Source organism: Ovis aries, chromosome 1, assembly GCF_016772045.2.
Source record: "Ovis aries strain OAR_USU_Benz2616 breed Rambouillet chromosome 1, ARS-UI_Ramb_v3.0, whole genome shotgun sequence".
NCBI classification, from domain to species: Eukaryota; Metazoa; Chordata; class Mammalia; order Artiodactyla; family Bovidae; genus Ovis; species Ovis aries.
In genome coordinates this window covers 52001951-52119576 of record NC_056054.1, presented here as the reverse complement: position 1 = coordinate 52119576, position 117626 = coordinate 52001951, and the positions used below count along the sequence as shown (strand labels likewise).

The 117626-nt window shown below is 37.1% G+C and overlaps 2 protein-coding genes and 3 non-coding genes across 9 annotated transcripts; all 5 read right to left on the bottom strand.

Moving 5' to 3' along the window:
* Positions 1-1274: 1274 nt before the first annotated feature.
* On the bottom strand, positions 1275-86568 carry MSH4 (mutS homolog 4). Its single transcript, XM_004002088.5, has 20 exons — positions 86286-86568; positions 75011-75193; positions 66566-66726; positions 65155-65265; positions 62197-62312; positions 61109-61282; positions 55779-55951; positions 51366-51433; positions 41737-41811; positions 39024-39088; positions 37798-37967; positions 30005-30141; positions 28912-29015; positions 27560-27684; positions 24918-25118; positions 20174-20292; positions 18529-18657; positions 14892-15066; positions 6909-6997; positions 1275-3935 (listed from the first exon to the last, which is right to left on the bottom strand). Exons 1-20 carry the CDS (start codon positions 86521-86523, stop codon positions 3756-3758), a joined length of 2793 nt encoding a protein of 930 aa, XP_004002137.2. The 5' UTR covers positions 86524-86568; the 3' UTR covers positions 1275-3755.
* A 1966-nt stretch (positions 86569-88534) lies between these two features.
* RABGGTB (Rab geranylgeranyltransferase subunit beta) lies at positions 88535-96614 on the bottom strand. 5 transcript variants are annotated; one of them, NM_001161868.1, is given in 11 exon segments: positions 88535-89109; positions 89666-89758; positions 89760-89791; positions 89794-89815; positions 91576-91701; positions 92298-92408; positions 92490-92542; positions 93356-93461; positions 94604-94801; positions 95433-95540; positions 96561-96568. In NM_001161868.1, coding segments are annotated over 11 exon segments (993 nt in total). In that variant the 5' UTR covers positions 96564-96568; the 3' UTR covers positions 88535-88968.
* LOC114111289 (small nucleolar RNA SNORD45) lies at positions 94406-94477 on the bottom strand. Its single transcript, XR_003587372.1, has one exon. It is a non-coding gene; the product is annotated as a small nucleolar RNA SNORD45 (small nucleolar RNA).
* LOC114111291 (small nucleolar RNA SNORD45) lies at positions 95082-95164 on the bottom strand. The gene has a single exon (XR_003587373.1). It is a non-coding gene; the product is annotated as a small nucleolar RNA SNORD45 (small nucleolar RNA).
* On the bottom strand, positions 95709-95787 carry LOC114111288 (small nucleolar RNA SNORD45). The gene has a single exon (XR_003587371.1). It is a non-coding gene; the product is annotated as a small nucleolar RNA SNORD45 (small nucleolar RNA).
* Positions 96615-117626: the final 21012 nt, after the last annotated feature.

The following is a 117626-nucleotide window of genomic DNA, read 5'->3' as shown; positions in this document are numbered from 1 at the left end:
CTGTCACACACACAACACACCTGTTCTCACTCCATTCTCACTGTTTCTACTCTCAATCATCAATTCTCTTCTGCACTATTTAAAAGTTTCTTAAACTATCTCATCTGTTTGGTTTCAACCACACATCTCCAAATCATTTATGCTATCACCCAGACGATCTTTCAAAAGAAAAATCTAATCATGTTATTCCTCTACTACCACCATCCTCTTCTACTCTCCAGCAAACTCTTTTGTCATCTAAAGGAGAAACTATATAAAGCACCTTCTTCAACCTTTTGCCACTCTCATATACACTCTATCCCCCAGATAAACCAAACTGCTTCTGGTGTCACATCTTTTTGCTTTTACACATGGTGATCCTTAACTAAAGTGCTCTCTGTTCCTGAGCACTTGACAAATTTTACTACCCTTAAACTCCCTGGAGCCACAAATTGCAAACATTTTTTGGTGCTATTAACCTTCTTATTTTCCTCTACTATTGTACTTATCACATGGTATTCCAACCCTTCTACGTGTGCTTTTTTCCTCTTAACTACACCTGAAGTCTACCTCAAGGTCAGACATCTTTTGTGCACCTAGCACACAACACGTTGTCTGTTCCATAGTAAATATTATTGAACTAGATTTTTCAGCAGTTTTTTTTTTTTCTTTTTACAGTAAGACTTACTCTGAAACTTTCGCTTGAAGGGAAACATTTACTGTGTTACCAAGAGAGGTTAAACTAAAAAGCAGGTAAAAAATAATTTTGGAAAAAAGAGTTTTAAAAATCACCGCTTGTGAAAGAATGATTAGAATAACTTTAAAATATCTTAAATGCATTACTCATTACACATCTATTAGAATGGCTAATATTTTTTTTAAAACTGACAAGTGCTAAAGAACATGTGGGACAATTGAACCTCTCACACATGGCTGACAAGAACGCAAAATGGTATAAACCCTCTCGGAAAGAGTTTAGCAGCTTCTCTTGAAGTTTAATATATACTTACAATATGACAGAGCCAGTCCACTAAATTAGTGATAGTGAAGTCAGTCAGTCGTGTCCAACTCTTTGTGACCCCATGGACTGTAGCCTATCAGGCTTCTCTGTCCATGGGATTCTCCAGGCAAGAATACTGGAGTGGGTTACCATTTCCTTCTCCAGGGGATCTTCAGTAAATTTTAATAAGCGAACCTGTTTCTGTTTTGTAAACAAGTGATTTACAATAAAAATAAATATTTTATTTTCAAAACACACACACACACACACATACACACACACACACACACACAAATCTCTATCCAAATGTTCATAACAGCTTTATTTGTAATCATCAAAAACAAAATGCCTAAATGTCCTTCAGTGAGTGAGTGAATAAACCATGGTACATATTCAATATAAACAATGGAATACCAGCTAGCAATGGATAAATTCTAAAGTACATGATGCTCAGTAAAAGAAGCCAGTCTCCAAAGGTCACATGCTACCTGATTGATAAAAACAAAATTATAGGGAGGAAATCCTTAACCATTCCCAGTGAAGACAGAGGTCAGGGAAGAATTTGGCCACAAAGGGCTAGTACTGAGGGAATCATCTGGTAGTGACTGAACTGTTCTGCATCTTGATTGTGGCAGTGGTAGTGGTTCCACAAATCCATAAATGTGCCAAAATTCATTAAATTATAGACTTAAAAATTTAATTTTACTGGATGTAAATTTTAAAATAAACAAATATATATATTACTTTCCAGGCATGAAGGTTAGCTGCCTTTTTCCTCTACTCTCATGTACCTTAGCCCTCGACTTGAGATAGATTAATTCATGTGAGGAGAAAGGTGGAGCAGACAAAAAGAATGGCTTTGAGGTAGATTATCAAGGAGTTTGTTACAACATTTTGAATATTTATCTTAAAAGATTGGATTATGAGATAATGATCTATAATTCTAGAGACAGACAAAGGCGAAGAGGTACTAAAGAGGAGAGCAAATAGACCTGAAAATTACAGAATGGATCGTCTCCCTACCTTTCACCTCTGTCCTATAGCACCATGACTTAATAATTCTATCTTCATCTGACTTGCTTTTTCATGTGCTTCTGCTACACACAAAATGATTGAAGAAAAAGCAATTTAATTTTAAGAAGATATAAATCCATTTTTATTTCAGTACTTCAAATCTAAAATAAAAGGGATTAATCAGTTGGCTACAGTTTTCGCATCAAAAGCTCTAAATGATGAACAATTTCTTAAAAGTCTGGTGGAATTTAATTTGGCATTAAATGTAAAGGGAAGCTAATAACATCTGAGGAAATGATATCTAGCATATTTAGTAGTTTGCACTTGTCTCTGTTGCCTTTTCTTCCACAGCCCTGCTCCCCTTCTGACTTTTTTATTGCTTCCTCCTTTTCTTCCCTGCCCTCCTACACAGTATATGATGCCCTTTAGCTCCTCAATGCCTCCTAGAAACTTGCCACAAGTCTAAATTATCTACCTGCTTTTACGAATGACCACACAAAATAGAATTCATCTCAAAGGCTGTGAATTAAAATGTGGCTAATAGTCAAGTTCAAATACTGTGGAGCTCTATTTATAAAACATGATTATAGGAAATATAAGTAGTCTAATAGGACATTTAACATATATCTAATGTAACTAGTAACACTAATTTACAGTAATTTTTATTTTTAAAAGAATGCGTGTCATTCAGATTATAACTTTTCAGTATACCTGGCTACTAATATGTACTTAGAATACTAAGAGTTTAATAAAGTCAAAATTATTACATTTTGTAAAATAAAATATGCATATATTAACAAAAATACTTTAAAATTATTTAATAATTTCCCCATGTTAGGCGTTTGGGTTGAGATTATGTGACTAAGTCTTTTACTGAGATGAAACTGCAGAAATAAGGTGTTTGAGAAGCTCTTTGCAGTTATCAAACAACTGACAGTCTTCCATTTTCTTTTGTCCACTTATAGAATAAACTTTGGGTAAACTCTAAAAGGTGGTGTGAGCCATATGCCTGTGCAAAAACAATTCTACATAATGTTTCCTTGTGAATCAACAATTAAGGCAAACATATCAATATTATCTTTCTGCTGCCTCGGTTACTCACCTAAAAAAGATGGTCAAAAATGAAAATTTGGAAAAGAAAAGGGGTTGGCAAGTAGAAAACAGAACACCTGGCTATTAGGTAATTACTCCTTCCAGAAACACTCTCTGCACTACGAAATACCTATTTGATGAATTTCAACCTTTAGAACTATACTGAATGCCAAAATGAATACTTTAAAACTCTCAATTGTATTCTAACAAACTTCAGATGTATCCACTGTTGGAATTTGATGGCACTAATTAAGAAATTATTGACTCATAATAAGAATGTAAAAGAAATATTGGTTCCAAATAAGAGTGTAAAAGAAAACCTCACCTAAGTTTCCAGGCCCACAAAGAAAGATTGCTTTTAGCTAAACTATATACGATAACATGTGAAACCATAACTTGTAACATGAAGTTTCATAAATGAGAAAAGTGTCACATTAGATTTTTTCTTACATAAAAATCAGTTCTTTAAATAGTTCTCATTTCTTTCTTAAGTTATATAACAAACATCTTCTTATACAGAATATATAGATGATAATGCTGATGTTAATACAATGTAATTTTCAATTAAAATATAAAATTTAGCAAATATTTTATTTTGCTCACAGGAAAAATGAATTCTAGGTTCCTCATATTAATATATTATTTCATTAGTATAAGATGTGAATTGTTACTATTCTTCAGTCTTTCCTGAATCTTGAAAATCTGCTTCATACTTCTTTTTGAGATTACTTAAATATGTTCGTAAACTGTCTGGATCCAATTGAGAGTTTCGAGCAGTTTGAACAAGTCTAGTAGCTAGATGGTACACAGCTCTCTGTCTTTCCATCTCAGGTGTACTCCTTTGGTTTTGCTGTTATTGAAAAATATACAGATAAAAATTAAAATATGATTCTTATTTTGGCAATATTCTATCTCCTTTCATAGAAATAAGAATTCAATGGTTAACCAATTTTTTGGATAAGTCAGTCCCATCCAACTAGAGAATAATATACCAGAAAAAATAAATATTATTTTGGAGAATAAAATTTCTCATGAGTACTTACTACTTTATGACAGATCCTAATCCTTGAAAACCATTTTTCAATGAAAAAAATCTGCGAAATGTTTCAAGTTTCTCAATACAACACCAAAACGTAATAGAAAATCCACCAGAATTATGTCCTACAAACACTTTATCATTGAAAAGTTATGGGAAAATAACATTCTGCTCATTACTATGCAGTGTTCATAATTTTAAATGTCACTCAGAGTACTGCTCTGCTATCTCCTACTTTAATTTCCCAGCAGATAAACTGGTGGATAGAATGGGTCATCAGTAAAATGTCCCTCAAGAGAGTTCAAAAATAGAAATTGCTAGAGTCTAAAAGAAAATACTACTTTAGGGATAAATTACATTTTTAAAATAAGCAACACAAATAGCTAGTTAAAATTATGCCTTAATTCTTAACAAATTATACTTAAGGATACCCAAGAAATAATGCTTAAAATAGGACTCTTCTAATACTTTGGAGGACCTTTGGATATTCAGTTCTTGAATACCTCCCTTCAGGGTTGGGAGTACGACTAGAAAATTCTTCATTCACTTTTTTGCCTGAGCTAGATCGAGGAATCAGTATTTTTTCAATCTTAACTTTTTATGTAAAGACTTAGTTTCCATTCTCTAAGGGAATGGAATACAATCCTTTCAACTCCTTCTCAATAGCCAGGAATTCTCTCTCTTACTGTCACTATAGAAAAACTGCATACAACTCCATGAGATAGAACATTGATTCATCCATCTATTTGATATACTGACTGATCAACTATCCATTTACCATTTAAACAACAATTATAGCTATTATTATCTATTTTCAAGACCCCATAAACTGTATTTATGACTATAGGGGATACAAAAATGTCATCCTGACATGACAATGGAACTCAAAAAGCTCAGTCTTACAGTGAAACATACACGTTTACAAGCAATTGATTAGTCATGAAAAGTTCCATAAGGGAGATACAAAAATGTTCATAGGAAAGAAAGTTCACTTCCATCTTGGGTCAAGAAAGGCTTCAATAGGATGGAGTATGGGTAGCCATTCCTCTCTCTAGGGGATCTTTCCAACCCAGAGATCGAATCCAGGTCTCCTACATTGCAGGCAGCTTTTTACTGTCTGGGCCACCAGGGAAGCCCCATTTAAAATGAATCTTGATGGATAGAAGAGCCTAGAAGGAAAGATATTCCAGATGGAGAAAACAGAGAGAGCAAACACGTTAGAAAATGTGGTACACAATCAGGTCAAAATGATGAAATGACAAGTAACTCAATGTGGCAGAAATGTAGAAAAGGGAGGGAACCTACTGCATAGTCCTAATGACATGTACTTAAGAAGAAGAATTCATAGACTCTTAAGCATCCATGAGAGATACGAAAATGAAGAGAAGAAAAGGTTTTTCAAAAGATGAGAAATTTAATTTTGGACCTACTGAAGAGAAAATATAAGTTAAGGTTTTAAGAAATATGGAGAAAAATATACAGTTTGAATCAAAAAGAAGTGAAAATGGAGGGTGAGGAAAGGATGAGAATCACCAACAGTATAGAATTCTAAACAAAGAAATGGTAAAATCTTAGGAATTCTTAGAAAGCACCAGTGAAGAAGGCAAAGGAGCAATCACCAAAGAGGTAGAAGAATGGGAATTACTCAGTAAAATATTCAGCTAAAGAGAAGTTATATTAATTTGCAGTGGATAAAATTAGCCTGTCTTGAATATATTTTGAGCAGCATCAGGAAATCTAAAAACTGGAAGACTACTGGAGAGGTTGCCCATAATTGGAATTCGGCAAGAGGAATTCTGAAGAACTAGGTAATAAGAGGCTCTTCAGAACTGGACCACTGCCAAAATCACTGGTGAAAAACTGCAATGGAATAACTAAATAGGCAAGTAAAGTCATAAAAGCAGTTAAGGTCAAAAGACTGATGGATGTTAAAAACAAAACAAAACTGAAGGCAGGTTAAGAAAGAGCAAAAGATAAAAGAAAGATTAATACTGAAGAAAATTTATACTGCACCTAGTTTAGTTTACTGAATAGGATGGATTCTTAAAACAATATAAAACAACCCAATGCAAAAAAAAAAAGATTTCAAATTTTCAGTTACCAGATGTAAATTCAGTGTTGGGTCTACTGCTTCCTAGCAAATCACTTAATCTCTGTGAACCTCAGCTATAAAAATGTAAGTAAAAATGAAAACTTTATTATTTATCTTTAATTAAACCTAACTACTTCATGAAGAGTTAGGCTTATATATGATAATGGATACAAGAGCTTTGAAAACTATTTTAAAAGATGTGAAATGTTGTGCATAGTGTTTCTTTCTTTTTTTTTGGCTGTTCCAAATCTTAATGGCAGCATATGGAATCTTTACTGTGGCCTGTTGGGATCTAGTTCCCTGACTAGGGATTGAGCCCAGGCTCCTACATCAGGAGCGTGGAGCCTTAACCACTGGATCACCAGAGGAGTACCATGATTTTTATTTTTAATACTTATTTAAGGAGATTTCTTTTCTTATCATAAAGTCAGTGTAGCAGTAAGTACCAGATGAACTGAACTGTTTAACTTTTGTCTCCTATTTTATTAGTAGATTTTCTAGGGACAGTTATAATACATCAAACCAAAAAAGTCTTGAGAAGTAAAAAGGATTTTGTTTATTTAGGAAATAGGTTTTTGTTTTAAATGTTTTAATTATTACTTATTATATATTTAGATCGAAGACCATAATAAACATGTACACTAAAAGTATTTTCTTAATTTGAAAAATAATTCTTATTGCTAAACTTTCCTTACCAAAATCTGTCTGGTAATTCGAGTTGTGATGTCTTTGGCATCCAAGACAATTGACGGTGGGAGTGATGATACCTCTGCAGCTTTTAATCCTAAAATTATAAACAATGGGACTTCAATATTATTACTTGTAGTATTGCTATGTTTGTGTTAATCAGTATTAATCTTTTCTTCACAGATTTAAACTTCCTTTCTTAGGCATTTATGAACTACTTCTTAAAATTATGTTCTTCCAAGTTCTGGGTGACAACTTGCCAATTATTAGATTTAATTACTTGCTAAGACATGTAAGACAAATTAGAATATCAATTACTTCTCAAGATACCTCTGAGACAGAAAATATGAAAGGGAAAGGAAAAGGGTAATTAGAAAATCAGATAATAGTAATAACACTGAAATTCCAGCTACAAATTCAGTTGGTTTATAACTCGAAGGACATAATGGGTTTTGCAGGATAGAAGAAAGTGTAGTCACAGATAAGCTTACAGCTAAGTATCCATATATTTAGTAGATTAATGAGAGAGGGATTTCTCAGAAGTCATAACGATAGGTGACTACTCCATGGAAATTCAAATACCAGTAATATTCTCATGCTCTTAGATTTTTATTGTATCAGTGTCTCATAGATTTTCTATTTTATGCTAATAGTTTATTGCTTTAGAGGCAATAGAAGCAACATCAACACTTATTTAGAAGTTACTAACTGCTAGGCACTGTGCTAGACAGTTCATATTTGATCATTCATTTAATCCTCACAAATCCACATATATCACCATTTAATAGATGAGGCTGAGGCTTATAAAGATTAAACATCTGATACAAATTAAGTTATACATTCGCTTTTCCCATTTCAAATAGCAAAACAAAGATGATTTTTTTACTCTCACAAAGAACAGTCATAGCTAAAATAATTTTGGGAAAATTATTTGTGAAAGTCCAGTTTGTAGGTCATCTGCATGGCGGCTCTATAGTGGGGTTAATGGCAACTTTCTCCAAGAGGACTTATGCCGTATGCCATGCCTCCCAGGTCTGCTGTAGCCAGAGCCCTTGTCCCTGTGGCAGATCACTTCTGTCCTATTCTTCCGCAGGAGACACTCAAACACTCAAAAAGCAGGTCTGGCACAGTTTCTTGTGGAGGTTGCTGCTCCTTTCCCTGGGTTCTGGTGCATACAAGGTTTGTTCGCTCCCTCCGAGTCTCTCTGGCGAGTCTGAGATTTGATTTTAAAACATGATTGTGTCCCTCCTATCATCTTGTTGGAGCTTCTACTTTGCCCTTGGACACAGGACATGTTTTTTTGGTAGGATCCAACATTCTCCTACAGATGGTTGTTCAGCAACTAGTTGCAATTTTGGTGTTCTTGCAGGAAAAGATGAGTGCACTTTCCACGACACTGTCTTCAGTTCAGCTCAGTTCAGTCGCTCAGTCATGTCCAACTCTTTGTGACCCCATGAACTGCAGCACACCAGGCCTTCCTGTCCATCACAAACTCCCGGAGCCTACCCAAACGCATGTCCACTGAGTCGGTGATGCCATCCAACCATCTCATCCTCTGTTGTCCCCTTCTCCTCCTGCCCTCAATCTTTCCCAGCATAAGGGTCTTTTCAAATAAGTCAGCTCTTCACATCAGGTGGCCAAAGTACTGGAGTTTCAGCTTCAACATCAGTCCTTCCAATGAACAACCAGGACTGATCTCCTTTAGGATAGACTGGTTGGATCTCCTTGCAGTCCAAGGGACTCTCAAGAGTCTTCTTCAATGCCACAGTTCAAAAGCACCAGTTTTTCGGTGCTCAGCTTTCTTTATAGTCCAACTCTCACATCCTTATATGACTACTGGAAAAACTATAGCCTTGCCTAGATGGACCTTTGTTGACAAAGTAATGTCTCTGCTTTTTAATATGCTGTCTAGGTTGGCCATAACTTTCCTTCCAAGGAGTAAGTGTCTTCCAATTTCGTGGCTGCAATCACCATCTGCAGTCATTTGGAGCCCCAAAAAATAAAGTGAGCCACTGTTTCTACTGTTTCCTCATCTATTTGCCATGAAGTGATGGGACCGATGCCATGATCTTCGTTTTCTGAATGTTCAGCTTTAAACCAACTTTTTCCCTCTCCTCTTTCACTTTCATCAACAGGCTCTTTAGTTCTAGACTTTCTGCCATAAGGGTGGTGTCATCTGCATATCTGAGGTTCTTGCTATTTCTCCTGGCAATCTTGATTCCAGCTTGTGCTTCATCCAGCCCAGCATTTCTCATGATGTATTCTGTCACTATCTTAGATTTAGACTATACCAAAGAAGTTCTTGTACTGTTGCAGTTCTAGGGCCCACAACAGATTTCCCAACCTAGGAACCTGGCAAAGGGCCTGAGAACCCCGAGGGGATTTGACTTTGAAGGGATTTGATAACAAAACTTTCAAAGGACTGGGGAAAGAGATTCTTCGAGGGCACAACAAAACCTTGTGTGCACCAGTACCTAGAAGACAGGAGCAGTGACCCTGCAAGAGGCTGAACCAGACTTGCTTGTGAGTGTCCAGAAGTCTCCAATGGAGGCATGGGTCGACAGTGGCCTGCCAAGGGTCAGGGGCACTGACCACAACAGTCCTGGGAGCTGCACTGTAGTGGGGTAAGTCCTTTGAGTTATTGATTCAGTTGAGCTATTTCAAATCCTGAAAGATGATGCTGTGAAAGTGCTATACTCAATATGCCAGCAAATTTGGAAAACTCAGCAGTGGCCACAGGACTGGAAAAGGTCAGTTTTCATTCCAATCCCAAAGAAAGGCAATGCCAAAGAATGCTCCAACTACCACACAATTGCACTCATCTCACATGCTAGTAAAGTAATGCTCAAAATTCTCCAAGCCAGGCTTCAGCAATATGTGAAACACAAACTTCCAGATGTTTAGGATGGTTTTATAAAAGGCAGAGGAATCAGAGATCAAATTGCCAACATCCGCTGGATCATGGAAAAAGCAAGAGAGTTCTAGAAAAACATCTATTTCTGCTTTATTGACTATGCCAAAGCCTTTGACTGTGTGGATCACAATAAACTGTGGAAAATTTTTCAAGAGATGGGAATCCCAGACCACCTGACCTGCCTCTTGAGAAACCTATATGCAGGTCAGGAAGCAACAGTTAGAACTGGACATGGAACAACAGACTGGTTCCTAATAGGAAAAGGAGTACATCATGGCTGTATACTGTCACCCTGCTTATTTAACTTTTATGCAGAGTACATCATGAGAAACACTGGACTGGAAGAAGCACAAGCTGGAATCAAGATTGCCAGGAGAAATACCAATAACCTCAGATAAGCAGATGACACCACCCTTACATCAGAAAGTGAAGAGGAACTAAAAAGCCTCTTGATGAAAGTGAAAGAGGAGAGTGAAGAAGTTGGCTCAAAACTCAACATTCAGAAAACGAATATCATGGCATCCAGTCCCATCACTTCATGGCAAATAGATGGGGAAACAGTGGAAACAGTGTCAGACTTTATTTTTTGGGGCTCCAAAATCATTGCAGATGGTGACTGCAGCCATGAAATTAAAAGATGCTTACTCCTTGGAAGAAAAGTTATGACCAACCTAGACAGCATATTCAAAAGCAGAGACATTACTTTGCCGACTAAGTTCCGTCTAGTCAAGGCTATGGTTTTCCAGTGGTCATGTATGGATGTGAGAGTTGGACTGTGAAGAAGGCTGAGCGCCGAAGAATTGATGCTTTTGAACTGTGGTGTTGGAGAAGACTCTTGAGGGTCCCTTGGACTGCAACGAGATCCAACCAGTCCATTCTGAAGGAGATCAGCCCTGGGTGTTCTTTGGAAGGAATGATGCTAAAGCTGAAACTCCAGTACTTTGGCCACCTCATGTGAAGAGTTGACTCATTGGAAAAGACTCTGATGCTGGGAGGGATTGCAGGCTGGAGGAGAAGGGGAGGACAGAGGATGAGATGGCTGGATGGCATCACTGACTTGATGAACGTAAATCTGAGTGAACTCCGGGAGTTGGTGATGGACAGGGAGGACTGGCGTGCTGTGATTCATGGGGTCGCAAAGAGTCGGACACGACTGAGCGACTGAACTGAACTAAGTCCTTTGAAGGAGGTCACCATTACTCCTGCAAAAGTTTGGCCTGAGGCCAAACTACAGGGAGGGACCACAACCACACACATCAGCAGAAAATTGGATTAAAGATGTACTGAGGATGATCCCACCCATCAAAGCAAGACCTAGTTTTCCACACAGGGAGCCCCTCCCATCAGAAGTTTCCACAAACCTCTTATCCTCATCCATAAGAGAGCAGACAGAATGAAAACCACAATCACAGGAAACTAACCAAACTGGTCACATGGATCACAGACTTGTCTAACTCAATGAAACTATGAGCCATGCCATGTAGAACCACTCAACACAGACAGGTCATGCTGGGGAGTTCTGATAAAATGTGGTCCACTGGAGAAGGGAACGGCAAACCATTTAAGCATTCTTGCCTTGAAACCTCATGAACAGTATGAAAAGGCAAATATATGACACTGAAAGATGAACTCTCCAGGTTAGTAGGGCCCAATATGGTACTGGAGAAGAGTGAGAAATAGCTCCAGAAGGAATAAAGAGTGAAAACAGAAACAACACCCAGTTGTGGGTCTGTCTAGTGGTGAAAGTAAGTCTAATGCTGTAAAGAACAATATTGCTTAGGAATCTGGAATGTTAGGTCTGTGTTTCCAGGTAAATTGGAAGTGGTCAAACAGGAGCTGGCAAGAGTGAACATCGACATTTTAGGAATCAGTGAACTAAAATGAACTGGAATGAGTGAATTTAATTCAGATGACCATTACATCTACTACTGTAGTGAAGAATCCCTTAGAAGAAATAGAGTAGCCCTCATAGTCAACAAGAGTCCAAAACGCAGTACTAGGGTGCAATCTTAAAAATGACAGAATGATCTCTTCATTTCCAAGGCAAACCATTCAATATCACAGTAATCCAAGTCTTTGCCCCAACCACTAATGCCAAAGAAGCTGAAGTTGAGTAGTTCTATGAAGCCCTACAAGACCTTCCAGAACTAACACCCAAAAAAAGATGTCCTTTTCATTACAGGGGACTAGAATGCAAAAGTATGAAGTCAAGAGATACCTGGGTAACAGGCAAGTTTGGCTTTGGAGTACATAATGAAGCAGGGCAAAGGCTAACAGAGTTTTGCTGAGACAAAGCACTGGTCATAGCAAACACTCTCTTCCAATAAAACAAGAGACGACTCTACACATGAAAATCAGATGGTCAATACCAAAATCAGACTGATTATATTCTTTGTCGCTGAAGATGGAGAAGCTCCATACAGTTAGCAAAAACAAGACCGGGAGCTGACTGTGGCTCAGATCATGAATTCTTTATTGCAAAATTACTAGGCCATTCGAATATGACCTAAATCAAATCCCTTAAAATCATACAGTGGAAGTGACAAACAGATTCAAGGGATTAGATCTGATAGACAGAGTGCCTGAAGAACATTATACTGGAGGCGGTGATCAAAACCATTCCTAAGAAAAAGAAATGCTAAAAGGCAAAATGGTTGTCTGAGGATGTCTTACAAATAGCTGAGAAAAAAAGAATTGAAACGCAAAGGAGGAAAGGAAAGATATACCCATCTGAATGCAGAGTTCCAAAGAATAGCAAGGAGAGATAAGAAAGCCTTCCTCAGTGATCAAGGCAAAGAAATAGAGGAAAACAACAGAATGGCAAAGACTAGAGATCTCTTTAAGAAAATGAGAGATACCAAGGGTGCATTTCGTGCAAAGATAGGCGCAATAAAGGACAGAAATGGTATGGACCTAACAGAAGCAGAAGATATTAAGAAGAGGTGGCAAAAATACATAAAAATTACACAAAAAAGAACTTAATGACCCAGATAACCACAATGGTGTGATCACTCACCTAGAGGAAGCATGTTGGGGTGCGAAGCCAAGTGGGCCTTAGGAAGCATCACTATGAACAATGCTAGTGGAGGTGATGGAATTCCAGCTGAGCTATTCAAATCCTAAAAGATGATGATTTGAAAGTGCTGCACTCAATATGCCAGCAAATTTGGAAAACTCAGCAGTGGCCACAGGACTGGAAAAGGTCAGTTTTCCTTCCAATTCCAAAGAAGGGCAGTGCCAAAGAATATTCAAACTACAACACAATTGCATTCATCTCACATGCTAGCAAAGTAATGCTCAAAATTCTCCAAGGTTTCAACAGTACATAAACCAAGAACTTCCAGATGTTCAAGTTGGATTTAGAAAAGACAGAGGAACCAAAGATCAAATTGCCAACATCCACTGGATCATAGAAAAAGCAAGCGAATTCCACAAAACATCCACTTCTGCTTCACTGACCCCGCTAAAGTCTTTGTGTGGATCACAACAAACAGTGAAAAATTCTGAAAGATATGGGAATACCAGACCACCTTACATGCCTCCTGAGAAATGTGCATGCAGATCAAGAAGCAACAGCTAGAACCAGACATGGAACAATGGACTGGTTCCAAATTGGGAAAGGAGTACATCAAGGCTGTATATTGTCTCCCTGCTTATTTAACTTACATGCAGAGTAAATCATGTGAAATGCTGGGCTGGATGAAGCACAAGCTGGAATCAAGATTGCCAGAAGAAATAGCAATAACCTCAGATATGCAGATGACACACCCTAGTGGAATAATACTAAGAGGAACTAAAGATCCTCGTGATGAAGGAGAAAGAGGAGAGTGAAAAGCTGGCTTAAAACTCAACATTCAGGAAACAAAGATCATGGCATCTGGTCCCATCACTTCTTGGCAAATAGATGGGGAAATAATGGGAACAGTGAGAGACTTTATTTTCTTGGGCTCCAAAATCACTGCAGATGGGGACAGAAACCACGAAATTAAAATACACTTCCTCCTTGGAAGAAAAGCTATGACAAACCTAGACAGCATTTTAAAAAGCAGAAACATTATTTTGCCAACAAAGGTCTGTATAGTCAAAGCTATGGTTTTTCAGTAGTCATGTATGGATGTGAGAGTTGGACCATAACGAAGGCTGAGCACCGAAGAATTAATATTTTTGAACTGTGGCGTTGGAAGACTCCTGATAGTCCCCTGGACTGCAACGATATCAAACTGGTCAATCCTAAATAAAATCCATCTTGAATATTCATTGGAAGGACTAATGCTGAAGCTGAAGCTCCAATAATTTGGCCATCTGATGAGAAGAGCCAGCTCACTAGAAAAGACCCTGATGCTGGGAAAGACTGAGGGCAGGAGGAGAAGCGGATGATAGTGGACGAGATGGTTGGATGGCATCACCAACTCAGTGGACATGAGTTTGAGCAAGCTCCAGGAGATGGTGAAGGACAGGGAAGCCAGGTGTGCTGCAGTCCATAGGTCATGAAGAGTCAGACATGACTGAGCGACTGAACAACAAGGTAAAAGTCAATTGAAAATTCCCTGAATCTGTCAACTTTACATGTATCATAATGATTTAGATAGAAAGTATCTAACCAATTCTATAAACACACATAACTTGGTAACACATTCCATTTTAAGACTTAAGATTTAATTACCAAGTTCTCCAAATTTAAAGAAAACAGAGGAAGGACCTTGTTACTAAAAGAGTGTCTAAGAAATATATAATTTCCAATTCAGTATATAACTTTCAAGTATAACTAAATTACATTTTCCTAAGTGTAGAAACATACTTCTGGGGCTCCCATGTATTATAATTCTACATAGTTACTGTTAATATGTTTTTGAAACAAGCTTAATACATAAAAATGTGAATTTGACATAAAAAATACAGTCTTAGAGCAGAGACACATTCAAAAGAATGAAAGATAAAATTGCTTAGACTGATAGTCAAATAAACAGGAAAGAAAGTTTATCTTTTAAGAATATATGGTATTTCAGCATAAACACACATTTATATACACACACATATATATAGTATATATATATATATAAAATTTCTATATGCATACCATAATTTTTTTCTTCTGTAAGTCCCTTAGAAAGTTTGTAGGTATACAAGATTGCTTCTTTATTTCTTGAAGTGTTCTTTACATGTTGAACTTCAAAATGCATGTTTTCTACGTTAGGATATAGACCGTCTATTTGGCACAGTTCCAGGAAATGTGTAGCAAACAGTGTAAATGCCTAGAACATATAGTAAATATCAATATTTTTAAATGCACTAGAAATTTTTAACTATTTAAACATAAAATTTATTTTAACTTATGAAGTAGCTTCACAGAAATATAATGAAACTGGCAAACTTTGAGGCTAATATGGTCAATTCATCTTAAAATGTTTTGAAATTTTATATTCAATGAGGGAAACATTTATTATGTTTACACAAACACATGTATGTTACATTATGAAAAAGAGAACAAATGCAAAAATCCTAAAAGAAAGAATCTGAAGATACTGAAAGGATGAAGTTTACCAGAAATATAACTATTAACTGAGGTAATCATTTATTAGAGAAGTTACCCACAAACAAAATCATAACATTTCCCTCACTTTAAAAAATTTTTACTTTAAAAGTAGATTCCTCCCATATAAGTAGTTTAGGGAAAGTGAAATCAGTGGATTATCTTAGGTATTTGAAACTGCATAGGTTTTTACTTTTATATTTGCATTAAGTTAGGGTTAGGTACTTATACGGGGGAAAAAAAGGTTGAGAACACTGCTTAGTACAATGATTCTTCAAGTTTAGTAATCCCCTGGGGAGCTTGTTAAAGATGCAAATTATTGATGCTTATCCTCCTCACATTCCCAATCAGTAACTGTAATTTAGTGCCCCAGGAAATTGCAGTTTCCCTAAGCACTTTAGGTGATTTTGATGGAGATGGTTCAAGTGACTTAAGACCAGCACAGTGGCTTCCTGTCCTGTGTTCAGAGTTACTGAAGCAGATATGACTAATTATGTCAGTGAGAAATGAAATATATGATTAGTGGAAAAATTAAATAGTAAAACATTAAAAAGAAAATATTTCACTGGCAAATGACTATCAGTTATGGAAAGAGTTAGCAAGGGGAGGAATGGTTTTGTATATGACAGAAAAATATGTAATAAATCTCAACTATTAAACAAATCAAAGGGGGTATAAAACAAGCAAAATTTGTAAAGCAACAAGAAAACTTTTTCTTAGAAATTTATTTTTGGCTGTGCTGGGTCTTCACTGCTGCCTGTGGGCTTTCTCTAGTTATGGTGAGTGGGGGCTACTCTCTAGTTGCTGTGCATAGGCTTCTCATCGCAGTGGCTGCTCTTGTTTCGGAGTACGGGCTCTAGTGTGCATACGCTCAGGAGGTGCAGTGCATGGGCTTAGTCATCTTGCAGCATGTGGAATCTCCCCAGACCAGGGATCGAACCCATGCTCCCTGCACTGGCAGTCAGATTCTTAACCACTAGAAAACCAGGCTAGTCCCAAGAAAATATCCCAGTAAACTAGAAGCTAGAGACGATGTTCATAATAACTATTATGTCCTCAAATTTTATGCCCCCATACTCAGTTGCTCAATCATGTCCAACTCTTTGTGACCCCAGGGACTGTAGCCCTCCAGGCTCCTCTGTCTATGGAATTTTCCAAGCAACAATACTGGTGTGGGTTGCCCTTTCCTACTCCAGGGGATCTTCCCGACCCAGGGATCAAACCCACATCTCTTGGGTCTCTTGCATTGGCAGGTGGATTCTTTACCACTGTGCCACCTGGGAGGCCCATACTATTAATCAGATACACACAAATTAAAGAAATTGTGAGGTATCATCATATATACTAAAATATCTTTTTTTAGTAAGACAGTAAATTTGGTTCCCTCATCATTGCTAATAACATTATAAACTGCAACAGCCCTTTGGAAAGTAGCATTGTGGGCTGTTTAATCAGACCCTCTGGCTTTATTACCTTGACTTTGCTGCCTACTCTAAAGAATACACAGAAGAACTGTACAAAAAAAGATCTTCATGACCAAGATAATCACGATGGTGTGATCACTCACCTAGAGCCAGACATCCTGGAACGTGAAATCAAGTGGTCCTTAGAAAGCACCACTACGAACAAAACTAGTGGAGGTGATGGAATTCCAGTTGAGCTATTTCAAATCCTGAAAGAAGATGATGTGAAAGTACTGCACTCAATATGCCAGCAAATTTGGAAAACTCAGCAGTGGCCACAGACTGGAAAAGGTCAGTTTTCATTCCAATTCCAAAGAAAGGCAATGCCAAAGAATGCTCAAACTGCTGCACAATTGCACTCATCTCACACGCTAGTAAAGTAATGCTCAAAATTCTCCAAGCCAGGATTCAGCAATACGTGAAACACAAAATTCCAGATGTTCAAGATGGTTTTCGAAAAGGCAGAGGAACCAGAGATCAAATTGCCAACATCCGCTGGATCATGGAAAAAGCAAGAGAATTCCAGAAAAACATCTATTTCTGCTTTATTGACTATGCCAAAGCCTTTAACTGTGTGGATCACAATAAATTGTGGACAATTCTGAAAGAGATGGGAATATCAGACCACCTGACCTGCCTCCTGAGAAACCTATATGCAGGTCAGGAAGCAACAGTTAGAACTGGACATGGAACAACAGACTGCTTCCAAATAGGAAAAGGAGTACATCAAGGCTGTATACTGTCACTCTGCTTATTTAACTTTTATGCAGAGTACATCATGAGAAACGCTGGGCTGGAAGAAGCATAAGCTGGAATCAAGATTGCTGGTAGAAATATCAATAACCTCAGATATGCAGATGACACCACCCTTATGGCAGAAAGTGAAGAGGAACTAAAAAGCCTCTTGATGAAAGTGAAAGAGGAGAGTGAAAAAGTTGGCTTAAAGCTCAACATTCAGAAAACTAACATCATGGCATCTGGTCCCATCACTTCATGGGAAATAGATGGGAAACAGCAGAAACAGTGGCTGACTTTCTGTTTGGGGGCTCCAAAATCACTGCAGATGGTGATTGCAGCCATGAAATTAAAAGACACTTACTCCTTGGAAGGAAAGTTATGACCAACCTAGATAGCATATTCAAAAGCAGAGATATTACTTTGCCAACAAAGGTCCGTCTAATCAAGGCTATGGTTTTTCCAGTGGTCATGTATGGATGTGAGAATTGGACTGTGAAGAAAGCTGAGCACTGAAGAATTTATGCTTTTGAACTATGGTGTTGGAGAAGACTCCTTTGGACTGCAGAGATCCAACCAGTCCATCCTAAAGGAGATCATTCCTGGGTGTTCATTGGAGGGACTGATGCTGAAGCTGAAACTCCAATACTTTGGCCACCTCATGCGAAGAGTTGACTTATTTGAAAAGATCTTGATGCTGGGAAAGATTGAAGGTGGGAGAAGAAGGGGACGACAGAGGATGAGATGGCTGGATGGCATCACCGACTCGACGGACATGAGTTTGAGTGAACTCCGGGAGTTTGTGATGGACAGTGAGGCCTGGAGTGCTGTGATTCATGGAGTCGCAAAGAGTTGGACACAACTGAGTGACTGAACTGAACTGACATAATTTTAAAGACTATACAATTTAAAAATTTTTTCTTTCAATAAAAAATTTTTTTAAAGGACTCAAAATTAGTGTATTTAAAATAAATAGAGAGGAATACCTTTAAGCTCAGCAGATGTTCACAAACAGCATAACAAATGCCAATACCTTCTTCTGTATTAGTACCTCTGCCAAGTTCATCAATTAATATGAGTGACTTGTCATTAGCATTATGTAGAATATATGCTATCTGAAAATATAATTCCTAAATTATTCATTGTAACCAAATAGCTGTCACTATTATACCAAAAAATGAAGAAAAATCTAGTTCCTTTATTAGTTCATTTGAAATATATTTTGACAGAGAAAACTCACTGTGCAGAAACTAACACATAGCTTTTCTTTCTAAAAATTTCATTACTAATAATTCCAATCAAATAGCTGATATGTATATAAATAGACATATGCATAGAGTAAATAACCATTATCTAAAATACTGATGAATCAGATACAGCGAAATAAAGCAATGAATTAAATGTTTAAATAAAGCACAAAGATGGTCATTTTCTTGTTTAAGAGAAAATTGCTCAGTCATGTCTGACACTGCGACCCCATGGACTATAAAGCTCATGGAATTCTCCAGGCCAGAACACTGGAGTGAGTAGCCTTTCTCTTCTCAAGAGGATCTTCCCAACCCAGAGACAGAATCCAGGTTTCCCGCATTGCAGGCATATTCTCTACCAGCTGAGCTACAGGGAAGTCCAAGAGTGCTGGAATGGTAGCTTATCCCTTCTCCAGCGGATCTTCCTGACCCAGGAATCCAACTGGGGTTTCCTACATTGCAGGCAGATTCTTTACCAACTGAGCTATGATGAATCAATTGCCCTCATAAACATTCTAAACTATCTCTCAGTTAACATTTCTGTAGCCAGTAAAAATGAAAAGAAATGTTTAGAAAAAAGCATCCAAGTCCATTGATTTCTGAGTAAAATAAATTTAAATCATGCCTGATACAGATTTATGTTATGACACAACTGTTAACCATCATGGCCATTTTACCTTTCCATGGGACTAAGCTTGAGAGCTAGGACCATTTAAAAATATGCCTCAAGCACCTAGTCTATTGCTATATTCCCCCATCATTATTCAATACATACTAAATAATTATATAAATATCACATACAGTGAGTAAATGATACCTTTATTACCTGTCTACCTAAAGAAAATCAGTCAACTGTACAATGATCCAATAACCTATACCTACTAAAGATAGGCCAAAAGCTATACTGAATTCCTTTAACCCTTCAAGTTTACTTGACATGTGCTCAGATCAAAACTAGGTGCTGATACATACTTTGGCATAGGAAGTGAAAATTCCACAAGAGCACAAAAAGGGTGATCTTTAAAAAACCTTTCAACACAGTGATCTTTTATTTTAAAATCAAACCTAACTATGCACAATGTTTCTGAACAGGTCATTGCCTTCTGAAGTCTTTTATATATTCCATATAAAAACATGAAAGCATGTTTTTATCATTTAATAACACTAGCTTTTTCTTTAAAGCTGTATTTTTCAATAAATCATTTACTTCTATTTCCACATAAGACAGAAATTAGGAAGCTGTCTTTGACTGCCCTCTGGCTCTTGTAGAGGAGTATAAACACATCTGCAAGCTTTAATATAAAAATACTTTCTTATGTTATAATTGACCATTAGTAGGATAATTCAATATGTTTTTAACATAAGGAAAGTTGAAATCAGGTACCTCTTTCATTTCCTTCATAAATGTTGATGAATTTGTTTCGATATCGTCATCAGTACTTATTCTTGTAAAAATTTGTTCAGCAATTCTAAAGGAAGAATATTCTGCTGGAACATATGATCCTATAAAATATAAGTCAAAGTAAACTGAGATGCTTTTATAAAATATAAGCACTACTAACACTGCACTTTCTACCAACTCAGATTATTTAGTAGCCTATCTAAGGATTAATGTGGTGGAAAGATCACAAGATATGGAATTAGACGGCATGGCCCCAGCTCTGTCATTTATTTTAAAACCTTGGACAGAACTTAAATTCTCCCAGCTTCATCTTCCTAACATATAAAATGGAAATGCTTACCCTACCTATTGTACAAAGTTATTTGGAAGTGGAAAAAAGATAATACATATTTGAGTACATAAGAAAGATTTGTTATAAATTTGATAAAAATTGTTAAATAGTATAGTCAGATGAGAATATTCAAAGTATGAAAATCTGAAGGAAATGCTTATGAAGCTCAAGCTGATAAAATCATTATAGAAAGGTATATTAAGAACTAGTTGTTATTAGAAAAATACAGAACCATCTACAATTAGAATGAATGCAAAACATTAAATTTTTTATTAAGGTGAATTTTTATTCACAAGACGGTTTCTGTGTGAGAAATATCAGGCTAACTAACGTAAAATATTCATCTCTTGAAAACAGATTAATCTTATTATTTATATCTATCGCTATACAAAACAGGATACAAAAAGCATTCTAAAACCATAAGATAAAAATATACAAATAGTTAAATGAAAAAAGTGTCAAATATACAGAACTCTGTATAGACAAAATGTGAAATAATGAGAGTGAAGAAACAAAGCCAGATTATTCCAGGATTTAAAACAAAGACAAGGGTGAAAAATAGGATCTACTTTTGCATAATAAAGAATAGCAGGAAGAGAAAGCAAAAGTTCAGATAATATTAATATCAATGCAGATAATAATAATAACAATAGCAATTATGATGACATCTCAGAGAGCAAATAAATACAACATTCTCACAGGATTGCCAAAATGATCACATAGGAAAAATAAATGTGAAAGTACCAAGTACAGAATATAGCGTATATGGTGCATATGGTTCATATTTTCCCTTCTCTCTTACCTCCACTAAAAAGGCTCTTAACATATCTTATCATCATATCACAGAAGCCTGCTGGCTGGTACTTTGCATCTAATCTGGCTGTTCTCTAACCTTACAATAGCCAAAGTGATCTATCTAAAACTCAAATCCAATTATGCCATTCTCTTGCTAAAACATCTATAGCTCCCTATAGATATCTGGATAAGGTTCTCTCTCCTCCATTAAATGCCTAAGGCCCTTCACAACTTGACTTCTGCCCATCTCTCCAGCTTTAAGCCTGCCACTTCTCACAGTCACTCTTTATTTTACAAAGCAAAAGAACTACTAAGCCTTTGAACTCCTTGTAGCTACTTGGGAATGTCATGCTGTTTATTGCTTCTGTGCTTTAGAACATGCTCTTCTCTCTATTTTCTCTCATACCCTTCCCTTAAGACCATAGCATTGTGTGTGTGTGTGTGTGTGTGTGTGTGTGTGTGTGTGTGTGTGTAAACAGCATGATATTCCTAAGGAGCTACAAGGAGTCCAGAGGCTTAGGGTTTTTTTTCGCTTTGTAGAACATAGAGTAGTTTAATCTTTACAACAATTCTTAGACATAGGTACTATTATATTTTTCATTTACAGATAGAAAAACTAAGGAAGTTAAGTATTTGCCTAAGATCACACAACCAGTAACTACAAAAACTAGGTCTAGCTCCAAAGCCTATATTCTCAACTTCCATGCTTTTTGAGTCCTACTATTTCCTTTATAATCAGATTTTATAAGATACTGCATACTTTTAGGAATTCAAAGATCGTGGCAAGAGAAGTAGAGTAATAGTAATTTTCTTCAAATATCTGACAGCCTGTTCTTAGGATATAATAGATTGTTCTGAAATGCACAGAAGTTAAGAATGAGGACTAATGAGTAGAAGTTCTATACAGTCAAATTTTAATTCAGTATAATGAATGTTTTAACAATTATAACTACACAAAAATTAGACCGCCTGTTTTTTAAAGGCCAGAACTCGTAACTATTCAAACAGAAGTAAGATTATTGTCTCAGATATGAATCAGTATTCTTATAAGGGAACGGAAGTTATCTAAGATAGCCTTTTAAATTTAATAAAATACATACTCTTTATTCATTCATTCACTCACTTCTGATTTTCTTTCTCAGTAGTAAGGGATATTTGCACTAGGATCGATATTACTATTCTGCATTTCCCTTAAAATCCATTACATTAAACCAAGGTTTTTCAATCATATCAAGGGTTGCATAATTCTTTCTTGAGCATGTATGTGGGCTGAGGCAGGGAGGGGGGTAAAGGAAGATGGTTCCCCTGTGAATTGCAGAATATTTAGCAGCAACCCTGGATATTCTACAAAAAAGATCTTAATGACCCAGATAACCACAATGGTGTGATCACTAACTCACCTAGAGCCAGACAACCTGGAATGTGAAGTCAAGCAGGCCTTAGGAAGCATCACTGCAGACAAACCTAGTGGAGGTGATAGAATTCCAGCTGAGCTATTTCAAATCCTAAAAGATGAGGCCGTGAAAGTGCTACACCCAATATGCCAACAGATTTGGAAAACTCAGGAGTGGCCACAGGATTGGAAAAGATCAGTTTTCATCCCAGTCCCTAAGAAAGGCAATGCCAAAGAATGATCAAACTACAACACAACTGCACTCTCCTCACACGCTAGTAAAGGAATCTCAAAATTCCCCAAGCCAGGCTTCAACAATAATGAACTGAGAACTTCCAGATGTTCAAGCTGGATTTAGAAAAGGTAGAGTAACCAGAGATCAAATTGTCAACATCCACTGGATCATAGAAAAGGAAGAGAATTCCATTAACATCTACTTCTGTTTCACTAACTATGCTAAAGCCTTTAACTGCACAGATCACAACAAAATGGAAAATTCTTAAAGAGACAGGAATACCAGACCACCTTACCTGCCTCTTGAGAAAGCTGTATGCAGGTCAAGAAGAAACAGTTAGAACTGGACATGGAACAACGGACTGATTCCAAATCGGGAAAGGAGTATGTCAAGGCTGTATGTTGTCACCCTGCTTATTTAACTTATATGCAGAGTACATCATGTGAAATGCCAGGCTTAAGTACAAGCCAGAATCAAGATTGCTGGGAGAAATATCAACAACCTCAGATATGCAGATGACACCACCCTTATGGCAGAAGGCGAAGAGGAACTAAAGACCCTCATGATGAAGGTGAAAAAGGAAAAGGAAAAAGCTGGCTTTAAACTCAACATTCAGAAAACTAAGATTATGGCATCTGGTCCCATTAATTCATGGCAAATAGATGGGGGAACAATAGAAACAGTAAGATACTATTTTGGGGGGTTCTAAAATCACTGCAGATGGTGACTGTAGCCATGAATGAAAAAACAAGATTGCTCTTCGGAAGAAAAGCTATGACAAACCTAGAAAACATATTGAAGCAGAGACATTACTTTGCTGACAAATGTCCATATAGTCAAAGCTATGGTTTTTCCAGTAGTCAGGTATGGATGTGAGAGTTGGACCATAACGAAAACTGAACACCAAAAAATTGATGCTTTTGAACTGTGGTGTTGGAGAATATTTTTGAGAGTCCCTTGGTCTTCAAGGAGATCAAACTAGTCAATCCTAAAGGAAATCAGTGCTGAGTATTTGTTGGAAGGACTGATGCTAAAGCTGAAGGTCCAATACTTTGGCCATCTGATGCAAAAAACTGACTCATTAGAAAAGACCCTGATGCTGGGAAAGATTGAGGACAGCAGGAGAAGGGGAAGACAGAGGATGAGATGGTTGGATGGAATCACTGACTTGACGGACATGAGTTTGAGCAAGCTCTGGGAGTTGGTGATGGACAGGCAAGCCTGGAGTGCTGCAGTCCATGGGGTCACAAAGAGTAGGACACAACTGAGCAACTGAACTGGATTTTATACTCCCCTCAGTTGTGACAACTAAAAATATCTCCAGACATTGCCAATTCCAGAGGGTGAGGTGAACCAAAATTATCCCAGACTGACCAGTCATCTGGTCTCCGATTAACATCGATCTCCATGAACCCAATTTTTAGAGATAAAAGGTGAGTTGTGTCTTGATGCCAAGAAATCCATAACAATGTTGGGACACTGACAGTCATTTACACAGTCACAAAGAGTTGGACACAACTGAACGACTGAACTGAACTGTATGCACACATAAGTGTAACACAGCAGTTGTTAAAACTAAGTTATTGGTAAACCTTAAATTAAGTAAGGGAAATGTTTCTGTGCCCAATGTTACAATTTTGGGAAAAATCTTATATGAGTTATTAAAGGCAGTAGTTTCTGCTACTTGTACCACTTTCTCTTTCAACAAAGTTTTTGAATCTCAGATAATTATACAATTCAATTTACTAATAGTTGATACACATTAATAACTATAATAAAGAAGCTTCTATTTCTATTATATCCCACAAGATTTTCAGTACAATATAATCCAATCTGGATAGAGCTTAATAAATACCAAATTGTAAAAGTTATGGTCCATATATATATACATATATATGATCTAAAAAACTGGGCATGAGATATTTTAAAGAGGGAGCAGAACTGATAACCATAAAGTAAACATGTAACTTACCAATTTGGGCCATAATCTGACAAAGAGCAATCTGTTTCAAATATGTGGATTTCCCACTCATATTTGGTCCAGTTATGATAAAAAAATTACTCCCTTCTGTAATATAGGTATTGTTAGCGACAGGTTTTTCCACAGATATTCTTTCAAGAATGGGATGCCACCCCTGCTTGATTGCTAAAGTATCAGTAAACTCTGGCCGAACTAAAGAGAAAAATAAAATGGTTTTGAAAGATTAATATATTTATACTTACAAGATTTTGTGGTGTGTACATACTGTTTATACTTTAGTGACTTTACTAGAGTCAATCTGGAACAATGTTATTATTATTTTTTCTTCAGTCCTTCCAAATGATAACTGGCATAGTCTAATCACATCAGAACTTAAATTCTTTTCCAGAAAAAATATGATTTTGGTCCTGTCATTGTTCAGGGCTCCAAAAGAGTTCATAACATTTTCAGATTTGTGTAAATTAAAAGAAATCAACTAGCTATTTAAAAATAACAATTAATTTCAAGGACTCTAAAATTGCACATTTACTTAATCCTCGCCTTAAGCATTATTTCAAATTTGGCATACTTAGCTTTTCAAATGAGGTCTGAAAATAGGACAAAACCAAATAAAAACAATTTTACATCCAAACTTACAGAAATTTTGTCTAAAAAGTATTCTCAGAGGATAGAAAAAACAGATACAAAAGATTTTGTTAATTTTGTAGAAAGAAATAATGATCAGGTTTCTATAGATGTTTTCTAAGTCATCCTCCTTATTTAACTTATATGCAGAGTACATCATAAGAAACACTGGGCTGGAAGAAGCACAAGCTGGAATCAAGATTGCCGGGAGAAATATCAATAACCTCAGATTTGCAGATGATACCACCCTTATGGCAGAAAGCGAAGAGGAACTAAAAAGTCTTTTGATGAAAGTGTAAGAGAAGAGTGAAAAAGTTGGCTTAAAGTTCAACATTCAGAAAACTAAGATCATGGCATCTGGTCCCATCACTTCATGGCAAATAGATGAGGAAACAGTGGAAACAGTGACAATTTTTCTGGGCTCCAAAATCACTGCAGATGGTGACTGCAGCCATGAAATTAAAAGATGCTTACTCCTTGGAAGGAAAGTTATGACCAACCTAGATAGCACATTAAAAAGCAGAGACATTACTTTGCCAACAAAGGTCCATCTAGTCAAGACTATGGTTTTCCAGTGGTCATGTATGGCGGTGAGAGTTGGACTGTGAAGAAAGCTGAGTGCTGAAGAATTGATGCTTTTGAACTGTGGTGTTGGACAAGACTCTTGAGAGTCCCTTGGACTGTAAGGAGATCCAACCAGTCCATTCTAGATGAGACCAGTCCTGGGTGTTGAGTGGAAGGACTGATGCTGAGGCTAAAACTCCAATACTTCGGCCACCTCATATGAAGAGCTGACTCATTGGAAAAGACTCTGATGTTGGGAGGGATTGGGGGCAGGAGGAGAAGGGGATGACAGAGGATGAGATGGCTGGATGGCATCACCAACTCGATGCACATGAGTTTGGGTGAACTCCAGGAGTTGGTGATGGACAGGGAGGCCTGGAATGCTGCGATTCATGGGGTTGCAAAGACTCGGACACGACTGAGTGACTGAACTGAACTGAAGATGAAGAAAGCACAAAGAAGGTGAGAGACAAGTAAAAATTAAAATGCTACATGTCTCTCAAGGAAACACATGGATAAACTTGAAAGTATTCATTATAATAGTGAAGTTGATTAGTAAAATAAGAAAACTTTTACTATATTTAAATCATTTTTAATACCAAAAATTCACTTCTTTTAAGTTTGGAGTTTTAGGGTAGTCCCTCTCAAAATGGAACAACATCAAATATCTTAATATTTGAGAAAACTATTAAGTTTTGGCCTATACAATACCAACTGAAAAATTTAATATGTCCATAAGAAATACAGAAATATCAAAAATGAAAAAACCTTTGTAAAACACATTTTCCATCATAAAGATTAATTAACAGAATGTTTTCGAAATACTACTATTAATTTTAACTAAAAATTTAATGTTATTAAGCCCACAATTACTCAACCAAATTATCATATACAAGTTATGAAAATTTGCATACTGATAGTTTGGATAAGAAATTTCAAGCAATGGGGGCTAACTTGAAGTATTCATTTAACATTAGAAAATTGCTTAACATTTATATTCAAGACCTGTAGTATAGACTTGGGACACAAAAATAAGTGATATAATTGATCTTGGGATGCTCACATCTGCTCACTTTTAGGAGTTTATTTCTGTCATGTCTGTTAGTATTAGCATCACACTGCTTCCTCAGACTTGAAATTTATGAATTTGGATCATCATTATTTTCACCAAAGAGACAGCTCTATAGTCTTTCTTATTTTAGGAAAGACTTTAAAGTTTCTTGCAGTATTTTTTTCTAATTTCTCAGTAAATAATCTTTTGACTTCTAAAAGAAATTTTAAGGGTAATTTCACTTTCTATATTTTGAGTCTTAGTCTAGGACCATAGGTAAGAGACTATACATCAGGGAAAAAAATATAAAACATTCATAATTGCTACATAAAATTGCTTGAATGGAATACAAATTTCAGTATGCAACCTATTTATTCCAAAGAAAATAACTTACCATAGTCAGAAAGAGTACAGGCATGAGCAAATGACAGTAGCATATCCAGCATTGACACAGTGTCAGACAGTTTATATAAGCAATGAATATGCTCATAAATCTCACTAAGCAGTTTGCACACAATCCTGAAAGTACATGTTTGATAAGAGAAATAGTGCTTTTAAAAAAGGGGCATAGAACATAATTATAAAACAATATAAAATTCATTGTCTGAGGTAAAATAACATTGACAGTTGAGTTGTACACTAGATAAAGTCTGTTGTTCTACTGTCGTATTTGAGAGATGAGGAAACTGAAGCTCATAATCAAGGTCAGTTATTTAGCAGCAGAGAATCCATCTTCTGGTGTGTTAAGACCAAGTTTTTTTAATGACTGCTTTTCTTAACTATTAATAGAATAAATTTTTAGTATTAGAAATATTTTCTATAGGTCAAATGAAACCCTCACTATACTTCAATCAGTAGATCCCATCTATTAATAATTTTGCTTTTGCAATGTTAAATTTAACACAAAAGCTATTATGTATTTTCTCTCTCACCCATCCTCTCTCCCTCTTTCTCTCTCTCATATACAACCCTAACTAATTATTACATAATTATTTATGCTTATTTATGTGGTAGTTACCATATTGTGACATAATATAAAAGTTTTTCTCTTACATGGGAAAATATGTTCTGCTATATCTTACTATATCTTATCATCTTTTTGATTTATGCTCTGAAATTGTTCTGAAAATCTAACATTTATCTTCATTGTCTCAGCTCAGCAATTCTGAATTTCCTAGTTCTTATTTCTAGACACATTGCTACTGTTTTATGAACAATAAAATACTGGCACTATTATAATGTTGTTATATATGTACTAAGTCATGAGAACTTGAGAGCTTACATGGTAAAGAAAAATAAACTGAATGAAGTCCCAAATAAGCCCAGATGTGCCAACTTCTATATCATGATGGAATACACACTACAGAAGTATCAGTGGTACTAGAGATATTTCAAGCTCAAGTCATTATGACATTTCTTAAAACTGTATTAAAAGGATGACTGAAGTACTGATGAAATGTGGATATTTGGCTGGGTATCAGGCTTTTTCTATAACCCAGTATAATGGATTTATTTTGGGGGAGGGGCAGTTTTAATTAGATTTGCCCTGAATGTTCTGTGAGGCTCAGTGATCTCAATCACAATGACAGACTTTAAAGTTTTAACTGTTTTTCTAGGAAATGGTCTTTCCTTGTTAACATTCATAACTACAATTTTCTGCAACCAGAAAAAAAGTCAGTTAATGAAATGTATCGTAGTATCTCAAATCAATTTAAATCAGTATTCAAACATTTCAAATGCTCTTACATATAAGTCATGTGATAGATTTCTCTCAAAGACTCTTGGCATCTTTCATTCATTTTAATTAAATCTGCTGATGTAAAGCTATAAGAATTTTTCACTTTAGAAATCTGCTAGGAGATTAAAAAAATGTCAAGATACATACTCTTATGAAGCAAAACATACAGATTTTAAACAACAGAATTATAGGTACTTAGGTTAATCACTTTCATTCTTGAGATAATTGTATCATCAAAAAAGTCCCAAATAATGTTTGTAGAAGAGAAAAGATCACTTCTCAAGTTAAAGCACAATATTTTAACCTAGTCTGTCTGACATGACTATTTTTACAGCTCTTAAAGTAGCCATGTAGAAATGTTAACAAAAATATTACACCTCATTCCCAAGTAGTAATATGTATGGTAGATAGGAACCTTCACTACATCTGTGACCCCTGTCTTAGCCCTTGCCTCATAACCAAACTTCACTCAGTCTTTAACCCCAGTACTAATTCTTGACCCATTTTTTTACTTCATCCATCCCTTATTACTGGATAATATAGTATATATTTTAAAGACCTGAAAGGTTTGTTTTTGTCATAAGGTACTCCCTGCAGGTAGAGAAAGATTAAAGTGGGTTAGACTTTCCCAAATCAGTATCCTGGGGAGGAAATAACGTATATATAAAAAAATACTCCCCTGGTCCAAAGATTTGGCAATACTGATATTTAAAAATTAAGCAAATTTCTTTATTTTAGGACTTTTAAAGCTTTAATAGGTAGATGTGCACTGAGAATAACCTAAAACAGGAAATGGTACAGTACTTTTCAAACTTCTTTGATCAAAAATTCCTTTTGGATTTTCTGTCTTCATTTTCCTTTACTACCCTTATCAAGCTCCTAGAATTGTGGGAAACACTGTGTTTGGTATTTCTCTTAAAAGCTCTTCTCAATCACTCTTAGATTAGTAAAGTTGTTAGGTGGGTGGGTAGAAGTAAGAGAAGTAATATACAGAACATTCAGAAACCTATCATGTAATACTCAATAAGTGCCTGAAAATACGTAAGTGCAATTCTGTAAAATCAGAAACAATAATTTCCTAACCAGAATTCTAAAATGAACCTTAATAAACTCAGAAGGAAGTTGATCATTGGGTAGGACTGTACAATCTGTAGTCATCTGAATGAAAAATCCTCGAGCAGAGCTAAAACTTGTCCTTAAAGGAAGACTATATTTTTCCGCAAGCTGTGTTATCATTCCTAGTGGCCAGAAACAAGAAAAACAAAAACGAAAAAAAAAACGTTGTGAGTAAATCACTCTTCATGTTTAAAAAAGTCACTAACTTTTCTTTATTTATATACAAGTAGGAAGCTCTTATTACTCTTTTCTTTTAACCGAAATATGAAAATGACAACCCAGTCCAGTATTCTTGCCTGGGAAATCCCATGGACAGAGGAGCTTGGCAGGCTACAGTCCATGGGGATGCAGTCAGACACGACTGGGCAACAGAGAGTGTGCACGCACACGCACACTCACACACACACACACACACACACACACACACAGTTGGTTTAAATACTGCATTAGTTTCATATGTACAACATAGTGATTCGGTAGCGTTTTTTGCAGATTATATTCCACTATAAGCTATTACAGACTGAATATACTTCTCTGTTATATAGTAAATTCTTACCACTTATCTATTTTATGTATAGTAGTTTGAATCTGTTAATCCCACAGTCCTAATTTGTCCCTCTCTCCTTCCCTCTCCTTTTTGGTAACTATGAATCTGTTTTCTGTTTGTGAGTCTGCTCCCATTTTGCATATAGATTAATTTGTATTGGTTTTTAGATGTCACATAAATGCGATATATAGTATTTGCCTTTGTCTGACTTATTTCACTAAGGCTAATATTCTCTAGGTCCATCCATGTTGCTGCAACTGTCAATATTGTTCTTTTTTATGGCTTAATTATATTCTATCGTATATATACCACATTTGCTTAAGCTAGATGGGCACTTGTGTTTGTACCATGTCTGTTAGGAACATGCTGTTAGGAACACTGGAGTGCATATATCTTTCCAAATTAGAGTTTTTGTTTTTCCAGGATATATACCCAGAAGTATGATTGCTGGATCATACAGTAGTTCTATTTTCAGTTTTTTCAAGGAAACTCTATACTGTTTTTCATAATGGCTGCAACAATTTACATTCCCACCAATAGGGCATGAGGTTTCCTTTGTTATACTTTTAAACTCTAACAATTTTTGACATCTAAAATATGTGGTTAAGTATTCTTTTAAGAAAAAAACACTACAGTAAAAAGGTGGTCATTCAGAGAAATATTTTGAAAGTAAAGAAACTGCAAAAACCAAAATAATAAAACCAAAACTAGAGTTCAGTTCAGTTCAGTCTCTCAGTCGTGTTTGACCCCATGAATTGCAGCACGCCAGGCCTCCCTGTCCATCACCAACTCCCGGAGTTCACTCACACTCACACTCACATCCATTGAGTAGGTGATGCCATCTAGCCATCTCATCCTCTGTCGTCCCCTTCACTTCCTGCCACCAATCCCCCCCAGCATCAGAGGCTTTTCCAATGAGTCAACTCTTCGCATGAGGTGGCCAAAGTACTGCAGTTTCACTTTTAGCATCATTCCTTCCAAAGAAATCCCAGGGCTGACCTTCTTTAGAATGGACTGGTTGGATCTCCTTGCACTCCAAGGGACTCTCAAGAGTCTTGTCCAACACCACAGTTCAAAAGCATCAATTCTTCAGCGCTCAGCTTTCTTTACAGTCCAACTCTCACATCCACACATGACCACAGGAAAAACCATAGCCTCGACTAGATGGACCTTTGTTGGCAAAGTAATGTCTCTGCTTTTCAATATGCTATCTAGGTTGGTCATAACTTTCCTTCCAAGGAGTAAGCGTCTTTTAATTTCATGGCTGCAATCACCATCTGCAGTGATTTTGGAGCCCCCAAAAATAAAGTCTGACACTGTTTCTACTGTTTCTCCATCTATTTCCCATGAAGTGATGGGACCAGATGCCATGATCTTTGTTTTCTGAATGTTGAGCTTTAGGCCAACTTTTTCATTCTCCTCTTTCACTTTCATCAAGAGGCTTTTTAGTTCCTCTTCACTTTCTGCCATAAGGGTGGTGTCATCTGCAAATCTGAGGTGATTGATATTTCTCCCAGCAATCTTGATTCCAGCTTGTGCTTCTTCCAGCCCAGCATTTCTCATGATGTACTCTGCATAGAAGTTAAATAAGTAGGGTAAGAATATACAGCCTTGACGTACTGCTTTTCCTATTTGGAATCAGTCTGTTGTTCCATATCCAGTTCTAACTGTTGCTTCCTGACCTGCATATAGGTTTCTCAAGAGGCAGGTCAGGTGGTCTGGTTTTCCCATCTCTTTCAGAATTTTCCGGTTTATTGTGATCCACAGAGTCAAAGGCTTTGGCATAGTCAATAAAGTAGAAATAGATGCTTTTCTGGAACTCTCTTACTTTTTCCATGATCCAGCGGATGTTGGCAATTTGATCTCTGGTTCCTCTGCCTTTTTGAAAACCAGCCTGAACATCTGGAAATGCACGGTTCATGTATTGCTGAAGCCTGGCTTGGAGAATTTTGAGCATTACTTTACTATCATGTGCTGCTGCTGCTGCTGCTGTCACTGCAGTCATGTCCGACTCTGTGCAACCCCAGAGATGGCAGCCCATCAGGCTCCCCCATCCCTGGGATTTTTTAGGTAAGAACACTGGAGTGGGTTGCCATTTCCTTCTCCAATGCATGAAAGTGAAAAGTGAAAGTGAAGTCGCTCAGTCATGTCCAACCCTCAGTGACCCGATGGACTGCAGCCCACCAGCCTTCTCCATCCATGGGAGTTTCCAGGCAAGAGTACTGGAGTGAAATGTGAGATGAGTGCAATTGTGTAGTAGTCTGAGCATTCTTTGTCATTGCCGTTCTTTGGGATTGGAATGAAAACTGACCTTTTTCAGTCCTGTGGCCACTGCTGAGTTTTCCAAATTTGCTGGCATATTGAGTGCAGCACTTTCACAGTATCATCTTTCAGGATTTGGACTAGCTCCACTGGAATTCCACCACCTCCATTAGCTTTGTTCCTAGTGATGCTTTCTAAGGCCCACTTGACTTCACATTCCAGGATGTCTGGCTCTAGATGAGTGATCATCATGATTATCTTTGTCGTGAAGATCTTTTTTGTACAGTTCTGTATAGTCTTGCCACCTCTTCTTAATATCTTCTGCTTCTGTTAGGTCCAGACCATTTCTGTCCTTTATCAAGCCCATCTTTGCATGAAATGTTCCCTTGGTATCTCTAACTTTCTTGATGATATCTCTAGTCTTTCCCATTCTGTTCTTTTCCTCTATTTCTTTGCATTGATCGCTGAGGAAGGCTTTCTAATCTCTTCTTGCTATTCTTTGGAACTCTGCATTCAGATGCTTATATCTTCCCTTTTCTCCTTTGCTTTTTGCTTTTCTTCTTTTCACAGCTATTTGTAAGGTCTCCCCAGACAGCCATTTTGCTTTTTTGCATTTCTTTTCCATGGGGATGGTCTTGATCCCTGTCTCGTGTACAATGTCACAAACCTCCGTCCATAATTCATCAGGCACTCTATCTATCAGATCTAGTCCCTTAAATCTATTTCTCACTTCCACTGTATAATCATAAGGGATTTGATTTAGGTCATACCTGAATGGTCTAGTGGTTTTCCCCCAGTATAACCTCTATGTTAGGAATATTGGAGTTTACTTAATATTCGTTTCACTTGTGTGATATTATACACAGAAAACCCTAAAGACTCTATCAAAGAAACATTCATAAGTTAAATTAGAACTCACCAATGAATTCAATAAACTGCAGGATACAAAATTAATATACATAAATCTGTTAATTTGTACTTAGAAAGCTATAAGACACAGATGAAAGAAACTGAAGACAACATGGATAGAAAGATATATCATGTTCACTGATTGGAAGAATTAATATTGCTAAAATGACTATAGTACTGAAAAAAATGTTTAGATTCACTGCAATCCATATCAAAATATCACTAGCCTTTTTCACAGAATAAGTCTAAAATTAGTATGGAAACACAAAAGACATTGAATAGCCAAAACAATCTAGAAAAAGAAAAACAAAGCTGGAAGTATCATGTTTCTTGATTTCAAACTATACTGCAAAGTTCCAGTAATCAAAACAGTATGGTACCAACACAAAAACAGACACATAGATCAAAAGAACAGAGAACCCAGAAATGAATGCACACTAATACAGGCAATTAACCTATGACAAAGGAAGCAAAAGTATACAATAGTGAAAACACAGCATCTTCAATAAACGGTGGTGGGAAAACTAGACAGCTACAAGAATTAAACTGGACTACTCTCACACCATGCGCAAAAATAAATTCAAAATGGATTAAAGACTTAAATATAAAACTGGAAACTATAAAATTTCTAGAAGAAAACAGGCAGTAAGCTCTGACATCAGTCTTAGTAATACGTTTTTGGATGTGTCTGTTCATGCAAGAGAAATAAAAGCACAAATAAACAAATGGGACTATACCAAACTAATAACTTTTGTACAGTGAAGAAAATCATTAACAAAACAAAAAGGCTGCCTACTGAATGGGAGAAGACATTTGCAATGATATATCTTATAAGGGGTTAATATCCAAAATATACAATGAACTCATAGAACTTAATATTAAAAAAAAAATCATTTAAAATCAGGCTGAAGATCTCAATAGACATTTTTCCAGAGAAGACATACAGATGGTCAACAGTCACATGCAAAGATGCTCAACATCAGTAATCATCACCAAAATGCAAATCAAAATCACAATGAGATATCACCTCACACCGATAGAATAACTATTACCAAAACAGACAACAAAGAACAAGTGTTGGTGAAGATGTGGAGAAAACAAAACCCTGGTACACTGTTGGTGGAAATGTAAATTGGTGCAACTGCTACAGAAAAGTGTGGAGAGTTCTCAAAAACTTAAAAATAGGTAAATCAACTATACTTCAATAAAAACAAATATTTTTAAAAATCAAAGATAGAACTAACCATATGATCCAGCAATTCCACTCCTAGGTATTAAATAAAAATACACATCCCTTTGTTTGTTTCAGCATTGTTTACAATAGCCAAAATATGAAAGCAACCTTACTGCCCATCAATAGATGAATAAAGAAGTGGTGTGTGGGTATGTGTATTTGTCGTTGTTCAGTAGGTAAGTCATGTCCAACTTTTTTGTGACCCCACAGACTACAGCACACCAGCCTCCTCTGTCCAAGGGATTTCACAGGGAATCAGTACTGGAATAGGTTGCCATTTCCTTCTCCAGGGGATCTTCCCAGGGATGAAACCCTCATCTCCTGTATTGGGCAGGAGGTTCTTTAACACTGAACCACCCAGGGAAGCCTGTGTGTGTGTGTGTGTGTGTGTGTGTGTGTGTGTGTATTATGCTATCACCTGGCTAACATCAGCCATAAAAAAATGAAATCTTGTCATTTGTGATAACATGGATAAGTGAAATAAGCCACACAAAGAAAGACAAATATTGTATGATTTCACTTATATGTGGAATCTAGAAAACAAAACAAATGAATAAACATAACTGAACAGAAACATAGTCATAGCTACAAAGAACAATCAGGTAGTTGTTAGAGGGAAGGAGGGGAAAGAAATAATGAGGGAAATTAAAAGGTATAAATTTCCAGGTGCCACACAAGTATGAAATGTGTACACTGTGGGTAATACAGTCAATAACTATGTAATATTTTTGTATGGTGACAGATCATAACTAGACATGGCGATCATTTTGAAATGTATAGAAATAGTGAATCACTATTTTGTGTAATAGGAACTAACATAATGTTGTAAGACAATTATTCTTAAAAAAAAAAAAAAAACTCAGAAAAAAAGAGATCAGATTTGAGGTTACCAGAGGCAGGGGTAAGGGGAAAGGGGATTAGACAAAGGCAGTCAAAAAGCACAAATTCTAGTTATAAGTAAGTACTAAAGATGCAATGAACAACATGATAAGCATAATTAACACTGCTGTACATGGCTGCCTACAGTTCACTAAGAGGACACCACTAAGCAACTGAGCACATGGACGCACACAGCCATGCACACACGTTATATATGTAAGTTGTTAACAAAGTAATTTCTAAGAGTTCTTATCACAGGAAAAAATATTATTTTATTATTTAATTTTACATCCATATTAGCGTAGATGTTCATTAAACTTATTGTGATAATCATTTCATGAGGTATATAAATCAAATTATTATGTATACTGTAAACTTATACAGTGCTGTATATAAATTATCTCAATAAAGCTAGAAAGAAAATAAAAGGAAGAAAGTTATATAAATTATTGCAATAATTAATTCACAATAAGAAATTCCCTCTAAAAAGCATACTTTACAAGGCAAAATATTCCAAAAAGGAAATCGGTGTTTCATCACATAAAATTCCTAAAACGTCCAAATCTTCCTATCAATTGCACACTCACTACAGAGTTTTAAATTTCTAAATTTATATTTTTAACATGATGACCATTAACTATTTGAATATTACTTGAAAAAACTGAGTTTTATTCCTCAAAATGGTTCGTCCAAGAATTTTCTTGTTTTTCTCAGTAGTATCACCATTCTCAGGCTAATCATTTCAATTAAAACCAGTGGCTACATCTCTCTTTACTTTACCATGGCCATATCTACTCAATGATTAACTCTTATCAATTCTTCCTTTAACCTTCATATTTCTCTTTCCTCATATACACCTGCTGTGTTAACTTGTGGTAGCTTAAAATAGTTCCTCTTTCCGTTGCTCCATTCAAACTCATTCAACACATCTTCCTGATCAATTTCACTCCACAGAGCAAAAATATCTCACTGCCTCTACATTCTCCTTGGGAAAAACCTCCAAACTGACCTTCAAAAACTAAATTCTGATCCCCAGACTACATTTCTGACCATATTATCTCTTACTAGTTCTGTAAGGGAATGCCTTATTCCATCCTAACAAATTTGCTCACTCATCCTCTAAGGTTTCTTCAGGCCATTGTGCTTTAGTTTGTACTAAACTAAAGTACAAAAAAAGAAAGAGGGGGTGGAATTCCTTTTTAGGCTATTTTATGTACTAAAAACCTTCCCATCTTGTATGCCTCCACACCCAGTCATTCTCTGATCCCTCTATTTTTTCTTCATTTACCTTATATCTATGTGAAATTATGCACTATATATAATTAATATACTTTATATAGCAATATGGACACACACATATATATACATAAATATGTTTGTGTGTTTATTACCTGTCTCTACTATTATTATAGCTTTATGAGGACAGGGAATTTGTTCTGTTCACTATGTATTCCCAGTACCTAGGAGATTTTTTACTAAGAGATTTTACTAGGATTTTTTACTATATTTACTAGGAGATTAATAAACTCATTAAATGAATTACTGTACTGGCTTGCAAATACTGCCTGTCCCAGACAAAAATATCTCTTCCTCCACTGAAACTCATTAGCACTGATAGACAGTATTTTTCACGTAATTTATATGCAACATTGTACTAAGGTAAAAACTACTCTCCAAGCTTTCATGTAACCCTATATTTAAATTTGAAGACACTCTATATTTAACTTTGGAGAAAAGAAGTGATACATTTTAACATTTTGAGATCTTTATTTTTTTTTAAAGGCTCCTTAGACGATAATACATTTTAATCTTATCTGTTGTTATGGTAACAAAAAATAAAATTAAACTATGCCTGGTTAATATCATCAGCAAAAAAAAAAGCATGTCCTAAAACAGTTAGCTTTATTTCTAAAAATCAGAAAACATATGCTCAAGTACTTAAACTACCTGCTATGTCATCTACAATCTCTGTATATGTTCTTCTGGCTATGTCAAGAAATTCATTTATGTTAGACCTCACTGCATAGCACTTCTGAGTCCTCATGTTCAGGCATCCCTTCATGTATCTTGCATCATCATTAATTACTGTTTTAATCTTGTCAAGTATGATTCCAAACCTGAAAATGAAATTAGTCAGTTATTTTAATTTGCAATTTGAATATGTTAATGATAGCAAATACCATATATTCTTAAAATTATTGTTGAAAATCATTTTGCAAATAAATAGTTAAATAATATAGATATGAAACTATATAAGTTAGGACTCTGACTACACCAATTTTAAACTATTTTGTCAGTCCTAAGTACTTCCCTAAAAAAATGACATCACCAAGGATAATCCTACAGTGGCTAGTAGATCTCCCAAACTATACAAACTAATTGTGTGTGTGAATATAAAAATATATCCCTGAATCACTATTATAAAATTCTGGTTTCATGCTCGTTGGCTCATTTAACATTTACTTATACCATGAGCATTGTGTTAGGTGCAGGGAGTCAAACAAATAACATAGGGTCCTTGCCCTCAGCTGGGGCAAGAGAGACCAAACATATTGTGAGACAGTATAACAACTTACTATAGTGATCCTGCAAACTATAAGTCTGATAATACCTATTTTCCTAACCTTTTATTTTATTCTGTTCTATATCTATCTGTAATAATTCAGTTATATTATTGACCTCATTTTGTGACCTCACACAAGGTGAGAATCTTGAATCAATAAAATAACCGTTTTTAAGTATCATGAGTCTTTTTGGTCAAGAAACAAGGTGCCACTGCTAAAGACAATACTAAAATTAAACTGTAATTAGATATTACTCAGTATTCATACAGACTATTTTTGTTAATTAGGTCCTTATGATTTAACATAAGAGACTAATATATTTTTAGATTTGCAAGTTTTTCCACGGAGAATAGCTTAAAAAAGAAATATCAAAATTTTGCATGATTCCAATTTTTAATGCTATTCTAATTGTCCACTAACAAAAATTATGCTGTTACCCTATCTTTATTTATAAAATGTAATATATAAATAAATTTTTAATAAATAAAGTTTTTGTTAACCAACACTTAAGTAATTGTCCTACAGAATACAAATAGAGTTCTTAAAATCAGTAAAGATCAGGAAGAAAGGAATAATCTGCTATTTTATGAACAGTTGAATGACAAAGACCTCTTATCTTCCAAGGAACCATAATAAGCTCTTAATAAAGGTGTGCTACAGTTCTTCAGAGTAATCTATTAAAGAATAAGATAAACATAGTTAAGGATAATAAATTACAACATCATTGAAACAAAACATTTAGACTTGTTTAGTACTTTACATTTTACCAAGTACTTTCTTGCTTCATTTTCTTATTTATATACTCATAAAAGATATTTTATGTATGCAGGTGAAAACATTGTACCTGGCCCATTTTCAGATAAAGAGCACATGGCTAAACAGTATCATCCACTGGTTTACTATTATGACTTATTTTTCTTGTCTCTTAACTAATCACTAACTTTAAACTACTTATTGTCAATAGTTACTTAAACAGTTATCATTATATATTCTGAGTATTCTATGTATAATTCCAAAATGTGGGTTAAATGTACATTAAACTAAAAAAGTGTTTTGCATGTTGGTAAATAGAGCAAGTTCTCTATTCTTATATGACAAAAGTAGGGATTCTTATTTTGCTTAATGGAAACTATGTGTGGTCACTATTTGAATAAACAGAAAACAGTAGAAAATATAGACAATCTGATTTTTACCTTATTTTAGTTTTCTATGAGACAATGGCAGAAGTAACTTTTTTGTTTTTTATTAGAAAAATAATATTTACATACCAACAAAAACAAGTAATTCATAAAAGCATAAAGAAACACATTTATTATTCTATCATACCTCCAAAGACAAGTATTATGGTATATATGCTATCACTTTTTCATATCAAAAATTTATATCATTATATGATCCTTTTCTCCACCACTTAATACTACATCATAAGCATTAGAAACCCTTTATGGTAAACATTTTTAATAAGTCATAATATTCCACCTGTGGAAAGTAAATAGTCATTTCCCCTAATTATTACAGTTCTACACCATGTACAGTAATATAAACAATGCTGCAATGACCATCACTGGACATAAATATTGGTCAACATTTCTTAACAGTTCTTTTGAATAGATTTCTAGAATGTTTTGATGTCTGATGTTCTGAACAGCATCAAAACATATGATATATGTCATAAAGCATTCCTATAAGGTATGCATAATTTTTACTCCTACCAGCTATCTATGAAATTGCCTGTCTCATTGTTCTCGCATTAGCAGTAAGTTGAATCCATTAAGAAAAAAACTATTAATTTGCATTTCTTTGACTAGTAAGGTTGAACATTTTTTGATACTACTTATTAACTACTTGGTTCCATTTTTTGGCATTTTCCACATTTCCATTGGCACACCAGTATTTTCTCATAAAATTACATAAGTTTTATGATAATAGAAAGATTTTCTGTCATTTGTGATAACATTTTCCTAACTTTGTCATTTTGACTTTGCCTTAGATATATCAAAGTTTGAAATTTTGTGTTTCATCAGCTATCAGTTTGGGGGGATGATTTATTATACTTCTTTCATTCTAAGAAAGATGACAACACTTTTGAAATATTTTGCCAAACTGTTGTATGTGTCTGTAGTAGAATAAAGTTTATAACAAAATTTTTCTACACTTTTCATTATTTTTTTATTTTTAAAAAGTGATTCTTCTTTGTCTTTTAATTCAAAGTTTTTCAAATGTTTTACACCATATAGAATTTAAAAATAGATGAGAAAAATCACCATTTTGTAACCATCAGTTATGTCAGGTAAGAGTCATTAATAAATACCAAAATCAAGGGGTGAAAGTTTGACAAGGACCAGTAAATTTACCCAGTCTCAAGGTATCTCTCCACAGATTACTTGTAACTTTATAGTGAAGTAATTGATCAAAGTTATTATCACCAAGAAGGAAAAAGTGACATGTGCCTCTTGATACTGAGAAAAATACAACATTGCTCACAGAGTACTACTGTCAAATATGTATAAGCCAAATTTAATCATGAAGAAACAATCACACAAACAGGAATATCCTATTAACCAACTGGCCCTTACTCTACAAGATGTTAGTATCATGAAAGACAAAAAAAGGCTGAAAAACTTTTCAGAAGTATAAAGAACCATGACATTAAATACAATGTCTGGTCCTGGACTGGATCCTCTATTAGGGGAAAAAAAAATTACCATAAAGAACAATATTAGAACGACTGGAAAAATGTGAATACAGTATAGGCTATGCATAGTTTACAGTTAATCCTTGAACAATACGGGTTTGAAGTATCTGTGCAGGTCCACTCATGGGTGGATTTTTTTCAATAGTAAATACTACAGTACCACATGATCTGCAGTTGACTGAATTTATAGATGTAGAACTGCAGATATGGAGGAACTGTGGACACTGAGGAGTTGAATATACAAAGAGCAACAGTAAGTTATAGGTGGAATTTCAAAACTGTAGGGAGGGTTGGTGCCCTGACCCTCATGCTGTGCAATAGTCAACTGCAATAGTATTTTATCAGCGTTAGATATCCTGAATTTTAAAATTATATTGTAGTGATGCTAGAGAACATCTTTGTTCATAGGACGTATGCACTTTAGAATGCAATTCATTCTCAAATTGTTCATTAAGAGTAATAATAAAGATAATAATATGTGTGTGTGCCGTGTGTGGAAAGAGAGAAAAGATGGAAATTCATTATTCTATTCTTAAAACACTCTAAATGTGAAATTTTTTCAAAACAAAAACTTTTAAAAAACTGATGCTAGACATGTTTTGTATAAGACACACATATATAAATTACCTTTAAAGGATCCACAAGTTCCAAGGTATGTTTTAGGTATATTAAATTTGTTATCTTTGATTCAGCTGCATTAACCTATTCAGACAAAAATCCAAATGTGGACACCATAAATACTTAATATGTGAATGAATTTTCCTTTTGAACATTCCACACCTACATTTTCCAAACATTTTTATTTATTAACCTAGGCAGGAGAACCACCTAGGTCCAGGGTCATCAATGGCCTAGTAGGAACCAGGCCACACACCAGGAAGTGACTGGTAGGTAAGCAAGCAGTTTCATCTGTATTTACAGACACTCTCCACTGCTTGCATTACTTTCTGAGCTTTAAATCCTGTCAGAGGAGCAGTGGCATTAAGATTCTCATGGGAGTGTGAACCCTACCCACTGTGAACTATGAATATAAGGCACTCTATATAAGAATCTCAATGCCTGATGATCTGAGGAAGAACTGACGTGGTGATGTTAGCGGTGGGGAATGGTGACAAATATAGATTATCACTGGCAGATAGGTTTGACTGCACAGAAGATATATATAAGACATGAAGGAAGCATGATGTGCTGTGCTTAAGTTTCTCAGTCATGTCCGACTCTTTGAGGCCCCAAGGACTGTAGCCCACCATGCTCCTCTGTCCATGACATTCTCCAGGCAAGAATACTGGAGTGGGAAGCCTATCCCTTCTCCAGGTGATTTTCCCAACCCAGGGATCGAGCCCATGTCTCCCGTATTGCAGGCAGATTCTTTACTATCTGAGCCACCAGGGAAACCACCATAGTAAATCAATTGCTTGCAGACTCATCAAAACCTTATCATTGAGTAGCAAGCGACAAGCTGCATCTGGTGTCAGGCTTTAGAGAGGCAAAGGAATTGATGTACTTCAATTGCACAGCTGTATCTGGTAGCAGGCTCTAAGTCAGAATCCAACACTTATTTCAGTCTGAGCATGGGCACACATTATTTTATTTACCACCTCCATCGACAACTCTTTCCCACACTGTGCATTTGTCTTGATCACAGTTTTGGTAAGCCCACAAGCTAACCCTAGCCAAGATGAGTGAAAAATAAAACCCCGCTGGAGAGCTTCTTTGAAAAACGGGAAAGACCCACTGATGAGATAGCAGAAGACTCTAATAAGACTGCCAACAAAAAAAAGCTGCACTTAAAATACCAAGAGTCCTTCTTAAATTACGGGTTCACTGCAACAGGTGATTCACATTCTCCAAGTCTGCTCTGTATAATATGTGGCAGCAGGCTATTCAACGAAGCCATGAAACCTTCAAAACTGCTTCGTCACATGAAGACCTAGCACCCTGCATTAAAAGACAAGCCTTTGGAGTTTTTCAAAGGAAAAAAGTGAACACAAAGAACAGAAGTAATTATTGAAGGCCACCACTTTCTCAAATGTGTCTGCACTGACAGCATCTAAAGATTCTGCATGCTGTGACAAAAACTGAAGATCCTGAGGACCATAACTAAGAATGGTGCAACCAAATAAGAAAATAAACATTTTTTTTTTAAGCAACTACTTCCAGAGGTAAGGAAAATAGGGTATTTATTCATCAACTCCTATTCGGTACTGGTCAAGACCTATCACTGGGGCACTGAGGCAACAACTGATTACTCACTAGTCTCCCTGGGACCAGAGAAAAGTCCTCAGGTAGAAAGTTTTAGCTGCTTGCAAAAAGAAGCATACCTTACACTAAAGTGAATACCAAGAGGATGTAGGTGGCACACCAACAAGGTCTACCCCACAATAATGAGTAAAAAAAGCTAATTACAAAATGGGAAATATTTGTAACACAGAGAATCAATAAGGGGTTTATATAAAGAGAAGCTCTACAAATCAAAAACAATGATAACTCAGTAGAAAAATGGGCAAGACTTTCACAAAAGCAGATATTCAAAAGGTAAATATACATATGAAAGCACATTCAACCTCATTAACAGAATATGCCAATTAAAACCACAATGAAGTACTACTATCTACCAACCACTATAGCTAAAATTTTAAACTGACAAGATCAGGTTTGGGAAAAGAGCAATAAGACTTCTCATATACTCCTGATGTAAGTGTAAATTAGTAGATACAATCATTTTGAAAAACATTTTGGCAAATATTTTGTCATTACTAAAGTTGAAGGTATACTTAATGACTCAGAAATTCCATTCCTATGTACCCAATAAAAATATGTCCAAAATTCTATTAAGAAACAAATATAAAATTGTTAAGCAATATTATCTCTAATTGCCATAACCTGCCAACAACTCAAAAGTTCAACAACAGTGAAATAAGTAATGGTATATTCATACAGTGGAATATTATATAGCAATGAAACTAAATGAGCTATAGCTACATGTGACAACATGATTAAATCTTACAAACATAATGTTGGATAGAAGAAGCCAGAGATTAAAAAAATATACACTGAATAATTCCTATGTAAAGTTTTTTAAAGAACTGATAAAACTAAGTTATAAAGAAAAATTAACTTTAAAAGTAATTAATAAAAAGTGATTTCTTTTCAGAAGGAGGTAGAAAATAATGAACAGGAAGAAGCGGAAGGAGAGTTTCCTGTTTTGTTTTTATTTTGTTATTTTTGGCTGTGCTGGGTCTTTGTTGCTGCACATGGTGGTACTCTAGTTGCAGTGCCCAGGCCTCTCACTGCAGTGGCTTCTCTTGTTGCAGAGCATGGGCTCTAGGCTGCATAAGCTTCAGCAATTTGGCACTCAGGCTCAGTAGTTGCGGTGCTTGGGCTCAGTCGCCTTATGGACTGTAGGATCTTCCCAGAACAGGGATCAAATCCATGTCCCCTGCATTGGCAGGCGGATTCTTAACCACTGGACCACCAGGAAAGCCCAGAAGGGGAGTTTCAGAAGTACCGGCAGAATACTGACTGGTCATCATGTGAATGTTCACTTTCAGAATGCCTGAAGACATTTTTGGCTGTAACAGTTGAGGGTAACTGTCAGGGGACATTCAACTTTAAGGGATCCAATATGTTGCATTTTCTTCCTTTGTGTGCCATTTCTCAAGGACTCTCTGTTCCTTATCAGTTCCTGGAATACAGGAACGAGCAGAGCTGCATGCAGTTCTCAGGACTGAAATCATGGGAAAGAGGACCTGTTTGGATTGCCTTCAAGTGACTCCCTTCAGTGACTCTCTTCAGCAACTTTGTACTTAACAGACTATCCATTTCGTTGCAACTGGTGCAATTTCATTCTTTTTAATGGCTGAGTAATCATTTTACTGAAGATATACAAGCATGCATTTCTGCTAATAAAGTACTCTTGTTCCACTAGAGACTTGGGTCCCCCACGTCCTTCTTTCTGTCTCCAGCTATTTCTTCAGAGCATGGAAACCTCCTGAGCTCACTTTCTTGCCCGGGCTCTCAAGACCTCCTTGAGAGGACGCCCTGTGCCTTCATGAGCGGTGCAAGTCCTGTGTATGGGCTTTATTGATTTTCCACGTAACCCAAGGGATATTGCTCTTTCTCTTTCTTTTCAACTCCAGTCCCCAGGTCCTGGTCTGTTAAAGACCACAACAGGTAACAATTGGATTCCACTGGCATCTAGCAGGTAGAAGCTATGGTCCATGCTTAGAAACTCAGCCGTATCCAATTCTTTGCAACCCCATGGACTATAGCCCACCCGGTTCCTCTGTCCATGGGATTCTCCAGGGAAGAATACTGGAGTGGGTTGCCATTTCCTTCTTCAGGGGATATTCCCAAACCAGGGATCAAACCCAGGTCTCCTATATTGCAGGAGGATTCTTTACTATCTGAGCTACCAGGGAAGCATCTAGTGGGTAGAAGCTTTGGATACCACTAAACATTTTAGAATGCACAGAACAGTAACAGAGTTACCATCTCAACACATAAATAGTACAAAGTTGAGAAAATCTGCTGTAGAGGAGTTGTATTACACAAGTACTCTCTTAACCTCTTATATCACTGGTGATTTCCTTCCTGCTTCTTCTTTCTCTGTCTCTTTTCAATCTCTCCTAACCTTGATAGCATTGACAAAAGTAAATTGCTATGAACTTTACAGTTCCAAAGTACTAAATGTTGTCCATACCACATGAGCAGGGAAGCAGACCAGACCCTCCCCTAGGTGAGTACTCCAGATGAGTATCCAGCCCCAAATGACACCTTAACTGCAGTTTGTAAGACCTTAAACTCTTGACCCACAGAAACTGAGAGGTAATAAATACGTATAGTTTTAAGCTGCCATAGTTGAGGTCATTTGTTATGCTACAGTAGAACAATAATTTTTATCCATGGGTCAGGAAGATCCCTGGAGAAGGGAATGGCAACCCATTCCAGTATTCTTGCCTGGAGAATCCCACGGACAAAGTAGCCTGGTGGGCTACGTCAATGGAGTTGCAAAGAGTCAGACCTGACTGAGCAACTTACACACACACACACACATAAAGTCTCTTTACAGTTTGCTTTTTCAAAGTGAAGAAGAGAGTCTCACCAAGAAGAATTGAGAGACAACTCTCTATTAGCCTTTTGCATTTTTGCACATCTAATGAGCAAAGGCACTGACTGCCTTTGTTCTACAGAGACTTTTCAAGGATGTTTGTATAGTGAATGGACTTGAAAGACATATTGTCCACTTCTAGGGCAAAGGGTAGGTTTGCTCACAGTTCTTGAAAATAAAGATGGGCCCTCCCTGCAGAATAGCAGGCAAATATGGTTCAACCCCTGGGTTAAGAAGATTCCCTAGAGTAGGAAATGGCAAGCTACTCCAGTATTCTTGCCTGGAAAATTCCATGGACAGGAGCCTGATGGGCTATAGTCCATGGGGTTGTAAAAAGTCAGACTCAACCGAGCACACATGCTTACTGCCCATAAGATTCAGGTTCCCTAAGATCAGCAGTTCTCTCCTGTAAAACACTGTATGCGCAGGTGTCACACTGCCCTCTTCACATCACCCTGCTGGAAAGGGAGCTTGGGGAAGCAGTGCAAGAAAATGTTGACAGTCTGGCTGTAGCTATTGTTATGAGTATAAGTCCTTTCTCTCTGATCTAGGAGTCTGTGTCTTCTGTTAGCATTTATCAAACTGTGGCAGGCTAACTTGTCACTTTGGAAGTAGGGTAGAATATCATATCCCTTACAGTTCTTGATAACACTATGCTGTAATTGCTTTTTTAAAAAAAAGAAAACAAAATCTCAAAATGAATTATAAATTCCTTTGGATTAGAGACTTATTTCCTACTATATCCCTAGCACTCACCACAGTGCTTGGTAAAATAACTTGTTGAATTAATTAAAGAAAGAGCCATGACCCAGATACTCTTTATGGCAGTCTGAAATCAATGGGAAAAAATTAAAACTTAGGTAAAACTTGAAAAAATTATTTAATATCACAGTTTTCAAATGTGGGAGGAAGTACTTTGGATGTTTTATAATGGAAAATACAAACATTTTAATGAAATACATTAAACAGTAAGGTTATAAAGACTACATAAAAAGAAAACATCTGGATTAATTAAAAAAAGAAATTTAAGTTTGATTTTCAATGAATACTTATGATTGGAAAATATGCATTTTCTAAAAATCAATGTTCTTAACAGAAAATATAAGAATTCATCTTGGGGAAACAATTTCACACCGGGAATTTTCAGAGACCATTTAGTTAATTCAGAAGTTTAAGCCAATCATAAAAAAAAATTCAGCCAACAGAACATTTAGTTCATCTACGAGTTTAAGCAAATCATGCCATTTAACCAGCACAAGTCTGAACTAATTTAGTAAATATTGTGTTTAATTAAGATATAGATGCTTATATTAAATTACTTTAAAGTCTCATTTAAATATATCTCCAGATGGTTAGGAAAACATCAACTGAGAAACAGTATAAGGAAGACTGAAATTTATGAATTATGTATGAAGTCAATATATTGCTTAAGTTTCCTTAAAAGTTAGTAAATCTCATCTGAAAAGTGTTTTTTTAAAAAACCTCCAAAAAGGACATATGTGCTGGTTAGGAAAAAATTTAAAACTATGACTGGTCCCCGCAAAACTAAAAAGGATGATAAGTAACACTGGCCCTTAATAACCTTATGGAGCTAGTTACAGATTGCCTTTTCTGAACAAGAAGAAAAAGATTCCAGATTCTCAGTGTGCAGAATTACCTTATATCAAACTCTCTGGCTTTTCTAAAATCTGATAGTCAAATTGATTACAGAAGCTGGTTAGTTAATCACAGATATTTCCCAGAGAGCTAGCTGGCTAAAATGAGATTCCTTTCTTAATAAAACCAGAAATGATCTAATGCAAAAATATGTACAGCTGACAGTTGAACAACACAGATTAGAACTGCATGGATCCACTTAAATTCGGATCTTTTAAAATAAACACGTATGTGTAATGGAGATGTATTTTCTCTTCCTCATGATTTTCTTAACATTTTCTTTCCTCTAGCCTACTTTATTTAAGAATACAGTATAAAAACATACTGTACACAAAACATATGGACTATTAAAGTCCATGGAATTCTCCAGGCCAGAATATTGCAGTGAGTAGCCTTTCCCTTCTCCAGGGGATCTGCCCAACCCAGGGATTGAACCCAGGTCTCCCACATTACAGGCCAATTTTTTATCAACTGATCTATCAGGGATAGTTAAGTTTGGAGGAAGTCAAAAATTATATGAGGAATTTTAATTTTGCAGAGGGGTTAGCACCCCTAAGCCTGATGTTGTCCAAAGGTCAACTGTATATTTCTAATTCTTATAGTTAGTGACACTAAAGCATGAATATGTATGACCATGTAATACTACACATTACACATTACACAATGCTATAACAATGAGACTGCTCTCAGGCATAACCTGATAATTAATTCTTTCCTATAATAAAATTGAAACAAAGTCTTTGCTTACACACAGCTGAGAGTTGAATTGTGTCCCCCTCTAAAAAAAGATATTTTGAAGTATAAACACTCAAGTACCTCAAAATGCAGTCTTATTTGGAACTAGAGTCACAGAAATAACTAGTTAAGATGACATCATATTGTAGTAGGGTAGATTCCTAATCCAATATGACTGGTTTCAAATAAAAGACAGCCATGTGAAGGACTTCCCTGGAGGCCCAGTGGTTAAGAATCCACCTGCCAATACAAAGGACGTGGGTTTGATCCCTGGTCCAGGAAGATCCCACATGCCGTGGAGCAATTAAGCCCATGAGCCACAACTAGTAAAGACCATACACCCTAGAGCCCATGCTCTGCAACAACAGAAGCCACTGCAATGAGAAGCCCATGCTCCACAATAAAGAGTAGCCCCTGTTAACCACAATTAGAGGAAGTCTGCGTGCATCAACAAAGACCCAGCACAGCCAAAAATAAATAAACAAATAAAAAGACAGCCACGTGAAGACACAGACACAGGGAGACCACCATGTGACAAGGAAAAGAGAGATTAAATGTATACAGCAAGTCATGGAACACCAAAGATTACCAAGAAACCACCAAAAGCTAGAAACAGGTAAGAAAGAATTCTCCTACAGGTTTTAAAGAAAACATAGCCCTGCCAACATCTTGATTTCAGACTTCTACCTTCCAGACCTGTGACAATAAAATTATAGTGTTTAAGCCATGAAGTGTATAGTATTTGTTTCAGCAGGCCCAGGAAACTAATATTAATTGTAAGTACAGAGTAGCCATTTCCTATTCCTACACTGAGTTGCATTTTTTCTGTATTAAAACCTGTCATTCATAAGTAAAACTGTTACTTAAGATACTTTTCATTTGAAAATACCATTCAAAACAGGACATCTGGCCAAAGATCATAAGGGCTAACTGGTGCTTTGGGTTTATATTCATAATTGATTACTCATTTTTAAGTCTCTGAAAGTCTGAAAATATTTGATGGCTCCAAAATATGGTTTTGGTGGCTAAACCAGTACAGAGGTTAAAAAATAAAGGTTAATGACACATGTTAACAAGAACATATCTGGAAGTAAAGTGAAGAACCCTCTATATATATTCTATTGAGCAGAAGTTTTTTAATTGGATGTATTCCCAGCTTGTGTTATTTTTGCTTTTGCTGCCACTACTTTATGCTCCTTATACCACATGAGAAGTGATGTAATATTATTTGAAGGTAGACTGAATTCAGCTAAAGATGTATTCTATAAACCTGAAAGCAACCATTAAAATAAAAAAACAATGAACTTATCCAATAAATCAACAGAGGAGTAAAATGGGATCATAAAAATATCCATTTAAACCAAAAGAAGGCAGAAGAAAAGGAAAAGAGAATATAGGTGAGATAAATGTAAAAGTACCATAACGGCAGATTTAAATTGTAACATACCAAAAATCTCATTAAGTACAAATGAAATAAACACCCTAATTAAAAGTTCATTCCAGAAGAAACAGGTAACCTGAATAGCATCAAAATCTATTTAAGAAATTGAATTTATACTCAAGAATCTCCCTACAAAGAATAATTCCAAGTTTTAACAGCTTTACTTGTGAATTCCACCAAACATTTAAGGAAGAAATATTAACACCAGTTATACACAAACACTATCAGAAACTGAAGTGGAAGGAATGCCTCTAACCTCACTGTATGGTATTGATTAATTTTGTTTCAGATTTCAGTTGTTCTAGGTTACCTCTCACTTGCATATATTGAATTTTAAAGTGTTTCAATTATTTAAGGAAATTCCCAATTCTCCTCCTGTCCAACAGCCAAAACTTTTCCATATAATGATGTTTTTATTATAAATGAACCTTAAGAGTATTTCCTCTACCATATGAAAAGGCTTCCTAAATATAGATAAGCCTTCAATGGATTTGCAAAGTAATCAAATTTCAAATAAAATTCTACTGATACAGGACTTCTTTCCTTTGTAAGCACGTGAGCAAAAATATGCAGGTGATCCTTGAACAGCACAGGTTTGAACAGTGCAGGTCCACTCATAGTGGATTTTATTCAATACATAGAGTACAACACAATCTAATTGGCTGAATCTGCAGATGGAGACTCCTTGGATGCAGAAGGCTGACTGTAAAGTTACATGCTGGTTTTCGATTGCACTGGGGATGGGGAAGAGGGTGCCCTAACCCCCATACTGTTCAAGGGTTAACTGTAAATGTATTTGATTAAAGTAAATATTTCTAAATTCACTTTAAAGAGAAATGGAAACCATCTATTATTTTCTTTACAGACTGTGCCTGTAGGTACTAAGTATTTAAATTTGTAAAAATCCAAAGCCTTGTTTCATATCTAAAGGTTAAGCATACTTGAAAACTAACTAATCAAACTTCACATAATGATCATCTTTTAAAGGACTTTGGAACTAACATAATTTTTATCTAGTTTATTAAGCAAATGTTTTGTAATCCAAGGGTTTTGAAAACTATGTCCAAACTCTTTAAATAAATATTTGATAAATGAAATATGTCAATTCCTCAATTAATAAACTTTTAATTTTAAGCATATCATATATGATAACACATTGAGGAGAAAAGCTTCCTTTAAAGGCATAAAAATATTTCAGATAGTAATGACAAAGTACTTTTCCAAAAGACTTTCATATTTTCTAATTATTACATCATATTAAGGCAAGTTATATCACATAATATATAATTAAAAAACATGTATACATTAACATACCGTGTCTTGCTTTGGAATTTGAACTAAAACAGAAAGAAGTTGCTCTGTATCAAGAAATCTTGCTATAACTGAAACAAACAGAAAATATGCAGTTAAACTTTATGTTACAGTTTAAAATATAGAGTATATCAAGTATTATCCCCAAATAATAATATAGCACAGTTTTACCTGCAAATACCACTTGTTTTAATTGTCTTCATCTATTTTACATTTATCAGAGATAAAATAATAAATTCTAGTGCTCTTTTCTTAACTTTGATTACTCAGAATTTGTCTTCAAATTTTGACACTGTTGATCACCCCTTCTTTCTTGAAACTCTACTTCTCTGACTTAAATATTTTTCTTATCATAATTTTCTTCCCACTTTTTTGATCTCTAACTTTTCTTCATGATACTTAAAAGGTAAGATTAAAAGTCTAAAAGCATCGGTCAACCACTAACCATGTAACTTTCCAGGAGTTATCTAATTTCTCTGAACTTTAGCTGTTCTCATCTTTTAAAGGATGAGATGGTTCATCAAAAAAATAAACACAGAACTACCATATGATCTAGCACCAGGGTATATATCCAGAGAAAACAAAAATACTAATTCAAAAAGATATAAGTACCCCTATGTTCACAGCAGCATTATTCATAATTGCCAAGATATGGTACCTAAATGTCCATCAAGAAACAGTGAATAAAGAAGTTGTGATACACACACACACATATATGTATACATGTATGCATACACAATGGAATACTATTTAACCATAAAAAAACAGTAAAATTCTGTCATTTGTGAAAACATGAATGGATCTAGAGGATATTACACTTAGTGAAATAAATCAAGCAGAGAAAGACAAAAAAAAATATATGTGGAACCTAAAGACTAAAACAAATGAGCAAATATAACAAAACAGAAACAGACTCACAGATACAAAGAACCAACTAGTGGTTACCAATGGGGAGAAAGCAGGGAGGAGGGAAAAGAGATGGATGGGGGATTAAGAGGTACAAACTACTATGTATAAAATAAGTAAGCTATAAAGCATATGTTATACAGCATAGTGAATATAGCCATAAATTTGTAATAACTTTAAACAGAGTATAATCTTATGAAAATTTTGAATCATTATGTTGTACATCTGACACTAATATTGTAAATCAACCATATCCCTGTGAAAATAAATTAAATTTAGAGACTTCCCTGGCAGTCCAGTGGTTAAGACTCCGTACTTCCAACGCAGGGAGTACAGGTTCAATCCCTGGTTGGGGAACTAAAATCATGCATACCACAAAATTTAATTAACTACTTAAATATTTTGAAGTTTTTAAAGCAGAACATAAGACATGATATGTTCAAGTAACTAAAAGAAGTTTAATTATACTAGAAGAAGGAAGAATGAAAAGTGACAAGTAACAAGAGGTGCTGTGGGAAATGAGAAAGAAAGCCATACAGAAGAGTTTGGGTTTTATCCTAAAAGCATTAGAAGAGATTGAAAGATTTTATGCAAGTGGGTATGTGGTAGCCCTGCAAAGATTTCCCCATTCTAATCCCTGGAACCTTTGTATATGTTATCTGGTAGCAGGGACTTTGATGATGAGATGAAGTTTAAGCTTCTTGAAATGGAGAGATTATTCTGGATTATTTGTTAGTCCCAAATTAATCAATCACAAGAGTCCTTCTAAGAGAGAGGCAGGAGGATAGGTCAAAAAGAGAAGATATAAGGACAAAAGCAGAAGCCAGAAAATAGAGAAGAAACTGTTCTCCTGGCTTTGAAGACGGAGGAAGAGCCATGAGTTAAGGAATGTAGAAGGCCTCTAGAAACTGCAAAAGGCAAGGGAACAATTTTGTCCCAGAGCCTCCAGAAGAAAAATGAACCCACTAAAACATTGACTTCAGTCCAGTAAAACTGATTTATGACTTTCAGAATTGTAAGATAATCAATTCATGCTGTTTTAAGCCTCAAATTTTGTGGTAATTTGTTATATCAACAGGAAGAAACTAATAAAGAGTAATATGTTCACACTTATATTTTCAAAAGATTACTCAGGCTCCAATATAGAGAAGAGACTATAAAGAACAAGGCTGGAGGACAAGGCCAAATAGAAGGCTGCAGAAATAACTCAGATTATAGATAAATGATACCCTGGGCTGGAGCAGCAGCACTGGGAATAGAAGCTAATACCTATAAGATATATATAGAAAAGAGACTTTATAGAATTTGATGATTAATTTCAGAGAAGGTAAGTGTCAAGAATGACTTTCAGTTGGTCATCTGGTTTGGTTAAGAGCTTGGATGTAGAGCTATTCTTTGAAATCAGAAGGGATTGACTTAGAAGGAAAAATGGCACAATCTGGATACATTAAATCTGAGGTGATTAAGAAAGATCTAATAAGTGTTCAGTAGGCAATAAGATACATGGGGCTGAAGTTCTGTAAATATATCTGGGCATGAAATGTAAATTTGGAAGTTACAGGTATGTGAATGATAATTATAAGACCAAGAAGATGGGTAAATTATATAATAAGAAAATACAGAGTAAAAAGGCAACCTAAGACATAGTTTTGAAGCACCACAGCATTCAGGGAATGAGCAAAAGAAAACGAGCCTAAAAAGAAGACTCAGAATTCTTTTTCTCTTCCATTTGAAAGGAAGGAATCTGGGGTTTTCACTCTGTTACCTGATCAATGACAGAACTTTCTAAAGACATTCCAAGACAGTCTACAGTCCTGCAGTCTATTTGTAAATTATAAAGATAATATTACAAGGGAGATGGACAGTCAGAAACTTTTTAAAGAAGTGAGCGACAAAGCTTTTAAAAAAAGGAAACTCCAAAGAAGTAGGAGGAAAATCAAATCGTATAATCACAGAAGCAAAAGGTAGTAATTTAATAAGGAGAGATTTTGGCAGTACCAGCGAAGTTGGATTTCAAATAGAACTGTGTGTGTGTTAGTCGCTCAGTCATATCTGGCTCTTTGCAACACCATGGATTGTAGCCTGCCAGGTTCCCCCGTCCACAGGATTCTCCAGGCAAGAATACTGGAGTGAGTTGCCATGCCCTTCTCTAGGGGATCTTCCTGACCCAAGGATAGAACCCATGTCTCCCGCATTCCAGGCAGATTCCTTACCATTTGAGCTACCTGGGAAGCCCCAAATAGAACTAATATGTGCCCATTAAATTTAACAACAATGAAAATGTCTTAGGCTTGGTTTTCCACAAAGAGATTCTGAAATGAGGATTTATATGTAAGTAATAGATTAAGAATTTACTTCCATGAGAAACCAATAGAGAAGAGAAGGACAGGAAAGGGGAAAAAAGCCAAGCAAAAGCATAATTTCAGGCAAAATTCTATGGAGGGTAACTTCAGTTCGTGCTGTAGAAGAACTTCTAGACTTTAAGTTACATTCATGGTTATTGCCAAAACAGTGTGAGGCAGTTAGGCTTTCATATTCCCACACTATTCAGTCATTTAAGGGCCCACAAGGCATATTTGACCCTCTCTGCTTAGAGCACAGCCCTCTAATAGCCTGAGGGTAGACCTCTAAAGTGAGTCCAGGTGCCGGCCATTAGAAGCAAAAGCACACAGAACAGGGAAAAGGGGCCCAGAGAAAATTAAGAGAGACCCAAGAGGATATGGATAGAAAACCAACAATGTCTGCTATACTGACCCTGACAAGAGCAGTCTCAGCACAGTAGTGGGCACAGAAAGAAGACTGATTGAAATGGGGTGATGAGGAGAAGACAGTAGGTGCATAAAATTTGTTTTTCAACAGGTGATGAATGGTAGAATAGAGATAAGATGTTGCTATAAACCACAAGGGTGACCAGTTAAAAAAAAAGCCTTTTCACACTTTTTCCAAAGCCTCACAAAATACATAGGAATACATAGAAAAAAATGAATATATTCAGCAACACTGGAAATGCAGTCACAGTCAGTATAATGTCAGAATTTTAAAGAAATTATACTAATTAAAAGATATTTAGAATTGGATTGAAGAAACCTAAAGACTGTAAATGCTTTCTAGATTTTCATGTACTACTTCAGTTTAGACCACCAGAACAACAGTGGGGATATAGAAGACAGATCAAGCGGCTGAAGTCCAGGAACTAGACTCGGATCAGTGCAGATAAACTGCCCTTCCACTTCCAGATTTAAGAAAAAAAAAATCACACTACCATGACAGTGAACAGGTGCCAAGGGCAGTTCTCTTACCTCATGAGTTGGACTGCATTCCCACAAAAGAAATTTGGTAATCCCAAATTCTGGTATCTGAATGTGACATTACTTGGAAACCAGATCTTTGCAGATGTCATCAAATTAAGATAATATTATTAGGATGAGCCTTAATCCAACAGGACTGGTATCATTTTAGGAAGACATGTATTTTTAATAATTTGCGTTTGTAAAAACAGACGATGTTTACCTGACTGAAGTCCAAAAAAGAGTTCCTCATCTTGAAGCAGTTCCTGAACACAATCTAATCTCATGCTAATTGTTTCAACATCAACTAGAGGTTCTAATATATTAGAACGAAGTCTTCTACTTCCTCCAGGAGTCTTAGTATAATTTAGAACACCAAAGAGCGTGTGATTATTCCTTTAAAAGCACAATTAGGAAAATTTCATTAAGTATACAAAGGAGAAACCAATAAAACTGTAATTTAACTTTTTAAAATTTATTTAATTACTTTACAATATTGCGGTTTTTGCCATACATCAACATGGATCAGTCATGGGTGTACATATGTCCCACCATCCTGAACCCCACTGCCACTTCCCTCCCCACCCCACCCCTCTGGGTTGTCCCAGAGCACCAGCTTTGGGTACCCTGCTTCATGCATTGAATTTTCACTGGTCATCTATTTTACATATGGTAATATACATGTTTCAGTGCTATGCTCTCATATTGTCCCACCCTTGCCTTCTCCCACATAGTTTTAAAATAATCCTATAATCTACAATAGTGATTCTCAAACTTTCATATTCATACAAATCACATGAGGATTCTGATTCAGTCTGGGATGAGGCCTGATAATCTACATTTTAAATAAACTCTCAAGTATGCTGTCAGTCAGTGAAGCACACTTTGATTAACAAGGATCTACAGCATCTTCTTGCATCAGTGAATGAGTTCTTTTCATAGACCAGTTACAATACTCAGATTAATATAAAATGTTCTAGTCCATGGCATTCTATCAATAATAACAAGATATCAATAATACATACTTAAGGGAGAAGAGAACTTTGATAAAACATATATTTAACATAATCACTCTGTTCTAATTTATGAAGTTAGAGAATTATAAAAGAGAAAGAAGGAAAAGAATATCAGGTACAGAAACTATTACAAACAGGATTATACAGAAAATGACAAGAAGTATTGCTTTAGTTAGGTTGGTTCAGAAAGACCTGTATTTATATCTGACAGTTGAATTAAGACATCCATACCAAGATGATGATGAGATGGGAATAATTATGACAATGATGGTGAGAATAGCTAACATACTGAACACAAAGTATATGCCAGGCCTTATTCTAAGAAATGTACATATATTATTTAATTCTAATAACCATGGTATGAGCTAGATGCTATTATTAACCATATTTTATAAGGGAAGAAACTGAAACACAAAGAAATTAAGTAATCTGCCTGAGGTTTCCAAATAAGTGAACAGCAATAATAAAAGAGTTACCAGTTTAAAGGGGCAAAACAGAACAGCAATTTAAGCCCAGGTAGTCTTCCCAGTGGGGAAGGAAATGGTAACCCACTCCAATATTCTTGCCAGGAGAATCCCGTGAACAGAAGAGCCTGGCAGGCTACAGTCCATGTGGCCCCAAGAATCAGACACGATTTAGCAACTAAACCACCACCAGTCTTCCTGGCTCTAGAACCAGAAAGATCAAGGTTGGTGGAGCACTGCAAAGTAAGAATTAAGGGAAATGAATAAAGAAGTTGAAAGAAATCAGAACATAGACGTCCTTGTAGGCCTTGGTAAAGAGTCTGAATTACATTCTAAAGGTAAGAGGAGTACTGGAAGACTTTTAAGCATTAAAGTTTCAAGATGTAATTTCTGGTTTAAAAAATCACTTTCTGGCCAATAGGTTGAGAATAGACTAATTGTAGGGAGAGGAAGAAGACAGAGAGACAAGTTAGGGGTATTATACTATATAGTAGTCCAGGCTAAAATGATGGAGGTATGGATTAGAGTTGTGGGGGCTTCCCTGGTGGCTCAGCAGGTAAACAATCCACCTGCAATGTAGGAGACACGGGAGATGCAGCTTCAGTCCCTAGGTTGGGAAGATAACCTGGAGGAGGAAAGGAAACCCCACTCCAATATTCTTGCCTGAAAAATCCCATGAACAGAGGAGCCTGGCAGGCTGCAGTCCAAAGGGTCACAAAGAGTCAGACACAACTGAGCAACTGAGCAGTAAAAGTATGGTGTTAAGTTTGTAGACTTGGAAATGATAAGACCCAGAATATGAACGTACTCTAAAGGCTGAGTCAAGAGTATTTACTGACATATTGAATTGGGGTTAAGAGAAGAAAGGAAATAAAAATGATTTAAGCTATCAGACTATCAAATTTTTGGTATATCAACTTAAACATATTTTTAAGAAATTACTCAAATCAAGCCCTGGCTGGGAGTCGGGAGAAGGTTACCATAGGTAAGTCACAGGTACAATTTTGAGGAACAAATTCCTGTTCTTTCACAGGAACAAAAGAAGTAGGGAGCACACCTAAACCTGCCATTTGCTATAGAAATCAATGATGGAAACTATACTGAACAAGTGACAAGTCCATAGAAGCATTAGAGCTATTCAGATAGTTCAGTAGGTAGCATGCTCATCTTTCAACCTAATATTCTTTGGTTTAAGTCAGGCAAAAGACCTCAATTTCTCCTCTCAACTACAATATGAACTCTTGGAGGTCAAATATCCTATCATTAAATATATAGCAGAAACTCAAGCAATGTTTGATGATGACAATAGTCAAACAATGATTAACTATGAAATGTGACAAAGTAAAACTGAGTATAAAACCCTTTGTAATAATCACCAGCCTTAGTTATTGACTGTCTATGTTACCCTATGTTATTTTAACTTAGAAAGTAAACAACAGAGTAGTTTATCCATATATTATTTTATCTTTCTCCAGGCAACAGAAAAAATATTACTTATTCATTAAGCTGGAAAGCAATAACTACTATTAATTACATTCTCCTTTAAAAAGTTATAATTTTAGATCACCATTATCCAGTGAAACTGCAAAGGTGCAGAGGTCACTACACAGATGGATGACAAAAAGTAGTATAGACAGTAATATTCCTACTTTACTAAAAGTAGTACCAACAGTACCTAGATAGATCTAAACTGTTCTTGATGACTAAAGTAAATAATAAACAAAATTAGATATGTCTGGAGATTTCATACAGTGGAAAGTAAAGTAAAGATAAGAACGCACAAAGCAACAGAAATATTTAAACACTGCAGCTCTGAAACTGGCACAAGCACCTTAAGGCTTCAATTGTCTAAAGCACTCTTTATTCTATTCAATATTCTTAATACTAAAATTTGTATTTAAGTTTATACCTTTCATTGATATCTGAGGTTATCGATATATTAATTACTGAAAGCTGAGATTTTACTCCAAGCTTACTTACTCCCAACCTGCACTTTACCAAACTAAATAGCTTAAGTTTCCTTGCACATACCATATTACTATATTGAAAATCATGCTTTCAAAACCTTTTTATTCACTGTCTTACTACTTTTTTTACTCTTTAATCTGGATAACTTCTATTTATATTTCAAAACTCATGTTAGGGCTAAAAAAAAAAAATGTCAAGGTATTATCCCCTCTAGAAAACCATTTCTATAATAATTCTTTTACTCCTTAACTAAGCCAAATTAACGTTCTCTCTCTGCTATGATCTAAACATTTTTTATGCAAATTTTCATCACCATACAGTTGACCCTTTCTATAGGCAGTTGACTCCAAGACCTCTAATGGATACCAGAATCCGTGGATACTTAAGTCCTTTATATAAAATGGCCTACTACAGTGGGCCCTCCATATCCACAAGTTCCATATCTCTGAATTCAACCAACTGTGGGTCCCTCGGCTACAGAAGGCCTGATGTACTTAGTACATGTTAATGACCTATGATACTACAGTCTCCTCCTCCAGACTATAATTCCTCAAGGAGATAAACCATGACTCACTAATTCTTTGTACCAAACTGAACCCATATTAAACGATGTAGTTTATCTCTACTATAAACACTACCACAGGTTGATTACATTCTCTTCTAATGACATTTTTATTCTAGGTTAGGTACCTCAACCATCACGAACTCATAAATACTTCATGTTTACAGTGTGTATGTGCATGTGCATGGACAACACACACATATGCACAAACACATGAGCAATCTCCCATTCTCCCTTTCATTCATGTTTACCATCAATATTCATCTAACTGAAGCTAATAATAAACCAATAAAACCACAATCTAGTCATACACAAAGACCATTTTTATCATTTTCAACTACTTCACCTTCTCAAATGATTATGTAGCCCCTTGAATTTCCTGTATTTAATGCTGCGATTCATGGGGTTGCAAAGAGTCGGACACGACTGAGCAACTGAACTGAACTGAATGCTTTTACAACTGGTTATTTCAGCATTGCAGTATTCTGCACACAATAACTTCTTTTTTGTTATGGGAAAAACATACAAAACACAAATTTTACCATTTTAACCATATTACGCTCACTTTTCAGTGCCACTAGGTATACTTGCAATAATGTGCAACCATTACCACCATTCCTTTCCAGAGCTTTCTCACCATCCCAAACATAAACTCTGAATCCTTAAATAACTCTCTCATTCCCCAGTTCCCCCAGCCCTTGATAACCTGTCTACTTTCTGTTGCCATAAATTTGCCAATTCTAGGTACTTCACCTTTTGAGTCTAGCGTATTTCACTTAACACAATGTTTTCAAGGTTCATACATCCTGAGGCAGAATTTAATTCCTTTTTAAAGCTGAATGATATTCCATTATATGTATACATCTTATTTGTATACACTTTATTAGTCACTGGTTGATGGACATTTGGTTTGTTTCCACATTTTGGCTACTGTGAATAATGCTGCTATGAACACTTGTGTTCAAGTATCTGTTTGAATCTCCACTCTCAGTTCTTTTGGGTATATACCAAGAAGCAGAATTTCTGGATCATATGGTAATGCCAAATTTAGCTTTTTGAGGAACCACCACATTGTTTCTCAAAGTGACTGCACCATTTTATATGCCTACCATAAATGGATTAGGATTCTAATTTCTCCATCCTTCCCAATTCTTTTCTTCCATTTATTTAATAATAACTATACTAACAGTATGAAGTGATAACTGTGTTTTTGATATGTATTTCCCTAACAACTAGTGATGTTGAGCTCTTGCTTATTATATCTCTGTATATCTTCTTTGGAGAAATGTCTGTTCAAGTCTTCTGCTTAATTTTGAAATGACTGTCAGCTTGTTTTTTTCTTATTTAGTAAAAATATCTTTTTAAAACTTGATTTTGGTGAAAACATTTGAGCAGTTCAGCAACAATGGTATAAATATTAAAAATGTTTATTTTCAATATTTCTCCACCAAACAACTTTAAAAAATATAAAGTAACTATTCATAGAAAAATATGACAATAAAATATACTGATATATTTCCTAATAAAAAATGGATAATCTTACCTAGAATCTTGATTATTAATTAGTAATTCAAGGTTTTGGGCTGATGATGAATCTATCATGGCTGTCTGTTCACTACCCTGGAAACAAATCTTTAGCGATTTTGGTGCATAAACTGAATTTTGAATAAATTCAACATATTTTAATAAAGCTGCAACAGCTGCAAGGCAGTAATATCTGTAAGGTAACCGATGATACATCACTATAAATCTCTGCAATAAAAGTACTGCTATAAAGGAAAACATTTATTTTACTTTTAATAGCAAAATTATAAATATTTGCATAGCATTGCCTAAATTCAAAGGGAAAAAGCACTCCAAGTGTTCCTCACTTTTGATGACTAGTTAAATTACCTCTAAAGCATAAAAGTTGATTAAAAACAGACAATTTTCTGAAGTCTGAGACTTAAAGAATAAAGTTATAAAGAATAAAAACTGGATTGCCAGTAAGTCACGTTAGAATTCAACATTCAATGGTGCCATTCTAAGTACATATTCAAATAATATTGAGAAAGTCTGAGGGTTTAAAAGATACAGTCAGGAGACCATAATGTATAGGAATGTACCTCATTCTTATAAACATCCTATAATGTATAGGATCTTGGTGAGAAAAGTCATCATGATTAACTTAGTGAACAGATAATCCTACCTGGCTCAAAGAAAGTGTCTGTTTAGCAAGTTCTAAAAAATATCTATTCCAAAAGTATCATTTCCTGTCTCATTTCGAAGGGGTAAAGGTGTGAAATAACAGGAACACAGCTTTACCTGTGTTTCACTTCTGTGCCCTCACATTTCTAGTAGCTCTGGCTACTTAAGCTTTTCATCTCAAAGTAAAGTGAGCAGCAATGATTAGGGCAATAGATTATGACTAATTTGGAGAAATTCTATATAAATTAAGTCAGCAAGATATGCCCTGTGTATAACTTTCAGTTAATTACATTACTATTCAGTAATTACTGAGTATGTTTTATGAAACTGTTCTTGGCATTTTTCTCAGTGGTAGGTATATAGCAAAGAACAAAACAGACAAAAGACCTTTCCCTCCTGGAATACACACTAGGGACTTTCTACTTCCCCCAAATCTTAACTTACTTGGACTGAACCTCCATTAGGACAGTGTTGAATTCTGCTATGCATAACTGTTCAATGTATTCTAGTCCTTTTGTTTCATTGAAGTATTTCCTTTGGATAGTAGTGAAATTAACATTCTGAAAAGAATTTTTAATTTCAAAATAAATTTTAAGTTCCATGCACTTGCCCAAAACTGCTTTCTTAAACACATGCTCATACATGGGTAGGTAGCTTAAAATATTGTGCAAAACTTATTTTTCATTATTTATTATTTTCTAGAGTTAAATAAGTTTTTCTAGTTATTTGCTAAGTGAATTTGGGTAGTCTGTAGCTCTTATTAATCTATACTCACATGAAATTTAAGTACAATAATAAAAAAATGAGTCTCTGACTTCTACTAACTTTATTCTACAGCAACAACAAAGGTTTTACATTCAGCATCATATTGGGCTTCCCTGGTGGCTCAGCTGGTAAAGAATCCACCTGCAGTATAGGAAACCTGGGTTCGATCCCTGGGCTGGGAAGATCCCCTGGAGAAGGGAAAGGCTACCCATTCCAGTATCCTGGCCTGGAGAATTCCATGGACTATATAAACCATGGGGTCACAAAAAGTCAGACATGACTGAGAGACTTTCACTTTCAATATATTATCATAATTGAGAGAGGGTAAATATTATAATATACTAGTTGGGAAAGCAAAAAATACCAATTCCAGATATCAAATCTATGAAATATTATCTACATGAGGTGAATTTAATTTATAGAATAAAGAAAAGGAGATAATGGAACTTTTTTAAAAAGAGCAAAATTTAAAAAAGCATGCAGTCACAAAATAAAAGGTCTGCTTATTTGGAATAAAAGTATTAGGTTAAAAAGGCAGTATATTAGCAATGGACTCTGAAAGAGTTGTAAGACTGAAAAAATAAAGTCACAAGCAGGTATGGAATTTGATAGGTCTCAAGACTATTTGAACAGTTATCTCATTTAATCTTCCCAATATAACTCTATGACATAAGTCATATTTATCTACAATTTTTCTCTAAGTTAAATTCTGAGAAGCCAAGTAACTTTTCTAATATCAAAGAATTGACAATATGCCAGAGCTCAGACTTGAATTTAGATTTCTTTGACTACAAAGTCCATGTTTCTTCCATTTCATACTGCTTATTTAATTGAGGTCCTTTTATGATAAGTATGATAACAATGTTAACAACAATAATAACATTGTTTTTTTTCCCCTCTGCTTATGATTCTTTCATACAAAATATTGAGGTAGCCAAAAAGTTCATTTTTCATGTTATAGAAAAACCTGACCAAACATTGACCATACTGGCCAACTCAGTATTTCTATAGGACTTCCCAGGTGGTTCAGCGGTAAAGAATCTGTCTGTCAATGCATGACATGCAAGAGACACATGTTCAACCCCTGGTTCAGGAAGATACCCTGGAGAAGAAATAGGCAACACACTCCAGTATTCTTGCCTGGGAAATCCCATAGACAGAGAGGCCTGGCAGGCAACGGTCACAGGCTCGCAAAGAACTCGACAAGACTTAGTGACTAAGCACGCATGCAATACTTCTATGGCTCTCTCACTCTCAAAGTCCTTTCAAGACTTTACCCAAATGAAACCTCACCAATGAGACCATTTCTGATTACCCGATATAAAATACCAGTTCTCTAGGAGATAGATACTATTATTGTCCTTATTTTACTGACAAATAAAAACTGAAGTTTAAAGAGGTTGGATGGCATCACCAACTCAATGGACATAGGTTTGGGTGAACTCTGGGAGTTGGTGATGGACAGGGAGGCCTGGCATGCTGCGGTTCATGGGGTCACAAAGAGTCAGACCGACTGAGCAACTGAACTGAACTGAACTGAAAAAGACTGAGTAACTTAACTTGCACACAGTCATTTAGAATCAGAATTTGAAACCACAACTGTCTGGCTCATCTGTCCTTAAGCACTAGGCTATATCGCCTTACATCTCAAGGGTAGTAGATATATGTTGTTTTCACCTTCAGAGAATTCATCTATCCCACATTCTATGTTGCTCTATCCATTTAGGGCTGTCAATTACAGTACTCTGTGCCCCAAAGCAAAAAGTCAATGACCAGGGATTAATCAATCATAGTGCTTCTATCCCCAGAAACAGAGATTAATATAACATGTGGGAGCATGAGCAAAACAGTAACAGTTCAGGGTCCTTCTCTCGAATTCATATATGGACACTGGCTGCTAAGTCGCTTCAGTCACATCCGACTCTGTGCGACCCCAGAGATGACAGCCCATCAGGCTCCCCCGTCCCTGGGATCCTCCAGGCAAGAACACTGGAGTGGGTTGCCATTTCCTTCTCCAATACATGAAAGTGAAAAGTGAAAGTGAAGTCGCTCAGTCATGTCCGACTCCTAGCAACCCCATGGACTGCAACCTACCAGGCTGCTCCATCCATGGGATTTTCCAGGCAAGAGTACTGGAGTGCGGTGCCATTACCTTCAGGAAGAAGTTACTTTTCTGCCTCCTGTATACTCTGGAAAACCCCCTTATTACCTAAAACATTTTTCTTTTTCAAAGTATATCAAAAGTACCAAAGTAAATAAGTGAATTCTTCATCATCTTTATTACATGTATTCAGTTCAGTCACTCAGTTGTGTCTGATTCCTTGTGACCCCATTGACTGCAGCACACCAGGTGTCCCTGTCCATCACCAACTCCCAGAGCTTGCTCAAACTCATGTCCATCGAATAGGTGATGCCATCCAACCATCTTATCCTCTGTTGTCCCCTTCTCCTGCCTTCAATCTTTCCCACTACTAATTATATGTATTAGTAGTCCCTCAGCTTAGAACTTGTACTTAGTGAGTACTTTATGGTAAATATAAAGTTACTCAAATTATTGTTCTTTAATATATTAGAAAATGGATTTTTAAAAATACAAAGATCTTGAATGTTACTATTGAGAATAAAAAAACCACTTACCTTGAAATTTTCTGTGATAAGAGTAAACAACTTGGTTGAATTCCCCACAACACAAGCAGTATTTGACATTATTATTTCCAAAGGTGATAAAATTTTAAGTTTAGTGATCACCTAAAATTGTTTGAATAAATAATCTCTTAAATGTAGGCTTAGGAGTCTCTAAAACCAAAAATGTTTCATATTTTCCTGAGAGATAAGTGCTTATAATTAATTCAGAGATACACAAAATTACAACTGTCCTAATTATATATTTTAGTTAAATATATTTCTAATGATGCTATGTTAAACATACATTCTATAAAATTATAAATATATTATCATAAACATAGGCTGTATTTTACTCATAATAGTTTATATCAGCTGTAAGCCCCCAAATAATTTGAACTTATCAAGTAGGCATTCCTTAAAAACAATTTTTTTAAATAAAATCATCTACTCGGTATTTTATTCATCTCCATGAAAAACATAAACATTCAATAGCTATCTATGTTGACTCAATCAGTATGGCCACACTGGTATAGCTTAGAAGCTGAAAAGTACAGAAACACAGATGAGAAACATCCGTTTTATGACTGATGCTTTTCACAGTGTAAGGTAAATTCGAACTATCCTAGACACAAAAATTCTTAATATGTCAAACATTCCAGTTTTAAAAAAACCTTTTATCCTATCGTTTTTAAATTGCAAAGAAATGTGAAATACCCAGATACATAGTACTAATATCATTTAGGTTGTTAAGTATATTTAAAAATTAATTATTAGGTAGAGAGAAGAAATCTACATACTAGGGAACCAAAAAGGGGAATAAGAGAAAGAAATAAAGAATAATAAAACATTAAAAATAACATAGTATTTAATATTTTTTCATAATAGAATTCAAGTCAAATAACTTTTTAGAATATAGAGATTAGGAATAGACTTCCCATACCTGACAAGTCACACAAATTCCCATGACAACAGACCAGTGGACCAAATTAATGATGAGTGATAGAAAGTGAAGGCAAGAAGTTGAGGGACTAAATTAAAACTGATCTAAAACACTAGTCTCCCTTATTTCTATAATATAAAATTAAAATACATTTCAGTGGAAACAACCCTTTGGAGATAGCATTATGACACATGCTATTTTTGGAATAAGTCCAGGAATTACTAGAAGATATTAATTTTAGAAACAGTAATAGTAATTTGGAATATTCAAATAACAGAAAAACATGTTATTTCAGAACAAAATAATATTTAAAAATTAAAATCAGATGTAAAAAATGTTTCTTTTAATTCAGAGTAACCTAGATTGGTGCAATAATGAATAACCATTATTCTAACAAAAAGTAAACTAATTAGGGAAGCACTGACTTGAAAAGCTTCAAAGTACCCTCTAGATGAACCATTTTCTAGGAGTATAAATACTTACCTTTGCATATGTTGTATTGTCCGCAAACTGAGATAACACAATTTGTGGGCTTTTTAAATCAATACTTGCCATTCCTATTTCACCTCTGGCAAGTCCTCTCCCTTCTACAACAGCTACAATAACTGAAGGAGAGTGTGCAGAAACTGCAGATGAGGATGTAGCTGTCAAAATTGTTGAAAGAAAATATATAAACATAATATTTTGTAGTTCTTTCTCATAAGATCTCAAAGCACCAAATCAATGGCAGAGTTTTAATACCAAAAAAAAATCTTATTTTCCTCATCAAAATAAAATCTTTCCATATCCAGACCAAATAAAAATGTTAATTCTCTATTTTGCCAAAACTTAACTTCACATTTAGAAATAATAAATTACATATTGTCTTATTTTGCATTTTACTGGAATGAAATCATAAAGAAACACTAAATTTGGATAAGAAAACATAATCTTATTTTGTCATTTAAAAGCTATATGAATTTGAGCAAATTATTTCATAATAAGTAATCAAAAATCACAAAATACAATGTAACAACTGCCCTATCTGACTGAAGAGGTAGCTGAAAGGATCAAATGGGATAATATACACAAATGCATTTTATATAGTATAAATCATACAGCTATAAACTGTAGTAACTAGATATCTGTATAAGGTTGGATATTTTATTAATGTGCCAAGAATGTTCAAAGTTCTTTATTGAATTAACTTTGTCACCATGATTCTATCAATTGTTGCTGTTCATTCGCTAAGTCATCTCCAACTCCTTGCAACCCCATGAACTGTGGCACACAGACTTCCCTATCCTTCACTATCTCCTGGAGTTTCCTCAAACTCATGTCCATTGAGTCAGTGATGCCATCCAACCATCTCATGTTCTGTTGCTCCCTTCTCCTCTTGCCCTCAATCTTTCCTACCATCAATCTTTTCCAGTGAGTTGGGTTCTTCACATCAGGAGGCCAAAGTACTGGAGCTTCAGCTTTGTTATCAGTACTTCCAGTTAATACTCAAGGTTGATTTCCTTTAGGTTGGACTGGATCTCCTTGCAGTCCAAGGGATTCTCAAGAGTCTTCTCCAGGACAATTTCAAAGCATCAGTTCTTTGGCACTCACCCTTCCTTATGGTCTAATTCTCAAATCCATACATGACTACTGGAAAAACCACAGCTCTGACTGTATGGACCTTTGTTGGCAAAGTAATGTCTCTGCTTTCTAATTTGTTGTCTAGGTTTGTCATAGCTTTTCTTCCAAGGAGCAAGGGTCTTTTAATTTTGTGGCTGCAGTCACCATCCACAGTGATTTTGGAGCCCAAGAAAATAAAGTTTGTCACTGTTTCTACCTTTTCCCCATCTACTTGCCATGAAGTGATGGGACTGGATGCCATGATCTTAGTTTTTTAAATGTTGAGTCTTTAAGCCAGCTTTTCTCACTCTCCTCTTTCACACTTATCTAGAGGCTCTTTACTTCCTCTTCACTTTCAACCATTAGAGTGGTATCATCTGCATATCTAAGATTATTGATATTTCTCCTGGCCATCTTGATTCCAGCTTGTGATTCATCCAGCCTGGCATTTCACATGATGTACTCAGATAGAAGTTAAGTAAGCAGGGTGACAATATACAGCCTTGACATACTCCTTTCCCAATTTTGAACCAGTGTTCAGTTCTAACTGTTGCTTCGTGACCTACATATAGATTTCTCAGCAGGCAAGTCATATGGTCTGTTATTTCCATCTCTTTAAGGATTTTCCACAGTTTCTTGTGATCTACACAGTCAAAGGCTTTCATGTAGTCAATAAAGCAGAAGTAGATTTTTCTGGAATTCCCTTCTTTTTTCTATGATCCAACAGATATTGGCAATTTGATCTCTGGCTCCTTTGCCTTTTTAAATCCAGCATATACATCTGAAAGTTCTTGGTTCACTGCTGAAGCCTAGCTTGAAGGATTTTGAGCATTATCTTGCTAGCATGTGAAATGAGTGCAACCTAACGATAATTTGAACATTGTTTGGCATTGCCCTTCTTTGGCACTGGAATGAAAACTGACATCATCCAGTCCTGTGGCTACTGCTGAGTTTTCTAAATTTGTTGAAATACTGAGTGCAGCACTTTCACAGAATCATTTTTTAGGATTTGAAATAGCTCAGCTGGAATTCCATCACCTCCACTAACTTTGTTTATGTAGTGCCTCCTATGACCCATGGCTTCCCACTCCAGGATGTCTGGCTCCAGGTGAGTGACCACATCATCGAGGTTATCCGGGTGATTAAGACCTTTTTTGTATTTGATTCTATCAGTAGACATCATTAATTTCTCCATTTACTTCTAAGGAGATTGAACCTTGAATAGAACTGGTAGAATTTGTACACAGGTGGTCTGAATCCCAGACGTGGCACTCTTAACAACTATATGTATTACTGATTTTGAAATTTATGCCTCACAGACCATAAATATTCAGATAAGTAGTTTAACCTTTTAAAATACCAAACGTTTTAAACAAAGTTGTTATAAGAATTCAATGTAATTCAGAACAGCTTTATAAAGCATATGAAATTATAAGGCATCCTGAAAGATGATGCTGTGAGAGTGCTGCACTCAATATGCCAGCAAATTGGGAAAACTCAGCAGTGGCCACAGGACTGTAAAAGGTCAGTTTTCATTCCAATCCCAAAGAAAGGCAATGCCAAAGAATGCTCAAACTACTGCACAATTGCACTCATCTCACACGCTAGTAAATTAATGCTCAAAATTCTCCAAACCAGGCTTCAACAATACGTGAACCGTGAACTTTCAGATGTTCAAGCTGGTTTTAGAAAAGGCAGAGGAACCAGAGATCAAATTGCCAGCATTTGCTGGATCACCAAAAAAGCAAGAGAGTTCCAGAAAAACATCTATTTCTGCTGTATTGACTATGCCAAAGCCTTTGACTGTATGGATCACTATAAACTGTGCAAAATTCTGGAAGAGATGGGAATACCAGACCACCTAACCTGCCTCTTGAGAAACCTGTATGCAGGTCAGGAAGCAACAGTTAGAACTGGACATGGAACAACAGACTGGTTCCAAATAGGAAAAGGAGTATGTCAAAGCTGTATATTGTCACCCTCCTTATTTAACTTCTATGCAGAGCACATCATGAAACAAACTGGGCTGGAAGAAGCACAAGCTGGAATCAAGATTGCGGGGAGAAATATCAATCACCTCAGATATGCAGATGACACCACCCTTATGGCAGAAAGTGAAGAGGAACTAAAAAGCCTCTTGATGAAAGTGAAAGTGGAGAGTGAAAAAGTTGGCCTAAAGCTCAACATTCAGAAAACGAAGATTATGACATCTGGTCCCATCACTTCATGGGAAACAGATGGGGAAACACTGGAAACAGTGTCAGACTTTATTTTTGGGGGCTCCAAAATCACTGCAGATGGTGACTGAAGCCATGAAATTAAAAGACGCTTACTCTTTGGAAGGAAAGTTATGACCAACCTAGATAGCATATTGAAAAGCAGAGATATTACCTTGCCAACAAAGGTCCATTTAGTCAAAGCTATGGTTTTTCCAATGGTCATGTATGGATGTGAAAGTTGGACTGTGAAGAAAGCTGAGTGCTGAAGAATTGATGCTTTTGAACTGTGGTGTTGGAGAAGACTCTTACGAGTTCCTTGGACTGCAAGGAGTTCCAACCAGTCTATCCTAAAGGAGACCAGTCCTGGGTGTTCCTTGGAAGGACTGATGCTGAAGCTGAAACTCCAATACTTTAGCTACCTCATGAGAAGAGTTGACTCACTGGAAAAGACCCTGATGATGGGAGGGAGTGAAGGCAGGAGGAGAAGGGGACGACAGAGGATGAGATGGCTGGATGGCATCACTGACTTGATGGGCATGAGTCTGAGTGAACTCCAAGAGTTGGTGATGGACAGGGAGGCCTGGCATGCTGCGATCCATGAGGTTGCAAAGAGTCAGACATGACTGAGTGACTGAACTGAACTGAACATATCTAAGGTTTTTTTTCAAAGAAGCAAAATTGTATTTTATTCCCTTTAAACCTTTCAATATAATTTTTCCCCTCCTTTCCCTCCTTAATCTAGAATCCTTTTTCCTTTTCTATTCTTCTGTTGTAACACTTACAAAATTATTTACACATTTATGCTATCTTAGTCAGTAGTCGACTTAAGAGTTCATTTAAAAATCTATGTGTCTAAATCTCAGAACCTTTTTTGCCATGAAGGCTTTGTTATTCTTGGTGATTGAGTTTATGTTAGATCTACAGAAGTCAGTTTAAGTTCTGCAATCAAATACGATCTTTTCATTTTTAATTGGAAACTATATATCAAGTTTCAGTACTTGGAAATTCAGTACACTCAGAAGACATCCCCCTTAAACTTTCAAAAAAAAAAAAACATTTTCATTGTTATCTCTCTGATATAAGTAATATTAAAATGAGCATCATAGTGCATAAAGCTTTTTTCTGGGTCTCATATTACTTCCCTAAATTGGCTCCTTAGAAGTCAAATTACTTCTGGATGGAACAAAGGAAAACTTTTAAAGGATGCCAAATTTCTTTTCATAATTGTGCCCACTTTTAATTCTATCAACTGTATATAAGAAAAACCAATCTTACTGAATCCTTACCATTACTAATCCCTGCAATGTATTGTTATTTTTGTTATTATTATTATCACCTGCTTTAATGAACTGAGGCTTAAATATTTATTTTTTAAATATTTATTTTTTAAAATTACTATCAAAATTGAATATCACTTAAAAATCCATTTGTTTTCTGTATTTTGAAATGCCTCTGCCAGTGTCATCATCTGTGAACTCACAGAATGCCTTATCTACCATCAAGGCATTTCGTGCAGTATTGCATCTGATCAAGGAACTCACTTCATAGCAAAAGAAAAAATGTATCAACAGGCTACAGCCCACTGAATCAACTGTGTATACCACATAACCCATCACCCAGACATGCCTGGCTTAATCTAAAGGCAGAATAATTTACTGAGGACTCAATGCCAATTAGGAGGCAACACCCTGAAAAATGGGATTCTCTCTTACAGGATGCAGTTTATACTTGGAATCATAGATGCTATATTCCTCATAATTAGAATACACAGGTCCAAGAATCAATGTGAGAATGTAGGGATGGCTACTCTCTCTATTATGCCCCCCAACGCACCCAAAGAATTCTGTATCCCATTCTGGCAATGTTGAGCTCTGTTGGTTTGGAGATCTTAGTCTCAATATGGTTATTGGCTCCAACAGGTAACTTAACAATGATTATACTGAATTGGAAGATGAAATTGCCACCTGTCCATTTTAGGCTCCTTATTTATGCTACTGAAACAATAAGAAAAAAAGGGAGTTATCTATGAATGATGTGGTCAGTCCTAATTGCCAAGGGGATATTATGCCGCTATACGCAAAGAAGGCAAAGTGGACTCTGAATGGAACCCCAGGGATTTGCTAAGGCACCCCTTGAAAGTGAAAGTGAAGTCACTCAGTCATGTCTGACTCTTTGTGACCCCATAGACTGTTAGCCTACCAGGCTCCTCCATCCATGGGATTTTCCAGGCAAGAGTACTGGATTGGGTTGTTATTTCCTTCTCCAGGGGATCTTCTCGACCCAGGGATTGAACCTGGGTCTCCTGCATTGTAGGCAGACACCCTACCATCTGAGCCACCAGGGAAGTCTTCATATTTCCAACAGTAAAGGTGAATGGAAAACTACAGCAAGCAAAAATGGCAGAATGACTAAGGACTCAGACCCTTCAGGAATGAAGGTCTGGGTCATTCCACCCTTACTGCTGCAAGTTAGGGAAATTCAGAATGGGTAGTGAAAGAAGAAAACCAAATATATCAACTATAACATCATGACCAATTACAGAAACAAGAACTGCAGTGGCTTTGGATATTCTCTCTCTGCTTTGTTATATGCATGTTTATTTGTACAAACTAACCATTTTTTCCCTCCCTTTTCATTTTTAAAAAGTTTATTCACAACTTAATGGAGGTTTAGTCTTTAAGTAACAGAATATTCTGTGGGACCATGACTGAATTTGAGATAATTAATATGCAATGACTGTCGGGACTATGAATTTTCTCATTTTGGAAAAGAGTGAGAACTCTCTCATTTGTAAATACAGATGTACACATCCTGTTAGGTAGAAACATAAAGTCATTTTGTTGTTGTCAAAAAAATCCAGATGTGTGTAGAATGACATATACAGAAGCTCTATACCCAAAAGAGTTATGGCAGCTATCAATTTATTATCACTCAGCTCCAAATTCACACTTCAATATAAGTTCTGCAATAATGGACAGAACCGCTCTAAGTATTTCTCCTTAAAGTGTGCATTATGTTAAGTTTTCTCAATTGAGGGAACTGGAAGGACCTTGCAGGATGACAGGCTCTCCTGCAGTTTCCGCTACACTATGGTGGGTCAGCAGTGTAGATATGAGGACATCTGGTGGTGATGCGCCCAGTTACACATTCAGAATGTGCTGTACTCTGATGATCACACAGCTACAGCGTGGCATAGTAACTACCTTCCCTCAGCCCTCTGAATACACATATCCTGCATTCCAGGCCTCCTGCCCATACTAATTCCCTTGGCTCTTTCATTCTTTCCTCAAGTCTGCCTCCCACAGTCCTCTTGATGTCAACCTTCCCAACAAGGAGACTGTGTACTCCAGGTCTCCAACCCACACCAGAGCCCACTCTCATTACAGCTGCTGCTGCTGCTAAGTTGCTTCAGTCGTGTCTAACTCTGTGCAACCTCATAGACGGCAGCCCACCAGGCTCCTCCGTCCCTGCGATTCTCCGGACAAGAACACTGGAGTGGGTTGCCATTTCCTTCTCCAGTGCATGAGAGTGAAAAGTAAAAAGTGCATTACACAGCTAGCCACCAGCTATAGTTCACCCCCACCCCACCTGCCTCCTGTTCGCCCTGGACAGCAGACCAGCTCTGACCTGGCAAATCTGCAGGCACTACTGAAACTGCCATTCAGTATTCACATTCTCCAAAGAGACCTGCACTCCAACCTTGGAAATGGGACCCAGATGAGGGCCACTTCCAAGTGTGACCTCTTAGGAGCCCTCTCAGCCCTAGGGTATCTCACAGAGTTTTCTTATATCCTATAGTTATTCTTCCATCACAGTTTAATAATTCTTTATATTAAATTTTTCTTGTTTAAGTCATTGTATAGTTTTACTTCAGATTGGATTTTAACTGCCACAGTCTCTGTCTTCATAGAGTTTATAGTCCAGCAAAGAAGATACATATTTTAAGAAAAATAATCAACCTCATTTATAACGAGGAAAATGCTAATTCAGACTACACTTAGGTGAAAGTAAAAGCTGCTCAGTCGTGTCTGACTCTTTGTGACCCAATAGACTATACAGTTCATGGAATTCTCCAGGCCAGAATACTGGAGTGGGTAGCCTTTCCCTTCTCCAGGGAGTCTTCTCAACCTAGGGGATCAAATCCAGCTCTCCCACATTGCAGGCAGATTCTTTACCAGCTGAGCCACAAGGGAAGCCCAAGACTACTGGAGTGGGTAGCCCATCCCTTCCCCCAGGGGATCTTCCCAACCCAGGAATCGAACCAGGGTCTCCTGCATTACAGGTGGATTCTTTACCAACTGAGCTATCAGGGAATTTTACAGCTGCTTGACTGTTAAATGTTAAGGAGTCTGACAGTACCAAATGCTAGGTAGGATATAGATCAACAAGAACTCTCATACATTGCCAGTAAGAGTATACATTAATAGAATCACTTAGAATAATAATTTTTCATTATTTTGTAAATCTATATATTCATATACCTTTTTAAATTAAATTTTATTTTTTTAATTTTTAATTGGAGGATAATTGCTTTACAATGTTGTGTTGGTTTCTGCCATACAACAACTAAAATTGGCCATAAGTATACATATATCCCTCTCTCTTGAGTCTCCCTCCCACCCAACCCCCTATCCCACCCCTCTAGGTTGTCACAGAGCTCAAGGTTGGGCTCCCTGTATTATATAGTCATATACCTTTAACGAAATGATGTTTACACATATAGACCTACTTCACCCATTTTCCCCTCAAGAAAATCTAAATCTAGATAAATATTAAAATTTAAATATTAAAATACACTCAATAGTATTACAGGACCAATTTTAGATTTAAGCAAATACGTATAAAAGGAAGGGCTTTCTCTTTCTTGTACTTTTTTTTGTCAGAATGATGAAAACTTAGACCTGAATTTTTAAACAAACACTATCACAAACTATGTAGTGTTATTAATCTAGCACCAAATTGTAGATATGGCTAAACTGACGTATTTATTATTCAGTCTTCCATATTAGCCTCAAATAATTTCATATATTACCTTAATTACCCTAATATATAATTTATAAAACTTTAAAAGTTTCAAAAATCAATTAAGTCAATATTCCACTTACGTTACCTGAATATCCCATTTGTGGTGTCCAACTTTTATAACCTGATCTCTGGGGATTTCCAGCACATAATGGAGATTTTAGTATTTGAGGATAACTACTATCTCGTGCAGAGGATGAGCTTGTACCAAGCATAACATTTGGTACGTGTGTGTTTTCTGCAAAACATCTTTTGTTTCTAAAGTATGAACCTAAATTCAAAAAAATTTAATATCAGTTTAAAGTTCAGAATTATGCAATGTGGTATAAAATCTCTATAATCACTAAAAAACTTTACCTCATAATGATTTTTAATATAACAAATTATGACATAGTTAACATAAATAACATTATACTAAAATATAATGAAAAGTGCTCACAAATATAGCTTTTTCTTATGCAAGGTCACTGAGATTACTCTTGCTAATTAAAACTACCTTCTAAGCTTCAAATACACCCTTTGTATAGTAATTATACTACTTTTCCTCTGTTGACTTCTTCATCGAAACTCTCTCCTCCCAGGAATTGGTATAAAGAAAGTTTAGGCTTACTTGGGTTCAGTTCCTTGTTTAGTTACTTACCTATTGGTATAAGATACTACCTTCTTTTTTAATTTATTTATTTTTTATTGAAGGCTAATTGCTTTACAGAATTTTGTTGTTTTATGTGAAACCTCAACATGAATCAGCCATAGGAATACATATATCCCCTTCCTTTTGAACCTCCCTCCCATCTCCCTCCCCATCCCACCCCTCAAAGTTGATACAGAGCCCCTGTTTGAGTTTCCTGAGACATACAGCAAATTCCCATTGGCTATTTTACATATGCTAATGTAAGTTTCCATGTTACTCTTTCCATACATCTCACCCTTTTTTCCCCTCCCTCCAAGTCCTTAAGTCTATTCTCTATGTCTGTTTTTCCATTGTTGCCCTGTAAATAAATTCTTCAGTATCATTTTTCTAGATTCCATATATATGCATTAGAATACAATATTTATCTTTCTTTATCTAGGTTCTAGGTTCATCTACCTCATTAGAACTGACTCAAATGCATTCCTTTTTATGGTTGAATAATATTCCATTGTGTATTTGTACCACAACTTCTTTATCCATTCATCTGTTGATGGATATCTAGGTTGCTTCCATGTTTTAGCTATTATAAATAGTACAGAAAATTAACAATGGGATACATGTGTCTTTTTCACTTTTGGTTTCCTCAGGATATATGCTAGTAAAGTAATGCTCAAAATTATCCAAGCCAGGCTTCAACAATATGTGAACCATGAACTTCCAGACGTTCAAGCTGGTTTTAGAAAAGGCAGAGGAACCAGAGATCAAATTGCTAATATCTGCTGGATCATCAAAAAAACAAGAGTTCCAGAAAAACATCTATTTCTGCTTTATTGACTATGCCAAAGCCTTTGACTGTGTGGATCATAATAAACTGTGGAAAATTCTGAAAGAGATGGGAATACCAGACCACCTGACCTGCCTCGTGAGAAACCTATATGCAGGTCAGGAAGCAACAGTTAGAACTGGACACGGAACAACAAACTGCTTCCAAATAGGAAAAGGAGTACATCAAGGCTGTATATTGTCACCCTGCTTATTTAACTTATATGCAGAGTACATCATGAGACACACTGGGCTAGATAAAGCACAAGCTGGAATCAAGATTGCCAGGAGAAATATCAATAACCTCAGATATGCAGATGACACCATCCTTATGGCAAAAAGTGAAGAACAAAAGAGCCTCTTGATGAAAGTGAAAGAGGAAAGGGAAAAAGTTGGCTTAAAGCTCAACATTCAGAAAATGAAGATCATGGCATCCAGTCTCATCACTTCATGGCAAACAGATGGGGAAACAGTGAAAATAATGGCTGACTTCATTTTTGGGGGCTCCAAAATCACTGCAAATGGTGACTGCAGCCATGAAATTAAAAGACACTTACTCCTTGGAAGGAAACTTCTGACCAACCTAGACAGCATATTAAAAAGCAGACATTACTTTGCCAACAAAGGTCCATCTAATCAAGGCTATGGTTTTTCCAGTAGTCATGTATGGATGTGAGAGTTGGACTATAAAGAAAGCTGAGCACTGAGAATTGATGCTTTTGAACTGTGGCACTGGAGAAGGCTCTTGAGAGTCCCTTGGACTTCAAGGAGATCCAACCGGTCCATCCTAAAGGAAGTCAGTCCTGAATATTCATTGGAAGGACTGATGCTAAAGCTGAAACTCCAATACTTTGGCCCCCAATGTGAAGAACGGACTCATTAGAAAAGACTCTGATGCTGGGAAAGACTGAAGGCGGGAGGAGAAGGAGCTGACAGAGGATGAGATGGTTGGATAGCATCACCGATTCAATGGACATGAGTTTGAGTAAACTCCGGGAGTTGGTGATGGACAGGGAGGCCTGGTGTGCTGCAGTCCACGGGGTCGCAAAGAGTCGGACACAACTGAGTGACTGAACTGAACTGAACTGAACTGAACAAGCTATTTGCCTAGGAGTGGGATTACTGGGTCATATGGTGGTTTTATTCCTTGTTTTTTAAGGAATCTCCATACCATCTTCCATAGTGGCTGTATCAATTTACATTCCCATCAACAGTGCAAGAGCATTCCCTTTCCTCCACACCCTCTCAGCATTTGTTTGTAGACTTTTTGATGATGGCCATTCTGACCAGTGTGACGTGATATCTCATTTTAGTTTTGATTTGCATTTCTCTAATAATAAGCAATGTTGAGGATCTTTTCATGTGTTTGCCATCTGTATGTCTTCTTTGGAGAAATGTCTGTTTAGGTCTTTTTCCCACTTTTTGATAGGGTTGTTTATTTTTCTAGTATTGAGTTGTATGAGCTATTTGTATATTTTGGAAATTAATCTTCTGTCAGTTGTTTCACTTGCTATTATCTTCTCCCATTCTGAGGACTGTCTTTTCACCTTGCTTATAGTTTCCTTTGCTATGGAAAAGCTTTTAAGTTTAACCAGGTTCCACTTGTTTACTTTTGTTTTTATTTCCATTACTCTAGGAGGTGGGTCTCAGAGGATCTTGCTTTCATTTACATCATCGAGTGTTCTGCCTATGTTTTCCTCTAAGAGTTTTATTGTTTCTGGTCTTACATTTAGGTGTTTAATCCATTTTGAGTTTATCTTTGTGTTTGCTGTTAGGAGGTGTTCTAATTTCATTCTTTTACATGTAGTTGTCCAGTTTTTCCTGCACCATTTGTTGAAAAGGCTGTCTTTGCCCCATTGTATATTCTTGCCTCCTTTGTCAAAAATAAGATACCCATAGGTGCATGGGTTTGTTTCTGGGCTTTCTAGCTTGCTCCATTGGTCTATATTTCTGCTTTTGCGCCAGTACCAGACTGTCTTGATGATTGTGGCTTTGTAGTATCATCTGAAGTCAGGAAAGTTGATTCTTCAGCTCCATTCTTTCTCAAGACTGCTGTGGCTATTCAGGGTCTTTTGTGCTTCCATATGAATTGTGAAATGTTTTGTTCTAGTTCTGTGAAAAATGCCATTGGTAATTTGATAGGGATTGCATTGAATCTGTAGACTGCATTTGTAGTATAGCCATTTTCACAATATCCATTTTTCCTACCCAGGAACATAGAATATCTCTCCATCTGTTTGTCTTTGATTTCTTTCATTAGTATCTTATAATTTTGTATACAGTTCTTTAGTCTCCTTAGGTAAATTTATTCCTACATATTTAATTCTTTTTTGTTGCAAATGTGAAGGGGATTGATTCCTTAATTTCTCTTTCTGATTTTTCATTGCTAATATACAGAAATGCAAGTGATTTCTGTGTATTGATTTTGTATCCTGCAACTTTGCTATATTTCACTGATTAGCTCTCGTAACTTTTTGATACTATCTTTAGAGTTTTCTATGTACAGTATCTGGAAAATCCCACGGACAGAGGAGCCTGGTAGGCTGCAGTCCATGGGGTCGCTAAGAGTCAGACACGACTGAGCGACTTCACCTTCACTTTTCATTTTCATGCATTGGAGAAGGAAATGACAACCCACTCCAGTGTTCTTGCCTGGAGAATCCCAGGGACAGGGGAGCCTGGTGGGCTGCCGTCTATGGGGTTGCACAGAGTCGACACGACTGAAGCGACTTGGCAGCCGCAGCATGTACAGTATCATGTCATCTGCAAACAGTAAGAGCTTTACTTCTTCTTTTCCAATCTGGATTCCTTTTATTTCTTTTTCTTCTCTGACTGCTGTAGCTAGGACTTCCAGAACTATAGTAGTGGAGAAAGTGGACACCCTTGTCTTATTCCTGATCTTAGGGAGAATGCTTTCAACTTTTCATCACTGAAATGTTTGCCATAGGCTTATCATATTTGGCCTTTACTATGTTGAGGTAGGTTCCTTCTCTGCCCATTTTTTCAAGAGTTTTAATCATAAATGGGTGCTGACTTTTGTCAAAGGCTTTTTCTGTATCTATTGAGATTATCATATGGTTTTAATCAATTTGTTAATATGGTGAAGATACTACTTTTTTTATAGGGTTGTCATAAAATATGACAGAATGTACATAATCAGTCTAGCATAGTGTCTAGGCACATAGATTTTTTTTTCCATTGAAGTATAGTTGATTTACAATGTTGTGGGGTACATAAAGTTCATTTTTATTTATTTATGTATTTTTGGCTGTGTGAGGTCTTTGTTGCTTTGCACAGGCTTTCTTCAGTTGCAGCAAGCAGGGGCTACTAGAACAGGGGCTACTCTTTGTGGCAATGCATGGGCTTCTCACTGCAGTGGCTTCTCTTTTTGTGATGCACTGGCTCTAGGCACACAGACTCAGTAGTTGTGGTGCACAGCCTCTAGAGCTCAGGCTCTGTAACTGGCACATGGGCTTAGATGCCCCTTGGTACGTGGAATCTTCCAGGAAGAGGGATTGCTGCAGGTGGATTCCTATCCACTGCATAGTGGGCCACCAGGGATTCCAATAAGTCTTTGTTTTTTAATTGGAGGATGATTGCTTTACAATGTTGAGTTAGTTTTTATAACTCGAATCAGCCATCATATATATATAATGATATCCATATATCCCCTCCTTCTAGAGCCTTCCTCTTCTTTCCCATCCCACTCCTCTAGGTCGTTCAGTTCAGTTCAGCCGCTCAGTCCTGTCTGACTCTTTGTGATCCCATAAGCCACAGCACACCACGCCTCCCTGTCCATCACCAACACCCAGAGTTCACCCAACTCATGTCCACTGAGTCATGATGCCATCTAACCATCTCATCCTCTGTCGTCCCCTTCTCCTCCTGCCCTCAATCTTTCCCAGCATCAGGGTCTTTTCCAATCAGTCAGCTCTTGGCATAAAGTGGCCAAAATATTGGAGTTTCAGCTTCAACATCAGTCCTTCCAATGAACACCCAGGACTGATCTCCTTTAGGATGGACTGGTTGGATCTCCTTGCAGTCCAAGGGACTCTCAAGAGTCTTCTCCAACACCACAGTCCAAAAGCATCAATTCTTTGGCGCTCAGCTTTCTTTATAGCCCAACTCTCACATCCATACATGACTACTGGAAAAACCATAGCTTTGACTAGGTGGACCTTTGTGGACAAAGTAGTGTCTCAGCTTTTAATATGCTGTCTAGGTTGGTCATAACTTTCCTTCTAAGGAATAAGCATCTTTACTTTCATGGTTGCAATCACCACCTGCAGTGATTTTGCAGCCTCACAAAATAAAGTCAGCCACTGTTACTGAGGGCCAAGCCAGGCTCCCTATGTTATACAGCAGCTTCCCACTAGCTATCTATTTTACACATGATAAAAGTATATACATAAATGCTAATTTCTCAGTTTGTCCTCCATATCCTTCCCCTTCTGTGTCCACAAGTTCGTTCTCTACATCTGCATCTCCATTCGTTCCCTGCAGATAGGTTCATCAGTACTCTTTTTCTATTAAAGGATTCCAAATATATGCATTAATACACAGTATTTATTTTTCTCTTCTGACTTACTTCACTCTATAACAGGCTCTAGGTTCATCCACCTCACTAGAACTGACTCAAATTTGTTCTTTTTTATGGCTGAGTAATATTTCATTGTATATATATATTCTATGGGCTTCCCTAATAGCTCAGCTGGTAAAGAATCCACCTTCAGTGCAGGAGACCCTGGTTTAATTCCTGGGTCAGAAGAGTTCCTGGAGAAGGGATAAGATACCCACTCCAGTATTCTTGTCTGGAGAAACCACATGGACAGAGGAGTCTGCTGGGCTACAGTCCATGGGGTCACAAAGAGTCAGACACAACTGAGCGACTAAGCACAGCCCAGCATGTACCATATCTTCTTTATCCATTCATCTGTTGATGGACATCTAGGTTGCTTCCATGTGAAGGCCACTGTAAACAGTGCTACAATGAACACAGGAATTGTGGTTTTCTCAGGGTGTGTGCCTAGTAATGGGATTGCTAGGTCATATGGTAGCTTTATTCCTAGTGTTTTAAGGAATCTCCATACTGTTCTCCATAGTGGCTGTATCAATTTACATTCCTACCAACAGTGCAGGAAGATTCCTTTTTCTCAAGCACATCCTGTCCAGCATTTATATATCCAGTTTATAGATTTGTTGATGGACCTTCTAATTGATATGAGGTGATACCTCATTGCAGTTTTGATTTGCCTTTCTCTAATAATAAGTGATGTTGAGCATCTTTTCATGTGTTTATTGGCCATCTGTATGTCTTCTATGGAGAAATGTCTGTTTAGGTCTTCTGCCCATTTTTTTATTGGGTTCTTTGTTTTTCTGATATTGAGCTGTTCATATATTTTGGAAATTAATCTTTTGTCAGTTGCTTCATTTGCAATGAATTTTCTCCCATTCTGAGGGTTATCTTCTCATCTCTTTATAGTTTCCTTTGCTGTGCAAAAGATTTTAAGTTAAATTAGGAGTTCTTTAAAAAAAAAAAAATCCTGGGTCTCTTTAGGCCTCTCCTCCTTGATTTCCATAACAACTCTCTATCTTGATTCTCCTTAAACTACTTCTTTTTAGTTTCCATTGCCAGGTCCTTTTCCTCTATCTGCCTCTTAACTGTTGGCTTCCAATGGTTCCAAACTTTACTTTCTCTCTTAAATCAAAATTATACATTTCCTCTGAATATCTCATCTATTATTTTGGCTTTTATTAATATCTATTTCCTGGCAACTCTCAAACCCTCATATACAGCCCTAACTCCTCTCCAACACTGTAGAGGGTGGTAAGCTTTTAAATAATGAGCCAGATGTTAAATATTTTAGGCTTTGTGGTCATACTGTCTATTACGATTACTCAGTTCTGACATTATCACAGGAAATAGCCACAGACAATAAGTAAGTAAGACAATAAATGAGTGTATTTCAATGAAACTTTAATTCTGGATTTGTTGTTGTCCAGCCACTCAGTCATGTCCAAGTCTTTGCAACCCCATGGACTGTAGCACACCAGGGTTCCCTGTCCTTCACTATCTCCTGGAATTTGCTCAAACTCATGTCTATTGAGTCGATGATGCCATCCAACCATCTCATGCTCTGTTGTCCCCTTCTTCTGCCCTCAATCTTTCTCAGCATCTGGGTCTTTTCCAGTGAGTCAGTTCTTGACATAAGGTGGCCAAAGTACTGGAGCTTCAGCATCAGTCCTTCCAGTGAATATTCCGATATTTAGTTCTGGATACTATAATATGAATTTCTTCTTTTACTTTTCCAACCCTTTAAAAATGCAAAAACCATTCTTAGGTCTATAGCTGCATTGCTCAGTATAGGAGCTTCTTGCCACATGTGGCTATTTAAATTAAATTAAAATTACAATTCAGTTCTTCAGTCACACTAGCCACATTTAAAATGCACAAAACCACACCCGTCTAGTGGCTACTATATTAGCACAGATATAGAATACATCTATCCACAGAGAGTTCTAACAGATAGGGTGGCTCTAGATCCCTATATTTTTGGATATAAATATCCCAAACTACTTTTTAGATACAAACCATTAGGTATTTTCCCAGAACTACTAAATATCTAAAAGTGAATTACCTCAGTAACTTTTCCTCAGAATCTATCCTTTCTTTACTACCAGTGGGTCAACTACATTATCTTGCACCTTTTCATACAAGTCATAAACTTAGAAGTCACTCTTAACTCCTCTTTCATGAATCCAAACACCCAATCAGTAACCAAATCTAATTATAGAGACAGATATCTCACTAAAATTTCTCTCCATCTTCACTCCTATCTGGCCCATTTTAAGCACATATCTTCTTCAGCCTTTTTCAAAAGTCTTTGAATTATTATCCTTGTCTTCAACATGATGCCTCACTAATCAATTCTTCACATCCATCACTAGTGATCTTTCTGAAAAGAAATCTCACCATGTCTCCCTTTCTGACAATTTCTCAGTGTCTCCCATATCCACCATAGGATAAAATCTAACATTTTTGTATAGTTCCCAGAAAGATAACACATTCAAACTAGGATAATCTGAAGAGTGGTTGATAAAGGGAATATTTACAAAGGGGTAGACAGAATATCATCATAAAGAAATGTGTAGAATCAAGACAAAATATGCTCCATTACTAACCTTAGGCTTAAAGGAGCTAAGGAAGGAGATGGTTACTAGAGACTGGAGACAAACAGGGTTGCTTCTTGTTCTCAGGTTACTTTCAGACTCTAATCCCCTTCTTAAACTTACTTCTCCCAGTTTTTCTCCAATTTCCTTCACTTCTATTTTCCTATATTCCCTTTACCTTCTCCCCTCTGCCCTCAAATTTATATCTCTCCCAGGCTTCTTTCTTAGCCCTAGATTCATATATTTAATTGCATCAATATGAATGTATGGATACCCCAAAGGTTCTTCACACTCAGCATGTCCACAGAAGAATTCACCATTTTTCCCTCTAAAAGTTGCTTCTCCTACAAAATTCCATTTATCAGGAAAAAGTAATATTATCTCTTCCAATCACCAAGCCAGAGATGTTTTTGGCATGGCAAAAAAACCTATCTGCCTCCCAGATTAAATACCTGCCTCCCAGATTAAATACCTGCAAGTACTCTAGGTAGAAGAAACAAAACAGATCACCCTACTGCTCTACCAAACTAAATTATTTGTAGTCTACAAACACAACATGCTATATCATACTTCTGTGCCTTTGCACATATTTTTCTTTCTTAAGAGAAAAATAAAAGTTTCTTCTCCATTTTTTTTTCTCCTCTTTCCGTTTAGTTGACATAATCTTCAACACTACCTCAAGTTGAATTTCCTCTGCAAAATTTCTTTAGTTACTTTGTTCCCTTACTTATTAAACACCTCAATATCTATATGGAGAAGGAAATGACAACCCACTCCAGTATTCTTGCCTGGAGAATCCTATGGACAGAGGAGCCTGTCAGGCTATGGTTCATAGAATCGCAGAGGGTCAGATATGACTGAAGGTACTAAGCACAATATCTGTAAATAACTCAAAAATAATTATCTTTTAAAAGTTTTATAGATTTTTAAGTCTATCTTCCCTACTGAACCATAAGTTCTTTGAGAGCACAGAATATTATTATCCTCAGCTCCTAAGATAACTCAGCTCCCCGGTGGCTAGGTGGTAAAGAATCTAAAATGCAGATATGGGAGAAAAAGTTTCAAACCCTGGGTCAGGAAGATCTCCTGAAGCAGGAAATGGCAATGCACTCCAGTATTCCTGCCTAGAAACCCATGGACAAAGAAGCCTGACAGGCTACAGTCCATGGGGTCGGAAAGAGTCAGACACAACTGAGCGCACACTGAGCACCTAAGGTAACTATTTCATCAATTTGGGTCTTGGCTCCCTCTTAAATTGGGACAAAGAAAAATCTATCTTACAGATTTACTGTAAGGATCAGAGATACAACGTGCTAAGTAAGAAGCTAGAACAGAGGAGCAGTCATTAATTAGTGGATGCTATTATTGTTGAAAATAAATAAGTGAGAGAACATTTCATGAAGGGGATTAACATACTGATAAACATGTATGTTGCCTTGAAGGAAGTGAAAGTAGGTCAATTAAGTTAGAAAGTAGGGTAATTATTAAGAAATGATGAGATATAAGACCGCAAAACTGAAAACATATCCCAAGTGGACTTGGATATGCTACTAAAGAGTACAATTTTTTACCTGCAAATAAGAGTCACTGGTTGAAGTGCCACGGGATGTAAGATTTTCATTTTCCATATAACTCTAGTGACACTGTGAGTAAGCTTAGAAGAAAGAAGCATTAGGAGTTGGAAGCAATAATTCAGACACAAAATTAAAAGGGCCTGTAATGGCACAGAGAAAAGAACAGAATTATTTAAAAGATAAAACTAGAACTTGTTAACTTTGGATGTTATGAGTGAGGGAATATTTGAATCATTGAAGTCTAAAGATTTTAAAAACCCAATGATTGAGATAAGAGAAACAGGTTGAGGAGCTGCAGAGAGATGAATTCAATTAATCATATAGTGAGTCTGAGGATGTCCACTGGTTCCTTACTAGAAACTTCAGAAGACAGTCTGAAACAGGAATCTAGGGGCAAAGATGAGATCTGGGCTGTGGTGATAATCACAGTCAGACAGAAGTAGCCTAGAAAAAAACCTCTAAGGACAAGCCAATAATTTGTAAACTAACAAAAGTAAGCATAGTTCTATGGAAGGTAGGCGAAAAACAGGGAAGAGTGGAATCAAGGAAATAAAATTAAGACAGTTCAAGACAAGCCTGGTGAAGAACATTAAACTGTGGGAAGTTTACATAAGATGAAGTGAAAAGTGACCACGGGATTTGGCATTTGTTACCTTACCAGTGAGTGGCAACGCTGTGTGGGCAAAAGGTGACGGTTTTGTCATGGAGAATCACTGACTATTAAGATAAACGAGTTGAATACTCCTTAAAGGGCATTTTTCACACTAAATGTATTATTCACCTCCATTAGAGAAAATGTTAAATCTGGTCTGTTCTCAAAGCTTATTTGTTTTCAAGATATACTAGAAGGACTTGGAGGCTCAGGAGCCAAGAGGTTTACCACTCCAATCACTAAACTCGTGCACAAATTCATTCATCTGTCATGGGGCGCGGGCGGGGGCACATTACCCCGGATATGAATATAGCCTGCCTCAGAACTGGGCCATCCGCCATCACGGCCTTGTAAGAAAACCAACGTGAGGAAGAGTCCAGCCCTTAAATCACTCAGACCCACTCAATTCGCAGAGCATTCCATTCCCAAACTCCAAACAGACACCAACTGAAACTTCTGTGGTAACCAGAGACCACGGTTCCCCGAACCTCCAGAAGTTCACACAACTCCTTGCCTTGAGGCGGCAGGGCGCTGGGCGGGTGCCCAGGTAGACTGCTGCTGCCGCTCCTGTCACCCGCCGCTCCAGACGTGCCTGGTGGGGAAGACGCAGAGGCGGCTTGGGCTGAAGGGCGGCTCAGAGGAGTCTCCTGGAGTTCGAAATTGTAGCGGGGACCCTGGGACCGAGCCTCTGGTGAGCAGGGGGAAGCCGCAGGGACAGACGGAAACGTTGGTGATATGTCAGGCCGCAACATCCTTCAGAGCAATTCTGCTGTGGGACAAAGCGCCGCGGGGAAAGCGCGGTGCGTAGAGTCGCAGTGCGCACGCGCAGAGCACCCCCCCCCCCACCCAGTTTACCACGCCCACCCATATTTATCCCCAAAGACCAGTCCATGGAGTCGCAAAAAGTTGGGCAGGACTGAGCGACCGACCACACAGGTGATTAAATGCTTCCTTTGTTAAAATGATTTAAAGACAGAACTGGAGAATGTACTCTCAGGTGTCCCGGTCCCGTCAACTGCTGCAGAATTTGGTCAAGCTTAAGGCGAGGTCAAGCTTAATCTCTTCTCTGGCTCAAATGCTAAAGAATGGCCTGCAATGCAGGAAACCTGGATTCAACCCTGGGTCCAGAAGATCCCCTGGAGAAGGGAATGGCAACCCACTCCAGTATTCTTGCCTGGAAAACCCCAAGGACAGAGGAGCCAAAAGTCGGTCATGATTGAGCAACTAACACTTTCATAATGCGACGTAGATCCCCTCAACTAAACGGAATTCAGGGCCATCAACCCAACTTGTGTGTGTCCGTGCTCAGTAGTGACCCCATGCTATTTGTGACCCCATGGACTGTAGCCCGCCAGGGTCCTCCCTCCATGGAAGTTTCAAGAATACTGGAGTATGTTGCAAGTTCTTCCTCCAAATACAGCTTGGGAGTCTCATTATTCCCACTACACCTTATTCCCCTTATCACAGGACATTCTGTGCTAGTATTTCCGAGTTCAGTTCACTCTCAGTCGTGTCCCACTCTTGATGACCCCATGGACTGCGGCATGCCAGGCCTCCCTGTCCACCACCAACTCCTAGAGTTTACTCAAACTCATGTCCAGTCAGTGATGCCATCCAACCATCTCATGCTCTGCTGTCCCCTTCTCCTCCTGCCCTCAATCTTCCCAGCATCAGGGTCTTTCAAATCAGTCAGCTTTTCACATCAGGTGGCCAAAATATTGGAGTTTCAGCTTCAGCATCACTCCTTCCAATGAATATTCAGGACTGATTTCCTTTAGAATAGACTGGTTGGATCTCCTTGCAGTCCAAGGGACTCTTAAGTCTCCTTCAACATCACAGTTCAAAAACATCAGCTCTCCGTTGCTCAACTCTCTTTATAGTCCAACTCTCACATTCACACTACTGCAAAAACCATAGCTTTGGCTAGACCGACCTTTGTTGGCCAAGTAACGTCTCTGCTTTTTAATATGCTGTCTAGGTTGGTCATAACTTTCCTTCCAAGAAGTGTCTTTTAATTTCATGGCTGCAGTCACCATCTGCAGTGATTTTTGGAGCCCCAAAAATAAGTCTCTTACTGTTTCCCTATCTATTTGCCATGATGTGATGGGACCAGATGCCATGATTCTCTTGAATAGACACAGTAATTCAACATGGTAGAGAAAGCAGGATTGAGAAAATACTCGATACCATTAGATGAATTCAGTCCATTACCGAATTCATTCAATTGTGAAATCAGATACAGAATATGAAACCACTCAGTCACCCACGTGCAGTGACCGCAGTACTCAAAACTTCCAATGATACCACTTATATAAAATTGTGTGCCATTCAATGGCTCCCAAACTTTCAGAAACACTGGTAATTCAACCCAAACTTAGTGAACTGTCAAAAACAATGCCAGACACTTCAATAACATGAAAAGCAGACATTGCTCAATGTGTTAAAAGAAATCATCACTATTCACATGTAAAATTCTTTACTCTTAGGGTTATTATTGCAAACTTGCTTCAGCAAATTTCAACTTCATCAAGAAAAATGCTCACTAAAATACTTTTTCTGCAAGAACACAAGGATTAGTGTGTCAAGTATCAGCTTGTATTTCCTTACTGGGTAGGAAAAAAATGCCAACAATCCCTTGGCATTCTGACATAAAATATTAAAAAGTGACTAAAGTGTTAGTCCAGATTGCAATCCTCATCTTAGTGAATTCTCTTCATTTACCTAACCCACTCTGTACCCAACTCATTAACCACAAGCATGAAATATTCCCAAATTTCAGCCATTTATTTTTATTTCATCTTTTAATTCCTATGTGGTTCATCAACTCTTTATCAGTAACATTCTCACTGACAAAGACCAATCTACATTAACTATAGTTATATATAACATATCAAGGGAGTACCCAGGAAAATCAGAATCATCAGCTAAAGAGAGTTCAAGTTTGCTGTTATGAAGACATACAAGAAAATATACTGAAGCATAAACAAAAAAATCAGAGTAACAACAGCATTCCAGAAGGAGAGATACAATAAAGATCTTAATTTACAATATGTATAATTATAATTTATTAAAATTAACACAATTCATGTACAAAATATTAACACGGTAGTTTGTTAAGTTTTTAAGCACTTCAACTACTGAAATGTTAAAACACAATAAAAACTATATTAACCAACTTCTCCATCAAGGGATCTAATCTAGCTCACTAGTTCAGGCTGAACATTCACTCTCCGAAGTACTTCTTCAGGCATGCAAAAAACAGGGCTAACAGGTTTAATCTGTTCTTCTCCCAAAAGTGACAATCCAGCAATTCCAAACAGAGTATGGAAAGGATCTACCTATTAAAAAACAAGAATTTATAGAATATTACAAAATGAAAACTTCTAAAACCCTGCTTTTGAACAGGGATTATACTGGAGCCCATTGCACTCTATATAAATATTCTCTTAAAATTTTCTGAAATAATGGTTTCAAACTGCACTTTTTAAACAGAGGACTTGGCACACACACTCATTTCTTAGGCATAAGTACTGTAAATGTGTTTCAGATCTTTCATACACTCTTTTTTGTGTGTTAATCACTCAGTCACGTTTGAATCTACGACCCCATGGACTGTAGCCTGCCAGGCTCTTGTCCATGGAATTCTCCAGGCAAGAATACTGTGATTGAACGTGGGTCTTAGGCATTGCAGGCAGATTCTTTACCATCTGAGCCACCAGAAAAGCACCTTAGTACACTTTTAAATGACATTTTAAAAGCATCCTTTCAAAGCAACACTTGAAAAATACTATTTGTTCCCCACCAATTCCTAGTTTTAAAAATTTAGAACCCTTAGAATCTTAGAACAACGCTGAAAATTTTAACTGTTACATTAACAGTCCTAAGTATACTTGCCATATCTCCTGGCCTATCTGCAAATCCTCCTGTTTCTTCATCTTGACATGCTAGGATGAAACTGCGGAGCTTTTCTCTATCAATCCAATGAAGCCTTCCAATTATCTTTAGGGAAGCCAACACCCACCATGAATAGCATACATCTGGTAACTAGGAGGAAAAAGCCACAAGTTGCCACAAACGTATTTTCTAAATACCTGGGGTGGGAGGGGAATCAAGGGATATATTGACAATGCAGTGTTTGAAACACTGAAATCCAAAAATTGCTTAGAATTAAAAGATAATCATTGGAAAAGAGATCAAATGCTTCATTCCACAGAACTAGAATATGAGTATGCAGGCATGCTCAGTCATGTCTCACTCTGCAACCCCACGAACTGTAGCCCACCAGGCTCCTCTGTCCATGGAAATTTTCAGGCAAAGAATACTGGAGTGGATTGCCATGTTCTTCTCTAGGGGATCGTCCTGAGCCAGGGATTGAACCATGTATCCTGTGCTGCCTACACTGCAGGCAGATTCTTGATTCCACAGAAAACCATGCTAAATGTTCGTTTCAGTATTCACTGATAACCATCCACCCACCTTAATTTCTATATGAAATGAATGCCTACATCAGTCCCTTTTCCAAGAAACTGGTAGTAAGGCTTACAACTATGGCAACATACGTTCCACTGCCATGGGCAGCATTTTCAGTGCTGTCCAGGAAGGTATACAACTTGGTTTAAAAAATAAAATCACCCTTGCTCATCAAATCATAACTTAAATGCAGAAGACCCCACACCTTACACTGAATTTCAACTAGATCCCAGGATGATCCACAAGAACATTAAAAGCTGTCCTAGATCGTACGTGCTATCCCCACCCTCACCCATTTCCTAATTATTGAAAAGTTGCCCAGATTTTTCCATGGATTTTAACTAAGTACCACTTATGGTTTTTAAACTTATTCAGAAGTAACAAGCAAGCAAAATTACACAAAAATACAATGACCCAGAATAAAAGCATCACTATGCTTTATCATATTTTAGCTCAAGGGCCTAAACCGAAGAACAGCTTTTAGTATTTGTAAATGATTTTTAAAAACAGTATTGTGAAAGGAAAACGATTATGAAACTCATACTTGTCCATTAGTAATTTCAATGGAATACAACCACACCCATTCATTTTTTATTGTCTGTGGCAACAATGTTCTTCAGGGCAGCAGTGTAGCTGCAACAAGCCCATGAGGCAAAGATAAAAATATTTACTATCTGGTCTTTACAGACCCAATTTAAAGTATGTGGAGAGCTAAACAGAATCGAGTTTTTCTTTAAAAATATTTTTAAATGAAAATGTTGTAATCCAGTTTAAAAGAAATCTTTCTTTTGGCAAATCCATTATCCTTTCCCATCTGTAAGTGAGCATGGAGATTTCTGTACAAGATCCAAGTGTTAATAGTGGCCTTTGATTCCCAGATATGTATAATGCACAACTGTGAGTGCCCAGTATAGTTTAAAGAAGTTTCATGTAGATGAAAAACAGAAAGCCTTCAAAAGGATTTTTATAAATTAAATTCTGAAGGATTCCTTCAGAAGGAATTTTATAAATAAGCATAAATTTTAAGAATTTATACTATGAATACAAACACATTTTAAAGCCCAAAGCCCAGGGTTATTTGTCAAGGAAAATCAAAAAGTACCAGGCAATCTTGTCATGACTGTCTTTTAAATGGACATCAGGATTAACAGGCATTTCAACTTTTGCTTTACTTTTGCAAGAGCATTTTTAGAAGGTACAACTAAATTTTGCAAAGTATTAAAGTAAAAAGCTCATGATCAATTTATAAGAGCAATACTACAAAACAAAAGGCAAAAAAAAGCAGTCCTCACTCAAGTTTATAAAATTTAAAGATTAATCTTAAAAAACAATACCTTCTCTGGCCTTCCATTGAGTCCGCCTGATGGAAGCTGTCGTTCACAAAGCCACCAACCGAGTAAATCAGAATTTACTTGGTGCAACTGACTAGTAATAGCCAAGAATCCTGTGCAACAATAGATCTAAAATTACAGACATAAAGTACATGTGTATAATAGTTTTCCAACAATAACACTGATTTTTTAAAAAATCTACTCTAATTATTAAAGCTTCATTTTCTATCTAAAAGTTTGCTGACAGTAAAAATCACAAACATAAACATCACATAGTTATTTGAACAAATCTGAAGCATACTACTAGGATCCAACTCTGCAATGAAAGACTACCACCAGTTTTTTCATGGCTAAGAGCTAGGTGTTTGACAATCGTTTACATGTGCAACATCCTCTAACACAGGTGTTCAGGATAGGGAGATACAGAATGTTTTTTATCTGCTTACTGAAAATTAGAGAAGGGAATGGCAACCCACTCCAGTCTTCTTGTCTGGAGAATTCCATGGACAGAGGAGCCTAGGGGGCTATAGTCCATGAGGTCGCAAAAGCTGTACATAACTGAGTAACTAACACACACACATAAAAACTAATGGAAAATCAAAATGTATTTCTGGTTAATTACAAAACTACTTATGTTTATCTGGGCCAGAGGATTTTACCAATAGGGGACTCAAAAGTCAGCAACTGTAAAAATGCCTACATTTTAATCTGGATTAATGTATTACCTGCCCAGCATGGGATTCAGAACCTGGTCTGCAACCGAATCCACCATCAAAGTTCATACATGATAAAACAAATTCGATTGCCTTTTCCACATTAATAGCATCCAACTTCCCCTGTAAACAGAAAACATGCCTATTAGGTTCCAGAATAATCATCAAAAGTTAATCATTTCCAATACAACGTTTGAAACTTACCAATAGTGCCAACGTTGCCACTGCACAAAAAGAGAATCTTGTATCAATTTCTCCTAAAAATAGAGCAAACCAAAGCATTATGTGTTATCAGAGGCTTCTAATCATATTATATAAAGTTAATTAAAAATCTCTGTACAACTACCACAGTTATATTTCCAAAAGTTCAGGCCTAACATGTACTTCTACCATCCAGGAGGAAAACTACATGTGAAGCGTATATTCACTTACTTTACTTCTAAGGAAACTAAGTACTAGAAAATGGCTCAAAAGTACTGTGAATTAATTGCTTACAGAGCACCCAGAAAGATAAGGTGGCTAGTTAATTTCTAAGAATGATAATAAACTTACCCTATTATATAAAAGTAGATTTTCACATCCCATGAAGCAGCTGGTCTCTCCGGCCTGCACTGTATTCAGCCCTAAAGCAGAGATTATCTAGATTTATCAAGTAAAATACTACTCCCTCCCTCCACTCAAATATTCAGTAATTTTGTAAAGTTTTTTTAAATTATTTTCCCCTTGCCAGTTAAGTTTTTAAAAAACTTTACAAAGCCACCAAATACTGGGGAAAAAAGTTTCACCTACCTTATCTTTTAGACTTGCCCTCTCTGTTCCAGTACTCCTGTATGCTGTTATAACTAGCACAGTGCATGCTGGAACTTCCAGCAGACCATTAACTCCAGTTAGACCAGCTGCTTAGTGGGACCTGAAAAAATGAAGAACTTATAATCTCCTTATAAACTATTAGCAAAGCCCCCAACTCATTATACTTTATAATCTGCAACCAAGCTTATTACTGTAATAAACACCAAAGCAAAACATTTTTCTATCGGTATTCTAGGAGCCATGGATTAAAGTGACATTACCCCAAATATCTCCAGCAAAAGAACCATCTTCTTTCTGTAGACTCTGAACATATTCCACAACTTTATTTATGTCAATAACATTAATACTATCATAGAGAGTAAGTATCTGTAACAGAAACAAACCATGGTAAGTAGATACCTCGCCACTGGTCAGTTTGTTCTAATGATGCTCTTCTCAACTACCTTCTAAGTTGTCAAGCATGCATGTCCTTTTGTCTATGCACCTTGAAAACTTTTCTCAAATATGTAATTCTATTACGGAGTAAAATTATAGGTATTACCAACAAGTCTTTAACCATTGTTAACACTGAGACTCATTTATGAAACTTATACAGACTTTAAACCCTTATTTGTGAATCTTCACAAATATCAAAATCAAAGCTAACTCCAGATGGACATCCCTGGTGGTTCAGTAGTTAGGATTCAGTGCTTTTACTGCCTTGACCCCAATTCAATCTCTGGTCAGGGAACTAAGATCCCACAAGCCAGAACAAGGCCAAAAAAATTTTTTTTTAATTTTTAAAAGTCAACTCCATAGTAAAAAGCAAAGTCGTGAAATGGCAGAGTAAAAGCAGGGAACCATAGGCAGCTTGGCATTTCCAGAAATTAGATGAGAAGATGAAACTAAAGGGAGGAAATGGCCAGGCCATGTAAGAAAGCAAATGCCATGCAGGAAGTCTGACCGAATACAAAAAAAGCTGAATGAAGGAGGCTTCTACACATATTGTACACAGGCTTCAAGCAGTTTATATAATCCATTATGCTATGCACTGTTCTCCGAATAAGTTCCACGTGACAAATCTTTAGAATATACTACCTGCTTTAAAAAATGTTATCATCAGCTAAGACTTAACATGTTTTCTATCGGGATAGGATATAAATCTATTGGGATAGGGTATAAATCTATTGGGATAGGGTAGGTCATGCTGTACAGTAAATAAATCAGATTTCAGTGCCTTAACACCAAAAGAATTTTTCTTGCTCAAAAAAAACTTCCACTTAGAGACTTCCAGACATTTACATATATGTAAGATAAACATTTTACTGTCCAAGGTCTCAGTGCCATTTTAGAATTTACATCAACTTTGGATTCAGCTAATACATGCCATCACATCATTGACCTTGCTTTGAAACAGATCTGAAAAGATATGGGTAACTTTTTACATAGATACTGATCCCTATTTTCAATTCTCTTACTCAGGTAACAGAATACACTACCAAGACTGCTGAATTTTCATTAGTATTTACCTGAACAGCACTAAGAGTATACAAAAGATGAGGATCATGTCCAATACTAGCACTTATTCCACCACACTCATGCTGACAAGACTTAATAAACGTCAGAATTTCTTCTCTATTCATGCGATGTAGTTGTCCCATGAGATCCATTACAGTGAGACCCCAATAGATGCCACTCATTCTCAAATATTCAGACATGCAATATTCCTAAAACACAGAAATTAATGTGTCAGTCTGAATTGATGTCAGTTTAAAGATACTCAACACAGAAGCTAAATACCCATACTGTTATATGGCTCTAACAACTCCACAGCTGCAGATTATTTATGGGAATTCATTAGTAGAGATGTTTCCCAACATGGTAAATAATTCAGCTCTTTCTATACTATAGGGAAAATACTTACTTCTAATTAAGCTGTTTAATTCAGTTTTCCCTAAGGATCCCAGAGATGAAAACAGGGAACATTGTTCAAGGTAAAACTTTTTCAAGGTCTCAGCGTAATTCTAGAGCTTAAGTGTTATTACACATCACCATAAACTCAGGTAATACATGCCAACACATCATTGACCTTGAAAGTAGCTCAACTACAAAAATAGGAATCTACTGGCTATCTCAAAATTCTTACATATCTGGACAGAAGGTAATCTACTTTGCCTGCCAAAGTCTCTACATAAGTATTGCTAAGAATCAAGGTTAACTCCCATGGCTAGTCAACCAGACATCATTCCCTGGTATGCAGGAGTTGGAAACCATTTTTAAGAAAAACACAAACCATCCTGACCAAATGATTTGACACGTTTACAGAACAAAAACTTTTCAACACAGAAGTATACATACGTAATCATCTTTCTTTGAGCCATAGGATGCAATATAATCAGCATGCTTCTCCAGTAACAGGCTGTCAGGTGCATCTGACTTAATGACAACATCCTTCTGCGGTGTACCCTTTCACACACGAGATTTCATAAATTTTTATCTTTTAATGTTGGACCTCAGAGCATACATTTCAATATACATATGAACTCTTATTTCATCTTGCCATACAGAAGCTTTCAATTTTAAAAGTAGCTGACGAAAAACAACTAAAGCTTTCATAAAGTTTCAGGTATTCTTCAGGTCTCAGAGTAATTCTAGAGCTAAAGTAGTAATAATCAACTTTAGATTCAGAATACATGCCAGCTCATCATCGACCCAAAAAACTACCGTCCTCATCTCGGCTGAAAAGTTAAGTAAAACAGACTGAAAAATTTTCAACTTATGGTTTACACGTGGCAGAAAGCAAGCTAAAGCATTAAACCTATCTGTCCCATAATCTGCAGTTGAGTTCTCTAGTGAGAGTCCATTAATCTTAAAAACTCAGGTTTCAAAGCACCTTCCATGCAAGCCACAGTTCTTTACCAGGTTAACAATTCTTTTCCAGCTTTAGTCTTAAGTTTCTGCATTTGCAACAAGCCCCCGGGTGATGACTGTTCTTGCTCTAGTTCGGCACATTTTTCAGCTACATCTTTGTGACTGAACCTACATTTTAAGTAGTTCGAGATCATTACCAATAAAAATGAAGTAGTAAATTTCCTTCATATCCCATTAAAACTTATTAGAACGAGACCCCATACCATTAACAATTCCAAATATTTCGAGCCACATATACACGGCTATATGGAAGCTAAGAACTAACCGGCTTTTGTGGGGGGCCAGGCGATTAAGAAAGAAAGTCGTCGAACACCGAGTCCCGCCCGATAGCAGGAAGTCCGGCCGCAACCGCACCCGCGATATTAGCAGAAAACGCTGAGTAACCGTTCACATTGTCTATGAGCCCTCAAAATACCTTCCAAGGCCTGTGTTTTAACCCAATCATTCTCCAATACTAAGAAAACTACCCACTAGTGACTAAGGAGCTTAAATATTACCCTATCCATTCTCCTATGGACACATCTAGACAGCAATACAAAACACGTCCACACTCACCATGACTGAGAGCGAAAAGAGAACTTAGCTCGTCAGTGGGCGGACTTAGCAGGCAAGCGCCTGCGCAGAAGCGCTCCTCAGGCCCCTTCTCCGCCCCGACATAGCTGACCACCGTTCTCGCCTGAAGGAAGCAGCAGTTCCGCGGCTGCCCTAGGACCCCAACCGACTGCTCATAGCTGTTCTCGCTGCCTGCGCCGAAAATCTCTGGCGCCAATTTTCTCCTCTCGTTATCGCCGCACTTTTAAGACAGTTTTAAGGAATATTTAGGGCTTCGCTAAATACTACACAATAAACTGTGGAAAATTCTAAAGGAGATGGGAATACAGACCACCTGACCTGCCTCTTGAGAAACCTATATGCAGGTCAGGAAGCAACAGTTAGAACTGGACATGGAACAACAGACTGGATCCAAATAGCAAAAGGAGTATGTCAAGGCTGTATATTGTCACCCTGCTTATTTAACTTATATGCATAGTACATCATGAGACATGCTGGGCTGGATCAAGCGCAAGCTGGAATCAAGATTGCCAGGAGAAATAGCAATAACCTCAGATATGCAGATGACACCACCCTTATGGCAGAAAGTGAAGAACTAAAAGCCTCTTGATGAAAGTGAAAGAGGAGAGTGAAAAGTTGGCTTAAAGCTCAACATTCAGAAAACGAAGATCATGGCATCCGGTCCCATCGTTTCCAGGGCAAACAGATGGGGAAGCAGTGGAAACAGTGGCTGACTTTATTTTGGGGGCTCTAAAACCACTGCAGGTGATGATTGCAGCCATGAAATTAAAAAAACGCTTACTTCTTGGAAGGAAAGTTATGACCTACCTAGACAGCATATTAAAAAGCAGAGACATTACTCTGTCCACAAAGGTCCGTCTAGTCAAGGCTATGGTTTTTCCAGTAGTCATGTATGGATGTGAGAGTTGGACTATAAAGAAATCTGAGCACCAAAGAATTGATGCTTTTGAATTGTGGTGTTGGAGAAGACTCTTGAGAGTCCCTTGGACTGCAAGAGATCCAACCAGTCCATCCTAAAGCAGACCAGTTCTGGGTGTTTGTTGGAAGGACTGATGTTGAAGCTGAAACTCCAATACTTGGCCACCTGATGCGAAGAGCTGACTCATTTGAAAAGATCCTGATGCTGAGAAAGATTGAAGGCAGGAGGAGAAGGGGACAACAGAGGATGAGATGGTTGGATGGCATCATCAACTCAAAGGACATGGGTTTGGGTAGACTCCAGCAGTTGGTAATGGACAGGGAGGCCTGGCGTGCTGCAGTTCATGGGATCACAAAGAGTTGGACATGACTGAGCAACTGAACTGGAACTGGAAATACTACTTTAAAGAATCCACCTGCAATACAGGAGACCCAGGTTCCATCCCTGGGTTGGGAACATCCCCTGGAGAAGGGAAAGGCAACTCACTCCCATCCTTCTTGTCTGGAGAATCCCATGGATAGAAGATCCTGTCTGGCTGCAGTCCTCCATGGAGTTGCAAAGAGTTGAATGGGACCAAGCAACTAACACTTACCAGGGATTGAGGTGCTTCCCAATCTGCCTGTAATGTGGGAGACCTGGGTTCGATCAGTGGGTCTGGAAGATCCCCTGGAGAAGGAAATGGCAACCCATTCCAGTATTCTTGACTGGAAAATCCCATGGATAGAGACTTTCTGGCTATATATAGTCCACAGGCTCGCAAAGAGTCTGACTCAGCTTAGCACATATACACACATGGCTTCCCATGTGGCACTAGTGGTAAAGAACCTGCCTGATGTAGGAAATAAAAGACTGGGTTTGATCCCTAGGTCCGATAGATCCCCTGGAGGAGGGCATGGCAACTGACTCCAGTGTTCTTGCCTGGAGAAAGCCCATGGACAGAGGTGACCTACATTTTAAGTAGGTCATGATCATTACCAATGAGAATGAGGTAGCTAATTTCCTTCATATGTCATTATGATATCCCATACAGTTCATAGGGTCTAAAAGAGTCTGACAGGACTGAGGCAACTAAGCTAGTAACATTTAAACAATGGAATAACTTTTAAGAACTCATTTATTCTTGAGACTCTTTGAAAATATGAGATGGACAGTAATTAAGAGAGTTGCGTGTAATTAGTTCAGTTCAGTCGCTCAGTCATGTCCAACTCTTTGTGATCCCATGAACTGCAGCACGCCAGGCCTCCCTGTCCATTACCAACTGCTGGAGTCTACCCAAACCCATGTCCTTTGAGTCAGTGATGCCATCCAACCATCTCATCCTCTGTCGTCCCCTTCTCCTCCTGCCCTCAATCTTTCTCAGCATCAGGATCTTTTCAAATGAGTCAGCTCTTCGCATCAGGTGGCCAAGTATTGGAGTTTCAGCTTCAACATCAGTCCTTCCAACAAACACCCAGAACTGGTCTGCTTTAGGATGGACTGGTTGGATGTCCTTGCAGTCCAAGGGACTCTCAAGAGTCTTCTCCAACACCACAATTCAAAAGCATCAATTCTTTGGTGCTCAGATTTCTTTATAGTCCAACTCTCACATCCATACATGACTACTGGAAAACCATAGCCTTGACTAGACGGACCTTTGTGGACAGAGTAATGTCTCTGCTTTTTAATATGCTGTCTAGGTAGGTCATAACTTTCCTTCCAAGGAGTAAGCGTCTCTTAATTTCATGGCTTCAATCACCATCTGCAGTGATTTTGGAGCCCCCCAAAACCCCACCAAAAACAAAAAGTCAGCTACTGTTTCCACTGTTTCCCCATCTATTTGTCATGAAGTGATGGGACCTGATGACATGATCTTAGTTTTCTGAACGTTGAGCTTTAAGCCAACTTTTCACTCTCCTCTTTCACTTTCATCATGTAGTTAAGTGTTCAGTAAATATTTTGGGGTGAATGATCATGAAATATTCACGTTCCCCTCCTGTTTGCCTTGACCATTACAGTTGAGTCTCTCACCTACTCCTCCCACTTCTTTAGGAGGACACTGGTATCTGAAATATTTGGTACTTACCTTCAACAAAGAAACACCCAGGTTCCTTTTAGGAGCCTTCCACAGAAAATTTGGGTTTGCTAGGGGTGATCACACAGCTGTTATCAATTCTTGTTTCTCACGACTGTCATGACTGTCACGACTGTCATTAGAGTGTACTGGCACCCCACATCTTTAAAATTGCTTTCATTCAGTAATCATTTGGAGAAGGGTTCCTGACACAGTGACACATGTGGGTTATCAATAACTGAGAGAGTTTTGAATCTGTTGTGATAATAGAGTTTATTATTTCTCCTTATAGTTTTGTTGATATTCCAGTTTATAGTTTGAGGGTACTTTACTAAATGCATATTAGTTTGGTGAGTTGAGATTTTTTCATTAAGTGATGACTGTCTCTAGCCCTAATATTTTTTTAGTTTAAAAAGTCTGCCTTGTTAAATAGTGTGCATACCTGCCAAATGACTTTAACTCTTGAGACCCAATGGGCTGTAACCTGCCAGGCTCCTCTGCCCATGAAATTTCCCAGGCAAGAATACTGGAGTGAGTTGCCATGCCCTCCACCAGGGGATCTTCCCAACCCAGGGATGGAACGTGCATCTTCTGCATTGGCAGGTGGGTTCTTTACCATAAGTGCCACCTGGGAAGCCTTGGTTAAATAATGCCGATGAAAAATTAATTATGGAAATTTTTATTCAAGACAAATTACAACCCAGGTAGAGCATATCAGAAAACTTTGAGAACTGTTTCTCAGCTAGAAGTCCAGACTCAGTTGTGTAAGTTTTTTTGAGACAAAGGACTGTATACCAAATGACATTATTGACAGTTTCCTCAACCCAAGTCCACCCGTCACTGTGGTACATTATGTGACTCCCTTACAAGATCAAGAAGGAGTGTTATTTTTAAGAAGTTGTCTTGTTGATGCTGGGAGAATGTTGCTCTTTATGGCTGAGCAGGTATTCCTGCTAAGGTGGGGAGGTTTGGTCAAGGCATAATGTTCAGGCGCAACACAATGAAAGGAGAGAAGAGCCCAAAGGACAGAGAAGAATTTTTTTACGTTTAAAATTTTCTTGTCTTGCCATATTATATAAATCTAATATCACAATAGTAATGTAATTTCTCCAGCTTTCTTTTGCTTCTAAATCAGATCAGAGAGGAGTGTTCTACAGTGAGAGAACCCAAGGGAGAGAGGAGGAGGTCAAATCTCTTGGGGAAAGCAATGCTCAATATAAGAATAACACAAGCATCAAATCCAAAAAGTAACATTCAGATCGAGTCAATAACTGATGAAATAATGAAAAGTAAGCCTCTCTTCCTACCTACAGAGTCATTAATCAAATATGTATTGGATGCCTGCTGCCGCTGCTAAGTCACTTCAGTCATGTCCGACTCTGTGCGACCCCATAGACGGCAGCCCACCAGGCTCCTCCGTCCATGGGATTTTCCAGGCAAGAGTACTGGAGTGGGGTGCCATCGCCTTCTCCGATATATATATACACACATATATATAAGCACTAGTGGTAAAGAATCTTCCTGCCAATGCAGGAAACACAGGAGATGCGGGTGCGTCTATGGACAATGTTTCATTAACATTCAGTGTATAAACTGTTTCTAGTTTTTATAATGTCATGGAATAACATTTCTGGGAAACAACAGTATCATATTTTACCTAAGATTTCACTGACTGTAAGAAATACCCCAATTGCCAAGACATCAAATGTAGGGGGAAAAAATAGCCAATGGCTAGTAACAAAATTTATCCAGGTTTCTGAGATATTAAATTTTAAAATATGCACTTGAAATCAATGGAACGTAGTAACTGAGTTGTTCATTTTTTAAATTGAAGTATAAATTATTTACAATATTTTAAGCCTACAGCATAGTGATTCAGTTATACATTTATATGTGTGTATGTATGTGTATATATATATGCATATGTATATCCTTTTTCAGATTGTTTTCCGTTATAGGTTATTACAATACACTGAGTATAGTTCCTTGTGCTATAGTAGTGTATGTGTTAATCCCAAACTCCTAATTTATCTCCACCACCCCTTCTTTCATTACCCCTTTAGTAACCATAATTTGTTTTCTATGTCTGAGTCTATTTCTGTTTTGTAAATAAGTTCATTTATATTTTTTAGATTCCACATATAAGTGATATCATATAATTGTGTTTGTCTGACTCACTTCACTTAATATAATAATATCGGTCCATCTATGTTGCTGAAAGTGGCATTACTTCATTCTTCCATTGGACTTCCCAGGTGCCACAGTGGTAAAGAATCCACCTGCCAATGCAGGAGATGCAGGAGACACAGGAGACAGGGTTTGGATCCCTGGCTTGGGAAGATACTCTGCAGTAGGAAATGGCAGCCCACTCCAGTATTCTTGCCTGGAAAATCCCATGGACAGAGGATCCTGAAGGACTACGGTCCATGGGGTCACAAAGAATTGAACATGAGATTGACTGAGCATGCTCACAATATTCCATTGTGTGTGTGTGTGTACATATAGCACATTATCTTGATCCATGCATCTGTCAATAAACATTTAGGTTGCTTCTATGTCTTGGCTATGAGTCATTTATTTCTGAAATAGCAAATGTAGAAGCAGAATATTACATGCTCCGTGCTCCACATCACACTTGCAAAGTTTTATTAACTTGTATACATTTTATGACATCCCTGATTTTCTTATTCCCCTCTTTTTGGATTCAGTCTAAGCAAATGAAATCTTGTCTAAAGTTTTTAAATTGCAGCCTTCTTAACTAAGTAGTTCTAATAATAAAAGGAATTCTGGATAGGAAAGATGCAGTGTATAAGGACTAGAATTCTGGAGCAATTTAAGAGAAGCCTTTTAAGTTGGAGATGAAAACATTTAAAAGTGTAAAATCCTGTCCTTAATTATAAAAGAAGAAATATTGAGACATCTAGGTTTTAAGGTTTAAATTGGTTGCTGGAAATTGGTTTTAATATATTATTGGTTCCCTCCTGTATTAATAATTAAATAAAAATTTTGACATATGTTCATCTTACATTATATACATCATGATTTTACTATTTTGAAAATTATACATTTGCCCTGATACCCATGTAAGCAGAACATTTAGAGCCAAGTAAACTGCATTGCTTGAGAATGGTACCTCAGTATCTACTTAAGCCAGGGCAGTTCTTTTCTTGGCTCTCACAGTGACTTGCTTGGCTCTCACAGCCACTCCATGTGGCAATAAGGCCTTAACTGTTTTGGACCTTAATGTAGGTTTTGCCCGCCTTACTGATTTTTATGTCTTATTTTTGTTTCTGTTTCAGTCATAGTTCATAATTTAATCTCATTGGTAGCAATGATTGAGACAATGTTTTTATGACCCATTCATCTACTATAGACGACTATTTTCTTATGGATGAGAGACAATAGAGAATCTTGTTTATCCACTCTTCTATGTGTGTGAAAGCAGAGCTAATCAGCTAAGAATTTAGAGCCCACTGAAAAGGTGAACAACAACTTTGAGATCTGGACTGGTAAGTTTACTTGCCTATGGCTGAAGTTACTACAGATCTGAAACTTTTAAGTTCTCAATGTGTATGTATTAAATCGAGGAAGGCTTTGACCTCTTACTGAACATTTATGAAGTACCTTCCCACTTCTGGACAGTATAAACTAATAAATCAGATTATTCCTCAGATTAAGGAACTCTGTCCTGATTGGTTTATAGAGATAAATAGGCACTTATATAAATGGATTAGTCCCCAGATTAACAGAAAAAATTTTTAATTCTAATGTTTTGCATGAGATAGACTTCAGAGGAAAACAATCATTCTGATAGAAACCACTAGCTTAGAAACATTTTTAAAAATTCATGTTCACATAGTAAGAATTTGTTCTTGAATACGAAAATGTAAAATGAAAGACAAACTTTAGGACTGTGAATTTTATTTGCCTTGGTGTGTAATACTTGAGTTGGGAGGCTGTAAACAATCACATGCGGCCGGACGAACCTATACAGGCGGGCTAGATAACCTTCAGAGGAGTTAAGCTGAAACACTGTTGTCACGCCCAGGAATTTTTATTGACTGGGAGCTGCAAGTTAACTCCTTCTCCGAGAGAAATGGTGATGGGGGAGAGCACCCCGTAAAGTCAGAGGTGTAGGTGAGAGCATAAAACAGACTCTGGTTTTGGGGTAGATGCTCAGGAACAGGGGTTTCCTGAGGCTTGATCATGCCTTTGCATATGCCAAGTCTCCTTCCTCATGACCTTTGCCATGGGCAGAGTTCCTCACGCTGGCCCCCAGCAGGTTATACCTGAATGGTCTGAATTTGGTAATAAGGAGTTCATGATCTGAGCTGCAGTCAGCTCCTGGTCTTGTTTTTGTTGACTGTATAGAGCTTCTCCATCTTTGGCTGCAAAGAATATAATCAATCTGATTTTGGTGTTGACCATCTGGTGATGTCCATGTGTAGAGTCTTCTCTTGTGTTGTTGGAAGAGGGTGTTTGCTATGACCAGTGCATTTTCTTGGCAAAACTCTATTAGTCTTTGCCCTGCTTCATTCCACAGTCCAAGGCCAAATTTGCCTGTTACTCCAGGTGTTTCTTGACTTCCTACTTTTGCATTCCAGTCCCCTATAATGAAAAGGACATTGTTTTTGGGTGTTAGTTCTAAAAGGTCTTGTAGGTCTTCATAGAACCGTTCAACTTCAGCTTCTTCAGCATTACTGGTTGGGGCATAGACTTGGATCACTGTGATATTGAATGGTTTGCCTTGGAAATGAACATAGATCATTCTGTTGTTTTTGAGACTGCATCCAAGTACTGCATTTTGGACTCTTTTTGTTGACTATGATGGCTACTCCATTTCTTCTGAGGGATTCCTGCCCACAGTAGTAGATATAATGGTCACCTGAGTTAAATTCACCCATTCCAGTCCATTTTAGTTTGCTGATTCCTAGAATGTTGACGTTCACTCTTGCCATCTCTTGTTTGACCACTTCTAATTTGCCTTGATTCATGGACCTGACATTCCAGGTTCCTATGCAATATTGCTCCTTACAGCATCAGACCTTGCTTCTATCATCAGCCACATCCACAGCTGGGTAATGTTTTTGCTTTGGCTCCTTCCTTCATTCTTTCTGGAGTTATTTCTCCACTGATCTCCAGTAGCGTGTTGGGCACCTACTGACCTGGGGAGTTCCCCTTTCAGTATCCTATTATTTTGCCTTTTCATACTGTTCATGGGGTTCTCAAGGCAAGAATACTGAAGTGGTTTGCCATTCCCTTCTCCAGTGGATCACATTCTGTCAGACCTCTCCACCATGACCCGCCTGTCTTGGGTTGCTCCACGGACATGGCTTAGTTTCACTGAGTTAGACAAAGCTGTGGTCCTAGTGTGATTAGATTGACTAGTTTTCTGTGAGTATGGTTTCAGTGTGTCTGCCCTCTGATGCCCTCTTGCAACCATCTTACTTGGATTTCTCTTACCTTGGGCATGGGGTATCTCTTCACATCTGCTCCAGCAAAGCGCAGCCACTGCTCCTTATCTTGGATGAAGGGTATCTTCTCACCACCACCCTTCTTGACCTTCAACGTGGGATAGCTCCTCTAGGCCCTCCTGAGCCTGCGCAGCCACCGGGACTTGCTTAGAAAAGTAAAAGATTCCTCTTTACCTTCTGCCTAGATAGCAGAGATTTTGTCTTACCAGAATACATTTTCTGTGTTCTATATGTTGAAATTCTGATGTCTTAATTATTTTTTAAAAAGAAAACAAAGTTTCCTCATTTGAGAAACAAAGTTCCATATAATCATGTTATGTTTTTCTGTGCTTGTTTTTATTTATTGCCCTTTGACTAAATAGGTACACAAGTGTTCTTTCTCAGGTACCTATAAGCCTATCTTAAGTAATCAGGTCATTTATGACATCTCTTGATTTTGCCTTCTCAAGGTTAAATCTTGAATCTACAAAAAGAAAACTCTCAGGATATATTTTACATCTCAATGTATATTTGAAATTTCCTGGAGGAGAAAGGTTGGGAGATTGGAAAATTAAAAACTTATTCTTTCACCTCGTAAAAAGAAAGATATTTGAAATAATTAAATTTATTTAATATGCTCCATATTTTTTATTTTACCAGCACCATACTCAGGGAGCTTATAGAAAAATTTGGTAAGTATATCAGATCAACTCAGCCTTCCATAGCTTAAAGTTGTCTAGGTAAAATGTTATTAATATAAAAAATTAAATAAAAATAATAAAATATTATTAATATAAATATGTCCAAAATTGAGAAGGCCCTGGAGCTTTGTCAATGCTCTTGTTTCTCTCAGGGGAAGTAATGGTTAGAAATAGCTATGCACTGTAAAGATTTTCACTAATTTCTATTCTGATTATTGTCTTACTATCTGATTATATTATATATATTTGATTATAACATATCTGATTATATGATTGGGTATAGTAATTAACCGTAGCTCTCTGTCTTGGTTTTTGGTATTTGATTGACTGCTTCTGTCCCCACACAAATTTATATGTTGAAATCTGAATCCCCAGTATGATGGTATTAGGAAGTGGGGCCTTGAGGTAATTAGATCAAAAGAGTAGAGTCTTCAGGAGTGGGATTAGTGCCCGTATCAAAGGGACCCCAGAGAGCTCTCTCACCCTAATTTTGCCATGTGAAGATACAAGGAGTTAGAAGTCTGCAACACAGAGAAGGCAAAAATCTTGATCTTAGACTTTCTAGCCTCTAGGACTGTGAGAAATAAATCGTTGTTTAAACCACTTGGCCCATGGTGTCAACAGAAAAAACATACAACATGAAAGCTGTGAGTTGCACTGATCAGATTGGCCACCATCAAAAAGTCTACAAACAATAAATGCTGGAGATGGTGTGGAGGAAGGGGAACCCTCTTACACTATCTGTGGAAATGCAAACTGATATAGCCACTATGGAGAACAGTGTGATTTCTTTAAAAACTGGAGGTAGAATGACCATATGACCCAGCAATCCCACTGGGTTGTATGCTAGGCATACACATCAAGGAAACCAGAACTGAAAGAGACTCATGTACCCCAATATTCATTTGCAGCACTGTTTACAATAGCTAGGACAGGGAAGCAACCTATATGTCCATCAGCAGATGAATGGATAAACTGTTTACAATAGCTAGGACAGGGAAGCAACCTATATGTCCATCAGCAGATGAATGGATAAGGGAGCTGTGGTACATGTACACAATGGAATATTACTCAGCTTTAAAAATAATGCATTTGAGTCAGTTCGAATGAGGTTGATGAAATGGGAGCCTATTATACAGAGTGAAGTAAGTCAGAAAGAAAAACACCAATACAGTATATTGTATGGAATTTATAGAATTTAGAAAGATGGTCATAATGATCCTATATGCAAGACAGGAAAAGAGACACAGACGTAAAGAATAGACTTTCGGACTCTGTAGGAAAAGGCAAGGGTGGGATGATTTGAGAGAATAGCATTGAAACATGTATATTACCATATGCAAAATAGATGACCAGTGCAAGCTTGATGCATGAAGCAGGGCACTCAAAGCTGGTGCTCTGGGACAACCTGGAGGGATGGGGTGGGGATGGAGGTCGGAGGGGGGTTCAGGATGGGGGGACACACGTGCACCCAAGGCTGATTCATGTCCGTGTATGGCAGAAACCATCACAATATTGTAAAGTAATTATTCTCCAATTAAAATAAATTAATTTTTTTTAAAAACTGTGAGTTGAATTTACTCAGTGTCTTACTGAGGACTATAGCCCAGATGACAGCCACTCAAATAACTCTGAGAAACTGTTCTGAAGAGGTAAGGAGGAAGGTCAGTATACATGTTATTTTGGTGAAAGGGGTATGTGCAACCAAGTACAGATCTCCATAGAAAACTGCTGCTAGTCAGGAGGAACAGATATCTTAGTTAATGGCTTCAGTGCTTTTCTAAGTATGAGAAGATATAAGAATCCAGGATCATAAAAAATTTCTCCTGAAAATACCTATCTATCTGAAGGTCGGTTCTGGCAGTTTTCCCAAAGCATAGAGTGCTTCATTCTGTCCTAATTCCTTTCAGGTTGTGTTGAAGGTCAGTGACTGCAGTGGCTAATAGCTTAATTCTTTTTAAAATCTTCTTTAAACATTCTTTTCAGAGAGGGAAATGAAAACCCACTCCAGTATTCTTGCCTGGAAAATTCCATGGACAGAGGAGCCTGGCAGGCTACCGTCCATGGGGTCCCAAAGTTGGACACGAATGGGCAACTTTCACCAACATTAATTTTTAATTGGATAATTGCTTTACAATGTTCTGCTGGTTTCTGTCATATATCAACGTGAATCAGCTATAGGTATACATATGTCCCCTCCCTCTTGAACCTCCCTCCAACCACCCACCCCATTCACCCCACTAGGTTGTCACAGAGCACCAGGTTGAGCTCCCTGCATGAAGCAAATTCCCACTAGGTATCTATTTTATACATTATGGTAATGTATATATGTCAATGCTGCTCATTCAATTTGTCCCACCCTCTCCTTCCCACCAGACAGATTTCACACCATACCTGCTTCCCTAGTGGGGACAATGCAGGAGACCCGGGTTTGATCCCTGGGTCTGGAAGATCCTCTGGAGAAGGAAATGGCAACTCACTCCAGTGCTCTTGCCTGGAAAATTCCATGGACAGAGGAGCCTAGTCGGCTACAGTCCATGGTGTCCCAAAGAGTCGGACACAACTGAGCGACTTCACAACTTCACTCCTTCCCACACTGTGTCTACAAGTCTATTCTCTATACCTGTGTCTCTATGCTGCTTAAAAAATGGCTTCATTCTAACAGAACTGGATGGCAAGTGACATTTCTTTAGTTGGAAACGATATTGTTGCAGTAGCCTGAATCACAACAGTTATTTGTAGATGGTTTCTGTTTTATTATGATGCTAGCTTGAAAGCTCTGTTTATAGTCCTACAGCTCAAAATTAGTTCATTCAGGAGGGGACAGTCTCAGAGCCTCATGGAAAGAATCAGGTACCTTGAACTATCAGCATATATATCAGAGAATAGTTTTGCGGGCACACATTTTCAAGTTGTCATATCTAGACAGATTTCACACCATACCAGTGAATCGAATCAGGATTTCTAGAACTCTTTTGTCTTAAAGCAGAGAGCCTCTTGAAAGTAGTTTACTGATCCAAGATCCAACAGAGCACTTATAGAAAACTTAATGGACTGATGAGAGAAATTTAATCATGGCTACTTGTTTGGAATATTATTTATGTGTGCAGCGGTTATGTTCTATTTTTATGGATATATGAGAAAACCCTTTTTAATTTTTAGGCTGTCTCTTCTTCAGTTTAGTAGACTGCTTTTATAAACTGGAATTTTATTTTATTTTATTTTATTTATTTATTTAAACTGGAATTTTAAAATGGTATCTGTTTCTCACTGTTTCCCAGGATTTAGAAACATTTACTAAATCTCCTTACATTTCATGGCAGTATTCAAAAGGAATATTTATTCCTGTTTACCAGGATATAAGTAAACAAATTGACTGTATAACTAAAGCCTTGTCTGTCTGTGTCAGTAGCTCTGTTGTGTCTGACTCTTTTGCGACCCCATGGACTATAGCCTACCAGGCTCCTCCGTTAATGGAATTCTCCAAGCAAGAATACTAGAGTGGGTTGCCATTTCCTACTTCCCAACCCAGAGATCAAATTGCCAACATCCACTTTATCATAGAAAACCCAAGGGAATTCCAAGAAAAATCTACTTCTTCTTCATTGACTATGCTAAAGCCTTTGACTGTGTGGATCACAACAAACTGTGGAAAATTCTTAAAGAGATGGGACTACCAGATCGTCTTACCTATCTCCTGAGAACCTGTATGTGGGTCAAGAAGCAACAGTGGACTAGTTCAAAATTGGAAAAGGAGTACATCAAGGCTGTATATTGTCACCCTGCTTATTTAACTTATATGCTGAGTACATCGTGTGAAATGCTGGGCTGGATGAAGCACAAGCTGGAATCAAAATTGCAGGGAAAAATATCAATAACCTCAAATATGCAGATGACACCATCCTAATGGCAGAAAGCAAAGAGGAACTAAAGAGCCTCTTGATGAAGATGAAACAGGAGAGCGAAAAAGTTGGCTTAAAAGTCAACATTCAAAAAATAAAGATCATGGCATCCAGTCCCATCACTTCATGGCAAATAGATGGGGAAAAAGTGGAAACAGTGACAGACTTTATTTTGGGGGGTTCCAAAATCACCGGTGGATGGTGACTGCAGCCACAAAATTGAAAGATGCTTGCTCCTTGGAAGGAAAGCTATGTCAAATCTAGACAGGGTATTAAAAAACAAAGACACCACTTTGCCAACAAAGGTCTGTATAGTCAAAGTTATAGTTTTTCTAGTAGTCATGTATGGATGTGAGATGTGGGCCATAAAGAAGGTTGAGCACTGAAGAACTGATGTTTTGGAATTGTGGTGCTAGAGAAGATTTGAGAAACCCTTGGACAGCAAAGAGATCAAACCAGTTAATCCTAAAGGAAATCAATCCTGAATATTCATTGGGAGGACTGATGCTGAAATTGAAGCTCCAGTACTTTGGCCACTTGATGGGAAGGGCCAACTCATTGGAGAAGACCCTGACGCATGGAAAGATTGAAGGCTGGAGGAGACAGAGTCAACAGAGGATGAGATGGTTGGATGACATCATAGACTCAATGGATATGAGTCTGAAGAAACTTTGGGAGATAGTGAAGGACAGGGAAGTCTGGCATGCTGCAGTCCATGGGGCTGCAAGGAGCTGGACAGGACTGAATGACTATCTCATGGATCCTCTGGGCATTTTCTGAACAGAAAATCTGTGATTTTCTATTGGTTGGGTTCACTCTTTTACAACTCTGTAAAGTTAAAAATTGTAGAAAATGGAGAGTTATGGAAATAAACCATGAACTACAACGGGTTTCTCCTGTAAAGAAAAAATGACGCTCTCTGTTTTTCACCGTAGAGGTTTTTAACATATTTTACACATATTAGCAAATTCTTTTAAGCATTTCCAACTGTAGATATGTCTGTTCTTAAAGTTCTCCCTTATACAATTTAACATCTTTTTAGATCTCTCATTCGTTAGTCACATGAAACCTTAAAAAAACCACTGTTGCCTATAGGGTTCAACCTTTAATCTCCAAAGAACTTATTATCTGATTACAGGGATATATTCAAATCAATGGATTTCATTCTAGAAGCCATATAAACAGTTGTTGTTGTTGTTGTTTTTCAAATCCAGAGGGGTCTTGGAACAATCTCTTCTTCCTATATGCAAATTGATTACTGTGGTAGATTCCTTAAACATTCATTAAACTTGTCATAAAAATACCAGATATTAAAAAATATATACCAGATGTTTTATAAAATTGTCTTTTCCAGAAACTGTCAAGTCACAGATGTAGGCAATCAAAAATCATACTTGTAATCTGACCTGTACTCCAGGCTGAAATGGCCCTAGCCAGTCAACATTTTTAAGTGGTGGGAAATCTAATATATAAAGTGCTAGATTTTATTTTATCTTGAGATCAAAAAAGTAGAGGAAGCTAGTCTATAGATCAAGAAAGAATGCAACATAGCAGAGAAGGTAGAACTGAGAGATAGAAAAGTACTATTTCATGGGTTCTTAAAGACGATTTCGGTTTTACTGCTGCTGCTGCTAAGTCGCTTCAGTCGTGTCCGACTCTGTGCGACCCCATAGACGGCAGCCCACCAGGCTCTGCCATCCCTGGGATTCCCCAGGCAAGAACACTGGAGTGGGTTGCCATTTCCTTCTCCAATGCATGAAAGTGAAAAGTGAAAGGGAAGTCGCTCAGTCGTGTCCGACTCTTAGCGACCCCATGGACTGCAGCCCACCAAGCTCCTCTGTCCATGGGATCTTCCAGGCAAGAGTACTGGAGTGGGGGGCCATTGCCTTCTCTTCTTCTTATATATACTACATAACTTATATACTGTGCATATTGCCTGTTCTTCCATTCCGTCCATAAAACAACCTGTAGAGCAGGATCTTTGTTTATTCATATATCAAGCGCCTAGAACAGTGCTCACTAAATTACATAATAGGTGTTAAACAAAGACCTTCTGAATGAATGAACTTTTGAATAACTCTGCCAGTTACTGAGCTAAGCACTTTATATACACTTATTTTATTTAATCACTAGGGCCACCCTGGAACACATGCATTAACCTCTTTTTATTGAGGACCATAAAGATTAAATAACTTGTCCAAAGTTACAGAATAAATGAAGTAGTATATGAAGCCAGGACTTAACCTCAATTTATATGTAGCTCTAAAGGCTCAATTTCTCAAAGCTGGGTTTGAATGGGAAGAGAACTAAGCTGCTTTAGGACCTAACTAGGTTGAAAGTACGTGGAAGAAGAGACACTGATATTGGATTTAGTATAAGGAGCAGAGGCAAATAATTAACATTTAGGGAAACTGCTTCAATTCGCTTTGCTTCTAGTCCTATGGGGACAGAAATAAACGCTAATGGTTATCAGAAGAGAAATAAGAGACCCCACAGCCTGAGCTCTATGGATGAGAAAACATGGCTTAGTATCTTTCCTCTAAATTCATTGCTATACTTATCTCAGTGGTAAACAGTGAAATACTAGCAGGGTTTTGTTTTTCCCCCTTAATGTTGTTGTTTTTTTTTTTTCATTAAAATGCTTTCTTTTTCCTAGATTCTACTGGTGTAGAAAGTATTGGTAAAATTATATATGAGAAGTATATCATCTATACACAAACATTTACCAATTTAAATCTGAGGGAAAGATACAGATTTCTGCCAGTATTACCATCCTTGGAACACAGCCACGTTCATTTGTTTACACATTGTCTATGGCTCCCTTCACACCATAACAGCGAGCTTGGGAAGCTGCAACAGAGATCATATGCCTGCAAAACTGAAAATATTTACTCTGGCACTTGGCTGCTGCTGCTGCTAAGTCACTTCAGTCGTGTCCGACTCTATGCGACCCCACAGACTGGACTATGCAGCCCACCAGGCTCCGCCGTCCCTGGGATTCTCCAGGCAAGAACACTGGAGTGGGTTGCCATTTCCTTCTCCAATGCATGAAAGTGAAAAGTGAAAGTGAAGTCGCTCAACCGTGTCCAACTCCTAGCGACCCCATGGGCTGCAGCACACCAGGCTCCTCTGTCCATGGGATTTTCCAGGCAGGAGTACTGGAGTGGCGTGCCATTGCCTTCTCCAACTCTGGCACTTTACAGAAGAAAATCACAAAACAAATATTAATAAAATATAAGTTTCTGGATTTCTTGCATCAGTTCTATCATTTTTATTGATATATTTGAAAACACATTCTCTAAATTCTAGAACAAGCTATCTAAGGTTTTTGTTCTTGTTGATCATACAACTAAAAACATCTCAACGGCTTAAGTCCAAGGAAAATATGGTCTTCAATCTACTAAACAGATATCATTAATTCAAGCAAACATATTCTAGTAGAATTAACACCCATTTACTAGTTATTAAATACTAGAAGATTTTAGTAACATTGAGGTGTCAGTCATGAAATCCTAAAAGAGTTTAGCATAAAAGTTGAGAGGAAAGAAATTTTTTGATTTATGTTTTTAGTATCTGAGTTAACAAGTTAAAGTTTAAGGAAGTGTTTGGAACAAGGAAAACAACATTCACACATTCACATACCAAACAGGCAAAAAAGCAATAATCGTACACTGTCAATTCTTTCCAATTTCTCCTTTATATATTAATTACCAAGTAGTAAAACCTGGAACATTTGCTTTTGATCTTCCAAGCAAACAAGTCTAATACATAAAAAAGCAAACTTCAAACTTATTACGCATTTTAAAATTCTGTAATCTATTTTCCCTCTCCCCATCAAAAGATTCGTTGGTTTGTAACTCACAAAAGATCACACTTTATTTCACAGAATTAAAAAGAAAAAAAACACAACTCTTCACTGTATATATACATGATATGAAAATCCTTTTTATAATACAGCCCAATATAGAAATCTTTTAAGTTCCTCAAAGGAATATTTAGATGTTCCTCATGTTTCACAAATAAAGTGATAGGTTATATATTCAGAATGACACTTAGAAAAGAATTTTAGCAAGTTAATAAAAACAAGTATAGAAACACGCTGCAAAGGAAACAGGAGAAAGACTGAGTACAACATGAGGTAAAAAACTTTTTTCTTTAAATATTTTATTTCAAGAAGTCAATTTCTACATTAAAAGATGAACCAATCCAAGACATTATTCATTAACATTTCATCAGAAGCACATAGTTCATTTAACTTAGATTTTAATAGGGCTCTCAACTTAAACATGTCTACCTACACTTTTAATATCTTTGATCTAAAACTTCCTACATAAAAAATTTAAGATATTTGTTTCCCAGAAGCTTTTCCTCAAAACAAAAAATATATTTCCACATTAACATTTTCATATTTTCTCAAAATTAAATTTGCTACATTAAGAAGTGGAAACCTACCCATGAATCATTTCTATATACTATTAAATTTTAAGCCTAAGCCTTTTCCATTTTTCTCTAAATTTCATTAAAAACAAACACTATAGTCACACACATTTTAGTAAAACAAAAATTTCTTGTCCACACTTTTGAAGGAATTAGGTTTCAAATGTTACATATAAGAAAGCACACTACTCTCTTTAAGGGTGAGAACTTTCTGTGGCAAATGACATAAGCATGATATTAGCAATGAAATTATATAAAACACTTGATTTTTAAAAATTGTATTGTAACTTTTTAATATGGGATGAAAGCAAATCTGATCACACGTCTATAATCAGACCTGTGATCTCTTTCTTAAAATATCAGTCATCAGGTAATCTCTAATAGTAAAACAATCTGCAGTATTTCAAATTGCAAAGAAATGTTTCCTACCTTGCCTTCTTCTCTTTCTACTGACTCCATTCCAGCCTTCAGATCCATGAGGCACTTCAATATACTTACATCTGTCCGTATTTCACTTACGTAACAAGTTCATTCTGGTTACTTGTGACCAAAATCTCTTAACTGATAATTATATAATCGCTTAACACATCATCAAAGGTACTTTAATATTTTCATTATATGGCTTTAGAATACAATTAAATGTCTAGAAGCTTTATGTAGGTGAATTTTTAACTTAGGTAAATGCAAATTTACATTTGGAACGTACATATTACATGTAACTTGTAATTTCAATGTTCAGTTCAGTTCAGTTGCTCAGCAGTGCCCGACTCTTTCCAACCCCATGAACCGCACCGCACCAGGTCTCCCTGTCCATCACCAACTCCCGGAGTCCACCCAAACCCATGTCCATTGAGTGGGTGATGCTATCCAACCACGTCATCCTCTGTTGTCCCCTTCTCCTCCTGCCCTCAATCTTTCCCAGTATCAGGGTCTTTTCTAATGAGTCAGCTCTTTGCATCAGGTGGCCAAAGTATTGGAGTTTCAGCTTCAACATCAGTCCTTCCAATGAACACCCAGGACTGATCTGATTTAGGATGGACTGGTTGGATCTCCTTGCAGTCCAAGAGACACTCAAGAGTCTTCTCCAACACCACAGTTCAAAAGTATCAATTCTTTGGCACTCAGCTTTCTTTATAGTTGAACTCTCACATCCATATATGACCACTGGAAAAACCAAGAGGAACTAAAAAGCCTCTTGATGAAAGTGAAAGAGGAGAGCGAAAAAGTTGGCTTAAAGCTCAACATTCAGAAAGTGAAGATCATGGCATCTGGTTCCATTACTTCATGGGAAATAGATGGGAAAACAGTGGAAACAGTGTCAGACTTTATTTGGGGGGGCTCCAAAATCACTGCAGATGGTGACTGAAGCCATGAAATTAAAAGATCTTTACTCCCTGGAAGGAAAGTTATGACCAACCTAGATAGCATATTGAAAAGCAAAGACATCACTTTGCCAACAAAGGTCTGTCTAGTCAAGGCTATGGTTTTTCCACTGGTCATGTATGGATGTGAGAGTTGGACTGTGAAGAAAGCTGAGCACCGAAGAATTGATGCTTTTGAAATGTGGTGTTGGAGAAGACTCTTGAGAGTCCCTTGGACTGCAAGGAGATCCAACAAGTCCATTCTGAAGGGGATCAACCCTGGGATTTCTTTGGAAGGAATGATGCTAAAGCTGAAACTCCAGTACTTTGGCCACCTCATGCAAAGAGCTGACTCATTGGAAAAGACTCTGATGCTGGGAGGGATTGGAGACAGGAGGAGAAGGGGATGACAGAGGATGAGATGGCTGGATGGCATCACTGAATCGATGGACATGAGTCTGAGTGAACTCCAGGAGTTGGTGATGAACAGGGAGGTCTGGCGTGCTGCGGTTCATGGGGTCGCAAAGAGTTGGATACAACTGAGCGACTGAACTGAACTGAAGAGGAAATGTATTTGGTCTTTGTGCTCAGTCCCTGGGTGAGCTTGTAACCAAAACTGTGGTGTGCCTGTTGCCACTCAAAAGCCAAAAAAGAAGACAGTTGGGTAGAAAACAATAAATGCTGGAGAGGGTGTGGAGAGAAGAGACCCCTCCTATACTGTTGGGAATGTAAATTGGTACAGCCACTATGGAGAACAGTATGGAGGTTCTTTACAAAACTGAAAATAAAGCTAAACATATGACCCTGTATTCCCATTCTGGGGCATATATCCAGAGAAAACATGATCCGAAAAGACACACGCACCCCAATGTTCACTGAAGCACTGTTTACAATAGCCAACATGTGGAAGCAACCTAAATGTCCATCAACAGAGGAATGGATAAGATGTGATATATACATATACAATGGAATTTTACTCAGCCATTAAAAAGAATGAAATAATGCCATTTGTAGCAACATAGATGGACCTAGAGAATGTCATACTAAGGGAAGTAAGAAATACAGAGAAGGAAAAATATAGTGTATGACATCCTTCTATGCAGAATCTAAAAGAAATGATATAGATGAACGTACTTGTAAAACAGACTCAGACTTCAAGAATGAAATTACAGGTGCCAGGAGGAAGGGACAGTTAGGGAGTTAGGGATGGACATGCACACAATGCTGTATTTAAAGTGGATAACAAATAAAGACCTATGGTATAGCACATGGAACTCTGCTCTATGTTATGTGGCAGCCTGGATGGGAGAGGAGTTTGGGGAGAATGGATACATGTATATATATGGCTAAGTCCCTTCACTGTTCACCTAAAACTATTACAACACTGTTAATCAACTATACCCCAATACAAAATTAAAAGTTTTTTTTTATCACCTAAAAACAAGAAGAGAAAAAAGAACCAAGTTTTGTGGAATGTTTGCTTTATTTTGGATGCTGGAAATGGCTGCGGGTGGGGGCAAGGAGGAGGGAGACATATATAAAGCCCGACTCACCACAACCTGACAATCAGGCCTTCTAGACAGAGAGGGCCACATGTAGAAACAGCAGTTAGCTCTGACAGTAATCTTGAAATTGGTCATGCGGTGGTCTGACCAGTATCATCTTGATTGCTTTAAATACAGTTAATCTTCAGTTCCAGGGTCAGTTTATTTCTATTTCCTTGAGACAAATTCTCAGAATTGTGGCAGCTTATGTCATGGCTACAGTCTGGTGGGGCTTTCAGACTCTATAATACAGCTCACAGGATATGGCTCAGAATACTTTCTATAGCTTTGGAGGAGGAACTAAATGTTCTTGACTTTGCTCACTGATTAAACAGTTACTGTTTCGTCCTGTTTGACTGCTTTTCTTTGCTTCTGCATTTTCTCACTTCTCTGACTATATAAACTTTTTCTTCAGCTGAAGTTTCCCATTGACAACAGGCAGGTAAAGGAATGGGGAAGTGGGGGTGGTGGTGGGTAAGGACCATAAGGTCCTGCTTCCCTTTCTGTTTTTTCCTCAATATTTGGTCATGCCTGCTCTAAGTTCATCAATTCCTTGGAATTTCCTGAGCAATAGAAGTATGTTATATTATTCCTAATGAGCTTCTTTCCAAGAGATATGCTAATGAGGTGACAGCGTGGGACCCCTAAAGAGGCTCAGGATGGGGCTGATCACCCAAAAGA

Bases quoted from the DNA above. Each gene is read 5' to 3' on its own strand.
- MSH4 (XM_004002088.5), bottom strand. From the start codon at position 86,523: ATGTTGCGGCCTGACATATCACCAACGTTTCCGTCTGTCCCTGCGGCT. The intron at 62,313-65,154 runs GTAAGTGGTTTT...AATTCTTTTCAG, and splicing joins TTATCACAGAAAATTTCAAG to AATGTTAATTTCACTACTAT. The intron at 37,968-39,023 runs GTCTTTGTCATT...TTTCATTTTCAG, and splicing joins GGTTCCTTGGAAGATAAGAG to GTTTGGAATCATACTTGACA.
- RABGGTB (XM_060399374.1), bottom strand. The intron at 94,802-95,432 runs GTATGTATACTT...TCTGTGTTTTAG, and splicing joins GCTCAAAGAAAGATGATTAC to GAATATTGCATGTCTGAATA. The intron at 92,409-92,489 runs GTAAGTTTCAAA...TTCTGTTTACAG, and splicing joins TGGCAACGTTGGCACTATTG to GGGAAGTTGGATGCTATTAA.